Source organism: Scylla paramamosain, chromosome 5, assembly GCF_035594125.1.
Source record: "Scylla paramamosain isolate STU-SP2022 chromosome 5, ASM3559412v1, whole genome shotgun sequence".
NCBI lineage: Eukaryota > Metazoa > Arthropoda > Malacostraca > Decapoda > Portunidae > Scylla > Scylla paramamosain.
The window spans coordinates 30,602,556-30,737,555 of NC_087155.1; the positions used below are offsets into that span (position 1 = coordinate 30,602,556).

General features: G+C 39.0%; 4 protein-coding genes across 12 annotated transcripts; 2 read left to right on the plus strand and 2 right to left on the minus strand.

Moving 5' to 3' along the window:
* The first annotated feature begins 9,615 nt into the window (after positions 1-9,615).
* Positions 9,616-55,837, plus strand: LOC135100822 (guanine nucleotide-binding protein G(q) subunit alpha). Of its 6 annotated transcripts, XM_064004192.1 has the most exons (9): positions 9,831-10,159; positions 20,088-20,272; positions 24,078-24,232; positions 28,355-28,483; positions 37,269-37,398; positions 40,272-40,425; positions 41,946-42,053; positions 52,710-52,830; positions 55,318-55,837. In XM_064004192.1, the coding sequence occupies exons 1-8, from the start codon at positions 10,042-10,044 to the stop codon at positions 52,790-52,792; spliced, it is 1,062 nt and encodes a 353-aa protein (XP_063860262.1). In that variant the 5' UTR covers positions 9,831-10,041; the 3' UTR covers positions 52,793-52,830; positions 55,318-55,837. The 6 variants fall into 6 exon arrangements, with proteins under 6 accessions (XP_063860260.1, XP_063860264.1, XP_063860262.1 ...); XM_064004190.1 differs by having other exon boundaries at positions 9,616-10,159; positions 52,710-55,837; XM_064004194.1 differs by lacking the exons at positions 28,355-28,483; positions 41,946-42,053; positions 52,710-52,830; positions 55,318-55,837 and adding exons at positions 28,742-28,870; positions 40,680-40,787; positions 42,493-42,802 and having other exon boundaries at positions 9,803-10,159.
* Positions 55,838-58,990: 3,153 nt separating this feature from the next.
* On the plus strand, positions 58,991-70,845 carry LOC135100826 (peptidyl-prolyl cis-trans isomerase-like). The gene is made up of 3 exons (XM_064004202.1): positions 58,991-59,205; positions 68,043-68,224; positions 70,078-70,845. Exons 1-3 carry the CDS (start codon positions 59,050-59,052, stop codon positions 70,325-70,327), a joined length of 588 nt encoding a protein of 195 aa, XP_063860272.1. The 5' UTR covers positions 58,991-59,049; the 3' UTR covers positions 70,328-70,845.
* LOC135100825 (mitochondrial S-adenosylmethionine carrier protein-like) lies at positions 70,687-87,634 on the minus strand. 4 transcript variants are annotated; one of them, XM_064004200.1, is made up of 7 exons: positions 87,527-87,634; positions 78,506-78,593; positions 78,111-78,267; positions 77,848-77,957; positions 77,046-77,313; positions 73,149-73,287; positions 70,687-70,926 (listed from the first exon to the last, which is right to left on the minus strand). In XM_064004200.1, exons 2-7 carry the CDS (start codon positions 78,542-78,544, stop codon positions 70,815-70,817), a joined length of 825 nt encoding a protein of 274 aa, XP_063860270.1. In that variant the 5' UTR covers positions 78,545-78,593; positions 87,527-87,634; the 3' UTR covers positions 70,687-70,814. The 4 variants fall into 4 exon arrangements, with proteins under 4 accessions (XP_063860270.1, XP_063860267.1, XP_063860268.1 ...); XM_064004197.1 differs by lacking the exon at positions 87,527-87,634 and adding an exon at positions 85,144-85,297; XM_064004198.1 differs by lacking the exon at positions 87,527-87,634 and adding an exon at positions 85,144-85,255 and having other exon boundaries at positions 78,506-78,596.
* LOC135100823 (ATPase family gene 2 protein homolog B-like) lies at positions 85,719-100,869 on the minus strand. The gene is made up of 12 exons (XM_064004196.1): positions 100,789-100,869; positions 100,216-100,357; positions 98,563-99,339; positions 97,429-97,700; positions 96,824-96,940; positions 96,162-96,347; positions 95,421-95,640; positions 94,226-94,426; positions 90,963-91,123; positions 90,069-90,200; positions 89,002-89,106; positions 85,719-87,690 (listed from the first exon to the last, which is right to left on the minus strand). The coding sequence occupies exons 3-12, from the start codon at positions 99,290-99,292 to the stop codon at positions 87,523-87,525; spliced, it is 2,292 nt and encodes a 763-aa protein (XP_063860266.1). The 5' UTR covers positions 99,293-99,339; positions 100,216-100,357; positions 100,789-100,869; the 3' UTR covers positions 85,719-87,522.
* Between the last annotated feature and the right edge of the window lie 34,131 nt (positions 100,870-135,000).

Consider the following 135,000-nt stretch of genomic DNA (forward strand, 5'->3'; position numbering starts at 1 on the left):
GTAACGTTAGATTCCTGGAAATGAACTCTTTTCACATTCTCCGACAAAAAAATGTCTTGGCGTGGAGGCATTATGACGTTCACAAATCATCTCGAACAAAGGAAGCAGACTGTCAACAAAAATCCAGTCATAATAAGTCACAAAAGAGCAGCGGTGAACATAACCCTGCAGCAGCCCAGAAGATGTCACTTGACCATATATAAGGCCGGCCCTACGCCAAGGCTTCTTCCGGCTTGTACAGGTGGAAAAACCGGTGGCCACCTGTCCAGTCACGGCGACCGAGGGATTCCCAGTTCCCTGCCTTCTATTCTCCAGCACTCTCTTCCTCCCCGCTCTGGGCTGCCTGAGATCGTCTGCCTAGAAGTGGATGCCATGACCCTCAGACCGAAAAACAATGCGATTTTCCCTCACTCTTCTCCCCACATCCTCCCACAAATTACTTCTCCAGTGCTACTTCCCACACTTTCCCACTCACGCAGCTCTTCCTCACCTCTCTATCCACTGGTTGACTTCATTTACTCCAAAATTTATCTTACACACGTCTTCCACTATGCAGTTATCTCTCTCTCTCTCTCTCTCTCTCTCTCTCTCTCTCTCTCTCTCTCTCTCTCTCTCTCTCTCTGTAACATCACAGGTCCAGCAGTAACGATTGTGTCTTTCCTCTCACTGTGTGTGTGTGTGTGTGTGTGTGTGTGTGTGTGTGTGTGTGTGTGTGTGTGTGAAGTACCAATGATCTGCCGCAGCATATTTTATTTTCCTATCTCTTTTTTCCAGTGGTCCTATTGGCAACAACTGTGCTTTGTGTGGTCCCTTTTCTGCATGGGGGACCCGGGAGCCCTTGGACCGGCGCCGTGCTTGGTCGTCCCTCCCCCTTTAATCCGCCACTGACGCCGCCTCCGTGAAAAGTGTTCCAAAATATTGAGAAGATTCACGAATTTTAGGGGTAACCGCGGTGTTTTCATTCGATCCTCCCTCACGGACGACAAGAAATAGTAAAGTCCTGTTGTTGGGAGGTGTAATAGATAGTTTCACAGCTAGATACATACTAAAGAACAGCATACACTCTCTAAGTAAATAGCATTGCAGCAGTGTAGTACTTAAGTGGCCTCTAGTACCATCACCTACTCGATGCCACATAATAGTGTCTGATAAAGTGGAGAGGATGTTATCTGCTGGGTATTCACTTTCGTTCATTTTGTACCTATAGATTAAGTATGGCAAGAATAGAATACCTTAATGTACTATTATATATATTGTGCTTGGTCAGTAGATCTGTGTCTATCTTTCGAGTAATCAGTTTCTTTGTATTTGCTTAAGAATGCATGAATTACTACGCTTGTCTGGATGAATGTATATCTCTCTCTCTCTCTCTCTCTCTCTCTCTCTCTCTCTCTCTCTCTCTCTCTCTCTCTCTCTCTCTCTCTCTGTACTATATTACTTTTTTGCCCTTCCGCCTCCACTAATCCGTCACCTCGGCCAGCTCCCCAGACCCCACCCTTCCACCAAAGCAGCTCTGCATTAAGAAGCCGCAGCAGTTAGCGAGGGAGGGAAGAAAAAAAAAAAAACTTAACTCATACTTAGCCCACTTTAGTCCAGCAGAAGAAGAGGATAGTGACATGCGGCAACGTCTCACATGCAAATAGATAAAAATGTCTTGTCTTTCACTCTCTCTTAATGATTAATCCATCACATGTAAACTAGCATAAATAAATGGCAGGTAACACTCTCTCTCTCTCTCTCTCTCTCTCTCTCTCTCTCTCTCTCTCTCTCTCTCTCTCTCTCTCTCTCTCTCTCTCTCTCTCTCTCTCTGCATATTAAATAGAATAAATCGGCGCTTAGTATCATGCAGAAAAAAAAAAAAACTCCAATAACTTAATGAACACGGTCAAGTTAAGGCTTCCTAGAGTATCAAGAAAAATCACCACGCAGAACCTCGCTTGTGTTAAAATGTTAAGGTTATGAATATGATACCGAGAGCTTGAAGCCTGAACGATGTATGTATAATTGACTGAGTCCTAGACCTTTGTATTAAACAGCATCCACACTTGACTCATCACTCATTGTTCGTTGCCTCCTTCACGATGATCCAGCAAGCAAGTAAGTGTATAGGGGTGCGCCATATGACCTCAATGTTGCTGCGCCAAAATTTCAATCAGTCAATTAATTTATAGGGGAAAGTTTACAGTGCTGGAGGTGAAAGATCAGGTGCTGGTGGTGGTGGTGGTGGTGGTGTACGTGTGTGTGTGTGTGTGTGTGTGTGTGTGTGTGTGTGTGTGTGTGTGTGTGTGTGTGTGTGTGTGTGCCCCTAGAGACTGAGAGAGTAAGTATGCATGCTTTCGGCACCACAGGACGGGTATATAATCTGTTAAAACCGGTTTGTGGTTGAGGTGATGCATGGACCTTGACTGTAAGCATGGTGAGGCGTTACTTACATTATATTCATCTGCTGCGTCTCAGCCTCCTCCCTCCCTCCCTCCCTCCCTTCTCCCTCTCCTTCCTTCCCCTAATAGTCGGTGAAGCAAAGCAGTGTGACCAAAAGACGTGCAAGCGCTGGGCGCGGTCAGTCACGCCCTCAGCCAGATGGATGCACCGCTCCTCAGGCCGGGCGTCCGAGAGGCGTCATCCCCAAGAGAGAAGGGACGCCGTCTTGCATTAATTGCTTATTCAAGAAAATCTGCAAGACATGTGCATCTATTCACTACAGATGCGAAAAAATGGGGATTTGGATTTGAAACCTAACGTAACACACACACACACACACACACACACACACACACAAACACACATACACACCCGCACGCGCGCACTTGCCAACACCAACAAGCTAGGGATTAAATGTTTCCGTGTGGTGGTGTGGTGACGTCATCATCCAATAAGAGGCATGATCACCAACTCCTACAAGTGAACGCGTCAGCAGCGCTCTCCCGCGTCCGCGACGTCGTCGGGACTCATAGCATAGGAGTTTGCTCCATATGCGCGACGAAAGATTTACCTTCCTGCTGCCAAACAAAAGCTTACATGCAACAGGATGTAAAACAGGAGCGGGGGTGTGGGAGGGCGGGGCGCCGGTGAGAGCCGGGAGGAATGAGGCCAGACATGGGGCAGACTCATGGTGCCGAGAGAGCCCCGCCACGGCTGCCACTCCTCATGGAAGTTCTGTTGTGGATAATTACTTTCCTAAAGGTGTTCTTAGTAACTTTTTGCTTGGCCCCACCAGCTTTCTATGTAGCAATACTCCCTAACAACAACAGGCGGGTCTGACACAATGGTCAATGTCATGCTGGTTACTTACAATGATGAGATATTTTGATCTCACCTGACATTTACCTGCATATTATGTGGTGAAACTCTCAAGCAAGAAAGTATCAGTATTCTCTATCGGTGAACATTTCGCTCATGTTAGGCAGGACATGAAGATAAACGAGGCTCTAGTCTGACATCTACAAGCAGATCACACCAGGAAAGGCTTAGGAAGGAGGCAGAGAGCAAGTTGCCGGATACAGAGTTTTCCCAATATCCATCCAAATATGTGAACTTCGTCTGATGCAGCCGCCGGTGTCACGCTGCCAGACGCATAAAGAGTTCAAAATAAAAGCTAAATTTGTTTAGACATACGCCCCCAATATAATATTTACATCGTGCTTACATGGTTGACATTAATGGTTCGCTATTATGGATACGAAATGAAGGGATGAAACTCGGCAGAAACTGACGAAGTGACTCGGGTAACGTGCAGGTAAGTTATGTCCGTCTTCGCCTCGTCTCACGTGCCCCGCCGCCTTCTCTCGTATCGCAGTGATTCATTATTGCAACATTATAGTCTCCTCACGAAAAACCACTTCTTTCTTTCACACTTTTGCAAAACAGTATTAGTATAATTATATTACAGTTATGCATACATTAGAACAGGGGAATATTTTATCAACGCATATTGCCGTTTAAAAAAAAATGCATTATACTTCTAACGGAAAACGAGACCATGATATCGTAAGACCACAGCATAAAGTCACGAAAGCGAGAGAGCGAGGTGTTGCTGAGTGACCCCTGACTGCCCGCCACACCGAGCAGTAACACGCCCTGCTATCCGTCGTGTTCGTAGCTGTCTGTGCGTCTCGGGCTCAGCGGGAGGAATGCGAAGCCGTGACGCAGGCAGGCAGGCAGGCGCCCATCACTGCCATCCACCATATATGTACCTGTGGAGGTGTGGGCTGCCTGTCATGAATTAATAAGGCTTCGTGTTGACTGGGTGGAAATTCCTCTTGATGTCACACCTACAGCAGGCTGGTCTTCATTAGAGATCACCTCCCTCACGACCTCTGCTGTGATGCTGCTGCTGTGCCTCGGGCTGCTGCTAAGGGTCAAGTTACTGCTTAATTAAGCCCACCCGTCTTTTGTTACCCTGAGGCACTGCGGGTCCTGGCTGGTGGGAGGCGCGGGGGGCTTGGCTAAGGTGCGGGATTGTGATCACTTGTATCACTTGTACGTCCACTGATGCTGCGGCCAGGGCGTTATGCAATGTTCCATCGCCTGTATGTGTGTGTGTGTGTGTGTGTGTGTGTGTGTGTGTGTGTGTGTGTGTTATAACCAATTATCAACACTTTAATATAACAAAATCTCCATTGTTACCAGCATTATCATCATCACTATCGCTGGTAGTGGTAGTAATAGTAGTAGTAGTAATAGTAGTTGTAGTAATAGTAGCAGCAGTAATAGTAGTAGTAGTAGTAGTAGTAGTAGTAGTAGTAGTAGTAGTAGTAGCAGTAGTAGTAGTAGTAGTAGTAGTAGTAAAAATAAAGTGACGAAGCCATTTATTTCTTACTTCAATTCTCTCTCTCTCTCTCTCTCTCTCTCTCTCTCTCTCTCTCTCTCTCTCTCTCTCTCTCTCTCTCTCTCTCTCTCTCTCTCTCTCTCTCTCTCTCTCTCTCTCTCTCTCTCTCTCTCTCTCTCTCTCTCCCCTTCTCCTTCTCCTTCTCCTCCTACTCCTCCTTTCCATCAGATCAGTATCATGACCTACAAAGTGACACTCTTTTAGATTCCGACTGAGAGAGAAAAAAGAAAAGTTACTTGCACAGGTATAGGTTAGGTCTATCAACCCTCATCCCTATAGGGAATCGAAGACTACGAAAGTCACCCCCAAACTCACATAAAACTAAGAGAGATTGACTTTAGAGGCATTAAACACTCTGGGTTAGAGAGAGAGAGAGAGAGAGAGAGAGAGAGAGAGAGAGAGAGAGAGAGAGAGAGAGGAAGAAGGAGTTGAAAGTGAATGCAGCAGTGTCTAATGATGAGGTATGGTGGAGATGAAGGTCTGAGGGTGTGTTAAGATGGTGCTGAATGGTGAAACACTGGAACAGGTATACAGGTGGTGAAGTTTCATTATTTGGGCGTAGGTATTGCTGCAACGGGATCCACGGAGGCGGAGGTGAGGCGTCGGGTGAGAGAGAGCGAAGGTTTAGGGGTGTTTAAAGGGTGTGGGGGGTGTTAGAGAGAGAGAGAGAGAGAGAGAGGAGAGAGAGAGAGAGGAGAGAGAGAGAGAGAGAGAGAGAGAGAGAGAGAGAGAGAGAGAGAGCTGTCTGTGGAGACGAAAACGGGAATGTTTGAGGGGACTCCTGTGACATTTGTTCCGTGCTGTAAGCCAAGGAATGGAAATCAAATGCAAGATTCAGTAATGAGGAAGATTTATTTGAAATGGGGCATGAGAATGGTAATTAACAGCGTGAAATAGTGAAATGTTGAATGATGGGAAAGGAAGAATGGTATTTGGTAGAGTCAGTAGATAAGGAGGTACTAGAGTGGTCTGAACAGGTGAAAAAAAAAAAAAGACGGGAGAAACGGCTTAAAAGAAAAACAATATACATCTCAGGTAGAAAGTGTGAGGCTGAAGGGAAGACCTAGAAAGGAGATACGTATAACGTTCAAGAAACTGGCTCTCAGACTTGGAGGAAGGTGATGAATATACAGTAATATCGGCCAGGGTGAGTTGAAGTGATGAGATGCACAAGACGGGCCTGAGATGTTGGGAAGAGCCGTTGTTATAGAACCCAGATGAGGCGGCCGCGACACACCTATGTGTTATGCCCTGCCGTGCCATGCTTCAGTGACGACCAGTGACAACAACAATAAAAATAAATAAATAAGTAAACAAGTAAATGAGAAACAAATCAATAAATAACATGATCTGAAAATTTATGTATGTAATTATTTAGTCTCTATTTATCTGCATTGATTTCCTTTGGTACTTTTTTCTTGACGAACCACATCCCAAGAGTGAGAGACGGCGGCGTGGACAGACGGGGAGGGTGAGGAAGACCTTTGTCTGTTTGGGGGAGAGGGGCAGACACCAGCGTTCACTTGCCATGCACTTCCTGATCCCATGCATTCTACTTGACATTGAGTGGCGATGCTGCATACATACCAACATTACTGCGTCGCCTGCGGGAGAAAACCTCAGGCAGGGAATATGTCACCTTGATAACTTGCATTCTTCTTAGTTATCTTTATGTTATCCATTTCACCCCTGACACCTTCCTTATCCCTCCTACATAACACGCTGCAAATAATCCACTGGGACTTCCTGTGTACTTGTATTTAAATGTATTGAGCTCTTTTGTACACCTGCCTAGAGCTTTTTCTCTTCCTTTTATACCACAAAATGAACTTTACGTCAACAGCTCAAATAAAAAAATGAATAGATAAAAAGGAAAATTTAAATGATCTACTGACCAAAATTTCCAATGTGTACTCTCTCTCTCTCTCTCTCTCTCTCTCTCTCTCTCTCTCTCTCTCTCTCTCTCTCTCTCTCTCTCTCTCTCTCTCTCTCTCATTCTACAGCACCCACAGCTTTCACCCAGCAGCTCATCTATATCGCTTTTCAGTCTCTCAAATTAAGAGTGTACCTTTTTCTTTTCTACTATAGGGAAGTGCTATGAGTAGGTGCGAGAAATTATATGTATTTGCTTCCTCTTGGTACAGAATCTCAACACACATACACATGTAAAGTTGCATGAGAGGGTCTCAGGTATGTATTGAAGAAAGGTCACTAAAGGGTAAGCGTTAAGAAGGTGTGTGTGTGTGTGTGTGTGTGTGTGTGTGTGTGTGTGTGTGTGTGTGTGTGTGTGTGTGTGTGTGTGTGTGTGTGTGTGTGTGTGAGAGAGAGAGAGAGAGAGAGAGAGAGAGAGAGAGAGAGAGAGAGAGAGAGAGAGAGAGAGAGAGAGAGAGAGAGAGAGAGAGAGTAGAAAGTATAGAAAGTACATACAGAAAATCTTTGTTCACACACACACACACACACACACACACACACACACACAGGGGAGGGAGCGGGTGTGAGTGTGGGTGCCTCGCGGGTGCCATAAATTGGGAGCGCAAAGGAGAGGTTCAGGGAGGTGGGTGCGGCACCGCGCAGCCACTCACACTTCCGAAGGCCGGGGAGCGAGGTGACGTGTCTCGTTGTGAAATTTACAAGTGTTTACGTAACATGTCACGACGCACTTGGGTATAAATAAAGGAAAAATACTTGACGAATGCAGGTCCGAATATTAAATTAGATGCTCCGCGTGGGCAACGAGGATACTTCCTAACGATAAAGTTTATCAGATACCTGGTTTTGGAGGGAACTGTCGCCCCGTTACATGACCAGCAAAATATAGGCTACAGTTTGACAGTCTATGCGGGAAAGACATGATTCTGCCCCGATTTGGTTTCAAGTTTAGTATTCATAGACAAAGCAGCAACACAGTGTTCCCCCGCCTCTTATATCACCACTATTCATTATAAGACCTCTGGTGCTGTTATCGCTACTAATACTACCCTCGTGTACCTTTTACTCTTCATCGCAGCTGTTACTGAGATCTTTTACTTCCCATACGAATACTTCTCAAACGAACAAATCACACGCTTCATTTTAGACACATTATTGCCCCCACCATCTCCACTTGTATATCTAGCACACCTACACAGTCCAACTTTTCTGTAAACTCTTCCTTGGGCCTGCATGCCACACGTCTCCAACCCTACCCTCGCCCATTTTGCCTCTCTATTCCCTTAAGCCACGAACTTACGTCGCCAGTCCTGCTCGTCACTATCAAGGCTTCATTGGTCCTATCTCCCACCTGTCCCGCCAAGGAGGAGTTGGAGAAAACAATAAGATGGAGTTCTATTAATATTGCAGCATACACATTTTTTTTTCGGAGATTTTCTTTATCTGTAACCGTAACCAAATAACTGGTATACCCCTGCGCTTAGTACGAAGAGATAAAAGTAAGCACATGATCGTCGTAATCTCAGGCGTAGATAAGAATATACCTTACTTCCCTGACGCTCCTCTTGTTTCCTGGGAGTAATGCTGGCTCACCCTAGGACCTCCCTCTATCCCTCCCCTCCCCGCCTGGTGCCACCTCCCTCCCTCCGCGGGCTGCTGAGTGGACTCTACACACCTGCCGTCCTCCCACCCAGCCCTCACCCTCAAGGCTAACTCTGCTGGGGGAACAGGGGTGTCAGGCATACGTGGCTCGTTTTCCACCTAGATCCAGATGATCATGATACTACTACTACTACTACTACTACTACTACTACTACTACTACTACTACTACTATTATGAAAATAATCGTAAAAAATTATGGTGATGATAGAAAGCTAACGATGATGATAACAATACGATTCACTGGTTAAAGCATGTGCTGCTCAAAAGACACCAGCTGGAGAGGCAGCAGGAGGCGGAGGGGTGGGCGGGGTGGAGAAGGTTTATTCCGCCTATGTTCCAACCAACTCATGATTCCGAAATGTCTTTTACAATATTTATATTTTTGCATTAAATTCGCTTGTATGTAGAAACTGTAACTGGGACAACGAGAGAGAGAGAGAGAGAGAGAGAGAGAGAGAGAGAGAGAGAGAGAGAGAGAGAGAGAGAGAGAGAGAGAGAGAAAATTCGATCATAACAGTAAAAAAAAAAAAATCCATGAAAACTGTCCGGAAATTCCAGAGAGGAAAAAAAAAACTAAGAGAAATGTAATGTGCAACACTATATTCGTTAGCAGTAATGCTTTTTAACTGACATACCCATGATTCGACCATGCATATGAACGTATACAAGTATAATTCTGAAAGGGCAGGCATTAGTAATCATACATTTCGGCAGCCGTAGTTTGGAACTTGGAAAACTCCCGTGATAGCGTTTGACACTCGCAAGCTCAAAATAGCAGCCAACATTTGACTGTATACCCTTAAAAACATATCTCACGGGGTAGATGCCTAATGTTATTTATTTTATTATGATTATAGTGAAATTCATTACAGTTTAATACCATCTTCATGTTCCGGGAGTATGCGATTTACCTTCAGCCGTCACGAGCCTTGAGAGTAAACACGCGCATTCCCGGCCTCGTGTGGTTATTGTCGTCTGTCGAGGATGATGGGAAGTCACAGTCGATGGCAGGAGCGCCTTATTCTCGCTTCAATAAAATAACTAAAGACACTTATAGTGCGCTTTAATATCCCAAAAAATAGCCATAATACAAAGACGCCAGTACGGAAGGAAAATTCAGGATAAGAAGTGGGTATGAATTGAAGATATCGCCAGTATTAAAGCTCTAGGTGGCGTGAACACTTCCTCAAATTGTGGGACGCGCTTTGGCTGTTCCCGCGAGGCGCCTCACACCACCAACGCTGCTCTCTTCACGGAATTACTCGCCCGAAAGCCCTTTTGTGGAGGGAAGAAACCGTAAAAGTGACACTAACTAAGTAACAGCAGCTACAGAGGCAGCAGCTAATCCGGTATATAAGAGAGAGCCACCTGTGAGGCAGAAATAAGGCAAAAGCCCTCGCCTCACCGTCCTCTGTAACAGCCTCAACCCCACCCCATTGGGCTTACTAGATTTGACCTGTGTGGAGGAAATAACCAAAAATTGAGAAAATTCCCCGATTACGCGCCGCTTCCCCTTGGTGGAGAAAGGCGGGGAAAGAGAAGAGGAAGAAGAATAGTTTAGTAAAGAGACTGTGGTGAAAAACGTCAAAATTAGCGCGATAATATTAGTTGATCAGCAAACATGGCGTGTTGCCTAAGCGAGGAAGCCAAGGAACAGAAGAGGATAAACCAAGAGATAGAACGACAATTACGAAAGGATAAGAGAGATGCTAGAAAAGAACTCAAACTACTGTTATTGGGTAAGCTGTGAGTGGTATTTTTGTCCTGATTAAGGCCGTAGGAAGTGTGTAAATGGATAAATAATCAGTGTTACTATTTGGGTCGTCTGCTAGATGCACCTCATCCGTCAACAATTTTTGTTTACATTATGCTCACCGGACCCTTTTCCCTCAATACACCTGGTTCATGGCATTCTTCAACCCCTCTGAGTCATCCAGGGCACCCTAATACTGTGTAATTTAGTGGCAGTATAGGTTTAATTACGTTGTTTTTGTGTGGGTGTCATGTTGTCTTGGGCTCAGCTGATCGTCGGTCCTGTTGCTTTCAGCTATTGACACTTGATCAACAGGCCATAGTTCCCTAGCTGTCCCCTCTCTCACCCCCACATCCCACCCCTAGTACCTCGGTGGACCCATTTTTCATTTGGGAAAATAATTGAATTCCTAAATTACCACTTTGGAGAATACGGGAAACTTCATTGATTTGGTGCAAGGTTGACCTGTTGGGGGACTGAGGTTGTGAGAGTTAGGGTGGGGCATTGCATGAAATGGGTATTCTGGAAAGGTTATGGATGGCTTGGTGTTTGTTATAGTAATGTAGAAGGGATATCTGCTCCTAAAGTAGAGAAATGCTAATGGTCAGATGAGTAATTGTTAGGTTTCATCTACTTATGTGTAGGAAACAATTTAAGTAATATAGTTGCTGTACTGCTGGTATCATTGTGTTGGATGTGGTATTTAATTTCATTGGCATATAAAGTTGCTGGCCAGTCCTGATCTCTCACTTGAAAAAAGAATTTTGAGTGGCTGTATGCACCAAAGTGCTGTGTCTCAGAGCAACACTCATGGGCACAGCATGCATTGGTCACACACATTCTTCTGTCATGATTGTTTTTTTTGTCACACCTGCTATGTAAATTATGTTGCTGTTTATTAATATTAGTAGAATCCAGTACTTTGGAATAGGAATGCAGGCTAGTTAATGCAAGGAAAGTATATACGGGTTTCTGCTTGTAAGGATGTGACAGCCATGTAGCTGTGCACGTTCCCATGGAAATTGTGTGCTTCTTAAGATTCAGGTTTACTTTAGAATGCAGCTTAATTAGGTTGTCATAGTTCTGAAAGAAAAATATAAAACAGTATTTTGGTTGAAGTTTGAATAAAATACTCCATATTAGCTGTGTGGGTATAACAAACATCAGGTATGTTTCTTTGACAACCATTGAAATTTGCTCTGATGTGGAATGGGCAGACACTTGAGTGGAATATTTCTGCAGTTTTCCTGAAAAGCACCTGTAGTAATAAGGGAGAACAATTAATAAAATTGTTTTGATGTATTGATCATCAAGAAAAACAAACTAGAGGCTAATGTAGTTGCTTGGTGTACAACACACATGAATCAAGCTCTCAAGTAGTTGACTTTGGTTGTATAGGCCCATGCATAAGAAAATCTTGTTGGTATATAGTGGAGAGGAGGTAGGTAACATTATTATTTGTCACCTTTATTTAAGTACCTAATTGTATGTCCAGCTCGATAAACAGTCTCAAGATGTGTATAGTGGCCAGTGAATGGATTTAGTGTGTTTGCTTATTCTTTACATTTAATTTAGCAATTATTTACAGATTACAGCTATGTATTATAGTTATTTATGATTGTCAGGAAAATATGAAAATTCATTGGGGAGTAGATTATCTTTAGACTTCTACTATCTACCCATTAAAGGTATAGTCTTTGTCAATAGTTGAGTAACATACCCAACTTCACTCCCACTGTATTCCATTTTCCTAAGTTTTACCATATGTCTTCTGATTTGCTGACAGTCTTCTTACAAATCCTGATAAATCATAGAAAGAGAGAGAGAGAGAGAGAGAGAGAGAGAGAGAGAGAGAGAGAGAGAGAGAGAGAGATTCTTAGCAGATCAGAAGACTGGAGATGGAGAGAAAATGTGAAGCACAACGAAGTGAGTGTGACAGGTGTCTTGTTTCCTAATTATGCTTTTATATTTATAATACCTATCTATGCTTGATGCCCTGGAAATATTAACCAGTGTTGCATTCCTTAAAAGTAATTTGATGATAACACACCCTGTATAGCAGATGTTCGACAGTGCTAGGGAGAAAATTTAGAGAAACTTTAATGGGTCACATTGCAATATGATGATTTCAGTAATAATTCTTCAAGCTGTGAAATTACGTCAGTAATGACACGAATCTGAGTACAAGTTAACTGTCCATAAATGTCAGTCAAACTATGAAATGCAGTTAATATGTGTATATATGTGTGTGTGTGTGTGTGTTATTGAATGGTAGAGATGTCAGAGAGGCATACAACCACTGTCTCCTTAACTAAACTTAATCACATTCATTAGAATGGCTTATGATGTATGCTATGATAGGCTGTAATGGTTTATTTTGTGACTATTAAGTGTTGTGTGATTTATTTATTACTTATCTCTTCATATACAAATAAGTGTGTCACCACTGTTTGTCAAAATATATATATATATATATATATATATATATATATATATATATATATATATATATATATATATATATATATATATATATGTGTGTGTGTGTGTGTGTGTGTGTGTGTGTGTGTGTGTGTGTGTGTATATATATATATATATATATATATATATATATATATATATATATATATATATATATATATATATATATATATATATATATACATACATACACCTGTGTGTGCAAGTGTGTGTGTGTATAACTTGTATTTCATGCTCAGTGACTTATTCAATCTGGCCCTTCCTAGGTGCAGAATATGGTTTCTGTTGTCTAGATACATTGTCATTTCCGGTACAGGATCTCCATTTCTTGTTCCTTATTAGCCAACCAGGAGTGAGCGGGTGTTGCCTTTCCAAATTCTACTTTTTTTTTTTTTTTTTTTTTTTTTTACTTGTATATATTTTTTACTCATAACAAGGAAGGAACTATCATAAGTGGATACTATTCAAGTGTCAGAAGGGCTGTCAGGAAGGCAATATAATTTCCAGGACTTTTATAGCTATTGTCTAAACTTATAATTTGTGACACATGCAGTAGATTGAATTACGAACTTCTTGGTTTGTCATGATGCACCAGGAGTGATTATATCCTGGCTGTTAAATTCATGCATATTTTCTATAAGCATATTTCAATATAAAGGGATCACTTAACACATTGGAAGCATTCATTTTGTTTCTACGCTTAATACCAAAGCTACGGATACTCTGTTTATAAAAAATATCTCATGGTATTAGAAATTGTTAAATATATTATTACACGAAATATTTAAATAAATATAGAATGCAGGACTGCGAGTCCGTCAATAACTTTGCATGGAAGTAAGAAAGGGAAAGCAGCAGTTGAGTGAATTTTAGTTTTCTATCACACAGTCAAAGCATACATTAGAATGTGCATGGGACGTACAAAAGTGTAATTTAGGGAGAGTGATGCACCAGTGTAATTGTTGTCACTACATGATAGTCTTGCAGGATCTTCAGTGTTGATTATTCATGTTTAATTTAATTCATATTTTACACCTTTTTTTTTTTTTTTTTTTTTTTTTTCTCGTTTTTGTTTTTTTTTCTTTTTTTTTCTTTCCTGTTAATGCTATTTCTTTCCTGTTAATGCTAAATCAATTTGCACACACCAATGTTTTTTTTACTGATGACACCCATAACTAATAGTAGCTGTTAGTATGTTTTACAAAATTAATATATATTGTATATTTGCACATGCTTATCCAAATGGTTAGCCACCTGTTGGTATTACTGCTGTGTGATTGGTTCATAATCTTTCAGAACAATTTTCGACTTCTTGCCTTACTGGGCAAATGATCCAAGGCATTGTAGAAGAGCTACAAGAATGGTAATAGGAAAAATTTATTGAAAACATTGTTGTGTAAGTTTTTATGTCATATGTGTTTCAAAATTTTAAGGGTCTTTTATGCCATGAGTTTGGAATTTTCTGCTTGTGAAAATTTCCTTGTTTTTATTTGGAGTACTCAAATATTCAGATTTGATTATTATTATTGCCCAGAATGCATCCTCATATATTATGATTGGGCATGAAATGGAAATGTTTTATTGGTATAAGAAATTCAGTCTTTGCATACCAGTCACACCTGCTATATATCAAATTGAATTATCATGTAATTATGCTGTAAATATACTTTGATTAATCAATTATGCATTTATTGCATATATGCTTTGACTTATTTTTACTTTGAGATGGTCTGATGCCAAAAACCAATCATGTATATTACTTAAAGATAGTGAAGATAGGTTGTGTGGCACTGGGTTTGAGCTGTATAAGTCGTGTAGTAATTCAAGTATTACAGAAAAGGCCTTTAGATATTTGTTTGATCCATTAAAATCATGTTTGTGTCATCATCTGTGTTTCTATTTAGTTTGGGAACTAGACCTGAGGATTGTCTTGGTCAATAGCACTGGTCCTGCATTTTGCATATTGTACCACTATTCTAATAAGATTATTTCATAGTCTAAAATGATTGGTGCCTTTTATTAAGTGTACATGAAAAATGCACAAGGATAGTGCTTGACCACAGAAGAAAAGAAATGTTGTTTCTCAGTGCAACAATGTAGGACACATTAACTGAAAAAATGTTGATAATGGGAAGAGCTTGTAAATGAGAAAATTATTCTTTTTAAGACTCCAGAGTCCTGTCATCAGGACACTCCTGTGAGTTTTATGGAAAGATAAAGAACAGAAGAGTTACCTTTATGTTACAGTGATTGCCATACTCTGCATTGCATTGCATGGGTTCAAGGTTGAAAAATTTAGGTTTAGGAAGGAGATAGGAAGAAATTGGTTTTCAAATAGGATGGACTCAGTGATCATGTTGTTAGTGCTAGAACATTAGGGAGCTTTAAGGGAAGATTAGACGGGTTTATGGATGGGAATAATAGATGGAAATAGGTAGGTATATTTCATACAGGGACTGCCACGTGTAAGCCAGGTCGCTTCTTGCAGCTTCCCTTTTTTCTTATGTAACATTGTCAGATCCTAAGATAAAATATTTGTTGTTTTAGCAGGCAAGACTTGTTCCTGTTTTAGTGTCATGTAGGAAGTCTGCAGCTTTGTATTTAATGACACCATGTACTGCTCAGTTTTACTTTTGCAAATTGATAAAATCTATATTTTCTTAAAATGTAAGACTCCATCTCTGGTTTCATGGAAATATATCTGGAATCATGACTCGGCTCACATGCTACACAGCTTTGTCATTGTGTCATTTTAACCTGTGGCATGCACTGTTGACAGTTATTTCAGTCAGAATGTGTCAATTTATTTTGTTTGTTCTGGAGGGAGTTGCTACATGAATGTCAGAAGAATCTGCCATCGCTCCAGTTTGTTCACATCTTGCATCTCTCTCTCTCTCTCTCTCTCTCTCTCTCTCTCTCTCTCTCTCTCTCTCTCTCTCTCTCTCTCTCTCTCTCTCTCTCTCTCTCTCTCTCTCTCTCTCTCTCTCTCTCTCTCTCTCTCTCTCTCTCAACACTTCTCTTTCTATAGGACATTGTTCACAATGACATGAAATGTCCACACTACTCTGCTGTCATGTTCTCATCTCCACCATCTATTCTCTGTAGCTATTTCATGTTCTAACATTTTACCACATTTACTAGGTCTCAATTCATCAATTTTTTCCTAATGAGACACACCAGACCATCCTACTTGTGCATATTTTTTGTCATACATATTGTTCACAAAAAAGGTGCTGCTCAAGTAGTCTGTTTCTATCAGTGGGATTTTAGGGCATTGATTTTGTGTTTCACCTCCAGATCCCATGTAATGTTTGTGTTGGAGCTATAATGATTAATTTCTCTCTCTCTCTCTCTCTCTCTCTCTCTCTCTCTCTCTCTCTCTCTCTCTCTCTCTCTCTCTCTCTCTCTCTCTCTCTCTCTCTCTCTCTCTCTCTCTCTCTCTCTCTCTCTCTCTCAATATTCCCAACAAATCTTTCATGATTTTCCTTCTCTATCTCTGTGCATGTGCTGGATTGAATTTTAATATCTAAATGCATTCATTTTCATAATCTGTTCTTTCATCTCAATCTCACAATGCTTTCAACATGTAAGCTCATTCTATTGAGGTAAAGAAAATAGTTTCCCTCACCTTCTCTGCACTCTGAAACTGACATTTTTTGCTGATATTATGTCATATTTCAGTGACATTACCCAACCACCTTGCTGTGCTTTTTTTTCACTGACTTCATACTTTTGGCATCATCTTAAACAACCCAGTTTCATTGGCTTCACAATAAGGCAAATAAATGCTGCAATAATGGGAAGTGTCATACAAATACTTCAGGAGGGTTTAAATTTTATGCTAACAAACATTCACCCTTGATGTGTTATTTTAAAGTATATGAGTTACATGAGGAAATAAAAGTACTATATTGAAATTCAAGTGAATGAAAGGATAAAATTGACATTGTGAAATACACATGAGACATTGTAAGCGAGGAAATGAACATGAGTTCCCTATGAATATTAAAGTTTAGGAATGGCATTCTATGAGATTATTGTTGGTAGTAAATTTCCAATGGTAATAGTGCTAGATGCTGCTTTCTTTTGTGATATTTGTAATGACAAGCCTTATTTAAGGTTAGAACTTACTTTCATCAAAAGTGAGTCTTTGCATTTTGGTTCAAGCACCTGATACCAATAGTATATGGAAATTTGCATGTGTTGGAAAGGGTCAAATTGTCAATATGGTAGAGTTGAGTATCATGAGATGGTATCATCACTGGGAAAGAAATTAGTCTAGCACTTTGAATTGTGCATGTGGTGTGTAGGATGCTTAAGTATTCTCTGCCTTGTTAGCATGTGATTATCCACATCCTCATAATATTAGCCCTCTTTCAAATGTTTCTTTGCCCATGCCATTTACATTAGGGATTCAATTCTAATTGTTATGTCAGTTTATGTATACTACTTTACTTACTGTGGGATCTTATTTATTTGCCAGTAAATCATTATTGGAAAAAAATTATCTGCTGAGAAATTATAAGGATAGTGAAAATACAACTCAGCTTATGTCTATTCACCAAATCAAATAGACATGTGGTTCTTTTGAAAGGTGATCCAGTTAGTTTGACTGGTGTGATGTGGTTTCACTGCACTGTTGTGTCAAATGTTTGAATGTGTGGATTTTTTATGTAAAAGTATTCATTTGTGCCTTTTCATGTTTGAAATATTAGGAACCTGATTCTCGTAAGTACAAGTAAAATCTTGTCATATACAAGAATACCGTAACAAACAATTGCTATAAATTGATTGGGCTTCTGTGTTTTAGATTTAGGTTTGATTATTCTCTGTGTGTGATGTTGTATGTGATTATGTCAGGTATGTTATGAATTTGAATTAGCCCTATACTAACAGATGTAGGTTTTACATTCTGAGAACCTCAATATTTTTTTCCATTTGCTATATAGCGGAACCTCTGTTCTTGAACTTAATTCGTTCCTGAAAGCCATTCAAAATCTGAAACATTCGGAAACAAACTATTTTCCCCATAGGAATTGATGTAAAATGGATTAATCTGTTCCCAGACACATGTCCACCCTTTCTTAGCAGCTTATGACAAATACTCCTGCTGCCAAGATGGCTGGTCCACATCTCCACCTCAGAGATTATTTATCCTGATATGACATATTGAATTAACTTAATGACACAGAACTCATCAGAAGATACTTTATAGACTGTACAGGTATTCTCTTTGTCATCGATCTAGTGAGGGAAGCCTTACAGAGTGACACAGAGGAGCAGCCCACTTACCATGAAAAATGAAGGTGACCATAACATTTTGACATCTTGCTGTTGGCAAGAGCTACTAGGAAAATGCAGTTGTGCAGCAGTGATGGCATTTTGGGTCATCTACAGAGCCACAGGTGGCTAGGGATTACTCCCAAGTCATGAAAACTTTATATCAAGGTTCTTCAATGGGATCACATTTACTTTATTTCAGTGATTGAATTATTACCTTACCCATTGTGTCTTGCCTTCAAATACATAAAAACAATGGATATATTTATAGAAACTATAAATTAGTCATAAATAGTAGCATTTGCCTTGTCTTAGTATTTGAAATCAAGTAACTTTGTTCAAGAACCAAATTATGGAACAGCAACTGAAGCAATTATGAGTTCAAAATTTTGTTTGGAAAGGGAGGCATTCAGTAATCGAGTTTCCACTGCACTAACTATCCTTTTATGTGGACACCCATACATCAAGGAGGATAATTTCTGGAGACTATTTTTCATTTTTCTATGGCGTTTCTTCTTGTTGCCTGCAAGTACATTTAAAGTTATAGAATTATCTTGGATGACAAACACAAATATCCTGATGCTTGCCATGGCGTAATATGCATACTTATGCTGCAGGTAGAATTCAGTGTGCTTATCTCGCATCTTTGAATGGTGGACAGCAAGTTGGATTGCATTAATGCATAGTACAACTTGAGGTGCTGTGATTGTTTATATTTAGTTATTTGCAGTGGGAGAATTATTTGGAGGCATACTTCACCCAGCAACATTGTTAATTAAAAAACTTGTTTATCTTCATTTATCTTTGTCATTACGAGGAAGATTATACCCTTGTTGTCAGCGTGTTTTATGTGGTACTTCATTTTTTTTAATGTACTTCACTTTTTTTTATAACTGTCCACGTGTGTGTATAACACTGATGTTGATGACCAATGGTGTCCAGGTATTCCATTGTTTTGGCAGCATCTTTTTTGGTGCCATCTTCTGAGAGCAGAGCATTTGTGTTGGATTTTAGTTTAGTAGGTGCAAAATAAACCGAACAGCATCAAACTTAATCATAATAGCTTAATTGCATTTTATGTAGCATTTGTAGATGTGAGAGATGTAGTGGAATAAGAGGTAGATAGCAGCATTTTAGTGTGCTTGAATGTACATCATGTAGGAGAAGTGGTAAATGATAAGTCTTCTGAATCCTTGAGGGAATTTTCTTGTTTGTGAGACTATTTAGGTAGGAGTCAGTGCAGGTGCTTGTGGAGGGACAAGAAATGAGAGTGAATAAAGGAACAATTCTAGGGTTCTTGTATATCTAAGGAGCACTATGATGTGGCTTGTGAGAATTGTTGAATTTTGGACTGAAGTGAGACATTGTTCACAAGTTAAAGTTGAAGAGATAACCTGAACTTACTGAAGCTTGTTAGAAAGGAAGATGGAGGGTAATAGGATGTAAAGAATATTGTTAGTATAGGGATCTTGGCCTCTGAAGAAAGGGTATTAGAAATCATGCAAGATGGCAAGTTTGCAATAGGTGGATAAAGCTTTCTTATACAGACATGTATATATGTATGGGGCTTTTCAAAATGATGGTGACGAAAATGCAGAAGTCCACCTTACCTTTAGGAATTGTTATAATCTTGTTTTTATAAAAATATTTATAATTGATTCCTCACAAATTCATACATAAATTTATGTGATGTGTTTTGTAAATAATAATTCGTAGCAAATGCTCCTGTTTGACTTTGTAATTAGCCACATGGTATGAAGCACCTTTCTCGTGATTTTATGACCTTGAGGTATGATTTCTTATGACATGTTACTACATTGATGGCATGGACCAATGAAGAAACATCCAGAATCCATTAAAAAAAAATGCACTGCCTTGTGTGTACTTATGGTATGGTGGTGTCTGTATGCTACAGTCCACTAACTCAGTGTTTCTGTATGTTGTACATTTGTGTTGAATGTTGACCTTTTCTCTATTCGTACTTAGCCATACATTTCAGATATCAGACAAATTGGGCTTGTTCATCAAAAAAAATTGTCCCCTCTCAATCTTTTCTTGTCTCCTATTTCATGAGATTACCTGGTAATACTAAAAAAATTTACCTTGAGGTTCTTTCTTCCATGCTCATCCTTACCTTTTTTTTTCCTTCACAGGGACTGGAGAATCAGGCAAATCAACATTTATCAAACAGATGCGTATTATCCATGGTGCTGGTTACAGCGATGAAGACAAGCGAGGGTTTATTAAGCTGGTCTTCCAGAATATCTTCATGGCCATGCAGTCTATGATCAGAGCCATGGATCTTCTTCAAATATCTTATGGAGATTCAGCAAATATTGTAAGTGTACATGTGCATCATTTGTTTATTTTTAAGTGCATGTAACCTGTAATGTACAGGAATTCAGGATCTGGATGCACAAAATTTTCCATTAACATCTTAAAAAGTACTTATTGCTTTAGCTACTCTTTATGAGAGAGATGCTTGAAAAGTCACATGATTCTCTTACATTTGTCAAAATGTACAAAGGGAGTTTCCAATAGGAATATAGATATCATGCATGCTTATTACACCTACCAAGATAGGTGTTTGGTTTCAGTGACTTGTAAGCACATATAACTAACTTCATTTGAAGAATTTACCAGCAGATTCACACTTTAGTGGTAGCTAATAAAGTGTATGTTAATTGAAGACAATGGTACCACGATAGCCGGTAAGAACATCAGAAAAAAAAATAATAATTTTGTGATTAGTATCTTTACTCTCATAAGAGAGGAAGTGAACTTTTGCAGGGAACTTCAGTCTTATTGTCACTAGAAGATAATCTCAGCACTTGGAATAGTGTAACAACAGCAGTAATTTGAGCACTTGGAACAGTGTAACAACAATAATCTGAGCACTTGAAACAGTGTAACAACAGCAATATCTAAACCCAAAAAAAGCCATTGTCATTTACAATAGGAAATAGTTGTTTTGTCAAGGAATGTGGTATATCTGACTGCTGATGATCCATGCTGTCCCCAACAACACTATAAGCTGGCAGTTGAACAGGATACTAGTTCAATTAAATTTCGTACAATTACTACTAGGCATGCAGTCTGTGTGTCTGTTCACCATCTTTACATATATGCATATGTGATACATGTTTGGCATGTTAATGAGAGAGTTTGATTAGAGACTTGTCTCATGCCTCTTATAAAAGAAAGTGTTCCAATGATAATTTTGCAGTTCCCAATATGTATATTATTGTTAGTTTCAAAATTTCATCACTTTTCATGGAAAGTTTCTTAGTTCAAAATCCCTTAGCCATCCTGCCATTTATTAAGTATGTAGGAGGAGAGACGGAAGTAAATGTGGAAAACTTATCAGAGTGAATACATGATGCTCTTAATGTAAATTCAGTTCTTTTTATGTTCAAATTTTATTCACAGATTGGAAAAACAGTGAATATACATAATGCAAAAATAAATAAATAAATAAATAAATAAAATGTGTGGGATGACATTGAAAACTACACAATGAAGTAACACTTATGCATTGAGATTGGGATGACTTAGCAAATGTATTTACTTAACCGGTCCCTGATCGAAGGTGGTTATGCCTTCCTGAAGTTGGTGATTGCCATTGCTTACCTTGTCTGATTTGTATTTTTTTTTATTCTTCTCAGAGCTCAAGTTTTGCATTATTTATTGCATCCATAGAAAAATTGGAGCAAAAGATGTTTTATCATGCCTGCGGTAGCCCCATTATACAGGAGTGAAATGTTAATCCCCTCACCTTGACCCATTCGTCCACCTCCAATGATGCAAAGGCCCTATGTGTACATGTATTGTATATTGTCAAAATGCAGGTTATTTGGTTAACCATCTGGTTTCATTGAATAATTAATAAAGTATAGACCATAGTATGGTGGGTGAGGGATTACCATAGTCCTGTGATTTTATAGAGATATACTGTGATCCAGATAATTTGTGGAAACTAACTTCACACTATGTGTTCAATCAGTCCTTTCCTCACATTTTTCCTTAAATGTTTCAGCTACATTCATGAAGAATGCTTGCCTGGTGTATATTCGTAGATGAATACATTTGTAGTTTATTTGTCAGTAAAAGTGCACAGTTTATTTGTCAGTAAAAGTGCACAATTCATAAACAGCCACGAAGTTATATTACAGATTGGGTTATTTTCATAGTTTTTTTTTTATGTGAGAAACAGGCTTTCGAATTCATAAACCAAGTGAACAGTTTGCAACTCTGAGATATTATAGGTATTTGGCAAACATGCTATTCACTATGAACACATTATTATGGTGCCTGAAGTGATGAATTCTCCAAATGCAACACTTTTGAACTTTCACAATATGTTGACAAGGACATTTTATGATGTTAGTCACAATATGTTGACAAGGATATTTGCTAATGTCAGAATTTACAGAAGGAATTTTAAGTAACCTAAAAAGATCACAAACTGTACCTTACAAAGTGATTGTCTTGTTCCCACAGATAGACAGTGACATAGGAATCCATAGACAAAGGAAACTTAGCTGTCATTGAATCTCTAAAATTAAATTATTTTTGTTAGCTTTTGATTATTGCCATTTTATTCCATCATTTGAAACCATATGCAGGTTGGCTATCACCAGTCCACTTCCATTACTTATCTAGCACTAATTTTGGCTAGTGTAATTTCAAATTTCCCAGGATGCTACACCAACCTACTGCTGCTACTGTTTATTGGCATTACTTGCTGTTTAATCAGCTGGCATCACTTGCAAACATAGGGAATCCAGTCCAATTTATTTTTCTCCATTTATTATTAAACCTGCTCTGTTTTAGCTCTGCCCACGGTTCCAGTGAATAAAGGAAATGCTTCTTCTTGTTTAAATTGTAAACACTTTACATATCCATAAAAGATAAGGTTGAACTTTTGAAAAAAAAAAAAATTGACAGTGATGTGTCTGTCCAGAAATAAAGTATTAGTATCAGTATTGGCAGAAAAAGTGGTATAGGTACAGCCCCACTCATTAATCTGCTTGTACTAATTTATGGGTGTTTTAAAGGTACGAGGAGGTGGTTATTTGTTGGGTTAAATGTATTCTAACCTCTCTGTAATCTGGTAAATTCACTAATCCAGCACCCTGCAGGTCCCAATGATGCTGAATTAATAATCGGTGACCTGTATTCAAACTAGGCTATGTTATGTTTTATGCCCTAAATGACAGTACTTACTATATTGATAGAAGTGATGATACCTTGCTGACTTGCTAATTGCAGGATGTGTTCACATTCCAGAGGTAATCACATGGTGCATGTAAATTTTGTCTGGCTATGAATAGGTATTTGTGAACATAGCTAATGATAGATATGACCTTGAGGGAAACTATTGTGTCCCTGTATCCTCCTCCCTCTCTTCTCCTCAACCCTCTCCTCGTCATGCTAGCTACTCTGGCTGCAGTTGGATGTGCCTTTGCTTATAGGGTTGGTTATCATGTGGCATTTGAACTATTAAAACTTATTTTTAGAAGGGGTGGAATAATTGGCATTTTAAGAATTTTCTTTACACGTACAGTCATACCTTGTTATCTGTGGGGTTTGGGTACCAATCACACCCATGGACAAGGAAAATCCATGGAAAATTAGTGCCTTATCTAAAGAACAACCTTGAGCCCCCAATCCTTGTTTATGTAAAAAAAAATTGCTTGTACATGATTACAAACATTTAATTTATCAATTAGCTGAAAAAAAAATAAAGGAAAAAGAATGATGATCACTGGTAGGTTGCCCATCATTGCCTCCTCCCGAGTTGAATTTGTGGTTGGCAGCAATCCATGTAAAAGTGAAGCCATGGAAACTGAAACTGCAATTAATGAGGGATGACTGTATTAAGGGTACACTATTTCTTATACACTGTGTTTGGTTATGAATTGGTTGCTAAATTTAAGGTGATGTTGAAAAACCTATTGTAAAGAGATGTAACCTAAGAGACCTTTCAGATTTGAGCATCTTCACTTTGAGGGAAGGTCCATAGTTCTTGATAGCTTCACGGCCCTTTTTTTTTTACTTTCTTTTTGCTACATAATGACTTTGTGATCAAAAGTTTGTGGTTTATCTTAATTCCATTGTGATTTTGTATACTTTATTTCCAGGAACATGCAGACTTGGTACGGTCAGTGGAGTATGAGTCTGTAACAACATTTGAAGAGCCATATGTGACAGCCATGAAGTCCCTGTGGCAAGACACGGGGATTCAGCACTGCTACGATCGGCGCAGAGAATACCAGCTCACAGACTCTGCAAAATAGTATGTTTCTTACAATCTTCATTTATAGTATTTGTTCACTATCTTTTCACCCTCCATGAACACAAACTATATCACACATAGTAGAATAGCTGAAGAAATTAAACTTTTAAAAGAGATTGGTTGTTAAAATTTAAAAGTAGCTTTGTACTTTTGACTTTATATACTATCTAGATAGATGCATTTTTAACCAGTAAATATTGTAGCATATGTTTCAAGTATGTCATCAGATGTGACCTCTTTAGATATTGCTACTACCATAATCATTTCCATCATCTTAGTGTTGGTGGTTGGTTACATTAGTTGATTTGAACTTTACTTTTGAATAGGTATTTAGGATTGTGTTCTGATGAATTAATTTGAAGAAGTGTGCATTTTTTATGAGTAACTTCATGCATGAAGAAGTAAAATAAGTATTATTAGGGAATGCTCATAACTAATTATATCTTTTATACAGCTTAGAATGATAAAGAAACTCATTATAAGTAGACTTGCATTTTTAAATTAAATGCTAAGCTGTAGGCATTTCCAGGAGATTCAAAATTTTCTTTATATAATGTAGTGTTCCTCTCTGTAGTAGATCTGCTTAGCATATTGATTTCAGTAATTTATGAGAAAAATATTAATACACTAAATTCAGTTAGAAAATTGGATTTTTCATAAAGTGTGTGTGTGTGTGTGTGTGTGTGTGTGTGTGTGTGTGTGTGTGTGTGTGTGTGTGTGTGTGTGTGTGTGTGTGTGTGTGTGTGTGATAGCCACTACATTAAATATTTCAATCACCATTAACGTGAATCCTGAATGTTGGGAGATTTTCCCAGAAAAGGCTATGTGGATTTATCAAACATTGAGCCATGAACCTGAGGTTTGTAAGGTGTTGCTGGGAATGTTGGCAACCTTGAAACAGCTTTCACACCCATTATTTGAATTTTATATGAATGATAAGCAAGTAATTCTTCTACAGTTACCATAGTAGAAGCTCCACAGATAGAGAGGGAGAGAATTGGATTTTAAGCCTATCCAATTCTCTCTCTCTCTCTCTCTCTCTCTCTCTCTCTCTCTCTCTCTCTCTCTCTCTCTCTCTCTCTCTCTCTCTCTCTCTCTCTCTCTCTCTCTCTCTCTCTCTCTCACAACACAGCATCTTTAGTACTTGAAGTTTAAAGGAGAATGAAAAATTACAGAAAATAGAAGCATACTTAGAGTGAGGAAGGAAGATGTTTCTCTCTCTCTCTCTCTCTCTCTCTCTCTCTCTCTCTCTCTCTCTCTCTCTCTCTCTCTCTCTCTCTCTCTCTCTCTCTCTCTCTCTCTCTCTCCAAGAATGGGTATTATTGAAAACTTTATATTTCTGTAATAATAAACTTACTTTCATAATTACTTAAGTTCTTTCTGTAAATATACTTTCTTGTCAGGAACTCAGAGCTATTTCACAACCAAAATTTGCCCTTGCTTTCAGGTGTCTGGCTTCCATTTATTTTGCCCAAGAGTTTCAAGGTTTCTTCTGAGAGTGAGCAAAGCAGTGATGGGTTTCTGATGCTAGTATAGTTGACAGATTGATTGTTTGAAATATATGATTCTCCCTCTGAATATAAATATTTAATGTAGAGGCTGTGTGTGTGTGTGTGTGTGTGTGTGTGTGTGTGTGTGTGTGTGTGTGTGTGTGTGTGTGTGTGTGTGTGTGTGCATGCGTGCGTGCGTGCGTGCGTGCATGTGTGCATATATTTTGAAAATATATATATACATAAAGATGCAAGTACTCGTATCACACAGATGGAAAGTTATATGTGTATGAGTTGATTGATAGTTAATAATAAGAAATGAGTAAGTAGTGAAGTAGAGAAGCAGAATGCCTTTGCATCAGAACTTTTGTAGTTTGTATCGGAGTCAATCAAATAACTACTTGAAGCATCATGTAAGTTTTGATTTTAGGGTATTACTGAGTTTGTAGTTTTCATATTATAAAATTATTTTCAAACTGTTGGCATTCTCTCACAGTATATTAGGGATTTAGTAATGTTTGTTTTATTATATATTTCTTCTTTATCTTTACATAATGCCTATTAATGACACTTCTGGTATGGACTAGACCATTTCTAGTCTTTTATAGTAAGTAAACAAACACAGCACACACACACACACACACACACACACACACACACACACACACACACACACACACACACACACACACACACACACACACACACACACACACACACACGCACACTGGAAAGGGATTGTTGGTCCTTTTTTGATGATCTCGTAGGTTACAACTCCCAGCTTCCACTCATACTTTATTTTTGTGAGGTGAACAGTTCTGTGAATGAACAGGGTTTCAGTGTAAGAGCAGTTGAAGCATCTTCAGTTATAGGAAATAAAACTCAGAACATTTCTGCAGTCCAAATAATATTTTTGCAGTAGTCCAAATGTATATTTAGAGTTTGTATTTTGAATAGCCACCTACTTGACTTTTCCTCACCATGCGATTACCATGCATCAGTAAATGTGCTTTTAAACAGTGACTCTCCAGACTATTTGAATAGTTTTTAATATATCCTCAACAAAGAGAACTGTGTTAACTCACAAGCTGTTTGTTACAGTGTTGGACCTGAAAGTGTGGTACAAGAAATCATTGTTGCTATCTGCAGACAAGCTTTCATTGTGACTTATTTAAGTGTGTGATGAAGGAGGGTGGTGTGCCAGGAGCTGATAAGTTCATTGAGATCCTAAAAGCACATGCAAGATGTTGACTGCTGTCCTTCATTTAATTAAGGAATAATGTTGAATAACAAATATTTATTAAAGCATATCAGTGGAAGATGGAAATTTGTAAAGAGAAGCTAAGACCCTCTTAAAAAGATTTTATGAATATGAAACCACTCATCATTTGTTTCCTTCCCCATGTACTGTTTTTAAGTTCAGATTAAGATGGAATTTAGAGGTTTGATAACCCCATTATGTACTAATGAATATTATTTTCCATATCCAGCACAGTAATGAAAATCTCCACTTCCGTCTGAAGGCACAGATTATAACGTAAATTGTTTCACTTCCATGTGAAGGCACAGATCATAACATGAATTGTTTTTGTGTGTGCACAAATGTTAATCCATTTGAACGACTGGTGAACACTTGTGTCGGCACCTTGTTTGAGGAGTCTTAACATTTGAGAGACCCACTAGACAGCTGATGCAGACATTTAGATCTCCTTTACTTAAGTAGGGCTTTTATTTCATATATTGCACTGTTACCTCAGAGAAGTAATTAGTGATCATATATTCCACCCGAATTTGGCTTTTGAAAATATATGCACATAAACATGCAGGTACTCATATCACAGTTGAAAGTTATATATTTAGAAAACCATTATTAATACACACACACACACACACACACACACACACACACACACACACACACACACACACACACACACACACACACACACACACACAAAAAAAAAAAAAAACATTCCTTGGTCTGGAAAATGAAAGTCACCATTCCTTTTATTTTTATCATTCCAGATCCTGCTTTTTTAATATTAAATATTTCAGGACTTTACATATATATATATATATATATATATATATATATATATATATATATATATATATATATATATATATATATATATATATATATATTGCTGTTAAAGCCAGGTATAGTATAGTGACTTTGTATTTTGATACAATGCACCCTCCATTTACCTATTGAAGTACACAGCAATTGCTGGATAGGAAGTAAACACATCATAAATGTAGGTGCCATGAAAGGTCTCTTTGTCCCTCTCCCACTTAACAATTCACTGACATGCTTTTCTCTTATTATGCATTATTTCAGTTATTTTATTCTGTATCTTATATTTTGTTATTGGTATTTGATTGATGTATTTAGTTTGTCTTGTGTTTTTTAATATTCTCCAGCTACATTTCTGAGAACATTTTCTTGAACTATTATAGATGATTTACTCTTTACTTGTATTGTGATATCTTATATTCATTATTTATTCTCTAAAAGTATTTATAGGCTTTTATTTTATTTGTGCTTTGTATTGTATTTCTTGTAGTTGTAATGCTATTTATATTCTTCAAACCTTACTTTAGTAGCTAAATTATCTTTATATCCCAACAGCTATTTATCATCTTTAGACCGCATAGCTGCCAAGGACTATGTTTGCACACTACAAGACATTCTAAGAGTGAGAGCACCCACAACAGGCATTATAGAGTATCCCTTTGACCTAGAAGAAATCAGATTTAGGTATGTTCTACTGGAGGGTGTCGTACATGTGGCCTGATTGGTAGGTAGCGTACAGACATTCCTACTGAAACCTTGTTGAGTCTTTTGTTTTGCTGTTGTGCACCTTGTTTGTCTCCAGGATCTCAGGGTGTATTTGAATTAATTCGACAAAAGGTTTCAACAAGGTATCAGTATTTACTTTTCACCGATGCTCATCGCCATCCATCATTGCACACCCTCAAATGAACACCGACAAAGAAACTTATTTTTCTCTTGCAGTTATCTTGATGATTTGGAGCGTATCATATCATCGGACTTCTTACCGACCGAGCAGGATATTCTTAGGGCTCGAGTACCAACCACTGGGATCATTGAGTACCCCTTTGATCTGGACTCAATCATCTTTAGGTATCAGACAATCTTGAATTCATAGGCCCTCCCTTGTTGGCCAGAGCAGAGTAGCTAGACCCCAGTGCCATAGAGTTTTATTCCAGTGTCATTATTATCCATCATGTGGAGGTAGTCCCTTTCTGTCCCCTTTATGAACAGTACCGTGATTGTTGTATACCATCATTGTAATTACGGCAGTCCATGTCTCCCACAATTGCAGTTACAGACAACTTCCAACTGTTTTCTTGTGAAAAGTACTTTTGACTGTGCTTTTCTAGTCCCTTTCAGTTGATGTTCCCTTCTTTGACCATGCACCGTGTAGGTGTAAACCCAACCCACTGTGCCTCCGTGAATCACCCAGGCTACTAAGAGCCTGCTTTTGTCCTCAAAGACCTGTGATACACATTAGATTTCCTATGAACTGTTGGAATCTTTTATTTTTATAGATTGAAAGGAAGCATGTAGTTTCATAAAGTCACAAAATATAAATGTATTTCTAAAATGAATGCCGCAGTATTATGTCTTAAAGCACATTATGCTTCCTGACAATGTATGTAACTGCATGATTATGTGGGAGAACACTTATTATTTAGTCATTAACAGACTCAGTTTTCATGGCTTGCTTTGCTATTGTATACAATGGTCAGATCCATATATATATATATATATATATATATATATATATATATATATATATATATATATATATATATATATATATATATATATATATATATATATATATATATATATATATATATATATATATATATATATATATATATATATATATATATATATATATATATATATATATATATATATATATATATATATATATATATATATATATATATATATGCAGTAAGCCCTCCAGTTTGGCAACAAGTTATTAATCTGTGATGAGAAAAACCTGCAAAACAAGGTCTTACACAAACCCAAGGGTTTAATCATATGGAAGAAACCCTGTCCATTACTAATCTCTCCTGCAAGATATCTTTGAGACTTATGCAAGACCATATCAAACAAGACATGAAAAAGAATGAAAAGAAAAGAAAAGATAAGAACACCCAAGGTCACTGGATGACTAGGGTATCAAAGTAGCATCAGATTACGAGTCCCTTGATGGACATATGAAGTCTCTTGACTGGTGAAATCAGTCTGTTATAGGCTGCAATCTGATGTCATCCCAAGTTAAGTTAGTTGTGGGTACACAGTATTGTTAAGTTTTATAATGGTGCAAAAGCAATATGCATTCTATAGAATTTTTTTTTTAATTTGGGTTATTGATCTTTTGTCATTATTTTATTGTTAATATTTTATTTGAAGAAAATATTTGAATTTCCCAAAATCTGGAAAACTGATCTATGGAAAAAAATAAAAATAAATGGTCAGCTGTACAATTGGTACACTGTCACAGAACATTTATGAAAAATATTTCATAGCAGTTTCACAGTCATGTTGTTTTGGTTACAACTACTGTGGAGGTTTATGGTGCATGTTTTACCAGCACTGAGCTACCAATGCCAGATACATTGTAAGAGTTATAAAAAAAAAAAAAAAAAAGCAACTTTTGTGGAATTTGGTTTATACAGCACATGCCACCAGTCAGTTGTTGACCATGCAAGCCCACACTACTCCAACCTTCTTTATAGGTATGAATTCGTCTTCAACTATTTTTGTTTTGTCTTAAGTTCAAGCTAGAGAGGTGCCCCTACTTTGCCATTGTCAGTAAACCAGCTTTATTGATTGTGCTTATTGATAGGCACTGAAACCAGGCTACTGAAACCAAGTTTGGTTTTGTAAAGGAAAAAAATGCATCTTGAAGTTGCAATCTGCTGTTTTGATGGGGTGATTGGTGTGTAACTTCATTGTAAGCAAGGATGTATGTAAACTCAGCAAAGGGAAGGCAATAGGCATCCAATTTATTATAAGAGAGGAACAAAGCTGTAGTGAAAGTGATAGTTGTAAGCAATGTGAAGGTCATTGGATCTGTAACCCAGTCCTATAATCAGTGAAAAGTCAATCCACTCATTATTTGAACTGATGAGATGGTCTTTTATCATTCTCCATTTCCTGTACTGAAAACAACAATCCCTTCAAAACATGCAAATTAGAAAACAGAAATGTTCCAAAGTGATTCAGGTGTACTATAACATTAATGAGCTGCATTTAAGGAGATGATGAAGCTCTAACTAACCAAACTAGTAATTTTTTAAGTTTGTGTTCATAGTAGTGGGGCAGAAAGAGACATTAACTCAAGACCCATCAAGAAGGTTGGAGTAGTGTGGGCTTGCATGGTCAACAATTGACTGGTGCTGGTGCCGTGTTCTGTGTAGTCAAGTTTTATCCTTTTTATTTCTATAGTTTGTCAATATCTACACATGTAAAGTGGCAACCAAAGAACCTATAGAAGAAAAAAAAAATGTGTTGTATCCCTGAATCCCAGGGAAAGGTTTTCCCATCCTGTTTAGCAGCTTGCTGTGATCTACAAAGAATTAGAGGAACTTTTTATCTCTGGGATGATGTAGTTTATTATCTGAAGGAATTATTTTGGCATAAGCCAGTCTTTGTTACCAGTTGGCAACTTGCTAAATAGCACAGTTATGTGCAACTTGACAATTTTTGCTCCCAGTCATTACAGGGAGACATGCTATGATGTCTTGACCATCTTCCTGCAAGGGTTGATGATGATAATAATGATGAATATGTTCATGGGAAACTTAATTAATTTAATCATAATAGGAAGGTTTAATCAGTTATTTTGTAAGATTCATCATCTCTGTTATTCGAAAATTGCTTATGATTTGCTTTTGAATTCAGACTTCATAGATGTGTTTGGCTGTCAGACACAGGCACAGAATACCCTAGAATACTAGATCTTTGAGCTTTCCAAACAGATTGTCACCAAACTGGAGGAATATATATATATATATATATATATATATATATATATATATATATATATATATATATATATATATATATATATATATATATATATATATATATATATGGATGATTAGATTGATGTGTCAGTGAAGTGTAACTCTCAAGTGTTTGTCTCCACTGTTTGTTTCAACACAGACCATTACATTTATTTTCCCTGAAGCCTGCAGGAATCGGTTACAACCAGCATTCCTTGTGAAATGTTACAAAAACATTCCACGTTTCCTCACCCTTCATTCTCTTCATGTTTTTATTTATTTTATTGTTGAGTCTAACCTGTGTAAATGTTGGCAGTATTTGGCAGTTGTAGTAGTCACTTCCCACTTATCCTCCTTGTACAGTATAAAGTGTGTAGAGGTTTTTATTCTTTAATTGGTGTATGAGTGAAACCAGATGGACTTTCCTACTTTGTATTGTGAACAGAAATGTGTACATCATTATCTATCTACTAATCTGAAAATATGAATGCTGTCACATTAACATGTGATACCTGATGGCATGGTAGTACATAACTATTTGTTGATAGTTGCTTACATTTATGTAACACCTTCTCCCCCAAAAAATGCACATCTTGAATTTCAGCTCAGAGGACTCATTGCCAGCAGGTATCAGTACACATAGACTACCAGCCTTGATTTTCATATGGCTGCCATCTTTCATAATATAGAAAAACCTTGTCATATATTAAGAAGTTTAGTTTTGATTAATGGGCAAATGTTTGTAGTTGCATTACTTTATGTTAAGTTTTGACATTGTGAGCTTTTAGTTTTCTAGGCTCACTTTAATAGTAACATTAATTGTTCTTTACATACAAGAAAGATAACCATATTGGAAAATCCTTTGAGGCAATGATTTACCTTTTTGACCATGAAGCATTATTATACATTTTAGTATTTTCTGGCACATGAGGCACATGCTGTTTATTTAGATTTTGTAGGAATAATTTGAAAGGAAGATTGATAGCTCTGCTGTAAATTATATTTTAACCAGTTGTTAGCTTCTGTTAATTTCTTTCTGAGCTTGGTCCCTGCACTACATTTAACCCAACTGCATAGAATGTTTGTTTGAATATATTCAAATACAACATATTCTACATATTGCCTAAGTCTTGTCACAAAGGAAATGGTGTTAAAAATCCATTTTCTGATTCTCAGCTCTTGTATACCCTCCCAAAAATGGCTAGATATAGCCCTTCCTGTCCACCAGATTTTAAACAGTGCATAGTTTGCTGTGTAGGGTCCACTTCACATCTAAGTTATCAGTGTTCAGTATATTTTTTAAGGCCACCTTTATTATCACATTACAGAGAGAGAGAAAGTTATTTTACAAGGATGAATCTTAGCCTGGGAATTAAGAGTAGAGACTGCAGAAAACATTGATGTTTCCCTGTAGAGCTGGACAAATAAGTCATATGCTGTTTATTTACAAAGGCATAAGCATGAAGATTACCACAGTCTAAAACACAGTGGAATAATTCAATAGAAAGTTAAGCACAGAGAAATTCTGCTTGGTTTCAAAGTCATCGGTGATAATCATATTTATTTTTCTTGTTATAATTTTAGATCCATCTCCTTGATATAGCAGGTAAAGAAGAGCATATCTCTATGATGGGAATAGGATATCTAATGAAAAGGGCCATGCTACCCGTTATGAGTATTTCAAGTGTGGACTTGTGTATCTTCGGAGTATATTGCTTTATGGGCTACTAGACTAGATTTATTAGGTAGATGTTCGAAGCTTGGTTTACTAGTACTGCAGCAACAATGTATTTATTCTAACTGCAAAAGTTAACATAAGATCTTTAGGCATCATCGGATGTAGGATGATGCTTATATATATACTTTTTTAATATTGTATATACAAGAATAGTGCCATGTATGCCAGAAAATACAATAATTATTCACAAAAGAATGAATTTGCTGTTTTCAGTAACACATTCTAAGTTACATTACTTTCACAGAAAAGTACAGATTAAAGAGATGCTTAAGCTCTTATTAATTGAAATGTGCTTTTGTCTGTAAATTGTTTTAAAAATTGTCAACATTTAAGAGCTACTTATAGCTATGTTATTTATCTCTCTCTCTCTCTCTCTCTCTCTCTCTCTCTCTCTCTCTCTCTCTCTCTCTCTCTCTCTCTCTCTCCCCCATTGATATGGGAAACAGGAACAAAAAAAAAGATGCTGCAGTTCAGTGCATAAAGGGTATCAGTTGAGAAGTAGTGTAGTCATGAAAATTTCTCAGGAAGATTGTTTTTTACTGCTCTGTAGTGATTACATACCTACTCACTAAATTAATCTTTGAGATGAAGTTAAGTGGCAAGACATATAGGTAGCATGAATGGTTTGGCGTGTGTCAACAATACCTCACACCAGCCACTGGGAGTTATGAGTTATTTTTTTATTTTTTATTTATTTATTTATTTTATTTATTTATTTCTCTCTCTCTCTCTCTCTCTCTCTCTCTCTCTCTCTCTCTCTCTCTCTCTCTCTCTCTCTCTCTCTCTCTCTCTCTCTCTCTCTCTCTCTCTCTCTCCAGTGACTAGAAGCATTTTAATACTAATTATGCATCTGTAATTATTTGCATTTGCCATATTTTGTGAACATGCATGCTTACATTTTTTTCCCTCTGAAATCCCTGGCCATGACTGAAGTTTTTCACTTTATCTTGAAAGAACAATCTACAGTTACTCCAAATAGTTAACGAGTATAGCTTATTATTATTATTATTATTATTATTATTATTATTATTATTATTATTATTATTATTATTATTATTATTTTTATTATTAATTCATTGTTTATTTATGTATTTCATATCTTTAATGCTATTATGGTGAACCTCATGGAATCTTTTCTGATAAGTTTTAAATATGCATATACGTATATGCCACAACCATTTCAAGAGAGAAAAATAACTTTTTAAATGATTTCTCATTGTAAAATAATTAAAAGATAGTTATTTTTGTCAGAGTGGAATTTCATATTGTCATCCATTATTTGCTTGCTCCTCACACCAACTCAACAGCCTGTTCTTGTTTTGAACTATTTATAAAATAGTAACCAGTAACATTAAACTTTCAGTAACTAAAACTCATATATCTTAGTCTCTTTTGTTTAAATATTACTGCCATCATACATTATTTACCAAATGCATTTAGAGCCAAAAGCAAATGGGAAAAAATAACAAGCAAAAAGTTTCAGTACTTAAATATTTTTGTCCATAGATCAACTTGGATAATGACAAAAACAAGGCACAATGAATGCTGATATTGGTTTACTTGTTATGTTCTTTACAAGGGGAAAAAAAGGAAAGGCATTTATGGGAGTATCATTTCCTAAAGAGAACAGAAGTGTTTATGGTTTCCATAGACTACCAAGGAATATGTGAAATCTCCATGTCACCCAGTATTGTTCCCTTGCAATACTATAGTAGATAAAATTTGTACTGAGCATTTAGGTGTGCCCCCCTTGGGGATTCTCCTGCTCATCACTCAGCCATGTTAGTCACAGCACTCATCTTTCTATGTGACATGTTAACTATTTATTGCTTCAACATGAATCTGAATACATCCCTTTCTTTAATAAGGATGAAAATATTGTGATTGCATAATTTCTTTGACAATAATTGTAATGATTTTGGTATATATACCATAACACTTGACATCGCTGTTTTCCAACATTGTCAATGTCACATAGTGACTGGCCATGGTTCACACCACAGGTCAAGTGGAGGTAGATGACCAAAGTCACTTCGTCTGGTCACCATCCACAATAAAACTTCCCTTCCTGCACCTGCCATGTGTCTTTGTGTGCTTCACAGTAGCAAGAAGGAGCTTATCTACATGACAAAATATGTATACTTCTTAGAAGAAAAGGCCAGTAGAGGACTTTTAATTAAAGGCAAGGCTACTCTCAGATCACCTTAGATGCTGCAGAGATAGATGTGGCAGGGCAGTGGAAAGCCTAATCCCCAAGGGGACCATACTTGATCACACAGTACAAAATAGATTTACTATAATGTATACTTTTCTTTGAGAGTTGTAAAAACATAATCCCAAGGGTTATTTGATGGAACATTTTTGGCTCCATATATGACAGGAATATTGCTGCAAATTGGTGTTACTACAGCCTATGTTGTTTCCTGTCTTCTGAGTTGTGTAATTTATCACTGAGGACAGGTTACATTGGTAACCTGCTGTTCAAAGATTAGTATGAACATGCCTATTGAAAGCAAGATTGATGATGAGTGTGTGAATTCAGATGTATGGATTTTATTTAAGTGGAAGTTTGCTGTTTATATAAATTTGTGTAGATATTTGAACTAATATCAGATGGCTGAAGGTGTGAGCATTTATGGATTTACATTTAGAGTTCATTTTACACACACACGCACACATACACATACACAGGATGGCAGAATTGTTGGTTTTCCACTACTGCAAAACAAGATACACATCAAGGAATGCAGAATAGTTGGCCTTCCACTCCTGCTAAATAGCAAGGTCATAACTTGTGACTTACCTTGCAAATTGAGATATTTTACTACTACTAGTGATTTTAAAATTGTTTGAGATAGTTTACTACTGCTAGTGATTTTATAGTTTGAGATTCACCATTCAAGCTGACAATTTTTGTTTGTGTGATGCTCTGATCTATATTTTCTTGTTAACATGAACATCTAATGGTTATGATAAAAACATTGTTAATGTGAGGATAACAAATAAGAAAAAAAGAAGTCATAAGTTGTCAAGATTACCTCTATTAGAATTGTCTAATATTTTGCCATTGCAGGAGGAAAACCATTTTGAAATATTCAGCACCATATTGAAGCACAGCTATATCAGACACTAATAATGCTGATAATGATGATGATTCATAATGTGGTACCTATGGCAGTCACATAATTGAGCATAGTCTGAGAAGAATCAAATTTGATTGATAAATGATATGATTAAACATCTGGTTTTACTTTTTAATATTCTAAATTTTACAATTTCTCTTCGTGATTTCTAATGCATCTTGAGACCGTTGTATTCTGATCTTCCCGACACCTTTCCTTTATTGTACTTGATGCTTCTTCATAACTTGAGAATGAAATTCTGTGTTCACTCTGTAACATTGTTGAGGATAAGTGAGAAGTGACTCATTAATAGATGGTTGTTTAGTTTCAGGTGTGATTGGTGTAGTGCTAACCCTGTACTTTATATTACGAATAGAGTTTATGATATCCTAGTCATTAAATGGACTTATTGGTTTGCAGTAAAGTATTAAAATTAATATTTATATTTATTAGTAAAAGAAGTTCACTAACTCATAATCACAAGAATTTTTGCCAGATTAGTAAATGTGTATGCATATAACTATTGAGACTAGAAACCAAGATTAGCAGTGAAATTGATTAACACCTTAGGGACAAAAGTACATGTTCTTTCCTGTTTACCTGCATAACATGACTTGTGCCTGCTCCAGGATGGTAGATGTGGGTGGTCAGCGATCTGAGCGACGGAAGTGGATCCATTGTTTCGAAAATGTCACTTCAATCATCTTTCTGGTTGCCCTCTCAGAGTATGATCAGATTCTCTTCGAATCTGATAATGAGGTATGGAATTTGGAATTTATGTTGTATGCATTTTTTATTTTAGAATGGTCATTAGAATGTAGGTATTAGTTTCTCTCTCTCTCTCTCTCTCTCTCTCTCTCTCTCTCTCTCTCTCTCTCTCTCTCTCTCTCTCTCTCTCTCTCTCTCTCTCTCTCTCTCTCTCTCTCTCTCTCTCTCTCTCCCCAGTTTGCAAAGAATTTGCTTATCATTGAAAAATCTTTTGACTCTTTAAAGTGGTGTAAACTTGTAATCATAGTGGAATCTGAAAGAAATATTTTCAGGGCATATGACTTTCCATGAAAGGAATTCCAAGTTAGAAACTTTCTGGCAGTGAATAATGTAATCAAGAATAAACTAATGTGAACCATATGATAAAGCTAGGTACTTATGTTTGCCTTTATGCTGTAGAATAGGTATTGAATTGTCAGGTAATACAAGACATTGAATCTGAATAGCAGAATTGGTTTTCAGAAGAGCACTTCTAGTGTGAAGAAAACAAAAGTATATATGGAAGATAAGAGAGAAAGAAGTACTTGGCAGGACAGGCAGAGTAATATGTGTTGAGGTGGTTTGGACATGTTAAGAGAATGGTGGATGATAGGCTGGTGAAGAATATTTTAAGATGAAGTGTAACAGGTAAGAACTTGCGAGATAGACAATGTAAGGGATGGATAGATGATGTAAAGGAGGTCTTAAAGGGAAGATGACTGACTGTGGAGCATCGTAGAATGATGGTGTGTAACAGAAGCAAATGGAGAACAGTCATGAGTGCATGAGGAATCATGTGGCCCTGCAACCTCAGAGGGAGGTGTGGGGGCAATCAGATGTAGGGGAGAGTATTTGCTCTGAAGGAGCCTTGTTCTGGACCAACTGTCCAAGTTGTGCAGCCGATCCCCGTAAATTGAAAGCTGGAGAACTTCCTTTTTTTCCGTCTAGAGCCAGGGGGCTAAGGGAGTGGTATGAATGAATGTGTATGTGAAAGTTGTGTGGCTTGTCTTGGCTCCCTTTCTTTTGGGGAGACAGCTTTGCTGTATGTATGTATGTTTGTATTATTTATTTTTTTTTTATTTATTCATTTATTTATTTTATTTCATTTTATTTTATTTATTTATTTATTTATTTATTTATTTATTTATTTTATTCATTTTTTTATTATTATTATCATTATTATTATTATTATTATTATTATTATTATTATTATTATTATTATTATTATTTCATTTATTTATTTTCAGAATCTATTTGAAATCCTTTTATGTTGTATTTTCTGGGATAACTAGTAAATTATGGGGATTGTCAGACCAAGTAGGGTAAATGTAGGGTAAATGTGAGTACTGTTGTTGATTTTTTGTGATTATAGGACAAGTGCTTCCTTCCTACTAGTCTGGGAACTCGAGGATCAGATGTAACTGTGAAGTGGTATAATTGGTCAATTGCAGTAGAGATGGCTGGATGATCACATGAAGATCAATTTACCATCATCATCACATCAAAAGCTTTTCGTCTCATCAACTCCTCTCCTCTAACTGACTGTCTTCAGCCTCTCTCTCACCGCCGCAATGTTGCATCTCTAGCTGTCTTCTACCGCTATTTTCATGCTAACTGCTCTTCTGATCTTGCTAACTGCATGCCTCCCCTCCTTCCGCGGCCTCGCTGCACAAGACTTTCTTCTTTCTCTCACTCCTATTCTGTCCACCTCTCTAACGCAAGAGTTAACCAGTATTCTCAATCATTCATCCCTTTCTCTGGTAAACTCTGGAACTCCTTGCCTGCTTCTGTATTTCCACCTTCCTATGACTTGAATTCCTTCAAGAGGGAGGTTTCAAGACACTTATCCACCAATTTTTGACCACTGCTTTGACCCTTTTAGGGACTGGCATTTCAGTGGGCATTTTTTTTATTAGATTTTTGTTGCCCTTGGCCAGTATCCTTCCTACATAAAAAAAAAAAAAAAAAAAAAAAAAAAAAACATCAAGCTGATGTGATGATGATGGTAAATTGATCATGAAAATACTAAAGATGGAAAGTACATCAGACAAACATTTCCACTCCAGTTTTGAAATAGCAACACTTACAGAAAGAAGAAAGATGGAAGACATAAATATTAAATGTTTTTTTTGTAATAGACTGGAAATAATAAGAGATTTCTGTTTTTATAGGGATGAAGAAAGGCTGGATGTTTAAGAGAGAGAAAAAAAAAGTTGAGGAAGGGGAAATATTTGAATGACAAAAAAAGTACAGATTCTCCCCATAGAAATGTAGATATCTAGAATAGACTATGAAAGGGGTTCATAGGTGTGTAGTTTGCATCAGCTAAAGGGAAAGCTTTATAAAAGTATTGACACAATGAGTGTAACCCAGTCCCTTTATACTAAAACAAGACAAATGAATTTGCACACTCGCAATCACAAAACATTCCCTCACATCATAGCCACAAGGCATCAGCAGCACAAGGAACTAGACTGATCCTCACCAGCCTACACTGTGCAATGGTCATTTGGACACCATACTTAACAAATCCTTGTGAAGACACTAAAATTACACACGCCCATAACAGTAGCCACAAGGGAAGGAGTGCATGCAATGCCTGCATGAAGGTTTGAGGTGTCATTACAAAGGGAGTTAATCAGGATGTATTTGTTTATTTCTTGCATTACATGCAACCAGCATATTTGTCCTATTGCCCTGTTAATACAGAAATGTGCTATGTACTATTTTTGCCAGTCATGTTGTTTTCAATTAGTAAATGTATTTAATATAGGCAAATAATGAAACCAGGTGATTAGATTGTAATTATAAGAATCTCCCCCTACACCTCCCCTCCCCCTTAGAAAAATGCTGTATAGAATTGGTAACTTAACTTTTATTTACAGAATCGTATGGAGGAATCAAAGGCCCTCTTCAAGACTATCATTACTTACCCATGGTTCCAACATTCTTCTGTCATTCTTTTCCTAAACAAGAAGGATCTGTTAGAAGAAAAGATCATGTACTCACATCTTGTGGACTATTTTCCAGAATTTGATGGTAAGTGTCTTTATCGTGGAGTTGTTCATATATTTAGTAATGACTAAATATATGAGTATATAATGTTATTTAAATCAGAACACTATTTTCATTCTTATATTAAATGGATAACAGAAAGACTACTCTTAGATAGATTTATCAACTCATTTAAATATATATTTTATGAAAATGTTTTGATGTAAACCCACACCATAATATTATTCCAAGTCTTAAGGTAGCAATTCATAATTTTAAATAAATATTGTGGTCTTCAGGACCGAAGGAAGATCACGTAGCAGCGCGTGAATTTGTTCTCAAGATGTATCTAGCCCAAAATCCCGACCCAGATCGAATGTGTTATTCTCACTTTACTTGTGCAACAGGTCTGTCAGAGTAGAATTAAAACAAGTAGATTACCATAATAATTACAGAAGTATGAAGCTTCCAGTTTCCATTATCAGAAATTTAAAGTTTGCTTGTATGTTTTCACTGGGCTCCGTGAACCCAGCTTCAAGAGTAGATGTAGGCCATTGACTTTGTAGATAAAGTTGATAAAGTATGTACTAGTGTTTTGGCACATTATAGTAGAAATGGGTATAAGTAACATGATAATGGGTCACATAATAGCTTGCAATAGATTACCTTGTGTTTTTATAGAAAATTTATAAATGGCTCCAGTTACACAAATGAAGATTGTAAGGAAAATAACTAGCTTTTTAGACAGTTATAATTATTTAGTGTAATCATTGAACTTTAGCAGGTAATATAATCATCAACATTACAATTTGGATGCTGTGATTTCCTTAGGGAATTACTGCTCAAGATGGTTATGGTAGAAATGATGCCAGGAAATCACTTCACTTGTTTATGTAATATTGAAAAACATGATTTGTAGAATTTGGTTTACCAGCTTAATATTCTTATTCTTATAACATTTATTCAAACTTCAATATATCGTAGTTCATTTTCTTGCATATCATCAGTTCTCAAGTGACATACCCTAGTCCTCTTCAAAGTTTAGGTCAACATATCCTTTTCTCAGATAAGACATCACCACTTTGTCCTCTCTGTTACATTAACAATAATTCTCATTTAATAATCACGTCAATGCTGTTTTCTCCATATAACCATTTCATTTGAGTCATAGTTACAGGTACTGTGGACAACTAAATAAAGTTATAAATACATCTTGTATATGTTAATGAATGCAGTACAGAAATACCAGAATAGATGCTGGGACTTTTCTTGTGATTGAATTTACTCAAAATAGGTTATCAGATGCTTAGAAACAGTAAGGATTCAACAACTACAATTAGATAATTTTGACAGACACTACCACTTAAACTTAGTGTAAAGGAATTTAGTATCCATATCAGTTATGAATGATGGAACACATAAGTTAATGACTATTTTAGGACATTGTTTTCTTAGGGAGAGAATCTTTCCTATGTTGTACACATAATTCTCAGCAAGACCATCAATTACATGGATTCTCCTAATAGTACATTTATAGGAATTGTAGTTTATTAAATTTTTTACAGGCACACGGAGGGATGCCATTGCAGCCCGAGAGTTCATCCTACGGATGTTTGTAGAGTTAAACCCTGACCCAGAGAAGATAATCTATTCCCATTTCACTTGTGCGACAGGTAAAATGAATTTAAGGAAAATTTTTGGCATGGTCTGTCCCCCCTTCGCTTTTCTCCTTACAGGTTTACTTTCAAAGGAGCTTCAGTTTCTTTGTGCCCAGCTTGAATTTAATTTATGGAAATATTTCTTCATGCTGTGGGAATTATTTAATGCTTATACTTTCACGCATGAAGTATTTTTTAGTTCAAAATATTTTCATACTCAAAATTCAAGCTGATGTTATATTTGCTTTCTTAAAGTTAACCTTATTTTTCTTCCTTTGCATGCTGCACTGGGCATCTTCCTTGTATGCATGTTGGACTTTCCTGCATGATATGTAAAACTTTGTGTTTGTACATTTTCTCAATCTTACTCATGTGCTTCTGATAACTTTCATTGATAATTTATGTGATTACTATTATGATATATGATCCTTCAATATTTGTTGCTGTGATACAGATACTGAAAACATCAAACTTGTGTTCTGTGCCGTGAAGGACACCATCATGCAGAATGCTTTAAAGGAATACAATTTAGCTTAATGCTCACTTTTACATGTCCCAGTATGTTCTATCTTCTTCCTGTCTTGAATGCATATGTTTATGAAGACTGCTATTTCTTGGCTTTAATATTTAACATTTAAATATTTTCAAATATATACTGTGTCTGATGTACCACAATTTTGTTAGAGAATTTTGTTTTTCACAAGAAAATATGTTGCCTTCTGTCTGCTATTCTATGGTTTTTCTCTCTCTCTCTCTCTCTCTCTCTCTCTCTTCTCTCTCTCTCTCTCTCCTCTCTCTCTCTCTCTCCTCTCTCTCCTCTCTCTCTCTCTCTCTCTCCTCTCTCTCTCTCTCTCTCTCTCTCTCTCTCTCTCTCTCTCTCTCTCTCTCTCTCTCTCTCATCAAGATTCAAGAATTTCCTTATGTTCTAGCACATTCTTTGCAGTGAAGGTTTTTAAGTACACACACACATTATTATTATTATTATTATTATTATTATTATTATTATTATTATTATTATTATTATTATTATTATTATTTATTTTTTATTTTTTTTATTTCTTTTAAGCTTAACAGTTGTCATACTGAAACAATCTATTTTCCATCAGCATATAAAAATTAAGCCAGGAAAAAAAAATTGAAATTACCATTGGAAATCCTAGTAGCTAACCTGTTATATATGTAAAAAAAAAAAAAAAAAAAAGTCTTATTTTACCAGATTTTCTGTACTACTGATTATCACACAAGACAATCTAGCTCACCAGATTGATCGGTGATGGGCATTCATCTCCCTTCACTGGCCAACCTGGTTGACTGCTATCCACCATGACCTAGAGCAATTAGTGCAGCACCTTATCCATATTCACTGACCATCTTGGATGCACCTGACACTCTTTGACTTTTCCTAACCCTCTAATCCTTCTGCTTATACCTATCATTCAATCTTCTCTGTTAGGCTCCTCCAATCACAGCCTCATATCTTTGTCTTGTCCTATTGCTCCAATTCCTTCTCAGGATCCTCTTAAAGTGGAGGTGCCTTGTTATTTTCTTCTAATTGGGGGTATCTGAGGCATTATTATTCTGGTTTTCCTAAGAATTACTACTGCTTCCATGTTAGGGAACCCATCTCTTTGTGTCAAGTTGTTTCTGGCATGGATGGGTATATTCCTCACTCTTTCTCTTGCCGTTAACCTTCCAAACCTTGGTTTAACCCAGCTTGTTTTCATGTCATACATGATAGAGAGATGATCCACAAATGGTACTTGAGCCATTCATCTTCTGAAACTCATGTGCTTTACATTTCTGCACGGAATCATGCCAAGACTATTCTTCAACTGGCCAAAAACTCCATCAATAGAAAATGTCTAAACCTTTCTAGATCAGACTCTTCTCACACCTTCTGGCACCTAGCTATAAATATTTCCTACAACTCTTCTTCATCTTTCCCTCTATTTCATCTTGTTGGGACCATTGCCATCTCATCTATCTCTAAATTTGAACTTTTTGCTTAGACCTTTCTAAAAATTACTCTAGATAATTCAGGGCTTGTTCCTCCATATTCTCCACCCTCCTATTAAGATTCTTCCTGTTTATATTTTTCATATCCTTGCTGGGTCCTAACACTCAGAAGGGTTATGGACCTGATGGGATCCCTCCTGTCTTTCTCCATAACTGTGGGGTCTGTGCTCTCACCTTGCAAACTCTTCCAATTCTGTCTGTCAACATCTACATATCCTTCCTGGTGGAAGTTTGGCTACATTCAGCATGTTTTTTTAAAAGGGATGACTGCTCTAGCCTTTCAAAATACTATTCAGTTACTTCAATTTCCTGCCTTTCAAAAGGTTTTTTTTAATCAGTCCTCAAACAGGGAGATTCTTTAACATCTATTACTTCACAAACTTATACCTGATTGCCAGTATGGGTTCTGTCATGACTGTTCTACTGGTGATCTGGCTTTCCTTACTGAGTGTTGGTCATCTTCTTTTAGGGATTTTGGTGAAACTTTCAATGTTGCCTTAGACATATGAATGAATTTAATAATATGCATTATTGTGCATAAAATAGTTCCAGTGTTATCTTGACCCACCAGGTGCCAAAGACTTTTTTTGCCCTTGCATTTGTTGAATCTCTCATGTGGTACATTTTTAAATGAACAAGTATCCTTTAAGTATGTGGATAATCAGTGAAGTCCTGTGCATCAAGTCTGTACACTTTGTATGTGTATGATGTTCCTGCTAATTGGACATTTTTTCATGTACATAACATAACATCCATGAGATGAGGTATGTGTGTCAGAATTGCAGTGTTTATGCAGATATGTATGGCCATCATGTGATTTTTCTTGTATAATTCATTCTGAAAAAAATTGATACATATACATAAAGTAGTAGTTATAAAGAGTCATAACAGCTAATAAGTCACACGTGTATTTAAAATCACCTCTATGCTTCCTGTTTCCTTTTGGGGTGAGTAATGGTGATATGCACAGTACTCTTGGAAGCAGGGATGCACAAGGAGAACCACTTAGTAGCCCTCCACACATGCTAAGAGTGTCATTTTGTTCTTGGCTGCTTGAGGGTGTGGATTGACTGATCTTTCACTGCCTATATTTTGTCAAACAGAACCATATATGGCCTGACAAGCTTTTGAAGTCCGTTTTATAGTTACATGTAGCGTTATCCAACGCAACACGAGTCTAGTTCCTGAGCCCTTGCAGTACAGTAAATTTTTGTTCTTTGTGGTTATGATTCAGACATATATTGGGGTAAAAGATGACTTACATTTTAGTAAACACTCTAAGTTGGGAAATATCATTACTTGAACCATTGTTAGTCAGGATCCAGTAAAGACAATTAATGGAATTGCAAATTGTGATGTGCTGAGTCTCTCTCTCTCTCTCTCTCTCTCTCTCTCTCTCTCTCTCTCTCTCTCTCTCTCTCCTCTCTCTCTCTCTCTCTCTCTCTCTCTCTCTCTCTCTCTCTCTCTCTCTCTCTCTCTCTCTCTCTCTCTCTCTCTCTCTCTCTCTCTCTCTCTGGCAATGGAAATGAGAGAATTTTTTCACATATGGACCAGGCACCTGGCGGGTTTATGCTGGCAGTTTTTCAGAGGAACTGTTTTTCCTTAAGCTTTTAACATAAACACACACACACACACTCACACACAAAACTTTTTGTGCTTATATATGTATGTTGAATAAAGTTTCTTTCAGTATGTGTTCAGTGTAGTATTAGGTGTTGAAATGAATATATGTTAATTTTCCTGAATGTTTCTTTGGTACACCAGCCCTGCATCCTCATCAACATAAAGGATGGCATATCAGTATAATTTGGATTTTTTTTGACCTCACAAACCAAAAACACTGTGGAAATCAAGCTACAACACAGATTCGAAAGCAATGGCATTTAAGCAGCATTTGTGTACAACTGATAAGCTTTCTCTCTCTCCTCTCTCTCTCTCCTCTCTCTCCTCTCTCTCTCTCTCTCTCCTCTCTCTCTCTCTCTCTCTCTCTCTCTCTCTCTCTCTCCTCTCTCTCTCTCTCTCTCTCTCTCTCTCTCTCTCTCTCTCTCTCTCTCTCTCTCTCTCTCTCTCTCTCTCTCTCTCTCTATATATATTACACACACACACACACACACACACACACACACACACACACACACACACACACACACAAATTGATGAACATATCATGAAATGTTTTTCATTCTACCTTTTCTCCTTGGTATCTCTAAAATATGATCATGTACTTTAAAGAATTATTTATATATTAGAAACATTAATTGGAAGAATTCATGGGAAAATGCTAAGGCAACTATTTCTAGAGCATAAAGTTGGTGACATCATAGATATCCACTATTGTCTTATTAATGATTAGTGATGTAAAGTGGGAAGTTTAGGCCTTCTCTCTTATATATCTAAATGACTTAGGAGATCACATTAGGGAAGATTTATCATGTCATAAACTATGTGCCCAGGCAGTGAGTTCCAGAATTCCAGTGTGTGGCTGGGGTCCATTTTATACTTTAAAAGATCCAAGCTTTAGTTGTGTGGTGTCTGTCAAATTAAGTAAGGCATAGGTAAATGACATTAGCTTAAGAGTCATGATCTCACTGCTTGACATAATTGGAAGGCCAGTGGTTCTACCTTCCTGTAGGTGTTTATGGACCCTTGCCATTAGAGGCTGGAAATGGCTTATACCCTGCTGTAAAAGATGGCAAACAGACTTTTTAATAAAATAAGTACACTAATTAATTAAAAATAAAAAAATAGGAAAAAGGCAAGGGAATGGAAGCTGGGGAAATTTTAGAAGGGAAGAATAATACAAACAGCTGTTCTAAGTTGTGTATAGATGATGTAGATGTTACTTTAATTAAATGAGTTTTGAAATAAAGAATTGGGCTTGAGAAATTTGGAGATGATGGTTCTATCCAGGATTAAACAGGAGGAAAGGTTTCTTATTCCTAAACAAGCCATAGTACATAAGAAGTGGCTGAGAAGATACATACTGTAATAGCTCATCTTTCATCACAAAAGATGTTGGGATGTAGTTGTATGCTGACGATTAAGTCTGATCGCAAAGACTAATGATGAGGTAGACATTAAAAAGCTCAGAACATAAAGTTGGCATGGCCTTAGGGTGAATGTTCATAAAGGAAAGGACATAATTTCACGTCAGGGTTGTAACAATTTAATCATTGAAGATGTATGACTATGCACAGTCTGCAGAAAGAATGTTGATTTTAATTCTAGTGGCTGATTTTTTTGCTCTGTGTGTCTTTAGTGATAGATTGAAAAGTAAGAACCCTTAGAATAAAATCATCTTGAAGGACCTCAAAGATAACTGAGATGTAGGCCTGTGCAAGGAGGCTGTTGGAGATAGCATGTCCTGTGGGAGACCTGCCATTAGGTGAATCAAGTTTGTACTTGCTGTCAGGTAAGGTTAAATGGGTAAACATGAGATTAATGGAGGAATTTTGAATAATACATGAGTAACGTAGATAACAAATCTGTTGGTGTATGACATGGCTACCTCTTTAGTATAAATCTAACTAGTGTAGGAGAAATATTAGATGGTTCCTCCCAACCCACCCATCTTTCTAGACAAGGCTAGCTGTAACAAAAATTGTACCATGCAATGTATAAAAAGTGGCATGGAATTTGAGGAGAGAGAAAAATGTCACAAGGTGCTGCTAATTTTTTTTTTTTTTTTTTTTTTTTTTTTGCAAAGATGGGCTTAAATACTTAGTGTTCAGAATTTGTTGCATATGTAGTTTAGCAGCCTTACCAGCTGTATTTTAGGGAGGCTTAAGCTTTGTCCAGTGTGTTGTGGTTGTACACTTTTTCTTAGTGGGATGACACACATTAGATATCTCCTGCAGCAAGGATCCCTGGTGTCTTGAATAGCAAAAGTGGCCTCTAACAACCTGGTCTTTTGGCATCACAATCACTTACAGCTCAATAGCAGGAATTTTATCAGTCAATACAGAATTACTTGTGCATGGGAGAATAGTATACTGTACCATAGACACAGTTTGACCTTGATGCTGAGAAACTTGAGTATGCCTTTGCAATGTTAGAAGTGTGAGTGTGACTTTTCTCCATTTTTGGGGTGGTAGAGCATAAGTGAGACTTTAACCCCTAAAGGGCAGGCTAGATGACAAGTGCATCCTTGCAGAGCATGCACCAAGTTGGTAAGTTTTGCCCCCCCCAAAAAAGGTGTTTTCACCAATGCCCTGTATGGCAATTTCAGACAAAAATGCAAAACTTCATGGTGTTTTTTCACCAGCAATCTTTCCTCTACACAATAAAACAAACTAGAAGTCCCTCAATTGCAACACAGCTGAGATATGGTGTTGGGAAGAGGTGCTTCTTTTGGCCTTATTGGTGCAAACTTGTTTGTGTGAGTACAGTTGATCTTGGATGAATTGTTCTCCCACCTCACCTGGCTCGACATCCTGACTACCCACACAACATGCATTTCAAAAAGTCATCTTATGATACCTCTCTCATTCAATGATGTCTTATTTGTAGACTCAGTGTACTTCCCAATAATGGGATTGGAGGTACAGGGAACCCTTCATCCACACATCCATATGCAGGGAAATAATTGCTAGTTTGTCCCTCCATTTCTATGGTCAGTTGTGCACTGCGAGTTGAGGGAAATGATGGATAAAGGTTGCCATAAGCCATCAGACACAATAATTACTCTGTTTTATGGTATATATATAACACTGGCAGATACCACATACCTTAAAAGTCATTGATTTAATTTGGTTAAAAAAACTGTGGGGGAGGTTAAAATGCCTACGAATAATTAGGTATGTCTAACTTTATTTTCCTATGCAGCAAGACATAATGGGTACCAAGCAGAATAAATTACGTTTATTATAAGCTCATACTGCCATTAACCTTTTTCTTTATTTTATTTTATTTTATTTTTTTTTTTTTTAAGGCACATAAGTTATGGTATGTGTAGCTGTTAACTAAGACTACCATAGCTGGCTGGTGATCTTGACATTGTGACCAGGCCATGAGTAGCACTACATATATCCAACAATTACTTCTTGTCTACCCATCGGCACAACTAAGTCCCTTCCTAGTTTTCAATAGTCAGACAGAAAACTTTATAAAAGGTATTAAAAGTATAATGCCTATGTCCGTCTATTCTGCCATCTTTGTTTACTCCAGAGCACTATACATTTGCAGTAACAACATTGGAATTTTTTTGATGCTGGGAGATATTTCACACAACAAGAACTGATATATCAATAGAAAATTAATTTATAATTTTTTTTCATTGAAATTGATAAATGTAATATTATAATAAAAATAGTATGCTAAAGTAGTTTATAATAGCATTGGAAGACCGATTTGACAATGTTGCCAGCTGGTCAGTGGCACAAACACCGCAGAGCAATTGTAAACAAACTGCTCATAGTGGCATTTCAGGCTTTCATACGTCTCTGAATCCTTTTATCTATCACACATTGTTGATTGAGGTCCCATACCAATATAAAAAAAAGTGTGATTCAACAGATGATCAGCCATCATTAAGATGGGGAATATTGGTAAGTTTTATAAGTTTGAATATACTTCAGAAAACATTCCACAAACTTCCACATGTGCAAATAGTACTAATTTGGTTTCATTATTATTTTGATAAATTTTCACTTAAGGTCTGATACTAGAGTACAATATTTAGACATAGCAATGAGCTGCACTTATAGGGTAAATTTGGACCATCTCGCTAAGAAAAAAAATTATAGCTTTGCTAATTGGACTAATTTTAAATTTGATGTCGTAAAAAAATAGCTTAGTATACACTGAAAAATATGGTACCTCACAGAAATACAAATATTGGCAGGAGAGAGGAGGGCAGGAATTCCTGCACCCCATCATCCTCAGAGTGAGCAGGAATTCCTGTCACCCACTCTTTAGGGGTTAATTTAGTTTTAGACAGTGTGTGTGTCTCTCCTTTTAGTAGGTCAAGAGTAGTGGTGGTAACAATTAACGTAGAGGCTTTGTGCATATGGTGGAGGATAATTTGTAGTATTTCATTTGCAAAGTGCTGAGATAGTTTAGAAAACATATCTAGTTTCTATGAAGACCATTTTTGGATGAAAATAAGTCAGCAAAGTTTTGGTCAGTGTAGATGCATTGAGCATAATAGGGTGTCCTTGCCTTTTGCATCCTCACTACTATTACTTTATAGACGACAACATGCAGTGATAGCCTTGGTGTGAGTGAAGGAGGGATCTGCTATTGTTCTTCGTGTAGGGTTTGCCACTTTACTATCTTCACCACAGAAACCTGCATTCTCATTCCACACAGTCTTTATTGTTTAGAGAATTGTTGAAGCATCAGAGTATCAGTGTCAGTGAAATCACTAAGGGCTTCAGTGAAGCATTGATGAAATTGTCATTTTGTGAGACAGTGTGCAGGACATCATCTCCCATGAACAATACTACTACTTTGCATCAATCAGTCAGCATGTACTACATGCTTCAATATTTTCTTTGTCTTTAAATTTTGCTTTTGCTGATATTTTTATCTGCTTTTGCAGATACTGATGATATTATGTATGAAACGAGATCCTTTTGATTCAGACCTTTAACATGGTAGGTTTGGGGGTATTCATAAATGTTATACTCTATCTTTGGGGAAATAAGGCATGCTTTTTATCCCCAAAAGATTTCCAGAAAATCACCCTGTACCTTACATACTGAAGGTCAGGCTTTGCATAGACTTGGGCTACTGGAAAGTGCTCAGTTCAGTCCTGCAATAGGCTTACCTATTCAGGCTGACGTAAGTCATTTGTGATTTGATAAACTATGCTATTTTATTTATTTATTTATTTATTTATTTATTTATTTATTTATTTATTTTATTTTATTTTATTTATTTATTTATTTATTTTTTACTTATTATTATTATTATTATTATTATTATTTATTTATTTATTTATTTATTTATTTATTTATTTTATTTTATTTTATTTTTTATTTATTTATTATTTTTTTTTTTTTACTATAAGTTTTGATGACACCACAAATTACACTGCCATGTTTGTTTACTGGTGATGACTGGTGGTGCATGCTGCTTAAGCATTGATGATAGCCTTGTATTAGGGCTGGAAGTTGGTAGTGTCAGCAGTGAAGATTGATGCTAGTGTTGTTAGTTGATAGGGATTAGTGTTATTAATAATGGACAGTACTGTTGATGATTGTCATTGGTGATATGTGGTAGTGTTAAGATAAGTGCTTTAACCTAGTTTTACCATGATAGCTTACCAAGATGTGTTAGTCTGAATTTTCATGATTCCTGTATATGAAAATTTTATAGCCAACACATGAATGGTTATGTAGTGACATGTACTGCTGGGTGGCCTAAATGTTGAAAGTGTGAGACACTTCATTAGGGGATCTGATGTTGGTTGCAATGTATTTGATCATTTATTTTATCTTTTTTTTCTCTATCTTGCCATCATTTTTTAGGCCTATAAGTAATTTACTGAAAATTCACTTAAAGCACACTCGTCATTGCTTTACAAGATGTCTTCTTTAATGCATCTTCTACTGTGTCATTACCAAAGAGGCCAGCATTATACATGTCTTCTGTGACTGCTTGCTCTTTTAAGTCCCTCAGAAATGGTCATGACTGACAAGGTTCCTTTGTTAATGTCCATATACTGCATTCTTTCATTCCTTCTTATAATTCTAATCTCCTGTATTGCTCTCTCAGTTTATCATTACACTGGAAATGTGGAAATGTCTTTACTGTAATTTGTAAATTCTGTTAAAAGAATTTACAAATTACAGTAAAGACATTTCCATGAGTGAGCTTCACAAAATTAATGAAAACTAAATTAAAATATTTTAAGCATTTGTTATGACCACATAAGCATTTTCTTGAGTAGTCCTGTGATGAGATTTTCTGTCATGAACCACTCATCGTAGTAAGAAATGGATATAAATAATAATTTGCTGTCATAGGGAATAATTATTCCATAGTTGTTTAACCATTTTGTTTTGTGATATACTTTTAAATAACTGAACCAGTATAATCCTTATGTGATTTTTTGTTTTATTTTTTATTTTTTATTTATTTATTTATTTTTATTTTTCATTTATTTGTTTATTTATTGATTTTATTTTATTTTATTTATTTGTTTATTTATTTTTATTTTATTTTGTTTTATTTATTTTTTTTTTTATTTAACCACTGGCAACATCCACAGGTGAAAGGTACAAAATGTGGTATGAAAGATTTCATTCCTATTACATTGTGCATGATGCTTTATGTGAGCTTGAGGTTTTGGAAACCAGTAGCATGTCAGATGTAGAGGGAATGCCTACTTATGTATACACATATACTGTCTATTTGCATATTCATTATAACCTGCATTACTTTTTACATTCTTCCTGGAATGGAACCATGCATTGTTTTTTATGACTTTTACATCTAAGTTGTACCACTCCTGAGATTCATTATGATGGATATTTTTTGTTCATTGATTCAGTTATGTGACATGAGACTTTTAGATTTTAAAATGTTTCAAGGTGTTTCACATTTGTTTGTTGGTTATAATGATCATGCTGAGTTAATGTGACCATAAATAAGTAATTTTAGATTGACATTTCATTGTCTGATTATGTTCTCTTCTTGTTTTTTTTGCAGATACTGAGAACATACGGTTTGTCTTCGCTGCTGTCAAAGATACGATCTTGCAGCTAAATCTAAAGGAATACAACTTGGTGTAACATAGAGCTATGTCCAACTGACTGAGAGTGTACACAAGGTGAAGTGACAGTATCTTCCCTTCTCTTGAAAGGGGCCGTTGGCCAAGGTCATCACTTCATTGCCCATACATGGACACATTAACATTGTTTGAAACAAGACATTAGTACATTGAATATATTAAGTCATATTCAGTGTCCCAAAGTAAAAAGGCTCATTTTATACTTTTTTGTTATTTATATATTTTTAATATTTCCAAAGATTTGTATGGGCCTCATCTTCCCTGTTTGCTGAGCTATGCTTAGCAGGGATGGCTACTTGCAAACAACCTGACCAAGGGATGTTTTGATGCTATTAAGCCTTCATACTTTATTATACAGTTCCATTTTGTGTAATGTACGCCATTTCCAAGTCCCCAGTTGCGTACACCATCTGTTATCCCAGTCTCATACCTAGGAGGGGCGAATGAACTGGTCTAAAAAACAATTTATCTCTCATTTGCCATGCTGCCAGACTGGTCGCCCCCTCCCCCCCTACCCATGTCCCGTGCTCACTACCAATGCTGCCAATGAGTCCTGGGCTCCCTGGTGGTAAAGGTGCTCCCTAAGCCCCGATTCATGCGTGTGGATATGTGTGTGTCGCTTAAGCCACACTAAGCTGCTGCTACATGTGCATAACTTGGAGCTGATGTTAGTGTGTGCATTGATATACATCTTGGGCTGACACACTCCATACTTAACGAAATAATGCTCCAGCCTCTTTTTCTTGCCTTTGCGGGAAAGTTTGCTTGCCTTGCAGGTGATTGTTAGGATGTTTTGTGTTGGTGGCTTTTATATACTTCACATATATAAACATTATGTGGTCTAACGTTCATCTTAGTGTGTGATATTTTGTAGTTGATTATGAGAGGAGATACCCATCATGTATAGGCCTGCAAAGTTTCCTGGAGGTTAAGGAAGGAACTGTTAACTACCAAGACATTATGCACCTCCAGTGTTGATTTATACACCTGGACCTCAAGAATGTAGACCACTGAAAACCAGCCAAATGATGCAGCAGCTTAAAACAGTGAGTCATATAGCGTCCAAAGTGTGAAAATGATGCAAGCAAGAGTCAACTGATCAACACAATAAATATGAAGCTACACAACAAGAGTGATGAAGGAAAACGTTGAAGTACTGCAGTGCTTAGCAACTGACGACTAACACTCAGTTAGTAACAATCTGAATTATTCAGGTTTTTGAGTTTGAAATGCTGCTGTCAATTGGAACTGTGTCTATCCCTGTATGGACACAAGTGCTTGTGATATGTTGGTGGTAGCAAATCTGGCATTTACATGTGTCTCTAGGTAGTCTGTTCTATCCTACCTGGTGACAAAACCAGCCAGACACTGACATTAACCACCAAGTGACACAAGGCCAATAGGTGAGGTGCTACAGACTATAGGCTCTGAAGTATGTACTCTTGCCTCGAAAAGTGCAATTCAAAGTTAGCTGACTCGGAGCTGAGACTTAAGACACTTGTGGCTTATGCGAAAGTGAGCCTAGACTGGTATTTTTGAGTATCACTAGCCATTTACTGATAATCATGCTTGTATGTGACGTGTGTTCAATGCAACCTGCGCACGAGGGTGTGCCTACAAATGTGTCCAACACTGTCTCAGATGATAGTGTGCTGATTAAAGATAATGCGTGATGGTGGTGATTGTTGAATGCTGTTGATGGTGACTGTAGACGGAAGTACTAGTCAGTATGGGCGTGGGTGAAGACAATTGCCCGCTGCTCATGTTACTTGTATATATGTGTCTGTAATAATAACTATTAGGTGTATGGGTGTGGAGAAGCCTGGCAAACCCGTATGGGATTGCTCCTGATGAAGGCAGTGAATGTGCAGATGGAGAGAAAGTGAAAACAGACCATGGACAAAGACGTTCCAAAAGCTTGGCGCACCCTAGCAAAAGGGCTGTGTGCTAATTCTAGTCTCTGGTGCCATTGCGTGTTTCATACAAGGCAAGCCCATCTTACTGTGGGCTGGTCTGAACCTGGCTATTATGGCAGACAAACATGGATCAGCTGGTGAGGGCAGAAGACCCACAGATAACAGCTGAGAAGAGCAGGCAAAGTGGCTCACATTGAAGCTTTGCCTGCAGCGTAGACTTAGCTCAACCCCAGCCATGTGAAGTACGCATGAGACGTACATGTGGCACGTGTGCTTCTGCTTGCAGGTTCTGCCATGTTTGTTGGGCAGCTTGTATAATTAGTAGAGACTAGGGTAATTACACACAGCCCTTGAAAAGAGCCTTTACCTTCCAATCGTTTGTACACTTGTTGTTATATTCTATTAACTTCAGGTTGCATTTTGTCTATTGTTTGTAGTATGTACAGAACCAGTAAGGTATTATTTTTATTCATTATCATTACTTTTATGAACTTGAAAGAATGTGTTGACAGTAATTATCAATCATGTGTATTAAAAGACTTGTTCTAAGGTTAAAAAAAAATTGAAAACCCCATATGTACCAAAGTATAACTTGACTTTATTTTTAAAGTGGCCGACCTGTAGCAAGCGGCAGCAACGAGTGGAGGAGGCATCAAGAAGGCCGCCTGCCACCCTGCCCTGGTTCATAGCTTTCAGTCTTGCCTCCCGCCCTGCCCTCCCTGGGTCCTCCCCCGGCCCTGGGGGGCATGGCGGTTTAGGCCCCCGGGCAGTTGTGGTGTGGTGGGGCCAGGGACCCAGTCTCCCCCCTGAAGGACCCCGGCCTCTCCCTGGCCTATTGAAGGCAGGATGTAGCCAGTACAAGCTAAGAGATGCTTCTAAAGGTTACACCTTGCCTGGCTTCCTATCAGTGCCCAACCGCCACACAGCGATGGCTGGTTGGGCACAGGTGTGTGGGCAGCAGGAGGAATAACCATAAGGTCAACAAAACCCCTGCTGCCTACACTTCACCACCCGTCTTCCGCATTGCTTCACCCACACCAACTCGGCTCACTCCACTACCCATTAAGCTTCAAACCGGAAGAATAAGGAGGGATTTGTGTTTTAAGAATAAATATTTATTGAAACATAAAGGTTTTTTATGATTTTCCTCTATCACAAGTGCTGAAGGAAACTGTACAGCTGACAACTGAAAAGGCTGATTTTGCCAGAAAGAGCAATTGTAAATATCTAAAGTGATAAAAACACAATAAACTGGTAGAGACAAATGATGGATGAAACAAAGGATAATGGAGGAAATTAATGCATGCAACAAAAAAATTAAATTCATTATTGACAAAAAAAGTAACATATGATTGAGCAGATGAAATGATTTGATAAGCTGTTGACTATGAGGACTATGATAAGTTGAACATGTAGTAAAAGTTAGGTATGTCTACTAGATGGGTTTTAAACATGTTTAATAGAATAATTTTTAAAGATGGAGAAAAGAATTGAAAACATATTACCAAAACAATGAAGGCAATTCAGAGGACTACAAGGAAAATGGACAGTACTGCTTAATATTTTAATCCAGAAGGTGTGGATCACCAGGGAAACACAGAGGTGGATGATATAGGCAAGGTAGATTTCACTGATTTGTTGCATCCTCTCAATAGGAAAGGCTGAATGAAGATCGTTCTTAATAGGAAAGGCTGAATGAAGATCGTTATTTTCGTGCTATCCAGTTTAGCTGAATACTTTTGGAGCTAACAGCAGTCCAGATGTATGTTCCTCCATCTTAAGGTGGCATGTACTCAAAAGTTTTCATTTGTATTTAATTAAAAGTGAAACATTAATCTAATGAAATTAGAATATTGACAAACTGGCAAACATTTAGTTTTGAGAATATGGAAATTATAGCCGTGATAGTATGCTATCATTATAATATGACAGACTTTAGAAATGAATGTATCATTTACTCTATAATGAGATTATCGTTCAGACTGAATATTAAGCGTAGGTATAGGATAACATCAGTTATTAATTACACTTATCATCTGACTACATTTTGAAGCTGCCGCTTACACACCACTTTTTTCTATGTATAACCGAAGGATGAGAGGATCCAGAGATTATAATAAGGATAGTTCACAAGCAATTGTTTTTTTTTTTTTTTCCCTACAACGCATCGCTCCATGTATCCTCCAAAACACTCAAGCACTCGCATCGGATTCCAACTATGTTCAGATCCACGTATCTGTGAGGCTGCATTTTTTGTCAGGACCAGACACACGTAGGCTGAACTCTGAAAGGGACTCACGCTGTGCACTCTGGCATGCATTCAACTACACACTCAAGGTATAGTGGCTGAGCAGTGCTTAATTTATACTCCACAAAAAGCTTAAAAATTATTTTATTTATTTATTTATTTTATTTTATTTATTTATTTATTTATTTTATTTTATTTTTTTTCTGTAAAATCTGGGAGGGAATTTGGCACTGAATTGATGTATGTGGAGGGTGGGCAGGCATGGAGGGAAGAATAATTTCTTAGAGGGTGTGTGATATTAAAATTAAGAACCTCTGGGTTAGACAGAGAGAGAGAGAGAGAGAGAGAGAGGACTATTACTAATGTAGGCCGCTCTACTGGTGATCTTCTGGCTTTCCTTACTGAGTCTTGGTCATCCTCTTTTAGAGATTTTGGTGAAAGTTTTGCTGTTGCCTTGGACATCTATCAAAAGCTTTTGATAGAGTCTGGCACAAAGCTTTGATTTCCAAACTACCCTCCTACGGTTTTTATCCTTCTCTCTGTAACTTCATCTCAAGTTTCCTTTCTGACCGTTCTATTGCTGCTGTGGTAGACGGTCACTGTTCTCCTAAATCTAATAACAGTGGTGTTCCTCAGGGTTCTGTCCTGTCACCCACTCTCTTCTTATTATTCATTAATGATCTTCTAAACCAAACTTCTTGTCCTATCCACTCCTACGCTGATGATACCACCCTGCACTTTTCCACGTCTTTTCATAGACGTCCAACCCTTCAGGAGGTAAACATATCACGCAGGGAAGCCACAGAACGCTTGACTTCTGATCTCTCTAAAATTTCTGATTGGGGCAGAGCAAACTTGGTATTGTTCAATGCCTCAAAAACTCAATTCCTCCATCTATCAACTCGACACAACCTTCCAGACAACTATCCCCTCTTCTTCAATGACACTCAACTGTCCCCCTCTTCTACACTGAACATCCTCGGTCTGTCCTTTACTTATAATCTGAACTGGAAACTTCACATCTCATCTCTAGCTAAAACAGCTTCTATGAAGTTAGGTGTTCTGAGACGTCTCCGCCAGTTTTTCTCACCCCCCCCCAGCTGCTAACTCTGTACAAGGGCCTTATCCGTCCATGTGTGGAGTATGCTTCACATGTCTGGGGGGGTTCCACTCATACTGCTCTTCTAGACAGAGTGGAATCAAAAGCTTTTCGTTTCATCAACTCCTCTCCTCTAACTGACTGTCTTCAGCCTCTCTCTCACTGTTGCAATGTTGCATATCTAGCTGTCTTCTACCACTATTTTCATGCTAACTGCTCTTCTGATCTTGCTAACTGCATGCCTCCTCTCCCGCGGCCTCGCTGCACAAGACTTTCTTCTTTCTCTCACCCCTATTCTGTCCACCTCTCTAACGCAAGAGTTAACCAGTATTCTCAATCATTCATCCCTTTCTCTGGTAAACTCTGGAACTCCCTGCCTGCTTCTGTATTTCCACTTCCTATGACTTGAATTCCTTCAAGAGGGAGGTTTCAAGACACTTATTCATCAATTCTTGACCACTGCTTTGACCCTTTTATGGGACTGGCATTTCAGAGGGCATTTTTTAATTAGATTTTTGTTGCCCTTGGCCAGTGTCCTTCCTACATATATAAAAAAAATAAAATTACTACTGCTACCACTGCCTTGCCCCAGACACACACGGGGACGGCACGGAGTGTGACATCACCCCCCCCCTCTCTCTCTCTCTCTCTCTCTCTCCTGAGAGAGAGAGAGAGAGAGAGAGAGAGAGAGAGAGAGAGAGAGAGAGAGAGAGAGATGCACTGGGCAACGGTGAAGAGAAGAAAACTGAACTAGAAATAAGAGAGAAAATTTTTTGTTTTGATGTGGAAGAAAGATTGGAAAGATTAGAAGGAAAAGGGAAACATTTTTTTTATAGAGTAAATTTGCTAATATCAATAATAATATGATATTTTTAATACTATGTAGGAAATCATACCATCTTTATGGTTATATAGGAGATTTACGAGATAATTTAGGCTCGTGGGTGAGGACGAGATGCACATGGCTACCCCGCGCTCAGCTGAAAGGACCTGCAATGTTTCGCTCACCACTCGCTCGGCTATTGGGGTCCGGGGTTGCCTTTTCTGCAGCCACAGCCTTTAGCGCCTCAGCTAGAGCGCAGTCGACGTTGCCCAAAGTATACTTCGATGTGGAGGCGAATGGCAAGCCCCTGGGCCGGGTGGTGATGGAGGTGAGTGGTGGGCGCCGGTATGTGGCAGGTTGGGGGAATCTCATTTCTGGAAAACACGACACCATACTCTAAAGCTGGCATATGTCACTGCAGTTGTGTACCTTGACGGTAGTGCTCATCATGCGATTTGTCAGTGATAACTGTCAGAGTCGCGAAAGTATTTTAAATGTGCATTAAGTATGGTTACCTCTCTTGCACCTCAATATTTACTTTAGTTCATTGCCTTATTTCACTTTTTTTTTATGCTTTTTTTGATGGTCATTTTGATAGATTTTCACAATAGGACCAAACTATGATATTCGTAATTTTTTATTTATTTATTTATTTATTTATTTTTATTTATTTATTTTTTTTTTTGTAACATGGAAACGATTCTGAGCATAAAACACGTTAGAAATACTTCGTTTTGCCTCTTCTACCCGCATCCCTCTTGGGGTCTCGTCGGGAAGCGGGGTTTATGGTAACAATACAGTGAAAATGGTCATTTTAGATACTTGAATGAAGATACATTAAAAGAAGGCAAACTTAAGCTAACCTACAGATCTAATCTCATCTAACCTGACCTAATCTGATCTAACCTAATCTGATCTTATTTAACCTGATCTAATTTAACCTAACCTATGCACATCATCTAACAAAATTCCCTATATCATGGAAAATTAATTTGTGACAAAAAAAAAAAGTAAGTTTCCTAGTATCCAAAAAGGTAATAAAAAACAATACTCCTAAATGTGTAGAATGTTATGGTTCTCTTCTAAAATAATACTGTAAATTTATATAAGTGCACCCATGCAACATTTTCAGGTAGATTTTGATGTGCTTTGAATGAATAAGTAACCATTTCCACTGCAAATAATTTTTTTTATGCCCACTCATGCACACAAATCAATGATTTGCAGCAAAAAACAAGGAGAGATTCATCCAGAAAACATCAAAATCTACCAGAAAAATGCAGTTTTGTCCTCATGGATGACACTGAAAATAACGGAGCTTAACTAAATGTAACCTAAGTAAACGTAACCTAATTAAACCTAACCTAACAAAACCCAACCTAACTATAAGTTAAAACCTAATCTAACCTACCTTAAGAATAAATAATGAAAATTAATATCTCAGGAATGAACAATTTATGGTGGTAAAAACATACACTATTGTGTTATATGTGATCCAAATACTTCAATGAGAACAATGTTTTTCTTGCTGTGATAGGGGCACTTATAGTTTAGCAATACCCTTTTCATATGCTGAGTGTTCAATGTGTCACATGTATTTCTTGATGCTGGTTGATCATATTACATGTTACTTAAATTTAAAAGCTTTACATATTTCATTATTTACTTGTGTGTTATACAGCTTAAACATGTGAGTGTTGTAATTGTTATATAATACTTGTGTAGTGACCTCCATCAAATTCTTCTGAGGATAATTTCAGGCTGACAAACTACATGCAACAATTCTGCACTGGTAAGGAGGTTCAGATACTGGGTGACTTCACTTTGCCTGCCATTGATTGGACTAGGGATGATGTGATGTTCCTTGATTATAACTCTCTCTCTCTCTCTCTCTCTCTCTCTCTCTCTCTCTCTCTCTCTCTCTCTCTCTCTCTCTCTCTCTCTCTCTCTCTCTCTCTCTCTCTCTCTCTCTCTCTCTCTCTCTCTCTCTCTCTCTCTCTCTCTCTCTCTCTCTCTCTCTCTCTCTCTCTCTCTCTCTCTCTCTTTTTTTTTTTTTAGGAGGGACACTGGCCAAGAGCAACAAAAATCCAATAAAAAAAAAAAAGCTCATTGAGATGCCAGTTCTTGGACAGGGTCTGAAGCTGTAGTCAAAAATTGAATGATAAGTACTTGTCTTGAAACTTCCCTCTTGAAGGAATTCAAGTCATAGGAATGTGAAGATACAGAAGCAAGCAGGGAGTTCCAGAGAATAACATAGAAGGGGATGAATGACTGAGAATACTGGTTAACTCTTGCATTAGAGAGTCAGACAGAATAGGGGTGAGGGAAGAAGAAAGTCTTGTGAAGGGGAGGCATGCAGTTAGTAAGATCAGAAGAGCAGTTAGCATGAAAATAGTGGTAGAACATAGCTAGAGATGCTACATTGCGGCGATAAGGAAGAGGCTGAAGACAGTAAGTTAGAGGAGAGGAATTGATGAGATGAAAAGCTTTTCATTCCAACCTGTCTAAAAGAGCAGTACGAGTGGAATCCCCCTCCTCATACATGTGAAGCATACTCCATGCATGGATGGATAAGGCCCTTGTACAGAGTTAGCAGCTGGGGAAGTGAGAAAAACTGGTGGAGACATCTCAGAATGCCTAACTTCATAGATGCTGTTTTAGCTAGAGATGAGATCTGAAGTTTCCAGTTTAGATTATAAGAAAAGGACAGACTGAGGATGTTCAGTGTAGAAGAGGGAGACAGTTGAGTGTCATTGAAGAAGAGGGGATAGTTGTCTGGAAGGTTGTGTCGAGTTGATAGATGGAGGAATTGAGTTTTTGAGGCATTGAACAATACCAAATTTGCTCTGCCCCAATCAGAAATTTTAGAGAGATCAGAAGTCAGGCATTCTGTAGCTTCCCTGAGTGAAATGTTTACTTCCTGAGGTATTGGATGTCTGTGAAAAGATGTGGAAAAGTGCCGGGTGGTATCATCAGCATAGGAGTGGAAAGGACAAGGTTTGGTTTAGATTACAGTGGTTTTCAAACTATTTAGTATGACAGCACACTAAGAAACTACTAATATTTTTGTGGCACACCTGCCCTTTTATATATATATATATATATATATATATATATATATATATATATATATATATATATATATATATATATATATATATATATATATATATATATATATTCATCCTTGATAAATATAAATCACAATTTACAATAGTTTCATTATATTATGTACACAAATCAAAATTCCACCCAAATTTTCATGGCACACCAAGGAGATAATGGCACCACACACTTTGAGAATCACCGGTTTTGAAGATCATTTATGAATAATAGGAAGAGAGTGGGTGACAGGACAAAACCCTGAGAAACACCACAATTAATAGATTTAGGAGAAGAACAGTGACTGTCTACCACAGCAGCAATAGAACAGTCAGAAAGGAAACTTGAGATGAAGTTACAGACTTAAGGATAGAAGCCATAGGAAGATAGTTTGAGAATCAAAGCTTTGTGCCAGACTCTACCAAAAGCTTTTGATATGTCTAAGGCAACAGTAAAAGTTTCACCAAAATCTCTTCGAAGAAGACCAAGATTCAGTAAGGAAAGCCAGATCACCAGTAGAGCAGCCTTGATGGAACCCATACTGGCAATCAGGTAGAAGGTTGTGAAGTAATAGATGTTTAAGAATCTTCCTGTTGAGGTTAGATTTTAAAACTTTAGACATGCAGAAAATTAAAGCAATAGGACGATAGTTTGAGGGATTAGAGTGGTCACCCTTTTTAGGAACAGGCTGAATGTAGGCAAGCTTCCAGCAAGAAGGAAAGGTAGATGTTGACAGACAGAGTTGAAAGAATTTGACTATCAAGGTGCAAGCATGGAGGGGCAGTTTCAGAGAAGAATAGGAGGGACCCCATCAGGTCCATAGGCCTTCTAAGGGTTTAGGCCCATGAGGGCATGGAAAACATCATTGCGAAGAATTATAATAGATAGCATGAAGTAGTCAGAGGGTGGAGGAGAGGGAGGAACAATCCCTGAATCATCCAAGATAGAGTTTTTAGCAAAGGTTCGAGCAAAGAGTTCAGCTTTAGAGATAGATGTGATGGCAGTGGTGCCATCTGGTTGAAGTAAAGGAGGGAAAGAAGAAGAAGCAAAGTTATTGGAGATATTTTTGGGTAGATGCCAGAAGTCACAAGGGGAGTTAGATCTTGAAAGATTTTGACACTTTCTATTAATGAAGTAGTTTATGGTTAGTTGGAGAACAGACTTGGCATGGTTCCGGGCAGAAATATAAAGCGCATGAGATTTTGGTGATGGAAGGCTCAAGTTCCTTTTGTGGGCCACCTCTCTATCATGTATAGCACAAGAACAGGCTGTGTTAAACCAAGGTTTGGAAGGTTTAGGTGGAGAAAAAGAGAGGAATGTACGCCTCCATGCCAGACACTATCACCTCTGTTATGTGCTTGGCACAGAGATGGGTCTCTTGACATAGAAGCAGTAGCCATTCCAAGGAAAATCAACAAAATACATGCTCAAGTTCCTTAAACTAGCAGAGGTAAAATGCCAGAGGCACCTCCACTTAGGGGGATCCTGAGGAGGGATTAGAGCGATAGGGCAAGATAAGATATGAGGTTGTGATCAGAGGAGCCCAGTGGAGAAGAGAGGGTAACAGCATAAGTAGAAGGATTAGAAGTTAGGAAAAGATCAAGAATGTTGGGTGTATCTGCAAGACAGTTAGGAATACAAGTAAGGTGTTGCACCAATTGCTGTAGGTTGTGGAGGATAGTAAAGTTGAAGGCTAGTTCACCAGGATGGTCAGTGAAGGGAGAGGAAAGCCAAAGCTGGTGGTGATCATTGAAGTCTCCAAGAATGGAGATCTCTGCATAAGGGAAGAGAGTCAGAATGTGCTCCACTGTGGAAAGTTAAGTAGTCAAAGAATTTCTTATAGTTAGAGGAGTTAGGTGAGAGGTATACAGCACAGATAAATTTAGTTTAAGAGTGACTCTGTAGTCATAGCCAGATGGTGAAAAACTCAGAAGATTCAAGAGCATGGGCATGAGAGTAGGTTAAGTCATTGCACACATAAGTACAACATCCAGCTTTGGATTGAAAATGAGGATAGAGAAAGTAGGAGGGAATAGAAAAGGGGCTACTGTCAGTTTCCTCAGACACCTGTGTTTCAGTGAGGAAAAGAAGATGGTTTAGTAGAGGAGAGGTGGTGTTCTACAGATTGAAAATTAGATCTAAGACTGCGAATGTTACAGAAGTTGATGAAGAAAAAGACACAGGGTCAGTACCAGAAGAGCAGTCTGACCTGGTGACATTTGTGCTCCCCTCCTCAGATGAGGACTCTGAGGCTGGTTTAGGAGTCACCATGATAATTTTGAATTTTGAGTGAAGGGTGTATGTGCAATTAGGTGGTTGTAGTTTTGTGTGAAGGAATAGAGGGCAGGCTGTGACTACTCCCTTGTGTTGTGAGACACAAAGGGAAACGTTCAGTGAGGTCACAGCTGGGTTTAATGATCCAGTGTTTTAGATCTCACTGGGAGTAATTATCGTTTCAGCATGTGCTTGCTGCCTCCTCCTATAATACTGCTTTTACAAGTTGCTTTAACTCTATCAGCATACATCATGTGGTTGATTTCCCAACTTTCATACCTTCAGGTAACACCCTTGACCTAATCTTGTCAATGGAAGAGGACAGAATAGGCAGTGTGTGGTCTTCTTGCTCTCTTCCTGGCTGTGGACATGTTCCCATACTTTCTGACAATCCCTTTGTGTTTGATTCTGTTGAGGATAACAGTAATTGTTCTCATAAGAGAGCCTTGGCTAGAGGCAAATATAACTTCATTGATGACTACTTATCTGGGTACAATTGGGACTATGAATTCTGTCATCTCTCAGTAGATGCATTGTTGACAAAACTTTTGGCAATACTTATTCCACTGATAGAATCTTACATATCACTCTGTACAAAGCCTAATCCTGGTTCTTTTTCACATCCTCATGCTGGTCTAAAAAGAGAGAGAATGAGGCCATGGCAACTCTTTAAGATCTCTAGAAGATTCTTTAGTCGGAAATCTCAAGAATGTTCCCAGGCCTTGGCTAACTACAACAAGATTAACCAAAGTTATAGACACTACTGTGCCCATTTCCAGATAGCCTTTAAAAGATCTCTAAATGACAAACTTAAAGATAACCTTTCCATCAGTACATTCAGGGTAAAAAAATTGGAGCTCCTTCTGTGGGAACCCTAATGCATCTTGTTGGGTCGCTTGTTGTCAGTTCTAATGCCATGGCTGAAATCTTTGTTAACAGTTTAGCTTCTGTATTCAAAGACAGTTGCCATAACCTGTTCCCCCTTCAGACTTTCCAAGGAGTCCTCGATTATGTCAGTTTTACTCTCTCTCTCTGATGTGAAAAAAAAGGCTTGCAGCACTTGATCTCTGCACAAGTATGGGACTGGTTAGCCTGCACCCCATAGTATTAAGATCATGCCCATCCCTGGCCTATCCCATATTCAAAATCTTTACCACTAGCATGAGTGAAGGTGCTCTCCCTGCATTGTGGAAGGTCTCAAATGTAGTTCCCATATTCAAGAAAGGTCCCCACTCTGACCCACTAAATTACAGACCAATAAGTCTTACTTCTGTATGCTGTAAGTCCATGGAAAAAAAATTGGACCCAACTATTTACTCCTACCTTGAGCAAAATTCTATACTCACTGCTGACCATTATGACTTTTGATGTGGCAGGACAGCTGATGATCAGCTGTTACTGACCTATGACTTTGTAACTGTGGTTAGACACTGAAAGTGTGATTGATGTGATACTATTTGACTTTTTCCAAAGCTTTTGATGTGGTAAACCACGCAGTTCTGCTTCATAAACTGCAGTGCATTGGTATCACAGGCCTGCTGCTGAAGTGGATCAGCTCATTTCTACAGGGCAGGGCAATGAGCTTGTCTGTCTCAGAAGTCAATAGCAGCTCTAGAAGTGTCACACATGGCATGCCCCAGGGCTCTGTACTGGGACCCCTGCTTTTCTTGCTATATGTCAACCACCTACTGTCCTCAATTTCTAACAAGTGTAAAATTTTTGCTGACAATCTTAAGCTCGACTTAAAATACAAGTCTTCTCCTCCTGTCATTGGCCCATTACACATTGTCATGCCAGAAAGATATTGACAAAATCTGCAGTGTTGCAAATTCATCGGTCCTTGCACTCAATAAGGACAAATGCGTTGTCTTGAGTTCCAACGTGGTTCTGTGGTCTGGCAACATTGTTTCTTTATCTAAATATTACTTTCAAGGTCATACTATATCTGGTTAACTCTCACAAAGATCTTGGTGTTTTGGTTGATCCCTCCCTCAGATTCTATTAGCATATCAGGTCATTTGTCAATAAGGCCTCTGGGTTGTCTGCCAATCTTCTTAAATGTACCCATTGCAGGTCACAGTACTTTATGCTCATCCTGTAAAAAAACTCGCATATGTAAGACATATAATAGAGTATGTCTCCTGTGTGTAGAACACTAGTTTTCTGAGGGATCTCACTTGCTGGAATCAGTCCAGAGAACCTGGAACCGTTGTATTGAAGGTCTGTCTGACTTACCTTATTGTGTCTCAGGATTCTGGACTTGTACTCTGTGCAAGGACATCTATTGCATGCTGATATACTCAAGTACTGGAAAATCATCCATCTGGAATGTAATATCTCTCCAAATGAAATATTCTCCCTGGCTCTCTCAAGGCCAGGAGAAGATTTTTCTTGTTAAGATGTGTGAGATTTTGGAATTTCTTTTCAAATGAAGCAGTTGCTCTAGAATCAATTTCCTTACTGAATAAAGCCTTGCACTCTACTCTTGGTCCTTTTCTACATCAATTTATAGACTAGTCCCTCACCCTCATTCCACTATCATCGCATCTTAAAATATTATACTGACTTGTGATATTTGTGATATAGTATTACCTGTCCTACCTCATTATACAATATTCTTCTTTGATCTCATAACCTTTAATACATATTTTTCCTGTCTTAATATCCTGCATAAGGTACATAACTCAGTCATTACTATTAGAACAGCTTGCCTTAGTATTGAAATCATGCTGAATGGCATACCTGCATATCTGTACTACCCTTATTTTCATAGAAATAACTTCTAACTGCCTTGACACATGTCATGAAAGGGTAGCCTACTAAGTGAGTCAACGAAGTGACTTACTGCATCACATAAATTACATTCAAACCAAAATCAGAATTTCATAATTCATCTGTGAAGAATGGGCCAAAATGTGTATTCATTTTTAGAAAATTGTATATATGCTTACAAAACTGTCCAGTAAAGGGGAGTTGAGGTATTATGTCAGTAAATGACAACCAAAGTATTTGATCTTTATATATTTCATCATGTGCATCTCATCTGTGGTTGTTACTATGTACAAGGATAACAAAAAAAAAAAAAAAAAAAAAAAAAAATCTTACTACACATACAAGGAACATAGCCAACAATAAGCAAAATATATATATTCATGGTTCACTTCATCCCCAACCTCACTGTTCATTCTCCACCTTGTGCAGCCAGGAAGTTAATCTGTATGTCTAACCAATTTATGATGCTATTGCTTCATCCAGTGAACTGCCAGGTTCATCTATTGTTTTTAAGTTTTGTGTTTGAAGCCATATTGCCAGTTTCTCAGGATCTACAATGGAAATAAAACATGGTTTTCTCTCATGTTTAGCACAATTTTAATGTTGGTGCTCCAGCTAAGATGTTATGATGTTTGGCTAGACTTGGTTTTGCAATGCTTCTCATTGTTATGTGGGCAAGGCTGGAGTAAGGCATTCAGTTTAACTTATACAGGCAATATGATGGATGACAGTTAGCTAGATTAATGATATATGGGAGTAGGGTTTGCCCCTGTGTAGATGATTGAAAGTTTGGTTAGATTCAGTTTTGAAATCCCCTTCAGTATCACAAGGCTGAGATACTGTCCTGTGGCAGTTACCATGAGTTTAATGGATCTAGGTTAGGTTGTATGTATGTATACACTTGTACAAGCAGCATACTTTTCCACCATTCCCCAAGCTTGTTGTGCAATGGGAAAGAGGTAGAACAAAAGTGTTGAAATACAGATTTACCAACCTTTTCCTATTTTTCTTTAATAGTTAAGATCTGACGTGGTCCCAAAGACAGCAGAAAATTTCCGTCAGCTGTGCACTGGAGAACAAGGCTTTGGCTACAAGGGGTCCATCTTCCATCGTATCATCCCAGGCTTCATGTGTCAAGGTGGAGATTTCACACATGGCAATGGAACAGGCGGAAAATCAATATATGGAACAAAATTTAGGTAAGTTTTCTCTCTCTATGAGCAGTACCATGAAGAGATGAACGTATAGTGGTTCAGGCAGTAGAGTGTCTGACTGCAGTCCTGGAAATCCAAGGTTCAAATCCTGGTTTACTGTTGGGGTTTCTGTACATGCTCTTATACATTCATCCATAGGTATCATTCAGTCAGTGATAATTGAGAAGGTTGAAAAACAACAGAGAAAGGAACTGGCAACCCTACTATGTACATGTGAAGTAGTTGTACTGACTAGATTATATTATAGAGCTAAAATACAAAAATATGGGAGCAGAAGAGAAGAGATGGAATGTAGTGAAGGATTTTAGGAGCATGTGTGGAGTGATACATTGAAAGTAAAATAATGAATTGTTGGAATGAAATTGGCTGGTCAGGCAAAATAGGGAGTGCTAAAATGGTTTGGGCATGGAGAGGATTCAAGTGGCTGAAGAAAGCAAATGATGTAAAGATGTGTAATACAGGGAGGTTCTGTTATATGAGAAACTAATGATACAAGGTGTGTAAATTAGGGACTTTTTTAATTTTTTTATATTTTTTTTTTATGAGTGCAAAAATCCAATGACATGAGCTTCAGTCTAAGTCAAGTTAAATAATAAAGTTTAAAATGTACACCTTCCTGCACCCTTCCACTAACACATCTGGGCTGTATGGTGCAAATGCACAGAAGCAAGTTTGTTTGCACCTGAAGAGAACTGTGCACCCTTCCCTTGTCTCCTACCTGTCTTGCATTCTCCTGCCAGTCCTTTTAAACTCCCACTATTACAACTTTCCAACTCCTGTGGCCTTACTGCTTGTTAGTTACCCTCTCTGATGCATTAATTACACAATGGTGAGTGTTATGCATATATTGTATGTTTAATTAATGTGAAATCATATTCTTTATACACTGCTTTCTCTTTCAGGTTGCTTTATCGACAGTTCTGTAATATAGACATGTTTGTTGCATTTGGTATGATATGTTTTAGCTTGAATCCTTTGACAAGGGTCACTGAACCTAACCCTTTTTTTGCCATTAGTTGTGTTTTGTTATACAAGAGGCCTAGAAGTAAAGAAATGGATTAATGTGTGTGTGTGTGTGTACATACACACCTTGTTAAGTACACTGTGTATTTACCTTTCTTTCCCCCATGAAATGTCATTATATATTTGATGTGTTTCTAATGGAGTGTTTGATTCTTTTATAACAAATTTTGATGTTATCAGTAATGCAGGCCCTGCTTAGCTGTGGCCATGATTCTCAAATAATCTTGTGAAACTATAGTTGAACAGGGTTTCGTTAATAGAATATAGATATCAAGAAATTGTAATTAAATTACAATGATATTGAGATGTAACCCAGTGGTGAGGACCTCAGAATAATTTTTGGTGTTGAAGGATATGAAGATGACATTATATAATTTTCTTACCCCCCCAAAAAGTCAGTTATTTGGACTTCAGATCCCAGAATAACAACTTTACGATACAACTGACAAAAGGCACAGGTAGCAGTCACCATTAGAAACTGGCTTAATATATTGTGTGCTGTGAGCAGAGTTTTGGCCTATTATATATATATATATATATATATATATATATATATATATATATATATATATATATATATATATATATATATATATATATATATACTAAATTTGGTTGCTTAATTTTGTCATGCAAACAGCTTTACAATGTTTTACAGCTGCAGTTTTCTTGAACCAATCAGTATTGGTGACTGACTCTCTCTCTCTCTCTCTCTCTCTCTCTCTCTCTCTCTCTCTCTCTCTCTCTCTCTCTCTCTCTCTCTCTCTCTCTCTCTCTCTCTCTCTCCAGTATCTGAAGTTAGTTATGCATTTCAGAGATGAAAACTTTGAGTTGACGCACACTGGACCCGGCCTTTTATCCATGGCAAATGCAGGACCCAATACAAATGGTTCACAGTTTTTCCTCACCACTGTACCGTGTCCTTGGCTAGATGGTAAGCATGTAGTGTTTGGTAAGGTGGTTGAGGGCATGGATGTTGTGAAGGCAATAGAAGATCTTGGTTCCCGTTCAGGACGTCCGTCTAAAAAGGTTGTCATTGCAGATTGTAATGTAGTAAAAGAGTGAACTGAAGACTGTACAAAAGAATGAATGAGCTATACAACTGTCATGTTTTTTTATATAGTACTTGAAAATATTGTAAGTCATTTGGCAGTATTGCAAGAAAACTAATGATACATCATGGATGATGCAGCCTGGTGTGTATAGCATGTCTATGTAAGTTAGTGGATTTGACTCTTGTGCCAGGCTGAGTCAACTTAGTATAGTCTCCTTTCAAATTGTTGTTACTGTGAAGAATAGTTACATGATGTGAAGCTGAAGAGATGTGACTGCATCCTGGCAATTAGGTACAGAAGAAATAAAGAGTAGTGATGCACAAAAACAATGGAACGAAATGAAGATGAAATCAAGAAAAGGCATTGTTACATAAATTTTTTTAAATTGACATGTCAATGTATAAAAATCACTTATGTAAACATTAACAACTGTACATAATATACAATATAGGGAATAATGAAAAAAAGATGTATTTATTTACAACATTGCTATATAGTTACAGATAAATATGATGTTTTAATAGCCAATTAGCCTTTTCATACACACCAAAGAACACAGCTCCTCCAATAGATATCCACAGGGTTCGAGGAACAACACCAGCAAACAACCTGGGAGTTAAAATTAAATTAAATTAATATTTAAAAAATTCCTGCTATCAAGAGAATACCTCATTATTTTAGCACTGAGCTGTCTCTCCTGTATTTTTCTTGTTAAATGTGCACAGTGAGCCAACTTTTTAATTTATCTTGGGGGTAGACAATACACAGGATGGGACTAAGTATCTATAGTACTCTTCCTCAAAGAATCTGTGTGACAGAAACTTTTCCTTATTTTGGAATGAATATAAATGTATTGCTAAACACTCTGAATGTAAATTTATAGTGTAGTTGATATGGATGCTGTGTCTTGGAAAAATTAAATTAGAGTAAGAATTATATGGTTATTAATTCATTGAAAGTTTTTGTAAAGGGTATTTATAAACAAAATTTACCCTTTGAATAGGCAGCAAATTCCAGAAGCAGTTTTGTTACTGGACTTGGTTTGTGGTATATTTTATGCAAGTTGTGCAGACTTATATTTGTGATAACCTTTGTTTGGGGCAGGCAGAAGTAGGAAAAGGGTTTGCTCATTTATAATATAGCCAGAATAAACCAGCTCTTCTGTTAGGTCCTGCAGTGAGACTGACCCTGATTCCGTGTAATTGGTGTGAATAAATCTCCTCCAAAGGCATAGAGGGATTGAGATGAATTCTTTTTATTTATTTATTTATTTATTTATTATTTTTATTTATTTATTTATTGATTTATTTTCTTTTATGTTTGCAACAACCCACTTCATGATAGATGTCAGTCTGGTAAATAGTACTGAATAATAACTAAGCCTGAGAACCCACTAATATACTATGAAATTAACAAAATAGTATCTGTCATTTTATTACTGAGAACAGGCCTCAACATGCATGCATTCCCTGACATAGTATCCTGGGGAAAGAAATGATATCCATCAATCACAATGAGCTAGGCTCAGTTGTGTAGCACACCAGAGCCTGATAACAAAATGGGTTTTATCCCTGCTAACAAAATGGGTTTTATCCCTGCTACACCACAAAAGAACATCCCCCTTCTTATACATGACCATGTGCTGATTATGCTAGATGCATGTGAACCTCTAAGGACCATCACAACTGTATTCATCATTATGACACTCCCAACACCTGTTCTCCTTTTCTTTTAACAGTTACCCTTCAATCCTTGTGTGTTATTCATTACATCTTCCCGTTACCTCATCTCCATTACATCACTGCCTTTTTTCTCTCATTATCATTTTTCAAGACTTACACACTATCATACAACCTTCCCTTTCCATTTAATCCAAGTTCCTTTCCTCATTTTCCATGCTTTTTCAGTCTAAACTTCACCTTTATATATATTCCTCTACCAATAACAATTTTACTTATTGGTATTTTTATTGGACGTCAACTCGTGCGTGTAATTTATCTAAAGTCTCAAGGGTTGCAGTTGACTTGTGATTCATATAAGCATGAGTCACACACCTCAAATACCCTATCCTGTTCTTCAAGAACAGTAAAATTTATGAAAATCTTGAGAAACTTGAATATATGTGAACTTCACAATCCAGAGTTTGTGTGTCAGACTAGTAAAGAACCATATCATTAAACAAAAGTGTAAGGAGGAACAACACAAGGGAGGTCACAAACATCTTTTAATGCTACAAAACATTTCAAATTTTTTCTTAATTAATTTTCAGTGGTTCTAAAACAAGACACAAAGCAATAATAATTAGTCATAATATAAAACCAAAGTAAAATTATAGGAATTAAAATAACTAAAAGGTAGAAAACATATGAAATGTAAAATACATGAAAGTTATAAAAATGTTTAGTGGGGTGGTAGACTGCATGTTATTTAACAATATTTTTCTAAGATATATGGATTCTAACATACATAGATCTATTGTAAATCCTACATTAGAATCTGTACATATCAGAAACAAAAAATCACTGTTGAATAACATGCAGTCTGCCACCCCACTACACATTTTATAGCTTTTATTTATTTTACATTTTATATATTTCTCCACCTTTTAGTTTCTTAATTCCTATAATTTTACTTTGGTTTTATATTGTGACTAATTATTGTTATTTTTTTGAGTTTTGTTTTAGAGCCACTGAAGATGACTAAGAAAAAGTTCAAATATTTGGTACCATTGAAAGATGTTTGTGACCTCATTGTTTTGTTCCTCCTATGATTGAGGTTCCCCAGGAACACCTCAGTTTCTGTTATATATAAAAAATATAATGATTACATACCCTGATAATCCTTGCTGTTTGTATACAATTTTCAGGACAGTGTTTATATTTCCTTTAGCTGCTGCACTTTTATGATGTGCCAACATAATTCTTGTTTTGGCAACATCTAAAGGAGTGGTCAGAGCTGCAGAAAATCCACCTGGAATGAACAGATATTCTCTATATTTGGTGTAAATATGCAATATGCATAGATATGTTAATTCTTTTTGTATCTATCCTGAGGAACAGTTAGATAAGTGATCATTAATATGAAGGAGAGAGAGAGAGAGAGAGAGAGAGAGAGAGAGAGAGAGAGAGAGAGAGAGAGAGAGAGAGAGAGAGAGAGAGAGAGAGAGAGAGAGAGAGAGAGAGTTGCTGCTACCTGATTGTAAGTTATTGCTTGTTAAGGTGTGTGTGACTTTTCTGTCAAGCTATAAATTTCCCAGGTTCATCCTTAGGACATCCCATGATTTCCTTTAAGTTTCTTTATTGACACTATAGTTTCTATTTCAGAATGTTTATGTGCCTTATCCAGTCATCCTCATTGTTTCTAGGTGTAGTCAAGAAACTTCCTGATTTCACCTCAGTTAAGTAGATTACAAAACTTGTTACAGAAATTTTTGTATAAATCTCAAAACCTATCATCAGTATTTGTATGATTTCTGTATGTGTGTTGAACAACAATAGTAAATACAAGAAATAACACTTGATGAAAAATTACTGGAAATATATACAGCATATGTGCAGATAGTACAAATAAGTACATATATACTGTGTATTGTACTACATATAGTAATCCCCAATATCCAGATGTTCAATAATCAGACATCAATATCAGGAGTGAATATTAAATGGGGGACATGTCCAGCAAATTATCCAGACATACACACACTTAGCATGATGCGACAGTGTAGTGCTGCGTGGCAGTGCCACATAGTGTAACACCTCATTTGTCAATGGCAAACGAGTAGTTTGTCTACATACACATTTTAACGATCTGCCTATATGATGTACATGTTTGCAATAATTTTCACTGTGTGGCATTTCTTGCATTTTGTATTGTTCAATACACCTACACAACAGCAACTCTTCCTTGTTTCCACTGTCTCTTGGTTGTGTTCACATCTCTGCCATTCTGTCACATGTTGCCTTTTACCATGGGGCACATCCTTGTTTCCATGGCCCATTGCTGCCTGACTGTAGCACTATTCAAATGTTAATATTTCATGAATGCTGATAGTAATGAAATTTGCACCACATGATGGCACAACTCTATCAATTTAATGTGATGTAGCTTTCATCTCTTCTATTGGGTTAATTCAATGGGTAACTTGAAAAAAGTATAACAACTGTCGAAAATGCGATTTTATAAATGACCTCAGTTTTCTGCAGTTTTAATTAATCTTCAATTTTCATTAACTTTTCTGTCTCAACAAAAGAGGGCACATACCACTGTATGCACAATGACATTTCCTATCCAATGGTATATACCACAATTATTCCGCTCTTGCAAAGTTTAGTTAGAGTGCCCATTTTGCAATTTGTGGCTTGCTTCCACTTTTCATTATTTTACTATTATATACTTTAAGTTATTTTAGGTTATTTTAATTTATATTAGTTTATTTTATTTTTGGCATTTTACTGGTTTATAATGAAGCTTATGGCAAGTGCAAGTCACTGCCCAGCATAACTTTCCAACAGCCTCTGAGAGGCCTTTTAAACTATACACATACAACTCTAAGGTAAAATACAAGACAGAAAAGGAAAGTATTACATACAAGTGTGAGTAGGGTTAGGTTAAGTACTAGTGATATATTGGAACTAAATTTTAGAACTCTATGGAGCTGGAGGTAGAGCTATATATGTATCTCTTATAGAATGCTGTTGTGGACAAAACTTTGGATGTTAAAATATCAATATTTGCGGATGCAGTTGCAGATTTCTTTTACCTCCATATCCATGGTTGTGGACCAGGATAATTTTTTTTCACATCATCACAGTAATACAGAATGAGTCTTATCTATGACAAGAAGCTCCTGAGAGAGAGAGAGAGAGAGAGAGAGAGAGAGAGAGAGAGAGAGAGAGAGAGAGAGAGAGAGAGAGAGAGAGAGAGAGAGAGAGAGAGAGATAAAAGAATTTTAAAATGTGTAATATATATCAAGAATGTAGATGTAACTGGGGAAGGAGTATGCAGAGGGCAAGGAAAAGGAGGAAGTATTAGTGGGATGGATGGAGGGAGAACAATAAGGAAAAGGGGATACTTATTCCCCACTACATCCTCTCTTCCTCTAATTCTTCATTCTCTCCTCATCCTTCAGAGTCATCCTAATTAGCACTCATTCCTATCCCCACTCTTGATCTCATTCACACACACACACACACACACACACACACACACACACACACACACACACTCACTTTCACTTACAGTGGTACTTTGGTATACATTCTTAATCCATTCCAGATCCTTGGACTTATCCCAAACAGGATGTATACCAAACAAAATTTTCCCATAAGGAATAAAGGGAAGATGATTAATTCATTCCAACAAAGAAAAAGAAAAAAAAAAAAAAAAACCCTATTTGTTATTGGCATATTATACAGTACATTAATAAGGTTGTATAAACTAATTTAAACACTGCTAATACTGAAATGCATAGTATATTTGATGGCATATATAGGACACATGGGCACATAAGATGCACCCCCATTTCAGCAGGACATATTCAGGATTTTTTTTTTTTTATGTATTTAAGCATGCAATGTTTAAATAAGCAAGCTAGTGGTACAGCTGAACAACAGCAAGCAATCACAACAGTAAAAGTATCCTACATCACTGCAGTAATAAAACAGAGGTAGTGGCCTAGTCATAGAGGTGAGGCAAAGAATGCAGCCCAGCTGTCGAGATGTCAACAACACATCTGGCACATCACTGAACAGGGCTGTGTTTTAATTTTCAACATTTCCTTACATCACATTATGGTTGAAAAATATGGTATAGCACCCTTGCCTATATAATACAGTGGTGTATATCTTTGGGTGTACAGAAGAAGGAAATTTCAAAATTAAATCTATGGGAGGAATCACATTCACATATAAGAAGCAGGGTAATTTTTTTTAGCTATTTTTATGAAAAAAGGTGCATCTTATATGGCTTTAAATATGGTAAATGCTAAAGCAATTAGATTAAATAAATGAAAATTTAACCTCATTTTATCTTGCTGTAAGTTGAGTGCCCACTAGAATGGTACTGAGAAGGGAGATGTTGTTGAACAGAGTCCTACCAACCTGGCTACACTACTTGTCAGCAGCCATGACTTTGTCTTGTGTGAGGTAAACAAGGCTAGCATGTGGTGTTATGACTCATTTTGACCCATACAAGTTCTAGCACATGTCATATACCAAGCATTTTTTTTTCTCACATCAGAAACAGGACATATCCCAAGTTGGACTTACTTCAAAGCTGACATATACTGAGGTACCACTGTATTTTCATAATCAAACTGACTCTCTCACTCTTATTCTCCCTTATTCCTTCCTATCTTTATGTAGGGGAATGGCTGGCTAGGGAACCAGCAGAAAACTGTAGGTGAATGACACACACACACACACACACAGATTCACAACCTTTGTTTCTTTGATGTGGTGACAGAGCTTTTCTTATCTGAAAATGCTATTGCAAATATTGATGTGGATCTTTTGATGTTGTAGAATGCAGATGCACTATTAAGTGCATTGCATGACAAAGTAAAGTATATAGACAAGTGAGTAGGCTGTGAGTAGGAGTTGGAGTGTAAGCTGGAGAAGGTAAAACCAGAGTAAAGATTAGCAAATGTAAGGATTAGGACATACACTTAAAAGAAATCAACCAACACTTGCAAGGGTACAAGCAGAAAATATCTAGATACAAAAACTTACCTGCAAAGGCTCCACACAAGGAGGATTGCCAAGAGTCAACATAATGGCCTTGTTTATCTGACCAATATTTTTTAAGCCATTCCCAGACTGGAAACTGAATGAGAGAAAATGGAATTTCTCTTGTGACGGTGCTAAGGTAACCTCGAAACAGTCCTCTGGTTCCTTCTTTCTTTAAAATATGCTGTACCACTTTAATGGAAGAATTGCTGAACTGTGCTTGTCTTCTCTGCTTGACTACCTCCATGGGCACTCTTATTATGCATGCAACCTGAAGGGAGAAGGAGTAAACCTATCAATACTTCCAGTTATTCCATTCTAAAAACATTGGGTAGAATAAAGAACACTGACAAATACCATATATACATACTCATTTATATCTAACTGATCTGATATTTCTTTTATACTGATATATATATATATATATATATATATATATATATATATATATATATATATATATATATATATATATATATATATATATATATATATATATATATATATATAAACTTATGGCAAACTAATACTCAATACTTATCTAGTCTTCTGAACCTAACACTTCGTGTCACTTATCTAATCTGAACCTAACACTGAGAGGAGAGAGAGAGAGAGAGAGAGAGAGAGAGAGAGAGAGAGAGAGAGAGAGAGAGAGAGAGAGAGAGAGAGAGAGAGAGAGAGAGAGTGTGTGTGTGTGTGTGTGTGTGTGTGTGTGTGTGTGTGTGTGTGTGTGTGTGTGTGTGTGTGTGTGTGTGTGTGTGTGTGTGTGTGTGTGTGTGTGTGTGTGTGTGTGTCTGACACCTACCACTTCTCCAGCAGAGGCTGCTGCCATGTGTACCCCAGGCAGGTAATTGCTAGGGACATGACAGCTCAGGACTTTTTTCATGCTCTCATAGGTACAGAAGAATAAGGCAGCTGAAAGTACACCCGAAAGTTAAAACAAAAAAGCCTTGATTTAAAAGACCACAAAACAAAAAAAATATAAGGAGAGATGGTGTAGTGGACAATGAGTTAAAGTTAAGTAAAAAAGGAATGCACATTTGGTGACTTTCTTATCCCACAACACACCATTTGGAGCAGAGGCAAGAGCAGCTGGACCCAGACCACTATAGATCCCACGGAATCCCCCAGAGGCCCTGAAGCCTGCCTCACTCTGGAGCCGAGTCTTCAGGGTGTCAAGGGGGAAGAGAGCAACGTCCACAGCTGTGCCTGCCATTCCACCAGCCTTGGATAGCAAGGATTAAATACAAATAATAATTACACTAGACAGCACTATGTTAAAATAGAATCAATTTAATAATTTAAAAAATTAGTGGAAATAAAAATAACACAATCTATTGTTATTCACTTTTTTTTTCTATTCATAAAACTGATAAACTTATGAAGCTATGAATTAATATTTTCTTAGTGCTTGCTAAATTCTCATCAGTAGTTTGTGGTACAGAACATTTTGTATACATTACCATAAGAGAGGTGACAAAGCTTGGCTCTTCATGACTCATTATTGGTGGTTTAAGAGCCTTTTTCTTCTTTTAACAATCAAGTGGTACTCTGCTTAAACAAAAGTTTGAAGTTAGTACTCTTATTAAACGAAGATTAATTAAAATCAAATAATGTGTAAAGAATCTATTATTTTATTGAGCATTCACTACACAGTATGGAACAAAGCCAATTCTAAAAACCTCTTTATTGCATAATACCTCCATTTGCCCTAAAAGGTTGAGATGAGGGGCATGAGGTACTCTGCATTTTGCTTTTGTCTTCACCTCTACTTCCTTTTAGGCATGATGTGGATAAAATCTTGTAGTCCAGGACTGTAACATTTCTATTTCCAAATATTTTTTCCCATCAAGACTACCTCATAGATTTGCAACTTAAGTGCACTAACTGGTTCAGTAACAGAAAATCTATATCAGTACTTTATTCTGGTGAATTTTTACTTATTCAGCTCTGTAACTTTTCAAACTAGTTATGTTAAGGATCATACACATGCTCTGATTCCTGACATGCTCTGATTCCTTCAGCAGAAGGCATATCCTATTGGCCCCTCCTTTACACCTCAGCTCTCACTAATCAGCAATCTTAAAACACAAACAACAGTCAGTTGCTCATTTCAATCAGAGACTACTTGCTTTTTTTTTCAGTGGAGGGGGCAGGGGAGCAGGATCATACCCAGTTGCTTCTGATCTGTCATGAACAGTAGTGTTGTGCTTTGCAGCCTAGGATACAGAACATAAGACTGGAACAGCAAAATCTATATGATGAAATAGTAAAGACTGCATTTCTAGAGAATGTGACCAGCCAAAATAACCAAAAACTGGTTTTATTAGAAAGTGGGATGGTGAAGCCACAGTGTGAAAGTACAGGGATGGTTAGCATAAGGTATCAACCACTGCCTCGTACTCCTAACTTCATTAAGAATATAAGAAAAGGGTAGATGCAAGCCTTCAGGCCTACATGTGACAGTCCCTGTATGAAACACGCTGATCTATTTTCTACTATCATCTTTATCCCTTAATTTAATATTCTCTTCGAGCCCACTAATGACTCAACATTAACAACCTCATTGCTGAATCCCTTCCATTCATCTATCACTATTTGAAATTCAGTTCCTTCCTATCCTTTTTTTTTTTTCCTTTTTTAAATATAACTTTATCAAGCTTGAATCCATTATTTCTTGTTCTCTTCTGATTACTGACCTTGTAAATTTAAAGACCTATCTGATCCCCTTTTTAAGCAGTATGAACATGAAGCATCTGACTCAAACTTTAGTTCTAAATCCAAAAGTATTTCACCCTATTTAAGAAAAAAAATTGGTAAACTTAGCATCAATCCTCTCAGGGCAGCTGATGGTGAAACAATATATGACCCAAAGGTGATGTTAAAACTTTTTGCTACCACCTTTGCATCAGTGTATTCAGTATCTGCTCCAGGGTTTCCTGCCCTCCATAAAACTTTTCAAGGACATAATGATGAATTTGACACTGCCACTGACACAGTTGCTAACATTCTCTCTAACCTAAACATTTCTTCCATGGTTCCTGATGAATTTTGCCCATATTCATAAAAATTCTGCAGACCAGAGTTAGTATATCCCCTAACACTTACACTGTATTTTGTTCTTATTACAATGCTGTTATACTTCCACAGATGTGGAATGTCCTTTATTTTTAACCTCAGTTTTGTGACAAATCTATGGAACAAATTTGTACCAAATTTATGTTTGACTATTTAGATAGTAACAATCAACTAAGTGAAGGCCAATTTGGCTTCTGATCTGAGCATTCCATGGAGGGTCAGCTAGTATTAACTTATAATAATATCACAATGAGGTTAGACTGGGAATTTAATGTAGACATTATTTTGCTTGACTTTTTTTTTTCCAAGTTTTGATGCAATAAGTCATAGTACATTACTAGAAAATTCAGTAAGTTGGGTATTACTGGTAAGCTTTTACACTGGATTACAGACTTTTTGATTGGTAGGGACATGTGGACCACAAATTTAGTAACCCAAGAACAGTAAACAGTGGAGTTCCCCAAGGTTCTGTGTTGGGTCCTTTACTTTCTCTCATTTATGTCAACTTTCTCACACAAACAATAACTGCTCAAACTAAAATCTATGGTGATGACCTAAAGTTAAAGTTATTAAAGCTGAGACTGCCCTGGGAATAGTCTATTATATGCATATGTGCCACCATGCTATTAATACCCTCTATACAGTGTCCAAATACTGAGGCCTTCATATGAATTCTTCCAAGTGTGTTGTACTACAGTTCTAAAGATGTCAGGTCGACTAGAAGGCATTAGGGTTGTTTCCGCTATACTATATGAATAATACATCAATCCCTATTACAGATTCTACTGTTGATTTTGGAATAATAGTAGATTCCTCCTTGAAATTCCATCAACACATTGCAAAGATCATCAACAAATCTGCAGGTGTTGCATAAAACATCCTTAAAGCAACTGTTTAATGGAATGCATCTTTTGTAGTTTCTCTCCTTTCAACTCATGCCTGCTCCTCATTAGAATACTCCTGTGTTGTATGGAACCTTGGATTTATTGGTGACCTCAGGCTACTGGAGACTGTACAGAGGCATTTCTTATGCTAATAAGTATCTTTTTTCCTTCATCAGTTGCTGTTGTGTCTTCTAACCATCAGAATCCTATAATAATAATAATAATAATAATAATAATAATAATAATAATAATAATAATAATAATAATAATAATAATAATGATAATAATAATAAACACTAAAAAAACTACTGAAATAATTGGCTAATTCCAGATGCAAAGAAAAGGCAGGAAGAAAATCTATTAGAACTCGCAAAGACTTCGACCCAAAAAATCTTCAAAATGATATTTAAAAACATAAACAGTGGTTGCATACAGCCATTTCATGCAGAGCTCCAAAGGAAATGACAAACTGAGAAAAGCCAAGCTCTGACATCAATAGTGTACTGTGGCATCAAAAATCTTTATCCTCCAGTTCAACTGTGATCCATTTTCTCACAGACCACTCATGATGTTCCACAACATCAAAGCAGCATGGAGTTGCCTCTTAATTGAATTCAGTCTTGACAGCCTCTCAGCATATGGATAGTTAGCAAACCCATTTATTTTGTTAATCCATTGTCTGAATGGACTCCAGCAGATGCAGGTCACCAATATGACTATGTTCCATAACACACTACCAAAGTCAATAATGGGATGGATATGTGCAACAAATACCTAAACTATGAATTCTGGGAACCTAGACAAAGTTCCTCTAAGAATATTATTGAAAGTGATGAAAGTTTAAGTCTACTTAGGGCTTTTATTACCTAACGGATAGTGAATTTGCTCAACACAAATTGGGCAGCAGATCAGGAAAATTTTCCCATACAAATATTGAGGAAACACAACTGGCCAGATGATTTGCCAAACCATGTTATGTTCCCATGAACCATTCACTAAGAGAGGACCAACAGTAGAATGGTTAACCATTATTATTGTAAGCAGCAGTGGAAGTGTTTGGAATCTCCATTTGCAATGATAGATCTCACATAATTAGGTATAGCATTTATACAGTATATTTAGATCTCTAAAATTAAACCAACATTGCAAAGTTCAGGGTGAATTTCAACCAAGCTGTCTCATGTTTATACTGTCTCCAAGCAGCACTGCTCCTGGTTTGTATATTAACTGATAGGTATTGTATCTGGCAGGATGATTTAGATAAAGCATAAGTCAATTTAGAAAAGCACTGCTTTACTTTACATCTGAAAAACTCAAAGGCCCAAGAACATATGGAGCTGAGAAAATCTTACCTATTTTGTGATACTGAAGTCAATGAATTTGTTTTCAATTTAAGCTAGATTATTACATCATGACATAATAAAATACTAACAGATCTTCCACAATAACTGTGCAATCTCTCCTTCAGACCTATTTGTTAATCCTTAATTTTCATCCACCAGAGGTCATCAGAACAAAATTACTTATGTTAGGACACAGTTTGACCTGAGGAAAAAGGTATTCCAGTGTGAGAGGAATACATCTGTGGAACCACCTTCCATATTTACATTTCTTTCTATTGTCAATCCTCATTCAAATCACCACTTGCTACTTATGTTGGAAACAAACTTTTTGAATATTCTTGACCCATTTACTGCAAAACTCTCATTCAGTTTTTTATCTTTATGGTTAGTACTGTCATTGTTATTGCTATTATTTATTTATTTATTTATAAATGTAACTTGATTGCTTATGATGTCCTATCCAGCTGGTATAAATAAAGTTAAAGTATGGGTGAGTGAGTTGTTTGGGCTAGTCCATCAGCAGTGTGTTGGCTTCCCTCAATCTTCTTTACCATGTTGATTGAGGAGCATGGGAGCCCACCAGATGAGACGGATAATAAATTATGCACATATGGTGGTGAATAGTCACTGTTTTGGGGTCATGCACGACTACAATATATGACATGATATGTCTTGTGCTGCATCCCAAATTTTAAGTCCATGCTGATGAAGTTTGCTTGGAGGGACACAGTGTAATGCATGTGTTAGTATGCTAGTTTTCAGTATGGAATGGTGCATACTCTCTTGTATCTCTTTTGTTCAGCCAATGAGAGCTGTCCTTAAAATGATGCATTAGAACATCATTATCTTGTGGCCAATACGTCAATTATTCTTGGCCAATCACCACATGTACATATACTTGGTAGCTGCAGGAGTTAACCAGCTAACCAGTGTCACAATGGTATCTGAGTGCAGTGGACATAAATTTAAACAGAAATTTTATTACGCAGTGCCATAAACAAGTCGACTTAGGTGTACATACATCTCTAAGATTGCATGATGTTTTGCTGAAATCAATTGAGTACTGAAAACTTGGTGGTACCAGTACCCTTAGATGATAAGGAAGAGGTTGACCAACCACACACTGGACCTTCCACTTCCTATTGAGGTATAAAGTTAGGTTAACGTCCTTAAGGTGTTCCAAGGGACAAAGCCCCCTAGTTAGGCTTTTCACGAATGTTCAAATTTGCCATAATTTGGCTTCCTCCATCCTAAAACCTCACTTTCCCAACAAGTCCCTAAGTTTGTTGGAAATAGAAAAGGAGAAAAGAAGATAGGATGTATTGTGTTAAACTGCAATTTTACTGGTTAGGAAAGTGTAACGGGAGATATGAGGGGCAAAGATTTCTCAATTAACAAGGTTTGTAACTTCAAAAGGTTAGGATAGCATAGCAGGGGATACTGAGGGTGAATATTCATTGTTTTTTTAAAGTTTTCCCAAATTTAGCCTATTTTGGTCTCTCCCACCCTTAAGCCCCACTTTCCCACCAGGTCCACAATCTTGCATGTCCTGGAGAGGGGCGACAATAGAACATGATTAATCTGGATATCACATCCGTGTTACATACAAGCACGAAACTCACACCATGTAAAAGGTTCGGTAACTTTGCCTTAAACATAAAAAAAAATTGAGGGGCAAATGTCTAGTATGGCTGTAATAGCACTTGAGAGTGTGGTGAAATTCAACATTTTCTAAGTTCAATGAGCATTGCACCAGTCAAGAGTAAACATTGAAATGATTTTCTTTTGTTTATAACTGGGATTTGTGGGTAGCGGCATATTAGGATTTCATGGTATCTATACAGCTGATCCCTCCAATCACGCACTGGCACTCGTGAGGCCATTCATGAGGCCACCAACCGACTGCGACTTTCCATGGTAGGTTCAAATACACTTTCCATTTGTTTTAGAGACACATCAGGCATTCTGATAGAGGCTCACTGTCATTTGTTAATACAGCTACCCAGTGGAGGGAAGTGAAGCAAACAGTGCCAGTGTTTAGCAAGAATAAAGTCACTATGTGGGACATTTAGCAATAGGAATGGTTAAGATGTGATATACAGATGTAAAGAAGAGGTTCATGTGTTTATTAAGGAAGTCACCAAGCTGTACCCACCTCCATCACCCTGAGAATCTCCACATCACACTGGTAAGGCATAATGGTATAATTTTTGAGGTCCTTCCTTAGGTTAGGTTAGATTAGAATAGGTTATGGTAGGTTTGGTCAACATCCTAATTAGGGACTTCCAAAGGGGAGCGCATCCCCCCTAACACCCGCCTAGGTTAGGTTATTTTATGCTGTTAGGTTGACATCCTAGCGGGGAGGGTCCAGGAAGGGCACAGCTCCCATGGTTAGGATATTTTGAAATATTAAGGGAAATTTCATTAGATTTTTAACACCCTTATTTCACTGATTTTTTTTTATCCCCACCCTACAAAACACCCGATTTCCCACAGGCCCCCAAGCTTGTTTGAGGGGTTACAGGGGATTGGGGAGAACGGGGTGACGGACTTATCAAGAAATACCTAGAATACATAAGGAGCTGCTACTGGTAAGACCTACTGGTGAGATTATCTATCAAATTATACCGAATGAACCTACTGACAGAGTAGCAGAAACGGTGAGCAAATCAGCTCACATGGTTTCATAATGGCTCATATAATTACGTATCTGTCGGAAATTCTAAAGCATCGAGACCAAATCCACATACGGAAGTCAATATAGAAGCATACAAATTTTAACACTGCAGTACTTACCATGTATTACACAAAACAAATTCGTGAAGGCCGCGCCGGCTGAACATAGTCTTTTTTTCCGCGCGCCTGTATGGCGAATGTAAACACATCACTGCATCATCAGCTGCATGGCGTCGTAAGAACGGGACAATTGAAACCAGTGTATGGCTTCACAGTAAATGCATACCTATTTAACCTTAAATTTGTAACTCCTTTCCTTTATACCGTTACTTTGAAAACTTTGTATCAAAAAAAATATCCCATCTGCATTCTTTAAGTATGGTTGATAAGGTTTCTTCTCGCCTTCCTACTTACAATAAAAATGCAAAGCCTTCTACTGTCTGCCATCTATAGATCAAGTCTTCTGCTCCACTTCACACACACACACACACACACTATAATGCAAAGGAATTCTTAGTTTACTTTTTCAAATCAAGCTTATCGCTCGGAAAATTAATTGTATAATCATGGAGGTATATTATTTAAACCTTGTGTATAATGAAAAAAGATACGAAACATGATTTATATATTATAGGTGTTGATTACATAATCAGGAAAAGTAATGAAAAAGACAGGAATTAAAGAAAAATTAAGCGTAATCTTAGAAAAGTATTTAATTTTACAGTCAGGTATATTACCTATACTCTTATTTTTACTATTGCTTTCCTACGGGACACACACAGACACACACACACACACACATACATTTTCAACTGCAGGCCCTCCAACTGTCCAAAAGTGTGTGTGTGTGTGTGTGTGTGGAGGGAGAGGTATAGGAACCGTTATGGTGGCTTGAACCACTGACCCACTACTTGCATACCTGACAACTATCACTAAAACACATCAGTGTAAAGCATAACATTAAAGTGAAAGATAATTACTCACAAAAAATACACAACAGCTAGGAAACTTAAGCTTAATTAAGCTGTATCCAAGAATGTTATTACTAAATAAATTAATCTCTGGTTAACTAAGACACATGGGTTCATCTAGGAATTGAAGAAAAAACATTCCGAAAAGCTGCCACCAAACATATATGCTGTGTTCTTGGCCACATATTTCAATGAAAAAAAAAAAAAATAAATAAATAAATAAATGATCACAGAACACAATAAAACTGATCGATAGAAAAACTAAGAAAAACAAATGCATTACTCTTCTCAATTAACCACTAAGGAACATAGAACTGGTCTAAATGAAAAAAAAAAAATAAATAAATAAAAATAAATAAAATAAATAGATTAAATTGGTAATTGGGTAAACATATACAATGAGCGTTGTGATATTGTAGGGTAATATAGGATAAAGAAACATAATTAAATAGTATTTTCTCAATGGGTAACAAGGTACAGCAGACAGGGCCAGTACAGCACCACATTACTCAACAAGTGTGAACACTTCTATTCCTGTCACGCTAAAATAAAATAAAGGTAGAATTTCCACTTACTTTTCTATATTATATCCCACTTCTTGACAGTGTACTCATTAATGTGTATATGTATAAAATTACTAACTTTCATGCTTTATGAATCTGTGACAGGATTTTTTTTTATCACCTAAAGTACTTGTACTTAAGTACGACGACATGGACTTGGACTTAAGTCCATGGAAAAGCGACTACTTATATTTGAAAAATATCTAGGTACTTGGACTTAAGTACAGTCCCCTGTAACTACATGGACCCAACCATGTCAGCCATATTTGTTGTTGTTGTTGTCTGAGCACTGCCTTAATCACCTTGAGCTACCTCAAGTGGTGGCTTACATCTTGTCTGCTAAGGCATGTCTAAATCACACTCAGCAGATCATGGGTTTGAGACATTTTATCTATAACACATGCTTAGTAATAATTTAGCATTTCTTTGAGCTAAGACCATTCTTAGCACTTGTATAAATACCAGCCCTGAAGAATGAATTGATCGTGACCTGGCGACAGGACCAACAGTTTGGGCAGTGGATGACGGCATCACACAGAGAACACAGTTGCTCCACAAACTCAAGGCTTAACATTTCTGTTAATCTGGGTGCTCAGCAAACTCCAGTATACTGTCAAAGGCATCCCACACAGTGCTTAAATGGGGTATGGATGGAGAAGCTGCATCCTCTGAGTCATCTTTGTCACCACCACTTTCACTGTCAGACACAGAAGCAGTGATCCTGACATTAGACATGATCTGATAGTGCTGGCACCTAGCGTGCCTGTGTCTGGATATTGATGAGCTGGATTCCTGAATGTCTGGATATTGCAGGGGGTTACTGTATGCATCTTTTTAAGAATAAAGAGTAAATTTTAATTTATATGATAATTTCTGCCCTTGCACACTGAATTCTTCTAATTTTTATAGGTACACACACACACACACACACACACACACACACACACACACACACACACACACAGTCACCTGCCACTAACAGCCTGCTTGAAATCTAGGTATGCCTTCATCTCAGCAGATGTGAGGGAAGGTGCAAGCGTGTGTCGAGCAGCCCAGAGATGCTTGGCCTCCACTACCACCTCATCTGCAACTTTCTTCACCATGCCACCCTCACGCAATGCCAATACCAATGCCTGGGAAAATAGACAGTGTCACCTTACACAGAAGCAACATGTTAGTCTACACATTGACACCTAGTAAAATAGACTGCCAAATGAGCACTAAAGATTACAATGCCATTTTAGTCTAGATTGTAATAGGTGACAAATTATTCCAAAATAACTTAATAATGACAAAGAAACACACACACACACACACACACACACACACACACACACACACACACACACACACACACACACACACACACACACACACACACACACACACACACATATATATATATATATATATATATATATATATATATATATATATATATATATATATATATATATATATATATATATATATATATATATATATATATATAAGAATGAGAAACTAAAACTTAGGAAGAGAAGAGAAATGAGAGAGAGAGAGAGAGAGAGAGAGAGAGAGAGAGAGAGAGAGAGAGAGAGAGAGAGAGAGAGAGAGAGAGAGAGAGAGAGAGAGAGAGAGAGAGAGAGAGAGAGAGAGAGAGAGAGAGAGAGAGAGAGAGAGAGAGAGAGAGAGAGAGAGAGAGAGAGAGAGAGAGAGAGAGAGAGAGAGAGAGAGAGAGAGAGAGAGAGAGAGAGAGAGAGAGAGAGAGAGAGAGAGAGAGAGAGAGAGAGAGAGAGAGAGAGAGAGAGAGTTAAATTAGTGTTACAGACGTCTCAGGCTATGCTGATCTATAAGCCATATCCTCTGCCTCTTTCCCCTTTTAGCTAGGCAGTTGATTGGTGCATTAAAAAGTGTTTGTCACTTACATAGCTTTTTGTATTTAAGATATTTTCAATCATCTTATCCATTTGCCCTGACCAAAGACAACTTGAAAAGATCAGTAAAAAACAATATTATCAAAGGACTGGCCCTTTGGAAACTGTGGAAATAAATAACAATTTTTATATAATTTCAACCATATAAATGTGCCATGTCTCAGGAAGCAAGTGTTGAAAATCAATATAGATGAGGTTCCATGAATAAATTGTTATTTAATTTACCAGTTTTTGTGAAGCTTTAATTCCTTAATATTATTACTCTTTTTCCTACAGATATTTTTGAAAATTAGCTTAAGCGAAAGGTACTGATATTTCAAATATATCAATTTGGGGATGTGGCAAGAATGTTATGAGTGCACCAATTACCTGTTGCACCAAAAAGGGGATTGGAGGCAGGAGGTGCTTCTTGATCACCTTAGCCTACAGTAACTAGTTCATAAATGAACACACACACACACACACACATATTAATAATATGGGGAAAAGAAATAGAAAAAAGATGCAGAGATAACCTAATAGTATTACTTTTTGCACCAGGTTCTCTAATTCAGCTCCAGTAAATCCTTCAGTTTCCTTGGCCAATTGCTGTAGTACTTCCTCCTCCTCTAGCTCCATGCCTTTTGTCTTGGCCTGCAAGACAAATAGTGGTCAGTGAGAACTGGTTATTGAGGTTTTCAAGAGTGCTTCCATGATGCTAGTGAAAATGTAACAAAGATTCTGCACTTTTTAACAAGTTCAAATGTAAGTTATTAGGGTTTTAAAGGATGTTTTCATGACTGCAGAGATAGTTTAATAAGATATAATAAAAATTATCCAATTTCCTAATGCTGTTTCTATGGGTGATACTTTAACACATTTGAAAGGCTCTACTGAAAATTACTATGATTTTCAAGGGTATTTTGATGATTCTGAAGGTAGTTTAACAAGGAATCTGCATTTCTGACAGACTCAACTAAAAATTACTTAGATTTTCAATGGTGATTTGAGGATTCTAGCAGTACCTAATTTAACAATATGCATTTTCGACAAGCTCAAACAAAATCTATTACAGAATATTATGGTTTTCATGATTTTGGTGATTTTTTAACAGGCAATAATGGAAGTCATTGGGGTTTTGATTCAAGGGTGTTTTTGTGATTCTACTGATAATTTGGCAGGTTTTAAGGGAAGCTACTAAAAGTTTTTAAGTCTGTTTTTAGGATTCTACTGATACTTTAACATGGTGTGGAGGAGGTTAGTGATGTTTTCTGAGGTGTTTTTATGATTGTGATGATAGTTTAATAGGCAGTATTAAAGATTACTGGGGTTTTTAAGGGCGTTCTCATGATTCCAGCAATATTTTAAGAAGCTGTAGTGAACGCTATGAGTGTGTACACGATTGCAGTTACAGTTAAACTTGAACTCACCACTAACAGAAAATAAAATAAACACCCCATGAGAACTCAACTAAAAATCTCTATGGCCTTTGAAAATAGTCCTAATGAGAAAGTATATCTCTTCAAAATACCATTAACCAGAAACCTACTCTACCTAGCCTTCACTATGTCAAACTACCACTCCCTTCCTTCTCCTGCCTTTCACCTCTGCTTCACCTTTAGTATATCTAGCCGGGCCTCAGTGTCTGGCAGTGGAACAAACACCAGCCGGTCAAACCTCCCTGGCCGTAGCAGTGCTGGGTCCAGGGCTGTGGGATGATTGGTGGCAGCCAGAACCAACACTCCATCCTAAGGAAAAAGGGAATATTTTGATGGTGAGACTGACAGATGGATAGATAGATGGATAGGTATATGGACAGACACACAGATTAATGGATGGATACACTGATGGACAGATGGATAAATGAATAGACAACGATAGATAGATTGATGGGTAGGCAAACAGGAAATGGGTAGACAGATAAATAGATTGACAGGTATGGATAAATACATCAACAGACAGATAGACAAGTACAAAAAGACAGACAGATAAACAGACAGATGAGCAGAAAAAAAAACAGATAGACAGGGAGAAAGATACGGATAGTTACATAAATAGAAATAAATAGATAGATTGATATACAGACAAAGACATGGACAAATATATAAACAGACAAATAAGAGAAACAGATAAATAGACAAACATACAGGTCAAATAAATAGACAGACAGCCAGACACTGATAGATAAGCAAGCAGATGAAAAGACAGATACACAGAGACAAATAAAAATAGGTACACATCTAGACAGATAAACAGGTACACATACCGATACACAGGTAGAAATAAAATAGTGAAAGAAAGACCAGCATATGCACAGAAAGATAAATTGAGAAAGAGACAGATAGGTAGAACACATAAACAGAGACACAGTTAGAAAGAAAACACACTGACAGTTAGGCAGATGCATGAACAGATAAACAGAGAAATGAAGAGACAAATAAATGGATAGATAAATAGATAGAAAAATATATCTCATCCATCAGCAAAATCACATAAACACATGAACAGACCTGTGTGCCAGTGGTGTTGATGTTGGTGTGTGCCAGCAGAGAGGCACCCTGCAGACTGGTGGCACTGACCTCAGCCCCATCCAGTGCCTGTAGGAGTTCATTCAACAGACTCACTGCCACACTGCTGCTGCCATGAGACTCACGGGATCCGAAGATGCCATCTGGGAAGGAAATTTTTATTTATTTATTTTTTTATGTAGGAGAGGCACTGGCCAAGGGCAACAGAACTGCAATAAAAAATAATAATAACAAAATAAAAAAATAAATAAAAAAATAAATAAAAAAAGGCGCACTGAGGTGCTGGTCCCCGAATAGATTAAAAAACAATAGTCAAAAACTACAGGATAAGTGTCTTGAAATCTCCCTCTTGAAAGAGTTCAAATCATAGGAAGGTGGAAATACAGAAGCAAGCAAGGAGTTCCAGAGTTCACCAGAGAAAGGGATGAATGACTGAGAATACTGGTTAACCTTTGCATTAGAGAGGTGGACAGAACAGGGTTGAGAAAAAGAAGGGTCTTGTGTAGCAAGGCCACAGGAGGAGGGGAGGCATGCAATTAGTAAGATCAGAAGAGCAGTTAACATGAAAACAAAAGATAGCAGCAAGAAATGCAACTTTGTGGCAATGAGAAAGAGGCTGAAGACATTCAGTTGGAGAAGAGTTGATAAAATGAAAAGCTTTTGATTCTACCTTGTCTAAAAAGAGAAGTATGAGTGGAACTGACCCCCCTCCCCTGCATGTGAAACATACTCCATACATGGATGGATAAGGCCCCTGTACAGAGCAGCTGGAGGATGTGGTGAGAAAAACTGGTGAAGATGACTCAGAATGCCAAACTTCATAGAAGCTGTTTTTGCTAGAGAAGAGATGTGAAGTTTCCAGTTTAAATTATAAGTAAAGGACAGACCAAGGATGTTCAGCATAGAAGAGGGGGACAGTTGAGTGTCATTGAAGAAGAGATAGTTGTCTGGAAGGCTGTGTTGAGTTGATAGAAGGAGGAATTGAGTTTTTTAACCATTGAACAATATTAAGTTTGCTCTGCCCCAATCAAAAATTTTAGAAAGATCAGAAGTCTGGCATTCTGTGGCTTTCCTGGGTGAAATGTTTACTTCCAGAAGGGATGGACATCTACAAAAAGGCATGGAAAAGTGCAGGGTGGTATCAGTAGTGAAGGAGTGGATAGGACAAGAAGTTTAGTTTAGGTTACTGATGAATAATAGGAAGAGAGTGGATGAAAGGACAAAACCCTGAGGAACACCACTGTTAATAGATTTAGGAAAACAGAGACTGTCTACCACAGCAGCAATAGAATGGTCAGAAAGGAAACTTGAGATGAGGTTACAGAGAGAAGGCTAGAAGGCATAGGATGATAGTTTGGAAATCAAAGCTTTGTGCCAAACTCTATCAAAAGCTTTTGATATGTCTAAAGCAACACCAAAAGTTTTATCATAATCTCTAAAAGAGGATGACAAAGACTCAGTAAGGAAAGCCAGAAGATCACCAGTAAAGCGGCCTTGACGGAACCTATACTGGCAATCAGATAAAAGATTGTGAAGTGACAGATGTTTAAGAATCTTACTGTTAAGGATAGATTAAAAAATTTTAGATAGGCAGGAAATTAAAGCAATAGGATGGTAGTTTGAGGGGATTAGAATGGTCACCCTTTTTAGGAACAGGCTGAATGTAGGCAAACTTCCAGCAAGAAGGAAAGGTAGATGTTGACAGACAGAGTTGAAAGAGTTTGAGTAGGGAAGATGCAAGCACGGTGGCACAGTTTTGGAGAACAATAGGAGGAACCCCATCAGGTCCATAAGCCGTCTGTGGGTTTAGGCCAGCGAGGGCATGGAAAACATTACTGTGAAGGATTTTAATGGATAGCATAAAAACATAAGAAATAAGGGAAGCTGCAATAAGCCACTGGGGCTAACACGTGGCAGTCCCTGTATGGAATATACCTACCTATTTCCACCTATCATCCCCATCCATAAATCCATCTAACTTTCTTAAATTCATCTAATCTTTATACATGAAATAGTCAGAGGGTGGAGGAGAGGGAGGAACAAGCCCTGTATCATCCAAGTAGTTTTAGCAAATGTATGAGCTTTAGAAATAGATGAGAAGGCAGTGGTGCCATCAGGTTGAAATAAAGGAGAGAAAGATGAAGAAGCAAAGCTATTGGAGATGTTTCTGGCTAGGTGCCAGAAGGCACAAGGGGAGTTAGATCTTGAAAGATTTTGACACTTTCTATTAATGAAGGAGTTTTTGGCTAGTTGGAGAACAAACTTGGCAGAATTCTAGGCAGAAATATAAAGTGCATGAAATTCAGATGATGGAAGGCTCAAGTATCCTTTGTTGGCCACCTCTTTATCATGTATAGCACATGAACAGGCTGTGTTAAACCAAGGTTTGGAAGATTAAGGTTGAAAGAGTGAGGATTGTATGCCTCCATGCCAGACACTATCACCTCTGTTATGAACTCAGCACACAGAGATGGATCTCTGACACAGAAGCAGTAATCATTCCAAGGAAAATCAGCATAATGCCTCCTCAGGTCCCCCCAATTCACTGAGGTAATGCCAAAGGCACCTCTGCTTTGGGGAATCCTGAGGAGCGATAGGATACAGATATGAGACTGATCAGAGAAGCCCAACAGAGAAGACAGCATAAGCATAAGCATAAGCATAAGCAGAGGGACTAAAGGTTAGCAAAAGGTCAAGAATGTGTGATAATTAGAAGTGATGTAGTTGTGAATGAGAAAAATGGAGGAAAAGTATTGTGTAATTTTCAGAATAAAAAGAAAAGAATTATAAAAAAAGATGAAACAAGGAAGACTGATGTAAATATAGAAAGTATCCAAAAAGAATTATATAAAAGCACAAAAAATTGAAAAACATATATCCATGTCGGGAGGAAAAGAAAAATATGAATATGGGAAAAAAAAATAGGAAAATGAATTACGAGGAAGTAGAGAAGAAGAAAAGAATTATGTGAGTAGAAAATTTGATTTTATTGTGAAAAGTAATATAGATGTGGAAAAGAAAAATAATTTCATGAATGTGAAAAAAGAAAAATAATTCTAATAATAATTAAAAAATGCTACAATTACAGAACAAAATTTTGTAGCATTACTCAAATACCTGGCATCATATTATTACTACCAGTTAAAGAATGAAGGTAGATAACTAAGACAAGATTAGAATAAAACACAGTGAAGAAAGTTTTTTCAAGAGCACCTGCATCCCCTAGCAGCCATCTTAGTACTCACCAATCTCATCAATAAAGAGCACAGTTGGCTGGGCAAGACGAGCAGCATGAAACAATGCTGCCACTCTCTTCTCTGATTCTCCAACATATGGTGAGAGGAGGTGAGCTGCTGTGGCTGTAATGAAGGTGCAGCCCCGGGAGGCAGCCAGAGAAGCAGCTAAACGGGTCTTGCCGCATCCTCTCGGCCCATACAATAGCACACCTGTGGGGGAGGAAGAAGGTGAGAGGTGCAGGCAAATCTGAGCACCATAAGCAAAAACTCTATAACTTGAAAATTTAATTTCAACACATTGATAGACTGAGTACACACACACACACACACACACATAAATATCAGTAGAAAGACCTATAATTACAAGGAACAAAGAGGGGCTAGATATCTGAAAGGATACAAGAAGGAAATACTGTAGAAAGAAAAGATCTACTTCTGCAGGGGACAAATAGAGGTTGGATGACAAGCAGAGGCTGGATATCTCTGAGACCACAAGAAAAGCTATGGAAGTGGAAACATACAAGTGAACAAAAATATATAGATTCCCCTACAGAAATTTCAATACCTGGAATGGCCTACAAGAAAAGAGATGATGGAAGTGGCAACTGACAGAAAGCTGATAAATATTGATACAGAGACATCTTGCTACCAGCATACCTCATGCCTTTCACACACACACACACACCACTAAGATTAGACCAAAGTTGGAATATACTGAATCAGTGTTGCCTCCCCATAAAAAGAAACATGTAAAAAGACTAGGAAGGATACAAAGGATGGCAACGAAGATGGTTTCAGAACTGGAAGAATTAACATATGAAGACAGGTAAAAGAAATTAATCTGCTGGCATTTGAGCAAAGAGAAAGGGGAAACTTAATTAATTAATTTATTTAATTTATTTATAAAATGTGGAATAGAGTGGAAGAAACAGATAATGAGAAACTGCTGCTAAAAGTTGGAAGTACCAGATACACAAGCAAAAAACTAAGCAAGGAAAGATGCTTGAATAACATAAAGAAATATAGTTTCCTAAAGAGAAATATATATTTGGAACAAGCTCAGTGAGGATGTAGTACCGGCAACGGGTGTGAACAACTTCAAGGAAAAACTGGACAAGTGTAGATATGGAGACCAGACCACAAGAGAGTAGCTCAGGCCCTGTAAATTATAACTATGTAAACACACACACACACACACACAAACCTCTAGGCCTCCTCAATTTCAGAGCATCATAGGCCCATGAAAACTCAAGATGCTGTGTGAGGATGTTATCAAGAAGGTGTCTAGTGTCGGCAAGGCCAGCTGGGGCAGGGGAGGAAGAAGGTTTGGCTGTGATGAAGTTGAGAGTCTTATGAAGGCTAGGAGTGATGGAGGAAATAGCCTTGGTGAAGACTTCTGCAATTGATTTCTCGGTGGCTGCTTCCTGTAAATGTTATTGAGTTTGTGTTAATTCTTATAACATGATGAGTTTAAATTACAAGCTAGAAATATCCCTTTATTTATTCACCTACCTATACCTCCAGTTCATACTTTGAAGTGCTTTGTTATTTTATTAGGACTATCTTCAAAGGCAAGATGGCCCTTGAAAACAGTAACTTTCAAAAGATCCTGTTAAACTATAATTGAAATCATGAAAATATCCTTACAAATCCCAACAATTTGCATTAAAGTCTGTTAAACTATCACTAGCAATGAAGACTCTCTTAAAACACCAGTAACTTTCAATATTGCCTGTTAACTACCAGCATCATGAAAACATCCTTGAAAACCATAATTATCACTAAAATCTATTAAACCATTACTGAGATAATGAAAACATCTTTGGAAACACTCAAAATATAGGCACATTTTCAGTCAAATTTGATAACATTAATAAAGATATGACAGGAAAGTAAAAGTAAAGCTGTTTTTCTATCACGTTATAAAATGCATAAGCACACACACCTGACAATCAGACAGATGTGTAGCAGCAGAAGCAACCACAGCCTGCAGGTCAGCCCCCACAAAGCCTGGAGTGAGGGAAGCCAGTTGGGGCAGGTCGGGAGTAGGGCAGTGTTGGGGAAGAAGGGCTTTGCAATGCACAGAAAGAATGCTCTGCCTCTCAGTCTGACTTGGGGCACTTAGAAGAATCTGGTGGTGATAGTTGTGACAATAAAAACGTACCACTACTAACAACAATGATAATGATGAAGAGATTGTCCACACGCAAAAGTAGACCAACCCCAAAAGAAAAAATGAGAGTTTTAAACTATGATAATGATTATAATGATGATAATAATGATAATATAGAATATCTTCTTAACCTCTCATTTCTTTCTCTTTCTCTAACAAACAAAATTTTTCTAGTGCTCAATAATTTTATAACAGACAATTTTATGTATAATTATACAACAAATTTTGTATTATATGATTCTGGATTTGTCAAAATTATCCACCTATGCATCTATTAACCATCACTATCTATGTATCAATTCATTCCCATCCAAATCCATTTATTTATCTATTTTCTATATAATATATCTATATATTTATGTTTATCTACCAGTTCTACCTTCTATCTATCTATTCATATACCTGCTTATCTATCTATCTAATAATGAACTGACCTCAATCTCCAGGCGACCTGACCTCCTGACAGCTGGGTCAAGGTCAAAGGGGCGGTTGGTAGCAGCCAGCAGGGTCAGGTTCGGGAGGCCATGACACTCATCTAAGGCAAGCAGAACCTGGCCAAGAAGTATTAGGTAGTAGTAGTAGTAGTGGTGGTGATGGTACTAGTATTCATAGTAGTGGTGGCAGCAGTAGTAGTAGTAATAGTAGTAGTAATGGTGGTGGTAATAATAGTAGTAATAATACTTACAGTAGTAGTAGCAGTAGTAGTAGTAGTAGTAGTAGAAACAGTGGTGTTTTTAATTTTACATTTGCTATTAAAATATTACTTAAGAGCAGAGTTTGAAGTGGTTCACTATCTTTGGTTGCTTTTCTCTCTCTCTCTCTCTCTCTCTCTCTCTCTCTCTCTCTCTCTCTCTCTCTCTCTCTCTCTCTCTCTCTCTCTCTCTCATTCCCTTTTCCTGATCTGAAAAAATATTTTGATACTTGAGTCATTTTCCTTATCTTCTCTTTCTTTTTATCCTCTTCTCTTTTTTCCACACACACATACACACATTCCTTTCTTCCTCTTTCTTCTTCACTTTCTTTTACAATCTCTCCATACCTGAGAGGTCAGCCGGAGAGATGACACACTGGCTTCCTCTGTCCGAGCCCGACACAAGCCATCAATCTCGTCTATAAACAATACACATGGCCCCTCCTCACTCAGGGCCACAGCTTGCTCCACCACCTCCCTGAACCTCCTCTCTGCCTCTCCCTCATATGGTGAGACCAATTCAGCTGCAGCTGTTGCCACCAGACATGCCCCGGTCTCTGCACATAGCTGTCGAACCAGGGATGTTTTGCCGCATCCTGGTGGACCTACCAGCAGCACACCTGAAGATATGATATGAGGGAGTACAAATGAATACAAATAAATACATGGGAATAGTATGAGTGAAGAGATGTAAACACAAAACAGTACAAATTAATACAATGTGTACAATTGAGTATAACTGAGTAAATAAAAATGAATACAGGTGAATTTCAAAACAGCCACAGATCTTTATGTCCTAACTAAGGAATATGATTTCATAACATCACTCTATACATGTAGAAAATCTTAAAATGAGTTTGTTGAATGGACAGCACATGTGGGTCAGTTTCAGGATAAAGGTAGAAAGGAAAAGGTGAAGTTGTTTAGCCATTTGCAGAGAGATGAGTATATGGGGAGGAGGATGCTAAAGAGATCCATCAGACAAAAAGGATGATGGAAAAAATCAAAGAGAAGATTAATGGATGCAGAGAAGATGATGGAAAAAAAAAAAAGGAAAGAAGAGGAAGTATCATATTTCTTTGAGTATAGATCAATTTCTGAAAGCCAAATATTTAGGCAAAACAATGTGAGTCAACCTAAACAAAGGGATGAGATTTCATATGTTGAAAAAACTAAGGAATCCAAACATGATGGGAAAGGGCACTAGCAACTCTTGGCTTTAGAAATTAAATATTTACTTTAGTAAATATTTAATAATGAAGAGATGTGTTGTGTCTCTAGCAGATAAAGCTCATGAATACATAATAGAAGAGTAGAAAAATAGAAAAGAGAACACAAAAAAGAAATGTAAGAAAAATATCACTACACCTTCTGCTATTACTAACAAAATTTGAAAACACAAAAAGGCAATGCAAGAAAAATAGCACTACAACTACAACTATCATTACTATTACTAACAAAAACGGCACAAATAATCCTCACCTGAAGGATAAATAACACCCAACTGGCCAAACTCCTCCCGTCTGGTCCAGGGCTCAGCCACAAGAGAGCGTAAATGGCCAAGGATGTCATCCAGCCCTCCTAACTCAGCCTTGCAACGCACTGACAGCCTCCTGCGATCCTCACTCTCCATGGACACCACCTCCACCTTTGTCTCTGCTCTTAGTGATCCTATTTGACCTGCCCCAACCCCCTTACAAGCCTTGACCTCCACCAGAGTCAGACCAAGCAGGTCAGCCAAGGGATTGTTGTGTAAGTATATTCGTGAGTTATTTGTCAAAGCATACAGTGCTAGGAGTGAGTGTAGTGATGATAAAAATGCTGGTTTGTTCTTACGGTAACTTAGTACATCCTTCACTGTTTTCACTATAACCGTGACCTTCACTACAGTTACTACCACGGCCTCCAAAGTGGTGATATCACTTGTGGTGAGTGTGTGGACGTTGAGTGCATCTGTGCCTTCCACCACACAACCACATGCAACTACCTGGTACCCATAGTTACTGCAGGAATCAACAAGAGGTGCAGTGCGGCATATCACAGCTGTCTGAGGTGTGAGTTGTAACTTCACATGCCCCCCAGGACACCCCCCAATGTTTAATAGTAGTGGTGCAGGAATGAGGACACGTTGTAGGTCCCTCACACCACTGCTGTCCACACATGTCACCACCACTTTCTTTTCATTCTCCATCACCTCTGTCTTCTTCATCATTTCCTTGCCACTCACACCTCTTTTCTTGTGTCATCTTCTCATGTTACCTAAAATTATAAACTCTATTAATGACTGTAATATTATTAACTCTTGTCTTTTACACTGGTATTTGTTGGAGCATAAACCCACCCACCACTACCTGAGTGACATAAGGCTTCTTAACATATGTGGATAGGGTTAGTGACCAACAGAATTAAAAGTTAGGCTAAGTTTAAACAAATTTTATCAATAACCAAAAATAAATAGTGATTGTTAAATTTGAAAAAAAAGAAAACGGTTCTTAACCAATTTTCAGAATATTAAGCTGAAAAAAAAGAAAAAAATGACAAACTGTTGGAGAGTAAAAAATTGAGTCTTTGAAAATGACTGTGGAGTTTTTGTCATTATCATATATTAACAAACCAATATGACCTGTCAAGGGAAGATCAGTTGTCTATCATATCACTGGGTGAAAATTGTGGTGAGCAGTGGCAGCATGCTGTGGGGTTTGAGAAGATGAGATGTGCATGATGAAATATAAAAACATCAAATACTTTGGGACGCCATTTACCGACATACCTCAACTCCCTTTTCCTAGGCAGTTTTGTAAGCATATATTTTGAAAACTATACAATTTTCTAAAACTGAATACATATTTCGGCCCCATTCTCCAATCTGATGAATTATGAAATTGTGATTTTGGTTTTGAATGTAATTTATATAATGTAGTAAATTATGTGTTTAAGTAATATGTGAAACTTTTAAATCTGTAAAGCCTTAAAATCTAACTAACATACATGTAATATAAACAACCAACATCAAGAAATACATAATGACACATGAAGACTCCGCACATGGAAAAAAAAAAAAACGACGTATAAAACACAAAATAAGGAAAACATGACAGACAGAGCAGCTCACAGGCACTGCTGGAGGATACTGACACACTGTATTGTGCAGGAAGCGCGTAACACGATGAGAAATGTGGGAAAGCAGGCCTTCCTGCTTCTGAAACCAGTCGCCAGCTTGTTTTGATGATCTTGTTCTTAATCTTGAAGTTACAGATGACAGGAATTTTCTCTTAGGCTGTTATAACGGTACCTCATTTAAAACAAAATAATATAAATAAATACGTAAATAGATAAATAGATAAACAGGAATAGGTAAATAAACAAATATATAATGAAAATGACTAAAAATTAAAGTAAATAATATCCACCACCACACCAATATTTCTTACATCTAGCATACATTCTCTCAGTTATTTGTCTCTCTACACAAATCCAGCAGTAACACCACCCATTCTCTTTAAGTTTTCTGCACCACGTCATTCCTTCAATATCCTAATTCGGTCATAATTATTTGCATTCATCTCCTTGTCCTTCATTTTAGCACATGTTCCACCATTTCATCATTTCAGGTCACACTTCTCACTGCTGCATTCACATCCATACACTGTGCCTTAGTTCTGAAGAGATCACATCCCCATATAAAATGATGGAGCCTTATTCTTGTACCATTTGTGTTTTTCATTCATGGAGCTATAATATAGGTACACAGGAGACGGTCTCCCGCTCCGCTCTCATCAAGACGAATGAAGCCAGTGGGCCGAGCTTATGATCAGCAGATAGACCCAAAACATTGCGGTCTCCCGTGTTGAGCTATGGAATTTGCCACTTTTTTTTTTGCATACTAGACGAAAAATAAGAAATAATTAATGGTTTGAGTTAAGAAAAGTACATTATAGATTCCTAAATATGTTATGTAGACCCATTATAAATGGTATTTATGCCAAATAACCAAACCAGACGTTTCGAGGAGAAATGGTGGTAATAGATTGTTTTCATTGTTTATTGCATGACAAGGCACAAACAGTGAAACAAAAATTAATTCATTAGATGCCTTTTAAGTGTACAGTGACATGATATCACACAAAATTCTAAATAAGTGCTCTTGAACCTAATATCACATGAGAGAGAGAGAGAGAGAGAGAGAGAGAGAGAGAGAGAGAGAGAGAGAGAGAACCCACTCCTCATCCATTCTTCCTTCCTTCTTCCACCTCCTCCATTCCTCATTTTCTCCTCCTCCTCTCTTCAATCCTCATTTCTTCCTCTTCCTCCTCCTACTACTGCTACTACTAATATTACCACTACTCTCCACCCATTTTCCACCTCCATTCCTCATTCCTCCTCCTTTTCCTCTCCCTCCATTCCTCATTTCTTTCTCCTTCTACTACTACAACAATCTACACTTCTTATTCTGGAGAACACCTGGAAATACTTGAAAAACGCTGGAAATTGAGGGAAATACTGACGAACAGACGCGGGCAGGGAGGAGAAAATGTCTCGGTCTGGGTCCTGATGTTTTCATGGTGGGTGCTCTGCATTTTATTTACGCATTATTTGGGGCATTTTGGCGGTTATTTGTTTATTTTCGTGGTTAATTATGGTTTTCTTTCATGTCTGAATTTAGAAACACACGGAGGTTTAACTAAATATTGGTGTACAGGCAGGGAGGAAGGCAAGAAAAAATGTCCGTCTCAGCCCTTATTTTTACTTACGGCAATTCCTTTTGAAACTCGCAAGAAAGACTGAACTGCACTATATATTCTGACCTGCCATATACTTAAACAAACACACTGAACATAACGGAAAGAGACTGGAATGAAGGGATGTCCCGGCTCTCGGTACCCCGATGATGTCAGTGATGACTTCACGCGTTTTATATACGTACGTTAATCCATTTTGAAAATGACCCCTCCAAAAAACGGAAATAGACTGGAATGCTTTATATATTCTGACCTATGATATACTTTGATATAAATATATACTGTAATATAAACAACATTTCCAGCCTGACTAATAATAAAGAAAAATCCAAAACACAATCTGTAATTTTCATGAATGGGGCCAAAAAATATTACACTGTTGAAGAGAAAAACACATCCAGATTAGATTAAGTTACGTATTCTGAATAAAAAATCTTTACTTTCCAGATAAATAAAGAAAACACAAATATCTCGTTGTATAAAGAAAATACTTTTTTCAAATCTAGCAACAAACTTATTTTAGATTTAACAATACAAATTGTTACACTAGACTTTATTGGATATTATTATTTGGGAAACATTTCTTATGTTTTTAAGTCTTAAATCAAATATCAAAACATTCCTAGGCTTGCTGATAAAAAAAAAAAAAAAAGAAAATTTATAACATGAAAGTGTTATTTTAACCGGAAAAAAAGCTAGACATGATTTCATTATACACTATAACTTGTTATACTTTTCTATTAATAAATTAAATATCAAAACAATGCAAGCTTCACTAGCAAAAAAAAAAAAAATAAATAAATAAAACAATGATAAAGAGTCGATGTAGTTTTTTGCACCTTTCCTCAATACCTTCTCCTCTCCCCTCCACCTCCACCTCTTCCACCTCTTCCTACACAGCGAGCCTTTAAATCACCTGGAAACACCTGCAAGACCCTCGAAATTACGCTAAATATGTGACGGGAAATTGTTACCTCAGCCCCGGTGGGACGGTCGGAGGGGTTTGGCGAGCCTGGGCAGGTCGGGGCGCCAAGGATACCGTGGTGTGGTGGTGTGGTGTGGTGTGGTGTGGTGTGGTAGTGTGTGGTGACTGGTATTGTTGTGGTGTGGTGGTGCTGTTGTGTTAACACTACCCTCCCACAAGCTTAACCGCTTTGCTGTGTGTGTGTGTGTGTGTGTGTGTGTGTGTGTGTGGCGCCGATCAGAGACGAGTCACAAAGCTGTATAATTGGTGTTTAACCATTAAACATGTCACTTTTTTTTTTTTGTGTAGGAAGGACACTGGCCAAGGGCAACAAAAATCTAATAAAAAAAAAATGCCCACTGAAATGCCAGTCCCATAAAAGGGTCAAAGCAGTGGTCAAAAATTGATGAATAAGTGTCTTGAAACCTCCCTCTTGAAGGATTTCAAGTCATAGAAAGGTGGTAATACAGAAGCAGGCAGGGAGTTCCAGAGTTTACCAGAGAAAGGGATGAATGATTGAGAATACTGGTTAACTCTTGCGTTAGAGAGGTGGACAGAATAGAGGTGAGAGAAAGAAGAAAGTCTTGTGCAGCGAGGCCGCGGAAGGAGGGGAGGCATGCAGTTAGCAAGATCAGAAGAGCAGTTAGCATGAAAATAGCGGTAGAAGACAGATAGATATGCAACATTGCGGCGGTGAGAGAGAGGCTGAAGACAGTCAGTTAGAGGAGAGGAGTTGATGAGACGAAAAGCTTTTGATTCCACCCTGTCTAGGAGAGCAGTATGAGTGGAACCTCCCCAGACATGTGAAGCATACTCCATGCATGGACGGATAAGGCCCTTGTACAGAGTTAGCAGCTGGGGGGGGGTGAGAAAAACTGGCGGAGACGTCTCAGAACACCTAACTTCATAGAAGCTGTTTTAGCTAGAGATAAGATGTGAAGTTTCCAGTTCAGATTATAAGTAAAGGACAGACCGAGGATGTTCAGTGTAGAAGAGGGGGACAGTTGAGTGTTGAAGAAGAGGGGATAGTTGTCTGGAAGGTTGTGTCGAGTTGATAGATGGAGGAATTGAGTTTTTGAGGCATTGAACAATACCAAGTTTGCTCTGCCCCAATCAGAAATTTTAGAGTGAAAGTATAGGTTAACTTTTGCATTACTGAAGTGGATGTGTTTATTTGTAACCTAGCTGTGTGTGTGTGTGTGTGTGTGTGTGTGTGTGTGTGTGTGTGTGTGTGTGTGTGTGTGTGTGTGTGTGTGCGTGTGAAAAGTTAGATAAGCAGGATAATTTTATCTGTTCCCAAATTTGAAAACTATAAATTAGTAAATTTCCTGGAGTATCCCTTTCAACGTTCTCTGTAACGTACTGTGTTTTTTGAGCACAGTCTGTTTCATTTATCTCTTTTGATCTAAGCCGATCTATCTATCTATCTATTTGTCTGTCTATCCATCTATATGCCTATCTACCTATCTATCCATATCTGTACTATCCTGCTTAGCTAAGTATTGTAAGTACTGTTCACTGTTCAGTGCCATGATACCAGCGCCAGTGTCATGATAATGTACCCATAAAATTGTTGTACTTCCGTGTGTGTGTGTGTGTGTGTGTGTGTGTGTGTGTGTGTGTTATAGAGAGGTTGTTTTGATAGACAAGGAAGGATATATATCAGGATGTTAGAAGACTGCCTTTTCCTTCTTTCGTTTATCTTTTCTTCCTTCTGTTCTTCTCTCGTTCTTCTTACTCATTTACGCCGCTTGTCATTTCCCTGTGTAGAAGGATGTGCATGTGTTTGATGTATTTTAAAACGTTGAAGCACTTTATCTCTGCTACTTTTAATATGTTGCAATGAAGGTTATTGAAGTTTTCAAAGGTGTTTTCATGATTCTAGTTACACTTCAACAACAATTCTGCACCCTCAAATAGAGAAACAGCCGTGAGAACTCGACTTATCACCTCCGTAATGAAATCCCAAAAGCATTTGAGGTACGAGTGGAGGAGTGTATTTCAGGTTGCCAGGATGCCAGATAGAGGTATAAATCTTTACGTGTTATTTATTACTTCCCAGAAAGGAAGGAAGCTTTGTGTATTCATGTGCACATGGATAGGGGTGTATTTCAGAGAGTCAGGGTGCCAGAGTGCCAGGTTGCAAGAAGAGTGAGCCTGTACTTGACACTGGTCCGAGCCATATCGCAGCAGCATACGAGAAGCAGCAGCAGATACGGTGACTTCTTATGGGGGGTGAAATCCCATCACGGCGACCAAGATAAGCTCATCACGGAAGTATACGACGAGCAAGAAGTGGCCGAGCGAGCCATAGCATTGTTAAGCGGGAGTAGCGATAAGTATGCAGGTGAGGTGGGCGGCCAGGCGTCTTAACAATGTCGTGGTCGAGGGCAGAGAGACGGGGCGGGCCGCTTGGCTTGTATTTCCCAGTCCTTGCGCGGCTGAGGTCTGCGTCATCAAGGCGAGGAAAGGACGACGGAGGAACTTTGCAACCATCCCCACTCCCCACCGAGGCTCCGCCACTCTTGTCTCAGCTTAGCGGGAAACTTTATTTTCCGGTGGTATCTGTTGGACGTCCTGCACACGGCCCATGAGCACTATCGCGCGCGCGAGCACACACACAAACACACACACACACACACACACACACACACACACATACAGAGAGAGAGAGAGAGAGAGAGAGAGAGAGAGAGAGAGAGAGAGAGAGAGAGAGAGAGAGAGAGAGAGAGAGAGAGAGAGAGAATTTACATCCACGAATACATTACCTATAGTGGTTATTTCGGGGCTTCTCTCTCTCTCTCTCTCTCTCTCTCTCTCTCTCTCTCTCTCTCTCTCTCTCTCTCTCTCTCTCTCTCTCTCTCTCTCTTGAATATCAATCGCTTATTCCCCAGTAGCGCCACCACCACCACCATCACCACCGCCACCCTCGAGAGATGACAGACAATAGATGTGCTAATGGACATAAGCAAGATCTAGAGGCAAGGTGAACGACCATCCAAAGCGAGTTATGAAATACTGGACAAGACTGAAGCGCTTTTTTTCTTTTCTTTTTTCTTTGAGGCAAATCCAAGGAGCACATGAGTCATCTGTTTACGTGTGCTGGTGATGGAATACTCCTGAATGTACTTAATGACGACCAGTTGTGCAAGTGGTACGTGGGGCTATGAAGGTGTTCGCGGCAGGTGTTTTATGTAACCACCATCCCTTAATCGGTTAGCCACAGCAGGTGCCCGTGCTAGACTGCGACATTACAGCGAGAGTGACCTTGACGTGACAGAAAAAAAAGGTAAATAAATAAATAAAATAAAACAAGACAGCTAAAAGAGAAATACATACAGAGAGGAAGGTGTAGTGTAACGGAAGGATTTAAAAAAAGAAGATTATAGAGTTAAACTGGCAAAGGAGGAATACATATAGAGAGAAAGGTGTAGTGTAAAGGAGGAATTTGAAAAGGGAGAAGATAAAATAAAAGGTGGAGGAATAAATGCAGGGAAGGTGTAGTGTAAGGGAAGGATTTTAAAGAAGGAAGGTAAAATAAAACAGGTAAAGGAGGAATTAACACAGAGAGAAAGGTTTAGTGTAAGGGAGGCATTTAAAAAGAAAGCCATGAGAATCTGAAGTAAATATTACGAGAGTAACGCAGATCAAATGTGATATGTCCCACACTACTCGGCGACAAAGTGCAGTGTGCCTTTGTATATCTCCGATTTTATTGATACGCCGACAAGTTACAATTTTTCTCTTCGTTGTTAAGAAATAGAGGAGGCCCTGCAGTCGGTGTTGAATAAAAAAAAAAAAAGAAACATAAATACTACAGGTAGTTCCAAGTGGAGTGTCTCTATGGCGATCTGAAAAATTGTTCCTCAATATCTTTGAGAGAAGGAACATTTCCAGTGTTCATATTGAGACTGCAGTGGCACATGTTTAGTATAAACTTTTAAAATGTTGCAAATTTTATTATGCTTCCGCGGAACGAGAAGTAAAGGATTTCAGGTTTCTTTCCAGGTTGGAATTCGCTGCGTCATTCAGTTCGCTCGGCATACTAATAAAATCTCAAGGTGAATTGTAATATAAAAAATCACACAGTAATGTAACATGCTACTTCATCCTTCGAGACTGAAAGGTTAAAGAAATTCCTTTATACACGCATAATCGTAAACTTCGAAATTGTAACGCTAATACTGAGAAATATTACCCATATCATCATTTAATTTCTCTGGTAATACTGTACGGATGTCAGTAACACACAATGAGCTTATGACACGCAATGCATCATGAGACATTGATCTTTGCATAGACGCCCATGGAGAACCTGAAACATCTTGCACAATTGAGAAAACGAGCTCCTTGCGTGCCAGGACTGTGGAGGGGACAATGGAGTGACGCAGTGCTTGCCTCACGCAACACACTCCCTGGGGTCACTTTCTCCCACACAGCACAGCCTCTCCTCACTCCCGTAACTAACAATATCCCTCCCCAGTAAGTTCAGTAGTCAGAAACGCTTTGCTTTCTCTCCATGACTATTTTATAAGGCCACAGAGATGACTAACCGGATTCTCAAGAGTGTTACTCCTGTTTATAATGAAGAAATATTGTTAATCTGTCACTAGGATCGCAAAAAAAAAAAAAGAAGAAAAGAAAAATCCTAAATACCCATGTCACTTCAGAAAGAGCATTTTCAAAGTTGTGGAAGTGCGAGCAAATATGACTCAGAATATAGCTCTAAATTCCACACTCCAGTAGCTGACAGTTCCTCGCGGCAGTGATAACCCACGTTGGTGCAGCGCCTCAAAACCTTACAGCAGTCAGTCAGTCAGTTAATTCAATCTGTTAATCAATCAGTGTCAGCAGAGACGGCAGTCCCACCACCCCTACACCAGCAGCGGCGTCCCTTCACCCTTTCCACCACCACCACCACCACCATCACTACCACTCAGCTCAACCAGTGGTGCCGCACAATTTGCTCCCCACCCCATGCTTCTCTCTCTCTCTCTCTCTGTCTCATACAGTATAGCCGCCCTCTTTCCCTCTCTTAACTTTCCCTGTTGGGTTTCTCCCTTCTTCCTGCTATTATCTTGCGATGTTTTTTACTCTCTCTCTCTCTCTCTCTCTCTCTCTCTCTCTCTCTCTCTCTCTCTCTCTCTCTCTCTCTCTCTCTCTCTCTTGATTTACAAATGCTTATCACACACACACACACACACACACACACACACACACACACACACACACACACACACACACACACACACACACACACACACACACATACGAAAAGTTTAAGCACACTGCGACTTTCAGAAAAAAAAAGTACCTAACACTAAAAGCACACCATCTTTCTCACGAGTGTGCAGGTTCAGGTGAGCTTATTTGACATTGAAAAGACTCAAATAACAGAGCAGGTAACATTTCCATAACATGACATACAGATAGGTTATAGTTCAAGTCCTCTCTCTCTCTCTCTCTCTCTCTCTCTCTCTCTCTCTGGTCATGGCCACTGATTTAATGCGTGTAAATGACCGATAAGAATCATTTGCGTATAATAATTGATTCATGTATTATTTTCTACGTGATTCTGGTTTTGATTTTTAATATGAAAATGTGTAGATGATATATACTTATACCTATGTCTATTTATCTCTCTTATATATTGAAAAAGTAAATGGCTAAATGGTTCTAGTAACGTACACACACACACACACACACACACACACACACACACACACACACACACACACACACGACTTTTTTTTTTTAATGTTTTCATATACGTATATATGTTTTTTTTTCCTTTTCATTTTGTCTTGTTGGTTTTAAGTCAGATAAGATTTTCACACCTCCGTGATTATTCCTAAATCACGCTTGTTCAAAATATCGTATGTATGTCAACATGTCTGTTATTATTATTATTATTATTGTTATTATTATTATTATTATTATTATTATTATTATTATTATTATTATTATTATTATTATTATTATTATTATTGTTGTTGTTATCATTTGTAGTAGTAGTAGTAGTAGTAGTAGTAGTAGTAATAGCAGCAGCAGCAGCAGCAGCAGCAGCAGTAGTAATAGTAGTAGTAGTAGTAGTAGTAGTAGTAGTAGTAGTAGTAGTAGTAGTAGTAGTAGTAGTAGTAGTGGTGTTATTATTATAGCTGGCTGTCAAGCAGTACCAAATTTGCTAACTATACCTCTCTAATTATACTCCCCCCCCCTCTCTCTCTCTCTCTCTCTCTCTCTCTCTCTCTCTCTCTCTCTCTCTCTCTCTCTCTCTCTCTCTCTCTCTCTCATTACCGGTGAGTCACTCGACATTAGGCAGCTGCTGACGAGGCTTCCCTCACACAGAATCATTCCATTACCAATGCATAAATTAATATACTTCACTGCACGACACTTCCACCGGCCTGTCCGTCAGCGCGTCGTGAGGGGAGCAGAGGGGGTGCGGGGTTGAGAGTGACGCCCTGACGCAGTACGCAAGGGAAGGCAGGAAGGACGTAAGGGGGAAGGAAGCTGAGGTAAACTAATGCTAGCGTATGTATAGTTGGAGACAAAAAGAGGAATGCCGCAGGGTATGAAAAGGGAGAAATAGATGTTTTGTAAGGAGGGAAAGAAGATAGTGTAGAAACGGAGCAGTGTAGAATGGTAAGGACAAGTTTATAGTTAGGGGAAGGAATATTGGCGTATCGTAAAGGGGTATAAGATGGAGGAGGAGGAGGAGGAGGAAAGGAAAGGAAGATAGCATAAGACAGGAAGATGTTGGATTTTAAATATAGTATAAAATGAAGGTGTACTGTTAGGGGCAAGAGGGAAATGTAAGGAAAAGTAGGCAATATATGAAGATACGGACGAAGGTTAGATTTTGAGGAGGGGATAGTAGATAGAGTAGAGGAGAGAAGGAAACAGTGAATAGAGTAGTTTATGGGAGGGGTCGGTAAGTGTACACCATGGGATGAGGGATAGTGTAAGGAAACAGCGGAGCATTAAGTATGGGGAAGATTAAAAAAAAGAGCATATTGTAAGATGGAAGAACATAGTATTGGCGGTTGAAGGAAAGGCTTAAAGAAGAGTGCAGGGAAATCAGAAATATTGAATAAAGTAGAATCTGAAGATGAATAAAATATATTAAAAGAGAAAAGGATAGTGTAGAGAGGGAAAAAGGAAACGGTAAGCAGGAAGAACCATCAGGCACGCATCCCAGTAACTCTCCTCCTTTCTTCCCCTCACAAGTGTCGCCACCCCAGCGCCGCCATTTTCCGGCCTAAGTAGCTCATCAACGTGAATCAGGAGGCCATCAGTCGGTCCATCCGGGGCCCTAATAACCCTGGGGTATTGGGGGCGAGGGGAGCGAGGCGGGGAGGCAGCTGACTGATAGACTGACCATCCGCCTGTTGAACTGACTCCGCAGATTTTGTTTTTTCTTGTATTTTCTTCCCAGTAAAGGTAAACTAGTAATGATAATGCTGATAACGGTAATAATGATGTTGATGATAATGATGATGATAATAATAATAATAATAATAATAATAATAATAATAATAATAATAATAATAATAATACTGACAGTAATAACAGTAATGTCTCAGTCTGGACATAATAATGTTTTCCTTTGTTAACACCGGCGCTCGATAAATAACGTCAGGAGGATAAAAAGAGGAAAGCTTTCCATCAGGTTTCCCCTCACCTCTTTTTACAACGCCTCCATTACTCATTTCCTTGGGCTGAAAAACAACGCTTCGGTTAATACACAGACACTGCATGCAAAATAAATAAAGCTGAGTTTCTTTCCTGCTCCTGGCTTTCCCCCTTTCTGGTTTGCATAAATAGGCAAACAGAGTAATAATTCATTGGCCACAATAACAAATACGTAACTTTACGAGACATGGAGACTACAAACTCCCTCCTAGCCAGCTAATTCTCGCGTCAGGTCTCACAGATTGGTCATTACGAAGAACAACTCTTCTCTCCTACTCAGCCTGCAAAGATCAATCATCTCTACGAATCTCTAATAAGTGTTGTAATTGATTACACGACAAAGTTCTCCAAGGATTGAGTTCTTTAATAATGTGGGTCTGCATTTTTAAACATTTTAGTTTTATAAGGGATATTTTCAAAGGCCACAGAAGTAATAGCTCGTGTTCTCACAGTTGTTTTCCTCAGTGATGATGCAGAATCCTTATAATTAGAATCACGAAGAATCCTTGAAAAGCCTGATAATTTATATTACAACCTGTTAAAAATAACTGAGATGAGACACTGAAATGTTTGAGAATGCACTTTCTTTTCCTTTTAACTGTGTGTGTGTGTGTGTGTGTGTGTGTGTGTGTGTGTGTGTGTGTGTCGCATCTTGCACGGCATCAGCATCAACGTAAGTAAGTATTGGGAAGCTCAAGTAGTGGCTGGTCGGGTCAACGGTGATCAACCTCAGTAACCCGCCTGACATATCGCCAGCTCAGGTAAGTGAGGCGTTGCGCGGGATTTTCAAGGTAGACCAGTTCCGCCTTCCATCTCCACCGCCTCCCTCCCTCCCTCCCTCGCCGCTGCTTCTGCCATCCCTCTCCTCCCACAACTCTCTCCCTTCGTCCATCGTTATTTTTCCTTGTGTCTCTGTGCCATGATCATTTTAGCTCAGCGCTGTTGCTTTTGTGTTTCTCGACATTATTGTTATTGATATTATTTTTTCTTTTGTATTTATTTTTTCCACTTTTTTTTGTTTCAGGTTTCTAAGAACAGTTTATATTTTTTACGTGGATGTGCTCTCTCTCTCTCTCTCTCTCTCTCTCTCTCTCTCTCTCTCTCTCTCTCTCTCTCTCTCTCTGCCTCTCACTCTCTCACTTACTTCTGTCAGTCATCCCTTCCCTTCTTTAGCCGTAAATTAACCTCAGTACTTTAGGTACATGTCTTACCATCTCGTCCCCCTTCAATCCCACACAGCCTTCCTCCTGCTTGATGTCAGCATTCGTGGCACTGCACCAGCGCACGTCCCCTTCAACGACGAAACACATAAGCACCTCTCATCGCTGGCACCCTCCCGCAAATGGCAGTGTGTGTGTATGTGTGTGTGTGTGTGTGTGTGTGTGTGTGTGTGTGTGTGTGTGTGTGTGTGTGTGTGTGTGTGTGTGTTTGCACGCCCCTCACGCCTCAAAAAAAAAATCCCTGCTATTTTCGTAGTTTTATGGTGTTATCTTCGCCAGTCACTGCACAAGAGGATGCGAGTTTTGAGGTATGTATTTGTGAAGCTGGAATATTCTTGTAGCGGCTCAGTTATTCATTTCCATGGATACTCTTACTGCTACCCATCTGATTCTCATTTTCTGCTAACATTAGAATCTGTAATCTCTCTCTCTCTCTCTCTCTCTCTCTCTCTCTCTCTCTCTCTCTTAGGCCAGTGAATGCAGTCTCTTTAATAGCGCTACTAACATGAGGCCGTCCACCACAACACTCCATGAGCAGTGACCTCAGCCATCCAAAACATTGAGATCCTCCTTCGCCAGGAACTTGTGATATTTATCTTTATATAAATAAGAGAGACTTCTAGATCTCTAATGCCGCGCTATCTGGTGCCTAAACCATTCATATTACACCATAAAAATAAGTAATAATCAAAGTTAAAAGGGAAACACTAAGGAAAATGTGCATTATGGATCCAACTCAAGTCTTTATGAAATTCCACAGTTTTCCCAGGTAAGTAATTCAGGAAAGACATTCGGGAAGGCAAGGTAACATCCTGTTGAAGAGCGGGGAAGGCGTCTGGATCCGCCAGGTGGGTCCCGCTCTACCCGCAGCGACTTTGCCAGAGTTGCATCTAGTCAGTCTACCGCGGGACATTGAAGCGTGCGGGTGTGTCTCAGCGCGGCACCGGTCCTCACTCGTACTGTGCTGGAGGTGTGTTGCGCGCCCTGCCTTGCTCGCCTCATAACGCTGCCTCTCTTTGGGGGCTTCATCATGCAGGAGGCGAGCACGTATAGACTACTTGTATAAACTTGAGGGAGATAAGGTGAAGGAAGTGTCATTGTCAGGCAGGTTGATTAAACAATAACAATAAAACTTGGCTCGTAATTAGCGGTGTTCATAATTTATGTTGATTGCACATGGGTAAGGAAATTAGTATTATTCATTTTGTTGATGTACGGCCCGGTGGCAGCGATGGGAGGGATGAGGGAGGTGAGGGCGCCGGGAGGTGTGGAGGGGAGTGAGCGACGCTGTGCCTGACGAGGGGCGGTGACACCATGCCCTCGTTGACCTGCGTGGCGCGTGTCCTCATCCTGCTGTGCCTCGTGTCTGCTACTCCCTAACCTTTGGGGAAGCACCACCCTTACCTAACATCACACAAACAGGTCCGGTGCTGGTGAGCGTTGAGTTAATCACTTATACAGGTGTCTAGAGCGTGGCGTGTGTCGGATTATTCACGGGTGTTTGGGTAGATTGCTGCGGGTCTGTGGGCGAGGGAGGGACGGAGGGTAGCCTGCCAGGGGTGTAACTGTCAGCTAACTCGTCTAGGCGTCCTTGCCCATGCCGTTACTGTCTCGTCAGGAGCCACGCGGCACCACCTCAACACTGCCATTCATCATTGCACTTTCATGCCAGGGGTCTGAATAAATAGTGCATAGTTTTCCTTGAACTACCTGGCCATATCTTCCTGATATCGCATTACTTTGTGGAGCGATCGTTTATCAAATGTTATTAGAGCATTAGAAAAGTGAGTCCACCACTAAGGGCGCGGAGATGCCAAGTGACGGGGACGAGTTGAGGAGCGTTCACCTTCTCCATTGTTTCGTTTTTGTCTTCTAACATTGAGGCTTATTGTCGCTCACGAAGAAAAAAAAATCACGTGTTTCTCCGGTCAGCAAGCAGTCGTTTTGAAAGAAAGTCAGTCATTCAAGCCACCTTGACCTGCCTCATTTGTAAGGCGTCTGTCATCCCGTCAAGTGGAAGAGGAGACTCGCAGCAAAACGTTTGTAAGACTTTAAAATGATCGCGACGGGAGCTTCCGGGCATAAAGGGTGGATAGGAGTCTGTTCTCAGATACGCCACGTATATGTATACCAGGTGAGCCAGACGTCCCTCCCCATGGCAGGTTTTGCATCGCTAGAGGACGCGCACCACCTGCATGGCACCTGTAGGACGTGGCCTGGAGACTCACTCGTGGCTCTTCAGATCTGACATCTAACCTTAACGAATATAATCTAATGTAGCTTAAACTTGCCTAACCCAACCTAACTTTACCAAACCAAACTTAATCAGACATGCATAATGGGACCTACAAGTTCACTCATCACTCAAAAATCTGACACGTACAGATTCATGCAGTATGATGATTCTGTTCCTGAGACATTGTCACTTCAGCACGTCCGCAGTGTTAACTGACGCTCATGCCTCGGTCACTATCTCAGTCAGAGACATTGCTGCCTGGTTTACCTGTGATATCCCAGATCCTCGGAGCACACCATCACGTATCAGCTCGGCAACATACGAGGCCTGGCGTCGCGAGGCGTAACAATTTGGCTTTACCCAAACAAATCTTTTCCTGGTCGCTTCCTGGTTCAGTATGTCCTTGAAACTAACCTGGGGTGAATAGCAAACAGTCTTTCATAATCTAACGGAGCGAATGTCCTTATCTATACAGCTACAGTTGCCTAAAGTAATGTTGTCATATTTTATAAAACGTTTCAGACCAAGAGCAGTATCTAGCACCTACCACCACCTATTCCATCCACAATTCTTGGTCTGTGCGGAGCTGTTATTACGAAGTTTATTAGTTCATGTATTAATTTCTACTTAATTTTACACACATAAAACTTGATAGATTTTGTAACGTCACTACATTAGGCAACTGTACACTATAACAAAGAATAATTACCTTCATCTGTGTTTGCATGCACTCTTTCAAAGTACACCACCATGACGGCTGTGTACCTATAACTCTACAATCATTACAGGCCAACAAAGAACAATTGCCTTGATTTACCGGAAAAAGAGAGAAACACAAGCGATACAAGCGGGCTGCAATGCATGACTCAAATTGTGTTAGTTCAATACTAGCAAATTAAATCAGTCGAGTTAGCTACACTGGATATTTATGGGCGGGCCGAGTGTTAAATATTCGCAATTAGTGAGTTGATCAGTATGTATTGTGGAGCTAATGTAGTTGTGCGTGGAATGAGACGCTGGCTGAATGCTACTAAACGTCCTGTTTGGGTGTGGCGCCGCTGCCTGCCCGTGTGTGTGTGTGTGTGTGTGTGACCTCGCGGGCCTGGATTGGCTAGGAGGTCATGTTACGGGAGTGTGTAGGACATGTTTAGGAAGCGAGGTGATGGTTATGCAAACTATGAATAATATCCCATGATGCTTATGCTTGCAGTGAGTGAGCTGGTTTTTGTGTGTCTCGTGGCAACAAGTTTTGAGAGAGAGAGAGAGAGAGAGGAGAGAGGAGAGAGAGAGAGAGAGAGAGAGAGAGAGAGAGAGAGAGAGAGAGAGAGAGAGAGAGAGAGAGAGACCATTATATCTTTCCGTTCCGTTATCTGCTCGAATCACACACAAATATTGGACATCTCTCGTGTTTTAAAATTGCTTACACCATCGCTTCATCTGTTTACTTTTTTTTTACCCCTTTGCGCGCGCGCGCGCGCGCGCGTGTGTGTGTGTGTGTGTGTGTGTGTGTGTGTGTGTGTGTGTGTGTGTGTGTTGAAGCGTTATAATTTCGTTTTTTTATGATCACCCCCCTACTCCCCTGCATTCCCTCCGCTCTCTCTCTCTCTCTCTCTCTCCTCTCTCTCTCTCTCTCTCTCTCTCTCTCTCTCTCTCCTCTCTCTCTCTGTCTGTCTGTCTGTCTGAAGTACCGCCACGAGAGAGAGAGAGAGAGAGAGAGAGAGAGAGAGAGAGAGAGAGAGAGAGAGAGAGAATGTAATCAGTAGTGGTGGTTGCGGTGATGGTGGTGGTGACTAACTGATAATGAAGGGGAGGCGAGTACTGACGTGTGATCTTGGTGATGTTGGTGGTGAAGGTGATGAAATGGCTAAGTACACCTGTTTGTCCCTCCTTCCTTCCCTTCTGGTGATATGATGGCAATTCTCTCACCCTCTGTCAGTCTGTCTCTCTCTGTCTATGTTAATCTCACATATACGTTCATTTACACATATTTCACATTTATTGTAGATCCTCTAACGTTCTGTCTACTCCCCTGTCTCTGTTTCCTATATAGCTTGTAGTGTGTGTGTGTGTGTGTGTGTGTGTGTGTGTGTGTGTGTGTGTGTGTGTGTGTGTGTGTGTGTGTGTGTGTGTGTGTTTTTCAAGTTGTGCCGCTGCGCGTGTTGACTCTCCCAGCGTTATTGCATACTCGCACTACCGGCACTGGCACGGCAGGTCACGTGGGGAAACTGGAATCAAATCTGGGCCTCGCTTTGTCGTGGCTACTGCTAAAAGAATATGCGGGATTTGCGTCATTACTCGCGTCTCTCTCTCTCTCTCTCTCTCTCTCTCTCTCTCTCTCTCTCTCTCTCTCTCTCTTTGTCCTTTTGCTCATGAAAGGAAAAACTAAAACATATCTGTCGCTTATCAATTATTTCCTGTTAATTCATATATCATTTTTTTTTTTACACATCTGGTAGTAAGCAGCTGAGTGCTGTTACCCACGCATGATCAGTCCATTAGTAGAAGAGAGAAGGAAGGGAAGAGGAATAATGGGAATTAACTATAAACTTGGTGGTAAGCCCAGTCAGATGATGGGAAGGTGGCAGGAAGATCAGAGAAGGATTCTTTAAAAGTTACCCTGAAAAGACTCATGTAACTCTCGTTCTTATTATTAGCTACATTGATTCATTCATGTTTAGTTTGACTTGTTGCCTTGTACTGAAAACATGTTTGCTTTCCCTGACAGGACTTCTCTCTACAGCGCCGTGGGTAAAGGAGGCGTTGAACTTGGCGCCACAACCACCATCACCACTATAGCAGCATAAGGAACAAATCTACTGCTAAGAAAAAAAGATACTCAAAAGATACCGAAAAGTTACCAAAACAGGACGCAGGCAAAGAAACGAAAACCTGTGAGTCATATTCTGAGAGGAATGGCACATATCAAAACCACGTGACCCTGGAGGTGTTGTGAAGTGTCAGGTGAACCTATACGTGACGCGGTGCACCTCCTGGACGCTTAGGGACGTTGTGAAGTGGCTTAGAGTGATTAGGAAACCCTGTCAGTGTGTCTGGAGGCATCGTGTGCTGGACCGGGCGTGGGTGAAGGCGAGGAGCTGAGGCCTGACTTGAGAAGGAGGTACTGACGACCTTCCTCCTGTGTGTGTGTGTGTGTGTGTGTGTGTGTGTGTGTGTGTGTGTGTGTGTGTGTGTGTGTGTGTGTGAGGAGAAGACGTGCTGTTTACCTCCCGCATACTCTGAGTCACTTGAGCACCTCCTCCTCCTCCTCCTCCTTCTCCTCCTCATCTTCCTCCTCCGTTGCCCCACGAAACCGGTCACACAAACCATCTGTTCCATTCTCGAGGACAGATCACCTATAGCACAGTTCCCTCCCGTCGACGCCTCAGCACAGCCTCAGCCTCCACACATCCCACCGGCCGGCCTCCACCATCCCCCGGACCCTGTCATCCACCCACCTCCACACACCGACTTCTTCAGGTAAGTGTTGCTGCCTCATTCACACCCTGACTCTAAATTGACAGGAAATGGGCCCCTAACACGAGGAAGTTAGCGGCGGTGTGCATTCCTTCTCTCTCTCTCTCTCTCTCTCTCTCTCTCTCTCTCTCTCTCTCAGACCATATTTTGGTTTCCCGGGTGTATTTTTTGCTGCACATGCCTGAGATGTGAATGTGTCTTGTTGTACAGTTATCCCCATCCTAGCAAAGACCGGTAGCTTCACCCACACAAAGGCGGGAGGCAGGGATGGGGGGTGGGGTGTCCAAGGCGATGCGGCAAATTTAGTGGGGGCACAAAGGTTATTCAAGGCCTGCCACTTCCACCACAACGATCAAAAGCTTCCAGGGAGGTTGTGTAGCAATGCGCCGCATCCTGTACTAACGCGGCTCACTGAATACGCCGCCGTTACCAGCTATCCTCTCTCCCCCTCAGCCTTGCTCCGCCTCCACTGTGGATCACTTTACTCCTGAAATAACAGTCTGAAGGCCAAAAACAAAACAGTTATTGCGGGGCCTTGAACAGCACCTGTGCATTTAATCAATGAAAAGTATGCGCAGCGCCCTGAGGTCTGAGCACGAACACTGATTCAGTAGCGGCGCTCAATGACTCAGACGGCTGCTGGCGACGACTACCAAGGACTGCCGGTGTGATTTTCTGTGCATCGCGTCAAGAGGTGGAGGGATGCCTACCTGTCGCCGCGCCATCTCAAGGCCGTCTGTGTCCACTTCTCACCGGCCCTCAATTTACATATATATATATATAATATATATATATATATATATATATATATATATATATATATATATATATATATATATTATATATATATATATATATATATATATATAAACACACACACACACAGATATATAGATAAACAGAGAGAGAGAGAGAGAGAGAGAGAGAGAGAGAGAGAGAGAGAGAGAGAGAGAGAGAGAGAGAGAGAGAGAGAGAGAGAGAGAGAGAGACTTGGCGGTGAAAGGAACCCTAAAAAGTTTTCTTGTGTTTATTTTATGGATCATTTAATTTGTTCCGACTTTCATCGTGTTTTAATGATAATATCAAGTAATCGAACATTAAATATGAAGAATAAGATTATTCTCCAGTGATGAGAGTTGCGGGGAATGTCTCGGCCATATGAAATAAGTGTGTGTTTGGAGGCCCGCCTCGCTGTAATCTCCCTCACGTGACGCAAACCCCAGGCCTCGCTGCTAACAGTATCTTTCCAAAGCCTTGACGCATGATTATGTTGAAAGACTCGTGCCACGGCGTGACTAGTTCCGTGTGGAGATCGAACACACCTGGCGACAAGAACAAGTTGACTGCTCGTGGTCTTGCTTCCCTCATGGCGCTGTGTGTACTCAACTGTTCGTACGTAGCTACGTCCACACTCCATAATCGGTAAGCTTCTCGTGTAGCCTCGACATGGACAAAACAAGTCCGTACATCAGACACAAACCTGAGTTTGTGTATATGGGTCAAGGCTAAGTAACGTGGTGAGGGCGTGAAGGAAGCTTGCGTCACAGGAGAGAAGGAAAACCCTTACGTTAGAGAATGATAAAATATACTTGTCAGTCGTCCTCCAGAAACTGTTAATGTGCTCTGCCGAAAGTATTAGTATCACTTATTCTTCATCTTTGCAGCGGAGTGTGGCACCAGTGTCTCTGACGTGACGGCACGTAACCTTGAACGTCCTGTGAGGGAAAGAGTCGTCTTTGTGTCAAACTGAGTTCGCGGGGCTCTTCAAGTCTTGGCAGTCTCAGCTGCGACTGATAATTTATTCATCTTATAGGAAAACGTTTTTTTCTGAGTCAGCACACCTGTGCCTCCTACAGGTGTGTCCTGCTTATCAGGTCACCTTGCCATACACATGCACACCTGTTCGTGAACCTTGAATTAGTTATTCATGAGGCAGTAGTGATGTAACTGATGAATTAAATTCTTATATGAGTCGTACACACTCAGTGTACAACTGCGTGCCATGCCCAGCCCTGGGTGTGGGTGTGAGCTGACAGGCGAGGCACATTGCCCTGCTGACTGCAGCGCCAAGCGGGGTTTTCCACACTTCCTCCCCCGCGTGTCCTCTACGAGTAATTGTCGGCCGGTGTCTCATTGTTCCACTCCCGAGCCACGCCGGTCTTTCCCCACGTCTTACACGATCTTTCCTCCTTCTCACCCTCGTGCTTACTCTTGCGTCTAGGCACCCAGCCAGAGCTTTACACACACACACACACACACAAACGGTATAACACTACCACAGCACCTCACACTTGGATGTTTATGTTCCAATGCCGGATGAGAAAGAATTGCTTATGTCTTATTCTAGGAAAGAACAAACACACTGACAAACAGATCCCAGATACAGCTGAGAAACTGTCGTGACGCCCAGGTAGCGCGTGATGGTGATTAACGCACACAATGAACCATATAACAAACACACACAGTTCAACACCTATTGGAGAGACAGCCAATTAGTAAGGCGGTATTGTGGTGCGCGAGTCACCTTCCCCAGCCACACCCGGGAGTAGCAGCGAGCATCTTTAAGGTCACCGAGAATACAGCTGTCACCCAGAGCAATAACCTCGCATTTATTGCTACGCTCGCTTGGCAGGTAATATTATTGAGTACATGATGCAACTCTTCATGTCTTTCTTTCACGTGTATTTTTATGAGTTCTGGCTCACACTCTTCTACTCGTACCTCTCTCCTCTCTCTCTCTCCCCTCCTGCAACAAACAGAGCTACACTATCTCCCCCCTGCAGCAACCAGCCAGGCAGTCACTGTGTACTCTGAGCGGCCTTGCGGGAGTACACAAGTCCATACCTGCACTCCGACCTTGTCCAAGACACCAGCACGCGACCTTGCCCCACACCGCCGAGCCTATGACGCCACCACCACAGACACGTCCACTTGTTAAGGTCATGCTCAGAATACTCCCGACACTGCCTTCCTGTCTCACACACACACACACACACACACACACACACACACACACACACGTCCTCGTCTTGACAACACCTTCTTTTCCTTATTACATATCTTTATCTTTCCTCATATTATTGCCTAACTTTCTCTCTCTCTCTCTCTCTCTCTCTGCAAGCCTCCAACGTATCCTCCCTTCTTCTCACCAGCTGAGGACACTTGCTTTCTCTGTTTATGCAACTTCAGGTTCGTTCTGTTCTCTTGTTAGCTTTCAGTGCTGCAAAAATAACCTCCTGCCATATGGTGTAACAGCGAGATTTACGGCAGTGAGGGTCGGTGGGGCGTGGGTGAGGGTCGGTGGGGATGCGAAGGGGCCTTGCCACGTGCCCAGAGGAGAGATGCAGGAGGGGCGAGGAGTGAACAAGAGAGAGAAGGGAGAGAAACAAGGAGATGGAGAGGGAGAAAGGCAATGAAAAGAAAGGATGAATGGAAAGGAAACACCTGCGCCTGAGGAGAAGGTGTGGAGAGGGAAGTAGAGGGCGAAGAGAGGGACTTGAAAAGAGGGGACGAAGAGAGGATCGAAGGGAGAAAAAGGAGAGGGAGAAAAAAAGAATGGAAAGATTTGAAGCATGCCGGGGTCAAAACAGGGAAGGAAAAGAGAGGGAAAAGGAACAGTGAAATTAATGATACACAGCAGGTTACGGTGTTCAAGGCCAAATGATTACCAGGTTATCAAATAAAGCTGAGTGAATGAGGAGGCAAGAGAGAGAGAGAGAGAGAGAGAGAGAGAGAGAGAGAGAGAGAGAGAGAGAGAGAGAGAGAGAGAGAGAATGACACAACACATCACCAGCGAGGCAATTTCCAAGGCCCCTGATCGAACAAATTGAAAAGAGAGAGAGAGAGAGAGAGAGAAAGAAAAAAGATAGAAAATAACGAAAGAAAGAAAGAAAGAAAAAAATGAAAAAGAAAAATTACGTCCTCAGGGTAATATAACTGTGACATATTACACTCCTCTCTCTCTCTCTCTCTCTCTCTCTCTCTCTCTCTCTCTCTCTCTCTACTTTACAACTGTTTCAGGCTCATCGTTCATGCCGAGTGAAGGACGGAGGTACGAGGGACGCGGAGAGGATGTGAGGGGCAAGCAATGTCGGAAGGGTGTTGAGCGTTTATCGAATTTGTGACAAGGTTTACACACACCGAGGCCGGGAAGGAGAAGGGGAAGGAGGAGGAAGCGTGGGGAGGAAGGGGTAAAGGATGGGGGGACTGAGGGTGTGGGAGGTAGGAATTACATAGTGTAGGAAGGGAGAGGTGAGGGTGGGTGTGTGGAGGAATAGTGTAGCAAGAGTGAGGTGTGAGAAATGCTGGGGAAGGCGAGGGAGAGGTGGCAAACAGAAGCATTGGAAGTGAAGGGAACAGGAAAATGTGTCTAATCATGCAATAGTGACTTTTTATCAGGCAATGTTAGATTATTCTTTATCTGATAATAAAAATGTTACCCTTTTTTATTCAGTATCTATCTTTTTTTTTTTAAGCTAACCGCAAAGTTTAGTGAATCAGATCATCCAATAAAGTGCAGATTATTAACAAAAACTTGGTAAAATATGTGGGTTTCTGTATTTTCTAGCTCACAGTATACTTCTTTCTTTTTTCGTCCGACACTTTTTCCCCCTCAGTACACGATGCCGGAGATGAAACACTCGCTATTTTATTTGGTTCAGCAGAGTAGTTTTTATGTAAGCACTGTTGAGGTTTTTGTGTGAGCACAGGTGAAACTCTTATCTCACTAACACGCGTGATTTTTGAGGGCAGGCTGTGAGGCAACACACGGCAGGGAAAGGTGGAAATAATATGCTCCAGGAACTGCCCACAATACCCACTGAAGGCAAGCAAGTGGGTACGTGGGAAGGTGAGAAAATAGGCGAGTAGGAAGAGAGGCTGATGGATAAGAAGGCAAGTAGGAAGGCAGGAAGGCATGAAGTTAGGCAGACAGATAGGAGGGTAAGTAAAAAAGTAGAAAGGCAGGAAGTGGAGACAGCAGAAGGTAAGGCAGGTAACTACTAAAACCAGGTAGGTAGGCAGATATAGAAGAGCAGCTAGGTAGCTACTAACAACAGGTAGATTAATAGGTAGCAGAAAGGTGCTGTAATCCGTATTGCTAGGTAAGACAGGTAAGCAGTCAGGCAGGTAGGCAGTCGAGCAGGTCAGCCGTAGCAAGGCAGTAAGCAGGAGGACAAGAAACAAAGGTGTTGCGGGCCACGCCACCAACAAGTAAGACAGGTAGGCAGTGAGGCGAGGGAGGTAAGAAGTCGAGGGAGGCAGGCCAGGAGGTAAGGCTTCACGCAGCTAAAGGTCGTCTCACTCTACCACCTACAAACCCGTGAACTTTTTCCATGAACTTTACTATTTTCCGTGGAGGAGCATCGTCGGGAGCAGCGCCACTTGCGGAAACAACACACACACACACACACACACACACACACACACACACACACACACTGATGAATACGTACACAAAAAACAATGAACGCTTACACACACACACACACACACACACACACACACACACACCGATGAATACGTACACAAAAAAACAATGAACGCGTACACACACACACACACACACACACACACACACACACACGTACACGTACACAGCGTGACTGGAGTAGAGAGCGGGTTTTAATGTAAATAAATAAGTAAATACAGAGTCTGGGAATTATCTTGACCTGCGCTACTAATTTTCGTGTGTGTGTGTGTGTGTGTGTGTGTGTGTGTGTGTGTGTGTGTGTCGCATTGCTTCTTACACCTTGACGTCATCAACCCTTGTAACCCCAACACCGCTCCTCCCCAAAACCCACGCCCTACCCACACACAGGTGTGTGTTTGTGTGTGTGTGTGTGTTCACTGCACTCAACCCCACACTCAGGGACTCGCTGTTTCTCTTGTTTCACACTTAAGGCTCGCTGTCTCACTTAGCGGCTTGATGTCTCACTCGCCTCACACTCGAGAGGGATTGCGTTTTCGTTTGCTACTTTGATTTAAAAATAGCTTGCCCTTGAAAGTTTTTGAAATGGACCTGGCATGTTTCTGACTGTGTTGTTTTCACGCTCTTGTCAACTTGGTTGCAATAAAATTTAATCTAATCCAATCTAATCTATATTTACTGTGTGTATATTTTCACGTGTGTACTATACTCATACATACATATGTACTATATACGTACTTACATACACGGGATACCTTTAAGTACAAGATGATTCCACGTACAGTATGTCCTTTCAAAGTGCACAGCATCATCACCAAATATGGACGAGGGGAGAAAAAAAGTAGGAGGGGTGAAACATAAGAGCAGAAGTGAGTGGATCTTGTGAGAAAATAAACATTTATGTAAGAAAAAGGATGCTGCAGTGGAGTGTAAGAAGAGGAAACCTTATCATTAAGTAGAACATACACTGAAGGTTAAGTGTGTGTGTGTGTGTGTGTGGAGGGGGGGGAAGCAAGCAAAAATCTAACCTACATTCCTCCCTCCTCCTCCTCCTCCTACACATGCACACCTGCACACATATACATTTTTTTTTCTCGTGATGAATAAAGAAAAAAAAATATTAGTAAACTGACAAGGTTTGAGAACAGGACACGGTGAGCTGCTGTTGCGGAGGGAGGGACTGAGGCAGCGGTGGTAGTGGTGGCGATCGTGGCGGTGATAGTGGTTGAAGAGGACCATAACGGCATCACAGAAGTACAGATTTCAACATACGCACCACAGACCACAGTACAGAGGCGCTGCAATGAACGGACGCTTCACTGTAAAGAATTGAGCGGAGGGATGTACGATATAGTATGAAAAAATGAAGGAAGGAAAGAAAAATAATGATAAAGAGGAGTTGCGTTAGGTTAAAGGTTAAGTTAGCTTAGGTATATATCACTTTCCCGGATTAAATTAGCCTGAGGGATAGTGCAAAAGAAAGAAAAGTCAGTAAGTAAGAAGGGAGAAATAAAAAAATGAGAAATATGTAATGTATGTTATTTAGATTAGGTTAAGAACAAAAACGGAAGGAAGGAGAGAAGAAAAGAAAAAAAAAGGAATGATGAGAAGGAATGAAAGAAGGAATGAAGGAAGGATAAGTAGCCAAGGGGTTCCTTCGTGTTGTTTGTTTACCTCGTCACGTAAGGAAGGGTCGTTACTCTTCATTCCCTCGGTGGCATAAACGACAGGCGGCGGCAGTGAATGGTTATCAGGGTTGTCAAAATATACGAACTGTTTTGAGACAATGTTTACCTACCCCGCGTGTGTGTGTGTGTGTGTGTGTGTGTGTGTGTGTGTGTGTTCGGGCGAGGCAGGTGGAAGAGTATACCTGTTAGTTGTTCGTCTGGTTTTTCCACACGGTTGCCTCCTCCTCCTCTTCCACCTTTTCCTCCTCCATCTCCCTCTCCTCCTCCTTCAAACACCACCTGTAACCTGGGGGCGACGGATTAGCCACGAGGAAGAGAGGAAGGGTAAGGGAGACAAAAAAGAAGACTGAAAGAATGATAGAAAGAGGGAGAGCTAACAAGAGAGAGAGAGAGAGAGAGAGAGAGAGAGAGAGAGAGAGAGAGAGAGAGAGAGAGAGAGAGAGAGGAGGAAGAAATAAAAAAATGCCCAAGGGAAGTAAAAAAAGTAGATGAATGATGAAACAAAGTCACACACTGTGTGTGTGTGTGTGTGTGTGTGTGTGTGTGTGCTGAGACCGCAGGGGCGTGACTCTTTAACCTGTCAAATAACACTAAGGGCTTCACCTGCGGGTTATTTGGGCTTTTATATTTTCCTGCTAAGTTTGCCGAGGCCTAGAGGGGAGGGAAGCATGCGGGTATTAGTAACGGAGGTGGTGGTGGCGGTGGTGGCGGTGAAGGTGTTGACCGTGTGTGTGTATGTGTGTGTGTGTGTGTCAGGAAACTCCATGACTACTGCGCAGGTCCCTAGTGCTTTTTTTTTTCTTTTTTTTTTTTTGCTGAATTTAAGCAGTTTTCTATCAGGCTAATTGGTTAGTTTCCGGGTGTCTGGTGCTGCAGTGGGTTTGTTTTGATCTTTTACAAGACTGATGCTATGCGGTTCGATGGATTCATTTAAATACCCGCCAGGGATTCATCATTTGGTTCACTTAGCACGATGGAGTAATGAGAAGAAACTGCAGAGAGAGAGAGAGAGAGAGAGAGAGAGGTGCGGGGGAGCGAGCGCGTTGAGGCCGCCACGTGCTGGGTCTCCTCCTCTCCTGTGAGTCATGGAAGGTAGCCTCAAGGTCACCCAAGGTCGGAAACGTGTATTTACTTTGCGTGTGAGTGTGTTGGCTGGAGAGCAGTGGAGGAGCAAGTGTGTGTGTGTGTGTGTGTGTGGTCATGGCTAGTCTATTTCTGTCCCCTTCTGCACCGCCCCCACATATGCCTCACTCGCCGCGTTATTGGCACTGCACGCAACTTGTTATCAGTTAATTAACAAACACCTTATATTTGTCATTACTCGGAGTACGCAAACGCAACTAATTTGTTGAGAAGGTTGCATCTGACAGCATGTTAGATACGTTAGATAATACGTAAACGAGTTCGCTTCATAGAAAACGGACGTGTAATCATTGAGGTACTCGCCCGCACCCCGCTCCACCCACTGAATAGACGGGACGTGTGAAGGTCCCGCAAGGAAGGATGATAGAAGGGCCGTGTGGAGCAGCGTGGAATCTCTGGTGGCGCTCCATGCAGCAAAGCACCTCCAGCACCTCCTGAGTCCCAGTGAAGGAAGCTCCCAGCCCGGCAGATTACAAGGAACAAGAAAGGTCTTACCTGACGCTTGGTGCATTACTTGGCTCAACCAGCCCCCGCCTCCCGCCACCATGTATTACACCTCCATGCTCGGCGCCACCTTGCCACGATCACACCAGCTGTTGCTTGCCGCCACCTGAAGTTATGAAAAGTTCTTAATTTTCTTGCACTTTTAATTCAAGTTTTCAATTAATGGGAATAGTTTGTTCAGCCTTCGTTATTGAAAAATTCTTGTTCCAGTAAAACGAACGGAGGAGCGGATATTAGGCAGAACAGGGCGGGACAAAAAATACAAACAAAAAAGGTCATAAAAGATACGAAAAAATGTGTTTCAAATACTTGTTTGGAGGGAAGGTGTGGGGCGCGGTTCAGGCCACTTCTGGGTCGAGCCTGAGCGCCAGGTGAGTGCCAGGTGTGTGTGTAAATGGCAGAATTTATGGCGTCAGCGTGCTCCCCTGGCAGTCATTCATACCAGCCTTCGGGGAACTTGACGTTACGTAAAGCCCTGAGTGTTAAGACCAACCATAGTGAGTGACGGTAAATTATGTGCATGCCGGGCAATTTTGAAATGAATACTTGCTGGCGGATAAAGTGTTGGAAATATGCTCCTGTCGGCTTGCTGTGACGGAAGGAATTATGAGAAGGAAGGAGGTGGAGGAGGAGAGGGGCAACTAATGGTTTCCAGTGTGTTGCTATTTTCCTGCTAATTTACACAAGACACACACACACACACACACACACACACACACACACACACACACACACACACACACACACACACACACACACAGGCCAAGCACTATACAAACATAACACAGCAGTCGGTCAACACTACACACAGCCTTGCCTAATTAACACTCACTCAGGTAAAGTCGTGTCGTGCTACCTTTTCAACACCCATGGGACACCACCACCACCACCACCACCACCACCACGCCCAAGCAGGGGAAGGAACATCGCGTGAGGAAAATAATACCGGAAAAATACCTTGCAGTAATTAGCCTGGTGCCGCACCGCGATCTGGGGGTGATACCGAAGAGTTACTCGCTTAACGATCAGACTCAGCAACCGGAGTTCAGGTGGAGGAAGAACGCGGAGGGATACGAGAGAGGGGTGTAAGGAATAAAACTGGCGTATGTAGAGCTGGGCAGAAAACAAGGCAAGAAATAACGATAGCTTGGAGTAGGGATAGGAGAGGAAATAGTGCAAAACCTAGAATAGAGTTGAGAATAAAAGGAATTGAAGGAAGAAGAGAAAGAGGATGGTGTAATGAAGAGAGAGAGAGAGAAAAAAAAAGTGACGTATATGAAACTGGGCAGAAAAAACAGGGAAAGAAATTACGATAACTGGGAGTAGAGATGGGAGAGGGAAGAGTACAAAACCTAGGACGAAGTTGAGAGTAGCAGAGGGAGGAGGAGGAAGAAAAGAAAGGTGATGGAGGTGTAATGAAAAATAAAGAGGGCTGTAGTAAGCTGGTAAGCTAGCCTGAAGGAACAAAGGGTATGAAGGACAGGAGGTGGATAAGTGAAGGATAAGGAGGAGGAAGAGGAGGAGAAAAGGAGAGATAGAGTGGGTTGGGAAAGTAAGCTGAAAGAGAAAAGGGCTGAAGGGCTGGAATGGGGTGGGATTAGAGTAGTGGTAGTAGTAGTAGTAGTAGTAGGAGGAGGAGGAGGAGGAGGAGGAGCACAGGGAGGAGAAAGGGTACAGATGGGCTAGGGATGAGCAGCGAAAAAAAAAAAAGAAAACCTGGAATAGATGGAAGCATTGTCAGGGTGAACACGAATATTTGTAATGCGTGTCGTGTGAAGGAAGGCGAGAGAGGCTATGCGATCACGACTCGGAGCAGCGTGTGGTGCCGTTTTCGTGTTGTGAGGAAGGTTAGGGGATTATCGTAATTTTGTTTAGATGGTATCCATGTTAACTCCTCCCACCTCTCTCTCTCTCTCTCTCTCTCTCTCTCTCTCTCTCTCTCTCTCTCTCTCTCTCTCTCTCTCTCTCTCGTATATTGTGGTGATGGCGGCTGCACGTTATCAAACTTATATTGAAACTTCCCTAAACATCCAACCACGTCCAGCAGCCACACTCACCGCGCACCATCTCACCAATCTACACTACACCGGACACCAGTACCTTCCCCCAGCAAGCCACACTGTACAGCACACGCCCACCGCCCCACGTAAACTACTGCCAACAGAGATGCTTGAGTCAATACATATATATGAAAACTGGCAAGATAGTGAGGGTACACTCCATTCTCTTTACTGCTATCACTCAATTAATGCACGGTGTCATGTAGTATTTATTTATTAGCAAGGAGGTAATGGAATAAAGGGCTTTGCATTATATTTGAATGTTTACTAGAGATGAATATCATGTACATGGTACTTGTATGGGACCTTTAAAATGCATTACACCTGCATATCATATACCTCTTGTTCGCCTGGGTGTTGTTATGACAATGGTGATGAAACTTCGATTATGAAACATTAGATCTGAAAACATAAATGTCAGCTGGAGATATTTTTTTCTATTTTACATAATAAAGCCCTCGAGACGAACACAAATAGCTCCAATTACATCGCATGTGTCACGTATGTAAGCTATAAATTAATTTCTTTCAGCCGAGACGCATGACCGTCCGTCAGTCTGGATTAATGGCCACTCACTCCTACCCGTGACTTTGAGGGAATTCATCTCTGTAGCACTGATTTGTTTCTATCCAGCTTTACTCTTTCGTTGCTAGATAATGTTTCCGTAATTACTTACAAATTCATAAACAAATTGCTTTTCTGACGAGTCTCTTGGATGGTTTTGCAGCCTGGAAAAGATGGAAGTAACCTCCTATTCTCATTCTTCCTTGTGTCCATGCAAAAAAAAAAAATGTTCACAGTGCTCTGAATATGAACAGAAAATAACCATGGCACCAAAAGGATTAAGTTCGCGCAGACATTCCCTATCAGTCCATTCATCATCGCTTCCTCTACAACTCCTGTCCATTCTTCATTGGTGCTGAGGGAAGAAAGAGAGAGAGAGAGAGAGAGAGAGAGAGAGAGAGAGAGAGAGAGAGAGAGAGAGAGAGAGAGAGAGAGAGAGAGAGAGAGAGAAAAGAAAAAAAAAAACATGACGCGTCGTTAAGATATGTTGCGTTCAGTGATAAATGATACTCGTAATTGGCTACACTGATACGTCTTTCTTTACTTGCAGCACCATAAAACCCCGCTGCACGCTTCGTATTTTTTTTTTTTTTTTTTCGAAAACGAAGCCTGAAGCAATATTTAATATACGGGCTTGGTAACATTTCCTCTGAGGCTTCGAGGGAGGGTGCTGGCGGGTGAAGACATGTTTTAATATGATATGTAGAGAATTAGAATAAAATAGTAAGAAAAATAAGGAGGGTGTGGATTTTCTGACTTCGTGGACCCTTAGGCGGAAGTCCCGGAGTTGTGCAAACAGCGAAAATGTTTTTAGTGCTTCCTGAAGGCACGAGAGATTGGAGGAGCTGCGCAGGGCCTCACTACTGTGGCTCCTGAGAGAGAGAGAGAGAGAGAGAGAGAGAGAGAGAGAGAGAGAGAGAGAGAGAGAGAGAGAGAGAGAGAGAGAGAGAGAGAGAGAGAGAGATTTCTTCCTGGAAGACGAATATAATATAGAACCCTAAGCTAACTCCTTTTCATTAGAGAGCACAAAACCCCCAAGTCTAGTTACCTGGCGAAATCGAAATCCAATTAGCCACACACACACACACACACACACACACACACACACACACACACACACACACACACACACACACACACACACACACACACACACACACACATTCACACACACTTGCGTCACTCAGGCGGAGAAATATTCAGTGAGAACAAAGGGGGCCATGAATCCAGGCAGCCGATTCTTTACTGTACGTGCAGGGCGGTGGTGTCAAACGGTTTTTTCCTACTGTATATTTGTATAGGTCTGCTGCAGGCGTCAGGCAGGGCGAATATACCTGCAGAAACATACACTTTTCCCTTTTATTTTTGTGGTCATCAATCACTGTGTGTGTGTGTGTGTGTGTGTGTGTGTGTGTGTGTGTGTGTGTGTGTGTGTGTGTGTGTGTGTGTGTGTGTGTGTGTGTGTGTGTGTGTGTGTGTGTGTGTGTGTGTGTGTGTGTGTGTGTGTGTGTGAAATGGCAGAAAAGATGGAGGACTCACGACTGAATTCGGTTTATTTATTTACTATTATTCTTTTATGTGGCAGTGTTACGATTGTCGTCACACCTTCACATTCTGTTGCCGAGTGACCCCTGGGTTCCCGACAAATGTTACTTCTTTTAACGTAAGCTATGACTATTTTATAATCTTGGACGGCTGTGGCTCCGGGTGTCTGTTGGTGCCTTGTTTGGGAAGCTGGCTATATATATACTGGTGGTCTGGGGATGTGTATTGCAGGTGGGTTTTGGGGCGTTGAAAACCGTCAAGGTGTAGTAGCGGTGGCAGTGGTATGTGTGTAGGTAGTGTTTATTGTCTTAACTATCCTGCATTCTTTACTTCAGATAGTTCAGGTTATTACAATCTCGTAAAGGCCAGAAATTGTGTTGCTGGTTTGTCTTCCTTTACGTTCCTTTGTGTGGCGGAGGTAGTGGCGTGTGAGTAAGGTCAAGCGAATCGGTGAGGGGAAGGCAGGCAGGGTAAGGGATTGGAAAGGTGGGTCAGCGTGAAGCCCCCTAATGGCACTCTGCATGGTAGTAGGCCTCATTCCCATGCGTGCCAGCTTACCAGGCAGCATGCAAGCCCGGTTCGGTTCGGCGTTTATGCGAAAAGTTTCCAGGGAGTGACCTGCTCCCAACAAAGGCTTCCCCTTCCCTTTCCCTTCCCTTCTCGGCAAGTTGTGTCTGCGTGCACGATTGTTGTAGGAGTTGCTGATCGTTTTACTGGACATCGGAACTCCGCCTTTCCTACCCTCGATTACAGTCACGCATCCAAAGGCCCTAGAGACCCCAGACAGGCAGTATACACGTTTACAACCTCCAGTCACTGAGCCGCGACCTGTTCCCTCACCCTTTAGCGTGTCTGGGTCTCCATCAACTGTATCCTCGTCCTTCCTTGAGCGTGGGCAGACCTACAGGCTCGGTAATTCTCCAAGATTCTATTTCTGGCAGCGTATGAAATCTCCAAGTGCTTCGGTGATATGTGGTGAATAAAATATATTGTTGGAGAAATCTGGAAATTGAGCCCATCGCATGACACCAAGGGAAACTAGATAATCGTGTTCCGGGACTACCATGAAATCTTTTGTGCGTCCATGTGAAAAATGCTTTGTGTCTGTGTTGAAAGATGCTGTTTTGTCTGTGTCTGGCTCATCTGTCAGTCTGGGTCATCTCTCTCTCTCTCTCTCTCTCTCTCTCTCTCTCTCTCTCTCTCTCTCTCTCTCTCTCTCTCTCTCTTCTTCACCTGAATGAATGGCCCTGCAGGTAATTTAAGAGCCCATCCCTTATTCTCGTCTCCACTGACGTGCGGGATGCCGCGGCTTAGCCACGCCAAGCAGTCTTTGGATCACGGGACTTGTATATAAAAACTTGGACTGCGTGTTCGCTTTCCATTCGTTGCCACACTAATTAACGACCTGTGAGGGGAAGCGCTCTATTCATGTGATTTATGCACGCATTCAGGAGAGGGTAATGCAAGTTTAAATTGTTTGCTTCTCTCGTTTCAATTTATGTTCTTTCCTATCGCTGGTTACCCTCGCTGCCCCTCCCTGCACCGCGTGTCCGGGACTGGTACACCAATAGCACTCACCCTCAGTTTATATTTGAGATTATATTCGAATCTAAATACAATGCAATAACAATACATGTGGAGTGGGATTACACGCTCCCCTGGCGCGACCAGTCAGGGACAGCCGCTGCCTCCTGCCTCTAGGATGTCCATTTATTTATTCATGTTTCCTCGTATTATAATTCAGGTTTACGAATATGAAATCAGGGAGGAGCGGAAGTGAATGAAGAGGAAAATGTGTGTGTGTGTGTGTGTGTGTGTGTGTGTGTGTGTGTATCAGAGGTGCATGATATGCAAGGGAGGAAGGGGAGGACGAACCCAACACTATCAGGGTTAGCCTCGGAGAATACGCACATGCCAACACACGTCTGTACCCAAGCCCGCTACGTTGGACAGACTGATTCCATAATTTCAGTAATATATATATATATATATATATATATATATATATATATATATATATATATATATATATATATATATATATATATATATATATATATATATATATATATATATATACTCGTATATATATATATATATATATATATATATATATATATATATATATATATATATATTTTTTTTTTTTTTTTTTTTTTTTTTTTTTTTTTTACCACTCAAAAGATACGAACAAGGTGAAACTGAATTAGATCATCTTTATAAAATTTAATTTTGTTCGTACTTTATCAAGCAAATACAAAGTTCATTAAGCCTGGCACGAGACGTCACTAAAGTAAGCCAACATTAGCTTGAGGGTGTTCTTTCATGTGCGGTACCTTCATTATTGCTTCCCTGCTCCCCAAATAAAGACCAGTCCTGTTCCCTAGACGTCAGCTCCTCCAGGCTCTCGTGACCAGCTTCCCTTCCCCACTCACCACAGAGGCAGCTTCGAGGACTCCAATCGCTGTAATTGTAAGGGCTGCGGGTTTCCAAGGAGCCAACGTGAGGACAATGAATCATTCTCTCTAATTTCTAGTAGGGAGCAAAAATGGTTGCTCTGGTTAATCTCGGGCAAGGGACGCTTTCCCCTTCAACTTAATTGATGGTTTAATAATTCAGTCTTATTTGGTGCTTTTTGGTAGTCCTTCATTTTTAAACGTAGTGTGTTCTTCTCTTACTGGACACTAAAACCTGTCTTTTACACTCGGTCATGGTCACAGCTCGTATTTACAAAAAATGTTTTACTTCAGAGAATGACTGTCAACAAAAATATTTTTCCCCCATTAGCGATTCGCTACGACAAACATCTAACTTTACAGGTGTCAACTATTGGTTAAAAAAAAAAAAAAAGCCTCTTTACGGTCAACGGAAACAAACATCAGTTCGACGCAGACACTTTACACCGGCATGATTGCTGCAGAAAACTTTATCTACTTATCTATACATTTATTGCCATTACTATTATGGCAATAAAACTATCACTATAAAAGAAATTGTAAGATAAATATTTATAATACAGTCAATCCACTTTTGCTGCTGTCCCCAGCTTATATCAGTAAACATGAGTTTGCCAGGCTATCACATACAGAAAAGATATTAGCATTGTTCGCGAAGTAATGAAAGAACGAGTGTATAAAATATTAAAATATGAGTGATAAAATGAAAGAATGAAAAGTCAATGAAAGAATGAAAAAGACATTCATATACGAGTGCGTATCTTAGGCTATGACACCTAAATTGTAAGTACTCATATCGCCTAGGCTTTGCTTCCTGCTAGGCTAAAATAATTCAAGTTTTGACTTTGTATCGTGGTACACGAGAAACGAGTACTGCTACCTAACATTCCCTGATACGGGCATTGTTTTTGTCATCATAGAAACTGAATAGATTAATACAGTTCTGGTATGGTAATAACAACTGCAGCCTCTTTTCACACAGCTTACCTGTGCATCGATGCCACTGTATGAAATAAAAATGTGAGATATAATAAGCACTGCAAAGAATCTATGTTGACGCCTGACGGCACAAGTAGAGCAGTCTTCACATAGGGATATGTTTACATTTACTTTAGATAACAAGTTTTATTTATAAGAAAATAATGCAGCTAAATAGGGATATATATATATATATATATATATATATATATATATATATATATATATATATATATATATATATATATATATATATATATATATATATATATATATATATATATATATATATATATATATATATATATATATATATATATATATATATATATATATATATATATATTTTTACTGGTTTAATTTTACTTCCAAGCCCCAGAACTTGTTATTTCATATTATCTGTAACCTCCCGATGTTAGGATTAGTTACATTTCCTCCCCTTGTAATGGCGGACGCAGAGGGAGCGGGGTTAGGTTAGTGTGCATTCTCTTATTCCAGTCTAACCAGTGGACCTCATTCTTATCTATACACGCCTCACGCATTTTGTTATTTTGAAGTACAAATTGATATGATTGAAGTGACTACTAACAGAAAACAGACTCGGATATACAAAAAAAGACAGTGTTACTAATGATTGTTTACATTTGATGGGAGTGTTCCCCTAGCTTGTTTGTCAAGACTAAGCGTATAGACGTGTGTTCCCTAATGGCTTCACTGTGGCAAGGCAGGCTGTGTTGTGTTCAGCCTCACACTGCTAGGCACATGTTGAGCTGTGTTCCGTCACTCTGCTACCAGGCATACATTGGCAGGCCGTGCCGATGTGACTAACTTTACGTGTTCATGCTGGATTCCTTTTTAGGGGAAGCCACTGAAAAGCTCCTGTGAGGTAGTTAATCCACAAACACTGGAGCTATGTCAGGCCCAGACCTGACATAGCTCATGGCAGAGGCAGAAGGTGGTGCCGCAATCAGAAAAAAATAGTTTATTTTTGTGTGTATGCTTTTGATTAAAGCGATTAGCAATTAGGTATAAGATAGTTATTTAGGAAGATAATGTTGGTGAATCTAGTTGTATATCATTGCTAGTTGCCTCCAAACATCGGTATGTACACGATACAAGTAGGTGTACAGTATCCCTAATTTTGATAGTTACAACAACGACAGAGCAGATTTTTAAAGTGCATAAAAATATGCTAGATTCAACAAAGGAGTGTTGGAAAGGTGTGA

What these genes read in the sequence shown, in the direction of transcription:
- LOC135100822 (XM_064004190.1), top strand. Translation starts at nt 10,042, where the DNA reads ATGGCGTGTTGCCTAAGCGAGGAAGCCAAGGAACAGAAGAGGATAAAC. An exon ending in CTAGAAGAAATCAGATTTAG is followed by an intron (nt 28,484 to 37,268) that starts GTATGTTCTACT and finishes TGCCTGCTCCAG; the next exon opens with GATGGTAGATGTGGGTGGTC. An exon ending in CTATTTTCCAGAATTTGATG is followed by an intron (nt 40,426 to 41,945) that starts GTAAGTGTCTTT and finishes AATTTTTTACAG; the next exon opens with GCACACGGAGGGATGCCATT.
- LOC135100826 (XM_064004202.1), top strand. Translation starts at nt 59,050, where the DNA reads ATGTTTCGCTCACCACTCGCTCGGCTATTGGGGTCCGGGGTTGCCTTT. An exon ending in TGGGCCGGGTGGTGATGGAG is followed by an intron (nt 59,206 to 68,042) that starts GTGAGTGGTGGG and finishes TTTCTTTAATAG; the next exon opens with TTAAGATCTGACGTGGTCCC. An exon ending in ATATATGGAACAAAATTTAG is followed by an intron (nt 68,225 to 70,077) that starts GTAAGTTTTCTC and finishes TATGCATTTCAG; the next exon opens with AGATGAAAACTTTGAGTTGA.
- LOC135100825 (XM_064004200.1), bottom strand. Translation starts at nt 78,544, where the DNA reads ATGAGTCATGAAGAGCCAAGCTTTGTCACCTCTCTTATG. An exon ending in CTTGTGTGGAGCCTTTGCAG is followed by an intron (nt 73,288 to 77,045) that starts GTAAGTTTTTGT and finishes TGTTCATTCCAG; the next exon opens with GTGGATTTTCTGCAGCTCTG. An exon ending in AAACAGCAAGGATTATCAGG is followed by an intron (nt 70,927 to 73,148) that starts GTATGTAATCAT and finishes TTTAACTCCCAG; the next exon opens with GTTGTTTGCTGGTGTTGTTC.
- LOC135100823 (XM_064004196.1), bottom strand. Translation starts at nt 99,292, where the DNA reads ATGATGAAGAAGACAGAGGTGATGGAGAATGAAAAGAAAGTGGTGGTG. An exon ending in GAAATTGAGGAGGCCTAGAG is followed by an intron (nt 94,427 to 95,420) that starts GTTTGTGTGTGT and finishes CCTCCCCCACAG; the next exon opens with GTGTGCTATTGTATGGGCCG. An exon ending in GCTCTTTATTGATGAGATTG is followed by an intron (nt 91,124 to 94,225) that starts GTGAGTACTAAG and finishes TTTCCTTCCCAG; the next exon opens with ATGGCATCTTCGGATCCCGT.